Raw genomic sequence first — 144179 nt, forward strand, 5'->3', positions numbered from 1 at the left:
ATATCAAAAGAATGTGTCTTTCATTTTTGTTGATAAATAATTTGTAAGTCCTTTTATAAACGTTAGAGTCTTAAGAATCCAACTTATCTTAAAACATTCAAGCACAAAAATAAATTCCAACATTTTCTCCTCTATACATTATAGTATAATCCAACTTATTCACTGCAGAAATAAGGTTGTTACATAGTACTTATAAGTATATTTGTAACACCTTGGACAGCATATAATCCCTAAAAATGAAAAAGAAAAAAGAAATAGCTTATGTAATAGATAACATTCCTCTCGGTGCTACGTTTAACGACCCTAGATACAAAGGAGAACTCTATAATTAGTTCCTCTCTGCCCCTATTCTTTGTTCATTGCCAAAAGATGAGAGTTACAGCATTCATTATACATTTAATATAAATGTTTGAAGTGTATGAGAACATGTGGGCGCAATAAGATAGGAAAATGAAATTGTACCATATGGAATAATGAACATGCATGTGCCGTTAACCTCTCGTGACACATATGATGAGACGAGGCATGGAAATGGAATTGATAGATAAAAAATGAAGACGCAAACAGTGTTTGGTTTCTAGCCAGAATAACTTGATTTTAGATAAAGTTTCAAATATTGAATTGAAGTAACATTAGTTAGCTTTTACGTTGGATAAAAAAATTTATACAAAGTTTTATTACTAAGTTGTTTTTAACCAAAATTTATAACATGTTTTGAAATACGTTCTGAATGGTGAAATCACGTTTAGGATGTGAAATCCGCAACTCTGAAAAAATATTAGCTTCTAAAAAATCACATACAAAATGTGAAAACGTAAAACTAAACAAGTTAGATTTAAAATCAGTTTTACCGATATTCATCCAAACACTATTTATGGGACTACAAATATATGAAGGTTGACTTTGTTAGACATGAGATTAGAGACTACAAAAGTTTGTCTAGAGATTCCAAGCAGGGAATTAAACGGTTTTGGCTTCATTTGAAATTTCATTGATAGCATATTGATAAATTCGTATAAATATTTTAAATAAAAAAAATCGTTAATAAATGCTTCATCAACTAATAAAAAAAAGGCACAAAGGAAAAAAACTCTAAACATATAAATGAAGCGTTTATAATTTCAGAGAATAGCTACTTGAATATTCCTTAACAAGTTCTGTTGAAGAAAAACCTTCAAAGTGATCATAAGGAAAGAAAATAAGCATGCACTCAATTTTTGTGGAAGTAATGATGTCAAACACAACTTTTCCAAATTGCAACTAAGGATCAAGACTTGCACTACCTATCATTCTTTTGGTATGTCATGCCCCCTCAAGAAAATTACTTATCTTTTTACCCATAAAAATAACAATCTGAGTACATGATACAGGGCTGCTATGTTTCTTCGCTTCAAGAAAAACAAAATAAATTTTGTGTACTTTTTTATGTTTTTTATCTTTTAGGAACCAATGAACGTAGTGACCATAACATTATGTTCCGCTATAAATACTTGTAGTAGCTTCACTCTCCACACATACCAAAAACAATTCTAAAGTTCTTTTTCTTATGATGGAGCTGTTGTGGAAAACTCATAAGAGGGTACACGTGACACCATTTTTCCTCCTCTCTTACTCTATCCACTCTTAGAAGTATTCTCATATTCTGTTCTTAGTATATGCACAACTTTAGTGCATATACTTACAACTTCATTTTCTAACAATCTATTTTCATGGATGTATTGTCTATGCAGGTGATTAGGATAGCTTTTGCTCTCCTTTTGGTTGTGCTGAGTTCAGAGAGAGTAGAGAGTAGAAAGGCCAAAGTTGTGACCACTTCCTTAGAGTACAATGCTATAAACTGCAGAGCTCACAGTGCTTCATTGACAGATTTTGGTGGTGTTGGAGATGGAAAAACTTCCAACACAAAGGCATTTCAGTCTGCAATAAGTCGCCTGAGTCAGTATGCTTCTGAAGGTGGTTCTCAGCTCTACGTTCCTGCAGGAAAATGGCTCACTGGTAGTTTCAACCTCACAAGTCACTTCACTCTCTATCTAGACAAAGGTGCCGTTCTCCTTGCTTCTCAGGTATCCCATTTCTACACCTTTGATATGAGGTTTTACAGCATAGTAAGTTTTCATTTTGTGCTTTATGAAAACACTTTATGAACTCCACCGCCTTCTGCCCAAACTATTAGCTCTGATACCAATTGTTGAGAGTACTAGAGGAGTTAATACTAGAAATACCTCCTTACAATGGATGATGAACAAATCATATAAATGAGTTTGACATCACTTCTTAATTAAAAACCTGAAGGCATTAAGTCTTTCTCATTTATATGTTCTTCAACGTATCTAACACTATTTGAAGTGAGACTTTCATTCATACTTGCACATCAACACTATGTACGTCATTTTGGGTTACCCCACAAATTTTCACCACATATATGTTAGATCAGAGACTTCCATGTGTTAGAATCTGTTGTTTTATGAGCACTAAAATAAAGTCTTTCACAATTTTCACCCCTCACATAACTGTCAAGCTTTTGCTTTTCAAAGTGGTATTATTGTTCCAAAGCCTTTCTTTCGAAGTGGTATTATTATTACTCACAAAGCTACCAAAATCTTTTCCTGATGCTTTTTCTACTGACTCTGGTGTTTGAGATAGTGTTGTTGTACCAATCACTTGGCTTCATCTGCCTGTGCTTGCACCTTTCCTTTTGGCAGTATTTTGCTGCAACTGTTTCCAAGTCTGATGACACTATGACAGAACAAAACAAGCAATGAAATACATTAAGAGATGCTCTAAAAATTCATTAGTTTTATAGCATGACAGGAAACATCAGGAGAGATTTCATTGGAAGAAAATCAAAGACTCTTTGAATTTTCTTGTTTTTTTTGTTGACAACCAAATTAAATTCATTGGACAATAATGAGCCTCTAGTTATCTCTTTCCACCATATCAGTCCTTACAGAAATAAAGTAATAGTACTTGTTGTAACTTTATGTCCAAATTAAAATTTGAACTCTGATCTTTATTAAAGAATATAAGTGTTGAACCTAATGTGCAAATAATTTTTAGTTGCTGTTATTTGTCACCATCATAGACTAATTGCTCATTTTTTAAAACGGGAATAGAGAATTTAAAAGGGGTTCACGTGAGTTACAAAAAGGGAAGATGTCAGATAAATAATATGTCACAAGTTTCCCCACTTTCTACCGAGAATATGAGAGCATTATTAGGTTCATGAGAGCAATATTCTTAAAAAATTCAACAATACACATAGTCCAAAAATCCCACACCAACTTCTTTATCATGGCACTTTTGGCCTATTCGTACATCCAGACAACAACTTCAACAGTGTCATAGAGTGGTCCATTACACATTTGTCTTGTGTTTTCTAGGACAACGGTTCCAAATGTGGCACATTTTTGGCACTTTCATGTGTGCTTTTGCTAACTCTATTTGTATTAAAAAAAATGGTTTAGGATATAACTGAGTGGCCTGTGCTTGAACCCCTCCCATCATACGGTAGAGGAAGAGACGCACCAGCAGGAAGATTCACAAGCCTCATATTTGGCACAAACCTCACTGATGTTATTGTCACAGGTACGAGGCAAAAAGAAAGTTTCAGTTATATGTATCCAAAGGGTTTCAGTTCTAATTACCAAGATTTGTTTCCTCCCATATTTTTTATGACTGAGCATATAATTATTGATCACTATACAAAATATTAATATGACGTGATGATAAAGAAATGAGTTTAATAAGCATATCCATTGATAGAAGCTTTTTTAGACCGTGAATCAATCAAAATGTATTCTTGATATAATTTTTAAAGTAATTAGAAGATTATTAATGACACTCTTTATAATATACTTTCTTTTCAACATTTTGATATTGATTAAAATTTATTGAAAATTACAAATTTTATTGAGTCATATTATTAAATTAGATGAGAGACTCGTTAAAAGAGACGTAAGATCTAGCAAAATTTATAATTTTCAATAAATTTTAGTCAATAATAAAGAGCAATAAAATTTCTATTAAATGTTTATGTAAAAAACTAAAAATATTTTACATTGATGTATATAAATTAAACTCTTAAAATTAGATTAGAATATATTCTTCTTCTTTTATGATGATGATGTAATATCAATCATGACCCTTTTGTTCACAGGTGAAAATGGCACCATAGATGGTCAGGGTGAGTTTTGGTGGCAGCAATTTCACAGTAAAAAGCTGAAATACACTCGGCCGTACCTGATTGAATTAATGTTCTCAGAAAACATTCAAATCTCAAATTTAACTCTCCTCAATTCCCCTTCATGGAATGTTCATCCTGTTTACAGCAGGTAATCCCACTTGTCTTCAAGTCTTATATAAAAATGTGCTTAGATATACATTTCATCAGGCAACACTGATATAGTTACTCTCGAACTGTCTTTTATTTTCAAGAATATAACAAAAATTTCAATATGATGCAGCAATATCATTGTACAAGGCATCACCATTTTTGCTCCTGTCAAATCTCCAAACACTGATGGCATCAACCCAGGTCAGTATTTCAAATTCTTCGAATATAGAATAATGTATAGCAAGCAAGTATTGGATTCAATGAAGTTTATGTAACCATAGAATAGAGTTTTGTTTGGATTGTTAAATAAACATTTGCCCTAACTCTTTTTTTTTCTTCAGATTCTTGCACAAATGTGAGAATTGAAGATTGTTATATAGTTTCTGGGGATGACTGTGTGGCTGTTAAGAGTGGATGGGATGAGTATGGCATAAAATTTGGGCGGCCTACCAAACAGCTAGTGATCAGAAGACTAACATGCATTTCACCCTACAGTGCAACCATTGCCTTGGGAAGTGAGATGTCTGGTGGTATCCAAGATGTGAGAGCTGAGGACATCACAGCCATCCAAACAGAATCAGGGGTCAGAATCAAGACAGCAGTAGGGAGAGGAGGGTATGTGAAGGACATATATGTGAAGAGAATGACCTTGCATACTATGAAATGGGCATTTAAGATGACTGGTGACTACAACTCACATGCTGATAGCCACTATGACCCTAATGCATTGCCTGAGATAAAAAACATCAACTACAGAGATGTTGTGGCTGAAAATGTGACCATAGCTGCGAGGTTTCAAGGAATATCCAATGACCCCTTTACAGGAATCTGCATTGCCAATGTGACACTTGGGATGGCAGCCAAGGCCAAGAAGCAACCATGGACCTGCACTGATATTGAAGGGATCACGAGTGGAGTGACCCCTCCACCTTGTGGTTTGTTGCCTGATCAGGGGCCAGAGAAGATCAAAGCATGTGATTTCCCTGCAGATAGTCTACCTATTGACATGTTGGAGCTTAAGAAATGCACCTACAGCATGACATATGTTGTAATGTAGTAGTCTATGTAAGTTGTTGATTTAGGAGTAGTCTTTCTCAGACTATCAAGTAAGCATTTCTCAAGTTAAGAAGTGAATGGTATTTCAAAATATAGAAATGAAAGGGTTTTCTTTTCTTCTCTCCTTGTTTGTGGAACTTGATGGCTTGATGCTGCTGTAAGTTTTAAAGTTAATATTATCAAAATTTTCTGTTCAAGTTTTGCCATGAGTATCCCATGCATATTCATTCAAATTAAGCATAAAACTGAAAAGACAAAAAGAGTGATCATGGCAGGTGAGCAAGAGCAACCCAAGGTAGTTTCTGAAAACATTTTCAAACACCAACAAACCATTACATTTTTTATGTCATACAATGGGATAATGTCTGTCCCCACAAATGAAAAGTTTATGATAACAACCTTGGAAGAACTGCACCACAAAAACTAGTTGTAAATTGTAGAGCAAAAAACCTCATTAACCTCACACTAGAATCTCATACTTTTGATATGGGACTCAAATAATATACCTGGCAATTGGATCATAAGAGTTTCCTTTCATAATATAACTGTCTAAATTCTAAAAGATGGAGAAACTGACAGCATCAGTTAACAGCACTAAAGTGTTTGTCCTAGTCTAAGCTGAAGGATAGAAATACAACTACAAATGAGTCAGGATATTTCTGCTGAAACCTTCAAGTAATGCTGCTTGGCTTTTAATATTCCAACAGTACATCTCAACAATACATTATCCAAGAATGTGAAATAATAATCAAATGAAAGACAACCTCACAAAGTCTCATTAAATAATATAATTTAACAAAAAAAATCTCAGTATATCCAATATGCTAAATACTTTTGTGGAGAACAGACAACTCCCCAGCAGTGTTGTAAACCAGTCAAAACCTATTTCACTATGCACATACAATAATAAATGCAAAATATCAATAAATCGTTGGATCAGGATTGCATATCACAGATTCTCTCCAAATGAGTTCCTTGATATCTTCTTCAGTGAATGATGGTTGCTCAAAATCAAAACTGAAAGGTCTAACACAAACAGGTTCTTCATTAATATCATGAAGAGGTGCCAAGTAAGGGTGGCACAGAGCCTCATCAACTGCAAAGCATGATAACGTACCATTAATAAAAATATAGACAAAAAGAAAATCTGACGCAAGAAACGATAGAATCTTTGCCAAATGGTCAACTGTATCACAAGCAGTAAGCAGGCTCTGCATATATATATATATATATATTTAACATTTTCAAATTAATAGAAACTTAGAAAATGAATACATAATTGAGATGATAATTTTGCTTTGGATACCCAATTAGTTTGAATTATAAGCAACGCTTAGGATATGGACAGAATTAAACGGCTTCACTGAAGAATTGGTCTTGGACAAAAGACAATAGCATAGATGTAACCAACCCCTCTGGTGGAAAAAGGTTACGGTTGTTATTATTTTCGTTGTAACCAACATTTAATATTCAATGTTATCAAAGACGAATACATATTTTCATATTCAGATTTCAGCTACAACTTCATGGGCATGGTAATGGTATAGCACTATTTCAAGTTAATCATGGTACGAATATTTAAACGAGATGAAATACAAACTACAGTAAGAAGAAAATGAGTATACGCACGCACTTAACCAATAACAACCTGGTCATTGATTTGGTTGTTCTAACTTAAAGAAATTTGCAGAGGTCAGCAAACTCTACATTGATTTTAAAGGGCAATTTATAAAACAAAATCACAAGGATTGCACCTAAAATAAGAAAGAAAAAAAATTATATCCTTTTACCTGTGATACGTCTATTTGGATCAAAGACAAGCATTTTTTCTAACAAATCAACAGCACCAGGAGACATGCTTGGAAATCTAGCAGCAAATTGTTTCCTTGGATATTGTGGAAGCTGTCTCACATATCTACGAGCATTATCACTTCGTAGAAATCCAAGGCTAGTGTCATCAGGTGAACCTATGAGCTTTTTAAAACAAGGAAAATTTGTCAAACTTAAACTAATTTTTAAATATGAAGACCAAGTCTGAAAATGAGAGATAAGTTGCAATCAGTAGGGAAAAATGTACAACTTAATGCAAATTGTGAGATCGAAGCCAGCTGGAACCTAATGACTTATCTATCCAGTCATATTTTACCCATTTTTTTATTTCTCAAAGTTGAAGTTCTCCACCTTATGTCTACCCTCCCCTCCCCCCCCCCCCCCCCCAACCCCACCCTGGTGCATTGGTTTAGACATGGCGATACAGGTTCACAATACACAAAATGCTGAAGAAATGCAAAAATTTCACCAAGGAGGTCTAGAAATGATTTTAGTCCTGACTTTAATATTGCAACAACAACTCCTATCAGTCTTCTATTCACAACCACAAAACACTTGAATGAGTTTTTGTTATCATCTCCTCAATTAGGGTAAATTTTGTAAATAATCAATAGTGTATTGTCAGTCCTATGGCTATTTCAGTAATTTTCATTAGGGTCTTTCTAAGACTGATCTAGTTCTATTTATTTAATTTTATGGACCTTTTCTAGAGGTTTATTTATTTATTTATTTGAGGTCCTTCTTGAGTTATTTTTATTTAGGCTTTCATTATGTGTATTAGAGGCTTACTATTAGACTTGAGACTAAAGTTCAGACTACACAAGTTTCACCAGCCCTATATATGTGATGCAACCAGCTACAAAAGACAACAGAAAATAAAAAATAAAAAAAATCAATTTTAGGGAAATACCCTAGCCACCAATGTTGTGATGATGAGTCTCTTTCTCTTAGGTGTGAAAACCTACGGACATTAGGGGAGATTCTCAATTTTTGTTCTTCTCAATTTCTACTGCTGTTCTTACTATTTTCCTTATTAAGAATCAAATCTGAGCCCTTAAAATTATTATTCTTTGAGTTCCTTAGAATGTCTCCTTTAACAATCATCTTTTTGCTAGCAAACCATCAATCCCTGCATATCCCATATGACTCCAGTTTTCCTAACCTTTTGTAACAAAATTTCCCTAATTTTTGTGCTTAATTCCCCAAGAAAACCCTAACTTTGATCCATTGAATCTTGCGCCTTATCTGTCCTGAATCAAATGATAAACATAGAATTTCTTTCTCTTTTTATCTAATTGCAAGTGGTTCCAACATTCTAATATATAAAAGAAAAATAAAATTGAATGAAAGCACAATAAGCATGCTTGCAATTCAGGAACCATCTGTAAAAAAGTATCATTCAGCATTCAGGATCTCTAGCTAATACATACCTCTGTAATCAGACTGAGCTGGTGAACATAATCTCTCCCGGGAAATAGGGGTTGCCGTGTTATGATTTCACCAAGGATGCAACCCACAGACCATATGTCAATGGCAGCAGTATATTCTGAGCAATTAAGAAGTAATTCTGGAGCTCGGTACCACCGAGTAACCACATACTCAGTCATGAAATCAGTTTCAGATGTAGTTCTAGCGAGACCAAAGTCTGCAATCTTAAGATCACAGTTGGCATTCAGTAGCAAGTTGCTAGGCTTTAGATCACGGTGCAGAACATTTGCTGAGTGTACATATTTGAGTCCTCGTAATAACTGATACAGAAAATACTGGAAAATGTATCTTATCAGTCACTGTGAGACAGTATAAATATCTTTGGTTATATAAATCCATGTAGGTTGAGTACTGTTTTAATTCAAAACAAAAAGGTTAGAGCCAAGGAGATTCCAAACAGTAAGAAGGAAATTCAGAACTGCCAAAAGCTCTTGGGAATTTTGATTAAGCTAATCCAAGCATGCTATTTAACTTTAGTTTGGCAATAATTTTAAAAGGGAAAATAATCTAGAGATCATTCAACAAGATAGATTAAAAAGCACATGCTTAAAGAAATAGTTTTAGTGCTAACCCGACAATGATCATCAGTCAATTGTTGACTAGATCGAATTATTTGATGCAGATCAGTATCCATTAACTCATAAACAATGTACACATCGTTGAAGTTATCCCTCTGTGGTGGGCGAATAATGTCTTTAAGGGTTATCACCTACATTAGAGAAGTAACTTATAAGTAAGAAGCCTTGTTTCAAATAGAACTCTAATAATGATTGTAGAATCCAAATCCAATCAGGAAACTTCCATGAAACAAAGTGAATGTATATCTAGAGACCGACTACAAGATGACAAGCACTTGTTCTAGAGAAATCACCATCGTTTGATCCATTTACAGATGAAGAAATCATTCCAACAAAATTTGAGCAAGAATTCCATTAGAAAGCTACTTACAAACCAACAAGATTATACTTTCTACTATCTAATTTACTCCATTCAAAAGCCAGTTCTAGTTTGATGAATATGATTAAATGATAGTGAAGACCAGATATTAACCAGCGTGCTTAAATTGTTAAATTTCAGCAAAACAGGTCAAAAAACCTATGCATCTAGAGAAAATATTGTACAGTAATATATTCATAAGTAGTTCAGTTCATAAAGATTAAAATCACATCTATACGTCAAAATTTTGCATTATGCCACATGATATTCTACTGCATTGAGGTTTATGCATCTAAAAACTTCAACCAACTTTGAAGAATGAAACTTGATTTTAGTAATCCAGTAATGTAACTCAGGGATAACAATTTCATGACACCATAATACTAATACCAACTCTTAATAGGTTTTGACTCACAAAAATACGTGTTTTTCACTATATACAAATTAGAAAACTTTTTCAGGAAGATTAAATATAAAACGGTAAGAAGGGTAATTAAGCCAAAAAAGAAAGGTACACAAGCAAATATAATGTAGTTACATAAAAAAAAAAAAAAAAAAAAAGTTATATTCCATTACCTGTATCTCGATATCAATTAAACAAATATGCCAGAATACACAGATATTTCGATATGTAATTTTCAAGACTTTTGAATTTATAGAAAGACAGCGTAATAAAAAAGTATATCAATAATTACTTCTACCAAATTATACATATGGTCATGGGTTCTAAAGCAAATGCCTAAATTGAACTGCTCAACAGGATCACACATTAAAGATCCTTCATCACAATTAAATTATGGAAAAATTTCCTATGGTTGCAGTGTGACAGACACAACCCAAAAATAAGAGGCAGAAACAAAGAAATAAAAATATGAGGCAATAATAAGTCAAACAGGAAAGTTCATAATGTTACTGCTACAGATGGAAAATGGCACTCTCTTGATATCTGAATTTGACAGGGGAAAAAAAGCAATACAAATGAGGGAAACAAGGTTTAGATGTGAGAATACAAGAAAAAAAAGTTTATTTAAATTACATTTTCATGATCCATGTGCCGAAGAAGTTTAATTTCTCGTAGATTCCTTATGGCATCTATTCTGTTGTCAAATGCATTCCCAACCTTCTTAATGGCAACTTCTTCACGGGTCTCTGCATTTACAGCAGCACTGGAGGAAAATGAAAACACAACATTGTCCCTCACATTGTTGGTAACAGAATGTAAATACATATAAAAGAAAAGACAAGTCATTGTCTAACACACCAAATTCTAATAAACCTTCTACAAGATTCAAATTATCTTCAGTTTAATGAGTCTGAAAATCCAGATGATTGTGTTATTTACAGTGCCAACAAATACACCAAAGTGCCAAATTCTAGCAGCCTGGCTATGATACTCGACTAGTGTCAGCCAAATATGTAAACTAAGCTCTTTAACAAGATAATCTGAGGTTAACCTATAAATCCTTGATGGGGTTATTTTATGGTATTTGTCTGAGGGGATATTTTATGAGGATTATTTTTATAAAGTTATTACACAAACATACTCCACAATGACGAGATATTGTCCGCTTTGGGCCTTAGCCCTCACGGTTTTGCTTTTGGTCATCACCCAAAAGGCCTCTCAATCATTGAAGTATGTTTGTGCTATATTTTTTGTTATTTCTTGTTTTATTTTATCGATGTGGGACTTGTTTGTATCCCAGCAATCCTAAACCCAAAAAACTAGATTTGATTAAATAAACCCCACGAAAATGAAACTTGATTCTCTTTCAATTACTCTACTCCAATCAATCAAACTCAAACAATGATCACAAAGAATATATTTTAGCACAATAGCACACATTCAGCTCAGGAATCACATCAGTTCCGTATTAAAAGCATTGAAGAAAAAATACAAATTTTCAAAATCACTTCAATCCCCATTCGCACAAGTAACAGATACAAGCCAAACATCAACTTGAACTAAACCCCGCGAGTCCGCGACAAAAGTCCAGAATACCAGCTTACAAACAAGCCAACCACCAAATGGACTAACTAAGATAAAACCTATTCCAACAAATACACAATCACCTATGATTCTGAGCTTCCCCTTACATTCAAATCCAAAATCAACAAAAAGGCCATTGACCACCATCAGATACCACTTCCTTGCTTTCAGAGCCAAGTGTTCCAAACCCCAATAAGATTCCAAATTATTATATGGTCTGGAACTACTACATGTCCATGGTTCTGATGAATTTCAAGTGACCCATAATCGAGTTTCATTAATTCTTTCCAGTTACATGTCACGTGAAGATTCATAAGAACGATGGACACACGGTGGTATCAGACTATACAATAGTTTTTATTTTTACCAAAAATGCAAAAAAAAAAAAAAATACATAGCTAAAAAAAGAGCAACCCTTTATCCCAAAACACCCCCACAAACAACAAAAACAACACACAAACGAATGAATTCAGCCAAAAAAAAAGAAACTCAACTGCAGATTTTACTTACCAAACAATACCATATGCCCCTCTTCCCACGGGGCGAATAGGAGGAACATACTTCCTAGAGACCTCAAAGAGGTTACCATAGATATTGTACTGAACATAGCGTCCACCATGAGTCGGAACTCCTCTGATGTCAGCTGACTCAAGAGCCATGTCTGGTGCGGAATCCAAAACCAGAGAAAAAAGAATGAAACAGACCCAACAAAGAAAGCAAGGATTTTTAAGAGAAAGGAGCTAAATTGGTGAAGTGGGGTGTTTTGAATTTAAGAGTAGTAAAAGTCGTGGGCATTTCGTTTGGGTGAGGTGAGAGTGAGACTTTCGGGGACAGTGTAGGAGAGAGAAAAACGAGGATGTAAGTAAGACTAAGAGTAAGAGAGAGAGTGAGAGTAGGTGTGTGTGTGTTTGCTTTGTCTTGCCTACATAAGCGTGAGCGTCTGTATGTGAACTCGTGAAGATGTGGCACTTTTTGGAGCTTTGATTTTTTCTTTTTTTCCTTTCATACTATCTCTCAATTTTCGGTGTGATTTTGGACTAAATGTTTTTTACTCATTTTGAACTTTTGATGTTGGATAGAGAATGTTGTGTTTGAAAGTCAAGTTTAATTCAATTGGAATTGAAAAAAAAAAATACACTCATAATTTTTTTTATGCATCCAAATGTGTATTTTTCAATTAAATATATTTTAAGCAGATATTCAAGGTAGATGTCGAAAATTGTTCGTGAACGAAGAAAATAAAAAAAATTCGTAAAATCAAATTTTATTTTTCATTGGCTGGTGGTTCAGACTTTCGCAATCTACCAACATATTACTTGTTGATTAAAAAACATGCATGTGAAATTAAAAGTATCTATTTTTATGTTAAATTAATGTCATAATTTTAATTTATATTTTATTGAAAAATATTTGTTATTCTTTAATTTAAAAAAATGAAATTTAATTTTGATTTAAATATAATTTTTATCCTTATAATTTATCATTTTTCTTTTTTAGGATTGGTTTGGTTAAGATGAAATGGATGAGAAATAAGAAATTGAGAATGAAAATAAGATAGTAGAAATAAATTGAGAAGTTTGATAGATAAAAAATAAGGTGAGAAATTAAAAAGTTGTGTGTCTCTCTCCCTTTTCTTTATTCTCTTTCTTATATATCTTCTCATATATTTCTCTTCAACTAAATAACTAAATTTTTATTTTATTTCTTATTTATATCTACTCATCTATTTCTCTCTTATCTATTTTTTTCGTTTTATTTTCACCTATTTATTTCCTATCTACCAAACACAATTAGTTTCTATAAAATTTTATGTTATTCTTTCATTTCAATATTTTATAATGTTTCAAAAATAGTCTTTATAAACAACTATTGTGAAGAAAAAAAATTTCTACTTGTCGAATGGAATATATATTATATTTATTATATTTCACTTCACAATTATCACTACATAGATAAATTGATTTTTTTAACATTTTTTAGACAAAATTTTAAAATACACTTCTCTTCACCACAGGCAAACCCTCACCTTCGTGATTGTACTTGTTTTCTCTAATTCAAATGACATTGGAAATTCTAAACCTCTCAATCCAAACCCCAATCTCCCAACAAGAAGTAACTTCTCACGCTTGGCTACAATCTCATCGTGCAAGAGCTCATGCGTCACAAGATGTCCACCACTCTACTACTGTTACCATCAATGTTGTCTCCTCTATGACCAAGAAAAATTATGTCAGTTAGCTCAAAACCATTGTCACCTATTACGACCATTGTAGTAGCAATGGGTGGGTCATCTCATCAAAGAAGGGAGGTCAATGGTCCAACTTAGTCATCAATAATAGTTAGGACACAATGTTCCATAGTCTGAAGAAAATGTGTGTGAAGAGTATGATGAAATAACAATAATGAAATATATTTCAAAATTTTGTCTTAAAAAATTAAAATCAATTTACCTTCCTAATAACAATGATAAAGTGAAATATAACAAATAAAGTATGTATTTTATTTACCACATAATACTTTTTTAACAAAAATTGGTGACAAAGACTATTTTTAAAACATTATAAAATGTTAGAATGAAAAAAAAAAATACAGACAAAACTATATTTGAGTCTTTAATTTTTTATATAATTATACATATCTTTCTTTTCTATTTCTAATAATAAGTTATTTGTTTAAGTAAAATTAAATTAAGTTTTATTAAATAAAGTTGAGAGGAAAGATTTTTTTAAAGATGATTATTAATAATGGTTTAAAGTATATTCTTATTTTAATTTAAGATATTTAAAACATATATTTAAAAATCTAGTGTACACTCATTAATTATTACATTTAAACGCATATACAACTGTCCAATAAGTTTAACGCAAGTGTGTGTAACTTTTGCTTACAAGTCTGTAGTAAGATTATAACAGCCATTTATTGCTTCTTCTTTTTTTCTTCCTTTTCTTTCCGTCTGTATTTTATTTCTTAAGCATTACTCTAACTGTGGAATTTCCTTTTCTCCTTATCTTTTTATGTTTTCTAGTTGAGATCCTTTTAATGGTCGATTGTTTTTTTGCTCTAATAATTAAGGTCTATCATATTTATAAATAAAACGTACAATTATACAAATTTTTTTCTTTTATATTAACAAACACAGTTTTTATTGTTTAAACGCGATCCTTTATAATTATGTTTAGCAATAGTAATTAAAATTACTAAACAAAATGTGCTCAAATTTTCCTCTCTCTCTCTCTTTTTAAGAATTATATGACCCATCAAAAAGTTCAAGTCAACTTGTTTGGAATTAGACCAACCAACAACTACAAGTGGTATAAAAAGATCATGTGTACGTACGAAAAGGAAATGTTATATAATATAGTAGCATCTTACCAGGTCATCAGAATTTTCTAGTGACATGTCAAATGCTTCATTACTGAGAAAATTAAAAAAATTGCCTATAAATACCTATTTCCATGTGAACTGCTATTATCCAAATTAACAATTGGCGCCCATAAGAAACGACCAAGGAATTAAGGAATTTTCACCCTTGTATTTTGCAGTATATAAACATAACGCGTAATTATATAATAATGATTTAGATCATCTATGTTTAATTAGTCAACATAGCGGAACACGAACCAACCTTTTGAAGTAACCTTATGCATGTTTCGTAGATATTACATTGGAATATGCTAGTATTATGTACAGCCAAAGTTGGAGCCAAAACGTGTAATCTTCAATTGGTGTTAAATTGGATTTATTCTCGTGTTTGTTTCCTAGTCAGTCTTCGACTTCGTTTGTCTGGTGTTTGGTCCCAAGAGTTGAGCATTGAATTTGAAAACGAGTAGAAGTAGAATTTCCTAGATGGCGGCTCTCAAGGTCTTGCCAAGTGGGTGGGTTAACCTTCGTCGTTACGTCTTAAAACAAGTGGGGGGGCTTAACCTTTTTACATTTTATTTAGAAGTTGGAAATGAGAGAAAAAGAATTAAAACTTTTTTATATTAACACATCTTAAAAATATTAATAAAACAAGAGTTAAAACTGAGAGAAAAAACCTTTGTGTAGATACATGGATAAACGCTAATCCCTCTTTTATGTTGTATTTACCCATTAGTGTTTTACAGCCATTACATAAGTACAATTTTGACATCTGACACGGAAAAAAAATGTACGTGATAGCTTACAGTTTTTTTACGACACGCAACACCACATTCTCGTTGAATTTATGCTAGAAAGAGAAATTAAAACAAGGAAGCAAAAGAGAAGAAAATGCTAATATTTTAGGAAAAACATATTTATAATATTTAAAATAAAAATAGAAAACAATTGCATTACCAAGATTTCAATAACCATGGATAACAAACTAACTTGCTCCTTTGAGTGTTGGAATAGTTATTTTGATTGGATACAAGCTTAGAATTATTTTTGAGAATTTCTGTAATAAAAAAATTTATTTTCAATAGAGAGAGTTTTAAAAACTCTTCTAAATTTGTATTCAAATCGACACTTAATCACTAGAGAAAAAATAATTAAAAAACTAAAAAAAAAAAAACCGTAATGCAGACTGATTAACAATAAGTGGTTTTGTAAACAAATATGCTAATTGATTTTTTAACATGCAGCAAACAAATTCTCCATTTTGCTGCATCTTTCTTAAGAAGTAAAGCATGATATGATAAATGTTTAGTCTTCCCATGATACACTGAATTCTTTGAAATTACAATTGCTACTTAGTTGTCAATAAATATTTTTGTCTTATGTTTAATAAATATTTCTGATTGACCTGTAACTTTTAAGGGACAGTAATTTTCATTAAAAATTATGTGACCAATCACAAATCTTTGAGGAACATTTAGTTTACTCACCAGAAAATGCTGCCATGCAAGGAGTAAACTTGAAAAATTCAAGGCAGGAGCAAATAAATATAAACAATGTGTGAAAACAAGAAGATATTTTGCTTCCCCACAAATGATTCTTTGCAAAAGATCTGATACTAATCTAAGTGCAAAGATTCAAGTATAACTAAAGTCAAGAAAAGATCTAAAATTGTCAAAAACAATACCATGCTAATTGTTTGAGTATAGAGAGACAATTAGGAGAACATAACTTGCTTAGTCTCCATTAATGTGACCCATGTAGATCATCATCTTGTCAAAGCTTGGCTTGGTCTCTGCTTCTTCAACAGTCCTAGCAGAGCTCTCTCATCTCGTCTCATCTCAGAACATTATATCATTTGAGTAAAGAGCATCACATCTTTGGTTTCTTTACCACTCAGATTCTGAGGGGCTTAATGAGGGAGACGAAACAGATAATCTACCTCAGTGAATTTGGTCTCTGATCCCTTCAACAGAGCTGGCAAAGCTCTAGCACTTCAGCTCAGAGTTGATACATAAATTGAGTGTGTAGTGTACTCCACCAAAAATTCACTTCAGTTTTTAGATCTTGAAAGCAACTCAGTTTTCACAGATCTCAAAAAGGAATGCAAGGCAGCATATGCCCTAATTACTGCCAAACTAACACTCAATTGCAAGTTCTGTGAGCTGAGGTAACAAGAGATCAGAATTCAGAACCAGACGTGGCACCTTGATACCAAGGAGTTGCAACTGGTCTGTGAGTTTCACAATATCAGATGATAAACACGTGCAATATGCTTAGTAACATGCAACATGTAACAATGCGCTGAATCATATGATATTCAATCAAAATTGTTAAGAAATGCATTGCAAGAGAGATATACCACATCATAAAATAATAACAATTAAGTCTTGAATAACCTAAAGAAGTCGAAAGAAGGTGGACACAAATAAGAAGATACCAAGGGGAGCCAAGGAGAGAGTTAATGAAAGTGCTTTAACCAAGCCTATAAACAGTAAGTTGCATATCCAATGTACATACAGGCCACCCAATGGTAAATCCATGTTCAAGAACTGAGTCAAAGCCTTATAACTGAATCTGAGACTTCTTCATATGTATCCCTCATTCCTTTTCTTTGACATTGAAAAGAAATTGAATCAAATTTTGAATTAATACTAACATGCAAGAGATTATATTCCATGCAATAAAAAATAAAAATAAAAAAATCAATTGCCCCAATAAAATCTATTTATAAAGTTTCAGGGCAAAAATCCTTCCCAATCCAGACAAAAACACTAGTTCAACCCACTACAGAATTTCAATCCCCTACACCCCTCCAAATAAAAAACAAAAAACAAAATCAGCAACCACATTCTAAGGTTCATGATAGACATTCCCTCCCAATATGGAGAAGACACAGATTTCATAAACATATGAATGGAAAGAATTACAGGGCCACAAATTACAAACATCTGCAAGCACAAGAAAAGCTTTTATATATTTATATTCATCATGTAACATTATACAGAACATCACAGATATACATTTCAGAACACTAATGCTATCATATAACCTATTACTCATTCCAGTTTGAATACAATAAACCCAACATGATTGAAAACCATCAACAATAAAACATAAAACCCAATACTGAGATTCTTCAGTATGTACCAGAGTTGTTTGGTTGCAACACATTCAATTGACTATTTGTGCATCTCTGTTACTCCCTACAATGCTGTCAATGACAGTTGCTCCTGGCCTCAGATTAGATAGCAAGGCATCACGACCAGTCAAGACCACTTGGAAAAAGCTATCGACTTCCTTTGTAAGAAGATCTAGTCCTTGTGAAAGCTTCTCTGCTGCTCTTCCTAATTCCCTGACAATTCTCACAAGTGATTCTGTCTCAACAGTATCTACTACACCCTGGATAATAGGATTTAATTCCTTCACAGAGGAATTAACTGCTTCTAACTCATTCAATACAGTAAATCCCCCACTTGAAAATCTAACTCTAATTTCCTCATTTACAAGATTTTGCAACCCTTTAAAGGTTGAAGCCCAAGAATATACATCAGCCACATCCAAAACTGACAACTTCTTTGTAGAGCCTGAAAAAGCCACAGCAAACACACTGCATACAAATACTGTCTGCACCTTTACTCCATACATAGCTTGCATCAAAACCTTACCTTTAGCTGACTTTTTAACCTTTGGAAGATCAAGTGACCCCAGAAGATCATCCAAAATGCTGCCACATTTCTCAATCCTGGGGTTTCCAGAACCAATATGCTGTTTCCATCCATCAAGTGAAGAACATGCCCGAATATACTGCTCTGAAGAGGAAGATCCTAGATTGTGCAAGGCACACTGAAGTAAAAGATGACCCTGGTTCAGACGTGATAATTCAGAGCTAAATGCAACGCATACATCTAGCAACTTCACACTAATGTCCAAGTAGACATCTATCCATTTCTCATCCCAATCATTCACAGGCAGCTCAAGCTCTGTGATGAGGGTTTTAATGTGATTATGACTCTCACAAAGCACCTGCATAGCCAAAGTCATCCAAGACAAGCTGAGGATCTCATCCTTGCTCTTGGGAATAAGCTTTTTCAGCCTCTCTTCCAAAGCTGCTTCAAAATCATGTAATACTGACAACAGCTGTGGAGTAATTTTATCACCTTTAGGCGATATCATCCTAAAAGGATTTCCAAAAGGGAAGAATGGTCGCTTTGCATCTTGTGGACGACTCATTTGGAACTTATACTGCAACAAGCAGAATCAGAAACTAAGATACAATATTGATGAATAAAAACCATACAAAATCAATTATCAGTCACACAAGATGCGGTTCAACACACTTTATTTATTATGTCAATGTCAAATAACTACCCTCCATTAGCCACTCCAAACACCATTTCCTCCTCTTCTCTATAATTAATCCATTATCCATTATCCACTATTATGATAATCATCCCATTCGCTTTAAATTTGAAACTGTAACAAGGTATGAGAGAAGTTTGATCAACTAAACCTAAATAACCTATTCATAGATAGCTTAGACAAAGTCAAAAGTACCTAAAATTAAAGAAACAAAATTCTGAGATCAGAAATCTTCACTTATATTCCTTTTTTTATCGTCTTGAAAAGCCGTAATGGAATCAGAAATTAATAGCCACCTAACTATACTTTCCATACAAAAGCAAATGTAAAAGATATCAACAAAACCTATGACCAATCCAAATTCTAGAATTTCTCTCACAATAAAAAAATTCACCCCCTTCTTCTCTTCCCCGAACAAGAAGGGTAAAAAATTCAACCAAAATCTACCCTTCACTCCCTCACCACACCTGCAGGAAATAGCCATATAAATACTACTTTTCAAGGGAAAAACATCATTTCTATTTTCCATCAAAACTATAAATATATATATATATATATATATATATAAAATCAAAATCAAAATCAAAAACAAATTAAACAAATGAATAAATCGTCTGCACCTCACCAAATTCGTTAGATCTAGGAACAAGAAAACCAATCAAAGCAAAAAAAAACTTGTCCGATCAGATTTTTCACTAAAAGACAAAAAAAATGGGAAAAGGGGGATGCTGTTCCAAGAGAGTTTGAGGAAACAAAATAAAAATGGAAACTTTGGTTGAACAATTGATGAAAAGAGAGTATGAAAGAGTGAAAGAAGGGACCTGGAGAAGATCGGATCGGAAAAGTTGATAAGGGTTGGGAGGGCGTTATTCCTTTGGGTGGATGAATGGAATATTTGTGAACTTATGAAGGAGATGATGATAAAGCTACCGCCTTTGGCCACAGATTCTGTGTACCTGGAAAACGTGGTATCACATGGTTGGTGCCTTCCCAACTTATTTATTTTTTAAACAATAAAGATAAAGACTTTTTGTGTTGACCTACCTACAACTTCTCACAAATTTTCCAACCTCCTGATTTTTTGTATTCTGCTCTTTCTCTTTAGATTATCACACTAGACATAAGTCATTATTTTTTATTTTCAAAAATTTAAAAAAATCATTTATATTTTTGTTATATTTATATTAATTATAGATGAAATATTCTCTTTTAGTGCACACAGTTTTTCCACTATTTTGTGATTGCATATAATTGATTATGTTATAATATATTCGGTTATGAAAAACAATAGTAAATCTAAAACACAATAATTATGTAAGAAAAAAAAGTAAAGTTTCACATATTTCTTTCCATTAAGTGTGAAAATTTATTAACGTAGTTCCCAACTTCTCCATCTGTTTTGCATCAAATGAAACAAGTCTTTAATTTCCTTTTTTTTTTTTTCATTTTGTGCTTAACAAACATTGTGTATATATAATCCATAAATTTAAAGTAGTGAATATAATTTTATATCCGTAAATTTGTAATATTAACATAAAAACTTTATAAATACAAATATACATCATAAGTATTCTACTTTTCCTCTATATAAGTAACTAAATAATCACTTGAAATCTTATTAATTTTATAAGTGGTTGTTGGAATTTTAGCCTTATTAATTAGTTGTTTACTTTTCATGATATGCAAGAGAATTTTAAAATTCCTATATTGATATCCACGGAGAAAGATGTTAAAATTTGAGCTTCTACCATAAATAAAATTTGTATTGTGAAAAGTGCTTATGGCTTAATCATGTGTAAATTTAGTAATTATAATGAGATAATTTTTAATGGTGATTGTCAATTATCTAGAAACTTCATGTTTTTCCTTACTTAAAGACGTTATTGTGGAGATGTGTAGAGTGTCTTTCTATACATAAGTTTCAAATTGTGTGGAGTTGACTGCTCCATTACTTGTCAACCATGTGAAGTTTGTTGAGTCGTCTCTCTATACATTTTTTAATTTTCATGTAAACTTGGGTTGATGGGAGCATCTCCAACTAAAATACAAGATTGATGGTCTTATCAATACAATTGATTTTCTTCCTTAGTTAATTGTCACTCTCTTTCAAGATTTGAGCCAACAACAATAGTAACATTCAACTATGATGATTTAGAGCTTGTGGTAGAGACAAAATGATAGCTTTGGATTATAAAGCTTGATCAAATTCTTTTGTTGTTCAATGTGGGGGTGAATTTTTCTAGGAATGGAATAAAGCTCAATGTGCAATTGGATGCAAAAGACCGATTCATAGCAACAACTTTATCGAACAGTGAACATCACTTGCACCAAGTATACTCAAATATAACATCGATGCTAGTTTTTTTCAAGAGCAAAAATGCACTTGTAGCAATTTTGGTATTCGTGATGACGAAGGTTACATTGTTGCTACAAGATCTAATTAGTGTCAACCTTGAATAAATTTTCAAGAAAGTGAGATGTGGGAAATTTTATTAGCAATCCAATTTGTTGCCTCTTTAGGCATGAACAATGTAATATTTGAATTGGATTGCAACTTAGTGGTAGATAAAATAAGATGTTCAGTTATTGATATATCCAAGCTAGCAGCCATAGTAGGAGATTGCAAAATCTTTTTATCCCACAAGCCAACCTATGATATTGATTTTGTTAAGAGACAAGCAAATTGTGTTGCTAGTGAGCTTGCTAAGGTGATTCTATCCTTGCCTAGTCTTTGTACCTTTAATCATGTTCTTCCTTACATTGAGCACTTGATTAATAATGAAATGATATGAGTATACTTCAGTTAAAAAACAAAATAGACAATCACTTAAAATTTCATCTCATGTATAATATCACAACTGACCTTAATGATATTCACAATTGAGAAATTTTTTTTAATCGGTGTAATTGTCACAAGTAATATCAAAGTTAATTCTAAAAGTAAATACACCAACTAATATATAACATGTTTTCTTATTTTTTACAAGTTTCATAGAAAGATCACTAATTCTCCTAATTTTAAAAATGCATTTACAATAAAAAGTTGTTTTGTTTTCTTTTTAAAATACTATAATATTATTTAAAAGAGTGAGCATAAAATGTTAACCAAAAAATTGAAAAGTTAGTATATATATATTACTATTTTATAATCTAGTAACTTAACTTCTTTATAATATTTTCATATATATTATTAGAAAATAAAAATGAGAATAAAAAAATATTATATGTTAACAAAAATTAGAAACTTAGTGGGGGCAACTATCTCGTGACTTAGTTGTGATAAGTCCCTGAGAATGGCAATGGAGCCCCATGGGAGCGGGTAATAGTAAACTCGCCCCCATCTGGCTTGATGAAAATTGGCCTCATACCCACCCCATATCCATGCGGGTATCCATGAATTTATTGAATACTCACGGATATCTATGGGTATCCATGGATATTTATAAATGTTTTAAGAAATTAAAAAAATTATATTACAAATAATTTTAAGTTTATATTTAATGTCATTAAAATATTAAAAATAAAAATTCAATATTAATTTTGAACTTGTATTTAACGTTAATTTTGTTGAAATAATAATAAAAATGCAAGATAATCAATAACTTAAAATACATCAATCTCATAAGTAAGTTAAAGTCTCATCACAAAGCTACAATAATTCAATTTCATAATTCCAAACGAAAGTAAACAACTTAAAATACATAAATCTTATTGGTTCAATCAAAGCTAAAAAATTAATCAAATTACATTCAACATAATTCTATAACATGCTTAACACATGTTGGTAACTTCATCAGCCTCACTTTTGTAAGAAAATAAGATGAGAGAGTGTAGTTTTAGGGTTATGTAATACAAGGATAATTAAAATATTTAAGAAATATTATTAAACAGGTATCCATGGGTATGGATATCATCATACCCGCCCCGCCCCGTTTATAAACGAGTAAAAAATTATCCGTCTCCATTATCCGCATGTACTTAATTAACTTATCCATTTATTATCCGTAGCGGATTTTACCCGCAAATACATTTTTGCCATCCCTATAAGTCCTTCATCCCATGCCAAACAAAGGAGGTTTTTAACTTCATCCACCCTCACCATTTTGTGTTTACTAAATAAAGGATACATGTAGTGCTATAATCTCACCTACTAGTTTAAAATATTCTTCATCATTTTTTCCACACCTAAAGAAGGAAGTAATTAACTTCCTTTCTCTTTCTCACATTTCTTCACCATTTCATGTTTACCAAACAAAACTTGCATGTAACACTCTAGTCTCATGCTTTCAAAAAAGTTTCCCACCACCTTCTATGCATCAAATGAAGGAAGTTTTTAACTTCTAATGTTTTCCACGTGTTCATTCACCATTTTGTGTTTACCAAACAAAACGTACACGACATGCTCTAGTCTCACATGTTTTTTAAAAATTTCATCATTTCTTCCACACTAAATGAATGAAGTTTTTAACTTTTTTTTTATGCGTTTCTTCACCATCTTGTGTTTATCAAGCAAAGCATGCATGTAGTGGTCTAATTCCATCTATATTTTAAAAACAACTTCATTACTTTTGCACCAAGCGAAGGAAGTTTTTAAATTCCTTTCTTTTTCATGCATTCCTTCACCATTTCATGCTCACCAACAAAGTGCGTATATGTAGTGTTGTAGTTTCACCTGTTTTTTAAAAATTTAATCATTTCTTTTGTACCAAATAATATTCAACTTCCTTTCTCTCGTGCAATTCTTCACCATATTTCGTTCCTTACCAAATAATGGTACATGTAATGATTTAATCCCACCTACTTTTTAGAAATGTCTTTACTATTTCTTCTGCACCAAACAAATAAAGTTTTTAACTTCTCTTTTCTTTCGCATGTCTCTTCACCATTTTGTGTTTACTAAATAAAGCATACACATATTGTTCTAGTCCCACTTACTTTTTGGAAACTTAATCATTGCTTTTGCATCAAATGAAGATTTTAACTTTCACCATTTCATACTTACCAAACAAAGTGTACATGTAGTGCTCTACCCATATAGTCAAATATATAATCTTTATCATATACTCAAAATGTTCAAATTATTTGTCACTTGTACTACACATTCTAAGTAAACAAATTTAAGAAATAAACATTTAATCACACAATTAAATTATAATTATTAGCTTTTTACTTCCCTTATCTTTCCTTCACCATTTTGTCCTTGCAAAAAAATTATTAACATAATGCTCTACTCATATAGTTAAACATATAATCTCTATTGTATAGGAGTAAAAATAAATCATATTAGGTTAAACTTTAAAGATATAAAGCTAACATATTTTATAAATGCATGTTTGAGTTTCAATTCTAACGTGAATTTTCACGTTTAGTTAAAACAAAAAATTTTTACTTCCAAGTAAAATTCATATTCAATGTGGAGAGAGAGTGTAAAATCACGTTTGAAAATCTAATCCAAACATGCACTAAAATTAAAGTTTAAATTTGACATTATTTATTATTGATTTTATTTTATAGACTTAGTGTGACCTTTTTAAAAGTCAAATTTAACTTATTAACCTATTTAAAAAATCTTTTTATATTAATAAAATTAAATAAGACAACACACTTAATTTTAAATAGGTCAATGATTTTCTTTTAATTTATGGTAAAAAAAAGTGATTTACTTTTAAAATTTAGTTTTAAATGGTTTAAGAATAAAAATAAATAAATTAAGATACAATATACTATAAGAATGCTGCATACTTTTTTTTATTCATTACAGACCAAAATCCTTTGAGGCAGTCCTAATGACGCCTACAGTGCCGACAAAAATAATGCAGACTCAACAATATAAATAATTTAAATTGTGTTAATAAATTTATTTATTTAATTATATTATTAATAATGTAACATATGAATTAAACTTTTTATTATATTATATTATATTGCATAAATAGATTAACTTATAAGACCTAACGGTCTTAAAAGTCTTAACCTAACATTATTTATTTAAAATGTCAGATTAAGATAAAATTTAAACAAATTAATTAGATCATAAACTACTTATTCTCATCCATAATATCGTATTCTTAAAAAGCTCAAACTAACAGTTACTTGTACTAAATATTGTAAGCAAACAAATTTAAGAATTAAACCAAATAACAAATATGCTAATTGATTAATTAACTTGCAGTAAACAAAATCTCTATTTTGCTGCATCTTTCTTAAGTAAAGCTTGATGTCAAAGAGTTTAGTCTTCTTATTATACATTGAATTCTTTGAAATTACAATTGCTATTTGGTTGTCAATAAATATTTTTGTCTTATGTTTGATAAAAGAATTTGTTATTGACTTATAAATTTTCATGGACAAAGTAAATTTAATTCGTCAAAACTATGTGACCAGTCACAAATCTTTTAGGAACATGTTATTTTACTCCCCAGAGAATACTACCAAGCAACGAGTAAACTAGCAAAATTCAAGGCAGGAGCAAATAAAGAAAACAATGTGTGTGAAAATAAAATATGATGTTTTGCTTCCACCACAAATTATGCTTTGCAACAGATTGGATACTTGAGCAAGATAAATGTACATTCTGAACCATGAGTTCGCATCTAAAAATAATATAAGTGCAAAGATTCAAGTATAACTAAAGTCAAGAAAAGATCAAAAATTGTCAAAAACAGCACAAGCCCTAATTAGTTCTGTGAGCTGAGCTGACAGGAGATCAGAACCAGACATGGCACCTTGATACCAAGGAGTTGCAAGTTGCAAATGGTCTGTGCGTTTCACAATATCAGATGAAAAACACATGCAATATGCTAAGTAACCTGGTAAACTTAACAATGCGCTGTGTCTTATGATATTCGATCAAAACTGTTAAGAAGCACAATGTAACAGGGATATACCACATCATAAAATAATAACAATTAAGTCATGAACAACCTAGAGAAGTTGAAAGAAAGTGGACACACAAATAAGTAGAGACCATGGGGAGAGTTAACGAAAGTGCTTGAGCCATGCCAATAAACAGTAAGTTGCATGTACAACGTACATATAGCTCACCAACTAGTTAATCCATGCTCAAGAACAGAGGGTCAGCGCCTCATAACCAACTGAAACTTCTTCATATGTATCCTTCAATCCTTTTCTATGATATTTAAAGAAATTGAATCAAAGTTTGCATGTATACTAACACGCTACAGACTATATACTCCATGCACTAAAAATTAAAAAAACAAAACAAATTCCATTGCCCCAATATAATCTGTTTATCAAGTTTCAGGGCAAAAATCCATCCAAATCCAGAAAAAAAAGACTAGTTCAAACCAGTGGGAGAAGTTTAATTCCCCTTCACCGCTCCAAATAAATAAATAAATAAACAACAACAACAACCATATTTTAAGTTCATGAAAAACATCCCCTCCCAAAATAGCAGAGATTTCATCAACAAAGGAATGGAAAGAATTACAGGGCCACAAACTACAAACTCCAGTGAGAACACGAAACATTTCAATAGATTTATATTCATCATGTAATATTACAATCACAAATATACATTTCAGAACAATAATGCTATCATATAACCTATTACTCATTCTAGCTAGTATACAATAAGCCAAACATGATTGAAAACCATCAACCATAAAACATAAAACCCAATACCTAGCCTCTATGATATTTGTGCATCTCTGTTACCCTCTATGATGCTGTCAATGGAAGTTGCACCTGGCCTCAGATTAGATAGCAAGGCATCACGACCAGTCAAGACCACTTGGAAAAAGCTATCAACTTCCTTTGTGAGAAGATCCAAACCATGTGAAAGCTTCTCTGTCGCTCGGCCTAATTCCCCGACAATCTTCACAAGTGATTCTGTCTCAATGTTATCTACAACACCCTGGATAATTGGAGATAATTCCTTCACAGAGGAATTAACTGCTTCTAACTCATTCAATAAAGTAAATCCCCCACTTGAAAATCTAACTCTAATTTCCTCATTTACAAGATTTTGCAACCCTTTAAAGGTTGATGCCCAAGAATATATGTCAGCAACGTCCAAAACTGACAAATTTTTCATAGAGCCTGAAAAAGCCGCAGCAACCACACTGCATACAAATACTGTCTGCACCTTTACTCCATACATAGCTTGCATCAAAACCTTCCCTTTAGCTGACTTTTTAACCTTTGGAAGATCAAGTGATCCCAGAAGATTATCCAAAATGCTGCCACATTTCTCAATCCTAGGGTTTCCAGAACCAATATGCTGCTTCCAACCATCAAGTGAAGAACATGCCCGAACATACTGCTCTGAAGAGGAAGATCCTAAATTGTGCAACGCACACTGAAGTAAAAGATGACCCTGGTTCAGACGTGATAATTCAGAGCTAAATGCATTGCATATATCTAGCAACTTCACACTAATGTCGAAGTACACATCAATCCATTTCTCATCCCAATCACAAACAGGCAGCTCAAGCTCTGTGATGAGGGTTTTAATGTCATTATGACTCTCACATAGCACCTGCATAGCCAAAGTCATCCAAGACAAGCTGAGGATCTCATCCTTGCTCTTGGGAATAAGCTTTTTCAGCCTCTCTTCCAAAGTTGCTTCAAAAGCATGTAATACTAACAACAGCTGTGGAGAAATTTTATCGCCTTTAGGTGATATCATCCTAAAAGGATTTCCAAAAGGGAAGAATGATCGCTTTGCATCTTGTGGACGACTCATTTAGAACTAATACTGCAACAAGTAGAATCAGAAAGTAAGATACAATATTGTTGAATAAAAACCATACAAAATCAATTATCAGTCATACAAGAAGCAGTTCAATACATGTTATTTATTATGTCAATGTCAAATAACTACCGTCCATTAGTCACTCCAAACATCATTTCCTCCTCCTCTCTATGCAATTAATCCATTATCCATTAACATGATTGGTATCCCGTTTGCTTTAAATTTGAAATAGTAACAAGGTATATGATAGAAGTTTGAACAACTAATCCTAAATAACCTATTCATAGATAGCTTAGACAAAGTCAAAAAAGTACCTAAAATTAAAGAAAGAAAATTCGGAGATCAGAAATTTTCACTTATGTTCCTTTATCTATCATCTTGAAAACCCGTAAGGGAATCAGAAGTTAATAGCCACCTAACTATACTTTCCATACAAAAGCAAATGTAGAAGATATCAACAAAACCTATGACAAATCAAAATTCTACAATTTCGGTTACAATAAATAAACTGACCCCCTTCTTCTTTCCCCGCACAAGAAGGGTAAAAAATTCAACCAAAACCTATCCTTCACTCCCTCACCACACCTGGAGGAAATAGCCATACAAATACTTTTTTTCAAGGGGAAAAAAAAGTCATTTCTATTTTCCACCAAAACTATAAAAAAAAATCCGAAACAAATTAATAAATCGACCGAACCTCACCAAATTCGTTAGATCTAGGAGCTAGAAAATCAATCAAAGTGAAAAACTAGACCGATTCTCAGATTTTTCACTACAAGACAAAAAAAAATGGGGGAAGGGGGGATGCTGTTCCAAGAGATTTTGGGGAAACAAGATAAAAATAGAAACTTTGGATGAAAAATCGATGAAAGGAGAAAACTAAAGAGAGAAAGAAGGGACCTGGAGAAGATCGGAACGGAAAAGTTGATTAGGGTTGGGAACGCGTTGTTTTGGGTTTGTGATAAAGCTAGGCAGTTTGGTCACAGTTTCTGTGAATTTGGGAATCTTGTTTGGTATCAAATTCTTTTTTGCCTTCCCAACTTATTTATTTATATAAAGACTTTTTGTGTTGCAATTAGTGGTGACAGATTTTCCAAACCTGTGATTTTTTGTATGGTACTCTTTCTCTTTAAATTATCACACTAGACATATCTTATTATTTTTTATTTTAATTTTAAAAAATAAGCTAATTCATATAGGGTAAATAAATAAAAAAAATAAGAGATGTAAAATATTATATGAAAGTTTGCAATATACTTATTAGAGTTATCTTAAGTTTTTTTTTATATAAACATGTAAAATTAAATTATGCAGTATGATAAAGAGAAACTTTGTTATTATCAATTGCATAGACTAATTGATTTTTTAAGTCTAATAATAGAGTTTGAAATAATATATACAAGCTTTTGCGTTTAAAAATTATTGTCGTATTTTTAATTTTTATTAAAAAAAATGTATAAACAAATTGATAAATAATTACTCATTTTTTATGATACAATTACTAGTTTATTAGTAGTATCAAATTTAAAATTTGAAACATAAAAAATTACATTTAATAGTTTTAAAAATTATAATTTTAATGTTTATAGTAAAGTTATGTAAGTTAAATAGGGTTATTTTTTCATAATATATATATATATAATCGGTGAAAAAGAAATAGAAAAATAGATAGAAACTATTGTTATCCTCCAATGCATTTTGAACCTAAAAGCTATTTAACTTAATGAAACTAGTAAGAAAAAAGGTTTTTTTTTTATAAAAATAATAACAAAATGAGTAATTAAATATTATTGACAGAATAGATACTTTATTTGTATTTGTTATCCTATATTATATTATTGATATATATATATATAAGGGATAATTAGTAGACGAAAATATCAAAATATAATATAGGATAAGGCACACACTTAGTGCTTTAGTCCCACGTACTTTTTAAAATATTTTTCATTTCCTAATTATTTTAAAAAAAAATTAAGTTATCTTATTTGTCGCATGTTTCTTTCCTGTTTTATTCTTATCAAACAAAGTATATATATATATATATATATATATATATATATATTTATTTATTTATTTATTTATTGCTTTAGTCCCACCTATTTTTTAAAATCTTTTTCATCATTTCTTATGCACTAAATGAAGTTTATAACTTCCCTTCTTTTTGCATGTTTCTTTATCATGTTGTGTTTACTAAACATAGCATACATGTATTAATAGTCTCACCTACTTTTTTTAAAAAACATTCATTTCTTCTTCTGAACCTAATAAAAAAAGGTTTTTAACTTCCTTATATTTCTTAAGTTTCTTCATCATTTCATCCTTATCAAACAAAGTGTACATGTATTATTATACTCGTATAATCAAATATATAACCTTTATTATATACTTAAAAAGCTCAAACTATTAGTTATTTGTACTCTATATTGTAAGTAAACAAATTTAAGAATTTATCCTTTAATCATATAATTAAAACACATAGTCATAAAATTTTAACTTTCCTTTGCACGTTTTTTCACCATTTCATCCTCAAAAAAAGTTTAAATATAATACTTTACTTGTATAATCAAATATATAATCTCTAAAGTATATTTAAAAAGCTCAAACTATTAACCACTTGTACTATATTGCGAGTAAACAAATTTAAGAATTAAACCTATGATCACATAGTTAAAACACATATTCACAAGTTATTTATTAATTATAGGACACCATTTTTTATATTTCAGAACAAGACATGGTATCTAAAATAAATAACCATGTTAAGAAAATTGGATCCTATTGCGAATATGAATCGAGCCATAAACATTAGCTAATCTGGGTGGAAAGGGAGGGCAAAGGGAAGGTTGGGATTTGGGAGGGAGAGGGGAAGGTTGGGAAAGGGATAAATAAAACGAAAAATTAGTGTGAAAAGGAATTTTTAATATTTGAAAATTAAAAAATAATAGAGTTGAATTAATGTAGGATTTATGCAAAAGGGGAGGATGAAATTAAAGGAATTATTGCTATTTGAAAATTAAAATATATTAGTTACATGAATGTGGGATTCATTTGGTAAAGTTGCAAAAGGGGAGATGAAATTATTAAATTGTAAAAGGTAAATTGTATATAAAAAAATATAAATTAAGGACCAAATAAAAGCACCATCAGAAACATTCCTAGGATAATTTTTTTATTTAATAAAAGGTATATTGTCTCTTGAAAGTAAAAGAAGTGAACTTCAATCATAAAATATATGTATGCTTATTATGAATAAAAATCAATTGTTTGTTTGGATTAGATTTTTTGAAATAATTTTTTAGTTTTTAATATATTTTTTAAAAAATATTTCTTCAAACATAATATATATTAAATATGCACTCAGCTAAGCTAATAGATATTATTTCTTCACGAGGTACTCTATTTTTAATATAATGCGTAATTGTATATAATAATAATTTCGATCATCTATGTCTAATTAGCCAACTTAGCGGAACAAGAACCATCTCTTACAAGTAAACTTCTGCATGCATACTTCGTAGATATGATACATTGCAATCTACTATGTAGAGTCAAAGTTGGTGCCTAAAGGTATAATCATCTCTTTCGTCGTTGTTTCCTAGTTTGTCTGTTATTCTCTTTTTCCCTTTAATTATGGTCCCAAAAACGTGTATATATGAAGGAAAGGAGATAAGAAGTAATTGCAAAAGACTACTTTATCATTTTTTTTTTTATAACATGTCTAAAACTCTTTTAATACACTCCCTCTAAATATTTCCCTCCTAATTCAATAAAATAGGCTTTATGAACTTTTTATTAAAAATTACTGCAAATCATAATCATAAATTAGGCTAACATATCTTCGTAAACTTTTTTATCAATAAAACAAAAGTTCAAGCTGTGAAACAGTAACATTGTATATATAAGGAGGAGCAATTCTGCCCGTACAACAAAAATCGTATAATCTGTACACTTTTGTGGCACTTACATATAGCTTGCAGTAAACAAATTCTCCATTTTGCTACATCTTTTTTAAGAGGTAAAGTTTGATGTTAAAATGTTTAGTCTTCCAATGATACACTGAATTCTTTGAAATTACAACTGCTACTTGGTTGCCAAAAAAATTATTTGATTAACTCGTAATTTTTCAGGGACGAAGTAATTTTCCTCTTTCAAAATTGTGACCAATCACAGATCCTTTAGGAACATGATATTTTACTCCCCCATAGAATACACTATGCAAGGAGTGCACTTGCAAAATTCAAGACAGGAGCAAATAAATGTAAACAATGTGTAAAAATAAAACATGATGTTTTGCTTCCCCCACAAACTATGCTTTGCATCAGATTTGATACTAGAGCAAGATTCTTAAACACGAGTTTCCATCTAAAACTAATCCAAGTGCAAAAATTCAAGTAAAACTGAAGAAAAGATCTAAAATTGTCAAAAATAATACCATGCAAGGAGCTTGAGTTTTGTGTGGTTCATGGTTCTTCCATTACCACCCCGAACATCGAGTGAGGGACTCAAATAAAATGTTCAAAAAGCGACCATTAGGAGAACTTGACTTTATCAATCTCCATTTTGTGACCCATACAGATCATCATCTTGAAGAAGCATGGCTTGGTCTCTGCTATCTTCGACAGAGCTTGCAGAGCTCTCTTATTTCAGCTCAGAGAATTATATCAATTGAGTGAAGAGCTTCCCATCTTTGGTTTCTTTAACACCTCAGATTCTGAGGGGCTTAATGAGGGAGACGAAACAGACCATCTAACTCACAAAACTTGGTCTCTGATCCCTTCAACAGAACTTGCAATGCTCTCTCACTTCAGCTCAGAGTTGATATAGAAATTATGTAGTGTACTCCACCAAAAATTCGCTTCAGTTTTCAGATCTAGAAAGCAACTCACTTTTCATAGATCTCAAAAAGGAATGCAAGGCGGCACAAGCCCTAACTAAAGCCAAACTTACACTCAATTGCAAGTTCTGTGAGCTGAGGTGACAGGAGATCAGAACCAGACGTGGCACCTTGATACCAAGGAGTTGCAAGTTGCAACTGGTCTGTGAGTTTCACAATATCAGAGATGATAAACATAAGCAATATGCAAAGTAACATGCAACACTTAACAATGCGCTGCGTCATATGATATTAAACCCAAAATTGTTAAGAGGTGCATTGTAAAAGACCAAGGGGACACAAATAAGTAGGGATCAAGGGAAGCCAAGGAGAGAGTCAAAGAAAGTAGTTGAACGAAGCCTGTAAACAGTAAGTTCCATGCCCAATGTACATATAGCTCACCCACTTGTAAATCCATTTTCAAGAACAGAGAGAGTCAAAGCCTCATAACTGAATCCGAGACTTTTTTTCATATGTATCCCTCGTTCCTTCTCTTTGACATTTACAGAAATTGCATCAAATTTTGAATGTATACTAACATGCTACAGATTATATTCCATGCAATAAAAATTTTAAAAAAAATCAATTGCCCCAATATAATCTGTTTATCAAGTTTCAGGGCAGAAGTCCTTCCGAATCCAGACGAAAAAACTAGTTCAAACCAATGGCAGAAGTTTCATTCCTCTTCACCCCTCCAAATAAAAAACAAAAAATAAAACAGCAACAACATTTTAAGGTTCATGGTAAACCTTCCCTCCGAAAATGGAAAAGGCACAGAGATTTCAAGAACAAATGAATGGAAAAAATTACAGGGCCACAAATTACAAACTTTGGCGAGCACAAGAAACTTTCTTATATATTTATAATTATCATGTAACATTATACAGAACATCACAAATATACATTTCAGAACAATAAGACAATCATATAACCTATTACTCATTCTAGCTTGAATACAATAAACCAAACATGATTGAAAACCATCAACCATAAAACATAAAACCCAATACCTAGATTCATCGGTATGTACCAGAGTTGTTTGGTTGCAACACAGTCAGTTGACTTTTTGTGCATCTCTGTTACCCTCTAAGATGCTGTCAATGCCAGTTCCACCTGATCTCAGATTAGATAGCAAGGCATTACGACCAGTCAAGACCACATGGAAAAAGCTATCAACTTCCTTTGAAAGAAGATCTAGTCCTTGTGAAAGCTTCTCTGTCGCTCTGCCTAATTCCCTGACAATCTTCACAAGTGGTTCTGTCTCAATGGTATCTACAACACCCTGGATAATAGGAGATAATTCCTTCAAAGAGGAATTAACTTCTTCCAACTCATTCAATACAGTAAATCTCCCACCTGATAATCTAACTCTAATTTGCTCATTTACAAGATTTTGCAACCCTTTAAAGGTTGAAGCCCAAGAATATATGTCAGCCACATCCAAAACTGACATATTCTTTGTAGAGCCTGAAAAAGCTGCAGCAAACACACTGCATACAAATACTGTCTGCACCTTTACTCCATACATAGCTTGCATCAAAACCTTCCCTTTAGCTGACTTTTTAACCTTTGGAAGATCAAGTGACCCCAGAAGATCATCCAAAATGCTGCCACATTTATCAATCCTAGGGTTTCCGGAACCAATATGCTGTTTCCAACCATCAAGTGAAGAACATGCCCGAACATACTGCTCTGAAGAGGAAGATCCTAAATTGTGCAACACACACTGAAGTAAAAGATGACCCCGGCTCAGACGAGATAATTCAGAGCTAAATGCATTACATATATCTAGCAACTTGACACTAATGTCAAAGTACACATCGATCCATTTCTCATCCCAATCAGAGACAGGCAGCTCAAGCTCTGTAATGAGGGTTTTAATGTCATTATGACTCTCACAAAGTGTCTGCATAGCCAAAGTCATCCAAGACAAGTTGAGGATCTCATCCTTGCTCTTTGGTATAAGCTTTTTCAGCCTCTCTTCCAAAGTTGCTTCAAAAGCATGTAATACTAACAACAGTTGTGGAGAATTTTTCGTGCCTTTTGCCGATATCATCCTAAAAGGATTTCCAAACGGGAAGAATGATCGCTTTGCATCCTGTGGACGACTCATTTACAACTCACACTGCAACAAACAGAACCGGAGAGTAAGATATAATATTGTTGAATAAACCATACAAAATCAATTATCAGTCATACAAAAAGCAGTTCAAAATACTTATTTATTATGTTAATGTCCAATAACAAGCCTCCATTAACCAATCCAGACACCATTTCCTCCTCTTCTCTATGTAATTAATCCACTATAATGATAATCATGTAGTTCACTTTAAATTTGAAACTGTAACAAGGTATGAGAGAGTTTGAACAATTAATCCTAAATAACCTATTCATAGACAGCTTAGAGAAAGTCAAAAGCACCTAAAATCAAAGAAACAAAATTCCAAGATCAGAAATTTCACTTAAGTTCTGTTTCTTTATCTTCTTGAAAACCCTTAAGAAAATCAGAAACTAATAGCCACCTAACAAAACTTTCCATACAAAGGCAAATAAAAAAAAAGGGAAATAAAAAAATTCTAAGACCAAAATTCTACAGCTTTGCTCACAAATTATCCCCTTTCTCCCGCACAACAAGGGTAAAAAACTCAACCAAAATCTCCCTTCACTCCCTCACACGACACCTGGAGGAAATAGCCATATAAATACTTCTCAAGGTAAAAAGACCATTTCAATTTTCCATCAAAACTAAAAGTAAATGAATAAATCGATTGAACATCGCCAAAATCGTTAGATCTAGGTGCTAGAAAATCAATCAAAGAGGAAAAACTAGATCGATTCTCAGATTTTTCGCTAAAAGAAAAAAAAAATGGGGGAAGGTGGATGCTATTACAAGAGATTTTCATGAAACAAAATAAAAATGGAAACTTTGGTTGAGCAATTGATGAAGATAGAGAATGAAAGAAGGTACCTGGAGAAGATCGGATTGATTAGGGTTGGGAACGCGTTGTTTTGGGTTTGTTGGTTTTGGTGTGGTGGGTGAACGAATGAAATGAATGTTTGTGACCTTATGAAGGAGGTGCTGATAAAGTTACCGGGTTTGGTCAGTTTTTGTGAGCCTGGAAAACGTGGTATCATATTGTTGGTGCCTTCACAACTTGTTCATTTTTTAAAGATAAAGACTATTTGTGTTGACCTAGCAACAAGTTGTCAAGTTGTGGCAAATTTTCCAAATTCCACCCACTGTTTTTTTTTTTCCCCCACTGTTCTCTTTCTCTTCAAGTTTGTATTTGATACCGAGGGCGGAAAGAAATTGATGATAAATAAATTAGAAAGAAATAAAATGTAAGTAAAAATAGATATAAAATAAAATAAAAATTTAATTAACTAGTTAAAGTGAAATAAGTGAAAAATAAGATATATTTGTATATGTAACGTTGTAAGTTTTGATAGTGTTGTATTACTCCTAGTTGTATATGTTGTTAAGTTAAAATTTTTGTATCGAGAGGATCATGGGTTTGAAAATCCTTTTAGAGCTTCAGTGGTATTTAGAAGGAGGTCCTCTAGACAGACATCTAATTTGACACTAGAGGAAAGAATATATAAGGTTTCTATTTTGAGTAGAGTCTTGTAAACTCTTTCCTTAAGCTCTCTAGAGAGAGGATTCTAAAGAGAAGGTCTCACATCTGTGAGCTCTTTTTCTCTCAATCTTCTTCTCCTTTTCTTCCCAATTCTCTTCTAAGTGGTGTTTTGTGATTTAGGTAGTGGAAACTTCGAATCAAGTATTTGAATTCGTGCAAAGCAAGTTATTCTTCTTCTACCTCGAAGTAGGTCGGAGTTCTTCGATTTCACTCCATTCTGAGGTAAGGAAAGTTGGAATCTTTGGGTTTTGGTTAAAACGTTGGACCATTGAATGAATTAAAGATTTAATGTTGATAGAATCATGAAATCTACAACTATGGAGATGGATTCAAAGGGGTTTCATGTTGAAACTTAGGGGTTTTGTTGTTCTTGATGTGAGGTTGAAATGTTGATGATTCTTTGATTTGTGGTTGATGCATGTTGCTTTTCTTGTGATTTCTGAGTTGTATGTTGTTAGAGTTGGAAGATTTTGGGGTTGCATGTCTTGATTATTACATAAGCTGAGAGGATTTGGAGATTGAATTGTTCATCTACATGTATGAGTTTCTAGGTTTGGGACGCTAAGCGTGAGCTTTCACGCTTAGCATGAAAAGTTGGAAGTGTTGCTGGAAAGATGAGGTTGAATGTGAGAGTGTGAGATCTGAGATGTGGCTTTGGAAGGCTAAGGCTAAGTGTGAGAGTTAAGATGTGCCTCTAGAAGGCTGAGACTGAGGCTGAGCGTGAGAGTTGGAGATGTGCCTCTAGAAGGTTGAGGCTGAGCATGAGTTCTGTACCGAGTGTAGGGACTTAGTCAAATAAATTTCTTTTCAAATTGAGTTGGTTGCTTGCTTGATGAATGAGTTATATCTTGAAAACTTGTTGTTTGAGTTGTTTTATGGTTAAATCATGATGAATAAGTTGTATAGATGTTGTATGATAAGGAACTTTATGTGTTGAATGTTGATAAGTTGTATGTTGGTAATTGTGTTGTGAGTTATTAGTTGAAAGTTGAGTCGAGTAGTATGTTGTGAAGTTGTGCAGCTATGTTGGGATACTATATGAATAATGTTGACGTGTCGTTGAGATATATGATAAGTAAGAAGTTGAATATGAGTAGTGGTGATTGAGTTGTGATATATTGAGATGCATGTTGATCATAATGTTGTAAATGAGTTGTGATGATGTTGATATGAGTTGGAAAGTTGTGTGTTGATTGTGTTGTTATGTTAAAAATATAATGAGTTGTTATGTTGTTGAGCTGTGTTGACCACTTAGGACTAGAGGAGATATTTTCAAAATTTGCATATCATATTGTGTGGATATTGTGTTGTGGTGCTTCAAGAATTTTGTTTGTTAAAAACCCTTCCTGGGAAGTCGACCCTTGAAATGGACATTGTGTTGTTTCTCCTCTAGGACTTTGTTGGTACTGTTTGTTGGCAAGGTCGAGGTGCACATGTATGAAGCGACCACAATATAGGGGCTAAGTCGAGCTATACTGATTACAAGAGACCAACCAAGTAAATTAAAAAGTCGGGAACTTAGTTCCTAACCGAGTATCAAAAGGTTGTAATATTTAGAGAAAAGTCGGTGAGCTAAATCTATAGGAGGCTTAGTTAAGCTAGTTAATGTCGTGGGAGACTTGTACCCACCTATTCTATCCTGACATTAGTATTATAGTTCATTGTTTAAGTGGCGACATCCGAGAAATTGAGTTGTTGTGTTGTAAATTTTTATCCAATTTTTTGTTGATCTAATAAGCCCAAAAAAATTACCATGTGTTGTTGATTCGGTAGGATTAAGTAGCTTAAATTGCTTATCATGTGTTGTAGGAGTTAAAATGCATAATGACGCACATAATTGATGTGTTGAGCATATGATTGTGTTGTACATATGTTATGTTGAATTGTGATGAAATGTGTTGTTATGTCGAATCGAAGTTGGATTATGTTGATTTGTGTTGTATACTGTCATGTTTTGTTGTTGTGTTGTTAAAGATGAGATGATGATGTGATGTTCCTATGTTGTGTGTGTGTGTGTATATATATATATGTGTGTGTGTGTATATATATATATTGTCTTTTAATTTTTCACCCTCTTATTTCTTCTAAATCAAATAACTTCACTTATTTTTACTATCCTATTTTCACTCTCTCTAGTCTCTACCATATATATATATATATATATATATATATATATATATATATATATATATATATATATATATATATATATATATATATATATATATATATATATATGAGGATGATTCAAACGACACCGGTGTAATTTTTACTAAGTGTTACACCGCTCAATAACTTTAAATTAAATGTGAATTTTGTAAATTCAACCGTTAGATTGAAAATTCATATAACTTTATATGTGTATATCAAATTTTGTTAAAATTGAACAACAACTTGAGGGTAATCAAACTGTTCATATTTTAGTATATTTTAAAATAAATATATTACGTCAATTTTGTTTTATAAGAATGAAGTATCAAATCATCTTGGATTAATATAAAATTTTGTATATATGATCTAAGAGCAAAGAACTTTCAATCTAATGGTTGAATTTACAAATTTCAATTTTAATTTAAAGTTATTGAGCGGTATAACATTTAGTAAAAGTTACACCGGTATCGTTTGAACCCTCCTCTATATATATATATATATATATATATATATATATATATATATATATATATATATATATATTGCATATTTTTCCTTAACCAAAGGTATTAAATTATCACACTAGACATAAGATTAATCTCTTCGGATAAATTTTAGAGACTAACCACATAAAATACAAATATTTTTAAGGAAGTAATTTTTTTAATAGATATATTTTGTTACATATAAACTTAAGTGTTTTTTCTTTCCAAAAATAAGTTATTAGACTAATCTCCTGAAGAAAATAGAATATCAATTGAGGGATAACTCCTCCTTATCCCTGGATTCGATAAAAAGAAAAAAAATATATATGCGAAGAAAAAGAAAAAGAATAAAAAAAAAGAGTTAAAAGAAAAATTATTTAATCTAAGATGAATGGAAGACAAATAAAATAAAAAATAATTTTTTATAGATTATTTGATTCAAGAAATTATAAATAAATATTTGTTTTTATCATTAATATTAATTTCATTTTATTTTATATTATTTGATCTTAAAATAGTATACATTTATTTTATTATGATTATTACTATTACAATAATAATAATAATAATAATAAAAATTATTATTATTATTATTAACATACAAAAGGCATTTCATGTCTCAGTGAATTATATTTATAAAATTAATAAATAATAATACATTATATAATAATGGGTGACTATTAAAAATATAGATAATTATAAAATGAAATTAAAAAAAAAAGAATAAAAAATTTATATTTTTGCAAAATGATAATTATAAGTGTAAAATTATCCAAAATGTAGACATTAAATGAGACTATCTCTTTTATTAATAGTATAGATATAAAATTATGGGGTAAGTCATGCCTCAAAGTCATAGTCGATGAGGGAAACTCCATATAATATATTTTGGGGGATTGAAAAACAATTATTTTATCTTGTAATTATTTATGTTATAGTATAATTTACTACATCAAAGAAATTATTGAGCCTCGAACATATATTTGTGTGTAATAAATAAATAAAAATTAGCTTTCACACATTTCTTTATATGAATCCCACTTTCTTTTTAAAAACTTCTTTACCATTTTTATGCACCAAAGAAAGGATTTTTTTTTAACTTTTCTTCTTTTTCACACATTTTCACCATTTTGTATTTACTAAAAAAAGCATATATACGGTGTTCTAGTATTACCTTCTTTTTCTAAAACTATCATTCATTCTCACCAAATGAAGGAAGAATCTAACTTCCCTTCTCTTCTATGCAGTTCTTCATCATTTCATGCTTATTAAACAAAGTGTATATGTAGGATTCTAGTCCCACTTGTTTTTTAAAACATTTTTATTTCCTTGACACCAAACAAAATGTTCCTCCTTTTTTGCCTGTTTCTTCATTATTTTGTGTTTATCAAACAAAGTGTACATATAATACTCTTTTCCAACTTGCTTTTTATAAACTTCATTTCTTCTACATAGACAAAGGAAGTTTTTAACATCCCATATCTTCCATGCATTTTCTACACCATTTTGTGTTTACCAAACAAAGTGTACATGTAATGCTATAATCTCACATGTTTTTAAAAACTTCTTTCATCATTTCTTTTACACTAATCAAAGGAGGCTTTTAACTTTTCATATTTCCACACATTTCTTCACCACTTGGTGCTACCAAAAAAAAAGCATACATGTAATGTTCTAATCCTACATGTTTTCAAAAACTTTCTCATCATTTCTTCTGCACCAAACAAAGGAAGTTTTTAACTTCTCTTCTTTCCAGAGTTTAATTATTCACCATTTTGTTTATCTAATAAAGTGTCACATAGTGCTCTAGTTCCACATGTTTTTTAAAAACTTTCTCATAATTTCTTCTACACCAAACGAAGGAAGTTTTCATGTTTTCATATCTTCCATGCATTTTTTTTCACCATTTGTGTTTATCCAAAAAAAAGGGGTACATGTAATATTCTACTCTCGCTTATTTTTTTTTAAAAAAACTTTTTCATCATTTCCTCCTCACCAAACAATGGAGGTTTTTAACTTATTGTATCTTTCATGTGTCTCTTCAACATTTTATGCTTACTAAACAAAGCATACGTATAAAGTCACATATTATTATCATCAAACTAGTGTAAAAAAAAATTATTGGTTGATACAAATAGTAGTGGTTTGTATTTTTTAATCAAGTTGTTCAATGTTCAAATTTTGATCTTGAATATGAAATAAATTATATTAAGATAGGAATATTCGTATTGTGTACATTCACAATTTTCAAGAAAGATTAATCACTATTTCTGATAGTAAATGATTACCCAAAAAATTAATATAAAAAAGATACTACACGTTTTCATGTATTTTAAAAAAATAAAAATAAATATTTAATAAAAAGAGTTTAAATACTTATAATTGTAAATATGATTTTTGAAAAATGGTAAAAAGAGAGAGTAAATAAACAAGTAGTTACAAAGATAAAATTATTCAGAATATATATGCAGCAAATGGATTTGTCTTCAATTAATTTATAATAGTATAAATTAAGTTTTGGCTTAAGTTATAATATAATATATACTTGCCTTTTGCAATAAGAATCAATCAAAAATCGAATCAACTAACTATATAAGTGAGATCGATATTCTTACTTTCATATATTTTTTTTCTTCTGTTTAACTGATTTCCAATTTTATTAGACCAGTTATCTAAAATGATTTGATTCGGTTTTAAACACTTCAGTCAATTATCAACTTACTTTTAAATTTTTATGTACACGTATATATCTATTTATATTTCATTATCTTCAAACTACTTTAGCTTTTCTTAAAATATTCCTTGTGACACATTCTTATCATTTAAGATAAGAAATTTACAGTTATACTCCCTTTTAGGGAAATGCTGTCCCTTTCTACATGTCCTTGAAACACCAATCTTTGTCCACAAAAACATACATGATCCCTTACCAAACAGGGTGTTTTTCAAATATTATTCCTTGCTCCTGTTAGCAAGGTTGTCTTGTCTACTTATCTGTGCCTCTAAGCAAAGATGATTAGGAAAAAAGTACCTTAGTTTGGAGCATTTAAGATATGACAATCACTCATATTTTGAAACGTGGTATGGCTTAAACGATAAGCCTTAATAGCTGGTTCTGAACCGAACGACGCATGCACCACTAACCTTTTCCCATAAAAGGGTCGATTACCACATCACAAAAAGAGCTCAAAAGAAAGACAGTCATCACTTTTCTACCAATATGTATAGCATGAACCACACGTCATGCTATCTTCTCTTTTTTTTTTTTTTTTTTTGATGATGAATGAATGAACATTGGAATAGTGGTTTCTTGAAGGCATCGCGTGCGTTGTGATCAATTATGTTTGATTGCAAGGAACTTTATATGATTTTGTTTAAATGTGGAGAGCACTTTGGCATTCCCACTACTTTAGTGCCTAATGAATATGATGAACAACTAATATGCACGTGTACGAACATGTTCTTCCACTCAATAAACTTAGAAAAAGATGTTAAATATATACACAAAGTCTTTATTGTTAAGATATCTTTTAGACGGTGACTAAAAATAAAAGTACGAGAATGTAAATTCAAAATAAATAATATTTTATCAATGTAGAAATAAGTGTATATGAAAATTCTTTGGTTGTATAACATGTATTTTTAGTAATATTTTCATTTATTTTCAACTTATACTTTTATTTAACAATTATCATCATAACAATGTATTTTGACCTTGGATTGAGATAAATTATGTTATGAGGATAATATTCATCTTATATATACTTATAGTCTCGATTATTGTTTTCAATTATACATACTTCACACCATACCATAACAAAAAGAAAAGAATAATTTTTTTATTATTGAAGATCTCACATCGATTAGAAATAAGGTCATAAATGTCAGGGTTATGTTTTTAACTTTTTTGAGAGGATATATTTATGAGTTAATCATCCATACACTACTAATGTAAAATTTTTTACACTGGCAACCAATCATATCTTTTAAATTATTTTATTTTACTATTATTTCATTAAATAAGCAACTGACATGACACTATTAAAAGATATGATTGGTTACCGGTGTAAAAAAACTTTACACTGACAGTGTATAGGTGATTAACTCTATATTTATATCAAGAGGATAACTATAACTTTGTTATTTTATAAGGTTATTTCATACATAACTCTATAATGATTAGATATTGTTTACTTTGAATTTAAGTCCTCATGATTTTTCTTTTATTATCACTCAAAAGGCCTCTCAATATCATTGAAGTATATGTGTGTTTTATAAACTTTTATTTCTCTTCTTATTTTAACAATGTAGGACATTGTTTGTATCTGAACAATAATAATGTATATAAGTGAGAGATTTTCTCACTTTACAAGTCGATTTTGTAAGATGAAATTAACTTCTTAACTTATTTTCTTAAGATGGTATGTTGGAAATCTCACATCGTCTAAGAATAAGGCCATACAAACTTTATGTATGAGATTTTCAATCCTCGACATGAAAGGAGTGTGTTAAAAATCCTACATAAACTAATAATAAGGTCATAATAATATATATAAGTAAGGAACAATTTTCACTTTATAAATCGATTTTATAAGATAAAGTTAGCCTCTTAATCTACTTTCTTAAGAGTTTTAATAATATTGTTTTGCATATCCATTTATATAATCTTAACATTAATAAATATGGAGAGAGGTAGTACAAGAATCTTTCACTTCTAATAGCAAGACATTTTTTTTCGAGGCAATAACACATTGGCCTACCAGACAAGACAATACATAACGATCCATTAAAACATCACATGCATGACATGAGTGCACGCTCCTTCAACCTTACAATGAGCAAATTTCAACACTTCAAACAAGAGTTGGCATTTTCTCATAAATAAAACTAAGTTTAAATTTAGCAAATAAATATAACGGTGCTTATCTCTAAACCATGCTAACAATATTTATTAGGAGATTTTGGTGACGTTGAATTTTCCGACGAGATTTAGGTTGCCCTTTTCATGCAGGAAAGGTTATGTAAATGATAAGCAAAGCAAGAAACATCAGAACAGAAAAACGAATATACAGGACGTATGAGTTTGGGAAATGTTATTCTAAATTTAATAATATCTTTATCTTACACGTAACTTTCTGATCAAGATCGAGGATAAGTCAGATACTCAGATTAGCAATGCGTACCATTGTTGAATAACACTGTTTTTATAACAAAAATAAACACGATATTTATTGGGAAAAACCCAAGTCCCACATCGACTAGAGATTAGGCAATTAAATAGTATATAAGTGGAAAGCAACCCTTACCTTACAAGCCGGTTTTGTAGGGTTGAGTTAGGCTTAATCCACTATTCTAACATGGTATCAGAGCCAATTAGATCTACTTTAAAAATGGGCCACCCACCATTGATGCATGCCTCACAAGCATGAGGGGGTGTATTGGGAAAAACCCAAGTCCCGCCAATCCTAGATCATTAAGAAGGGCCACCCACCATTTATTCACGTACCAAGCTTAATAGTGTTGGACGTGAAGGGGTGTATTGGGAAAAACCCAAGTCCCACATCGACTAGAGATTAGGCAATTAAATAGTATATAAGTGGAAAGCAACCCTTACCTTACAAGCCGGTTTTGTAGGGTTGAGTTAGGCTTAATCCACTATTCTAACATGGTATCAGAGCCAATTAGATCTACTTTAAAAATGGGTCACCCACCATTGATGCATGCCTCACAAGCATGAGGGGGTGTATTGGGAAAAACCCAAGTCCCGCCAATCCTAGATCATTAAGAAGGGCCACCCACCATTTATTCACGTACCAAGCTTAATAGTGTTGGACGTGAAGGGGTGTATTGGGAAAAACCCAAGTCCCACATCGACTAGAGATTAGGCAATTAAATAGTATATAAGTGGAAAGCAACCCTTACCTTACAAGCCGGTTTTGTAGGGTTGAGTTAGGCTTAATCCACTATTCTAACAATATTAGTTCGTTATAAGATTAACATAACAATATTATATAAGATTTCAAACGTGGAAATAATATAATCATGACTTTGTTTGATATTCGTTAAGGCTCTAAATTGTTGTTTACTCTACAGTTCTCTACTATAGCCTCTCTCCATTTGGGTGGATTGCATTGTGCCAAATCAAAGCAAACATGTGGACAAATCAAAACATCTAAAAGGTGTTTTTCAAACAAAAAAAGTGAATATAGGGGAGTTTATCAATACTAGAAGCATCTGACGTGGCATGTATAGGGGTGGGGTAGTATAAGCACATTGTCTCACCATGACCACTCACCACTCAATTGTTGCAAATGGATTAGTGTAATATAAGACGAGAAAAATAACAACCAATTCTTTTTGTTGACCAAATTTAGTAAAAATTATAACATTATACAAGTCTTAATTTTTATTATGTTTCACTCATAATTTTATAATTTTTAATATATTTTAACCAATAATAAATAACATAATAACAATAATATGTTAAAATAATATGTTACTAACACTTTTTGGTATAAGAATATTATTTTTCGGTCTCTTTTGCATTTGGTCCATTAGTTTACACTGAGAATCTCTTTACTCTTATGCCTGACCCAAGCCAATATCTGGCCCCTAAAGTGCAGATATGCACGTGATCAAGCTAGGTCCCCAAAGGTTGTAAAGGCCTACTCAATTTGTTAGTACTTCGAAGTTTAATGTAAATACTGGTCCAAAACAAGGGCAAATACAAGATTTACACTGAAAGACACTTCAACACTTGAGTCTCGATGGATGAACTTGTAGAATATCAATATATGGAAAGGGTGTAGATATTCATATTTAGTGCCTCAAAGTGGTTCTATCATAGGACTTGGTTATTGCGGTTGAGTCACTGGAGTTGAGGTTGAGACTCAACTAGCTGGTTTGTTCAATGTTGATGCTGACCCTTTTGGTGTTTGTTGACAACTGGATGCCTAGTGAGTTGAACCCTTGTCCGACGCAGAACAACACATACTCTAACAAAAGATTTAAGACCTATTTGAATAAACTTCTCAAGAAATACTTAAAGGAGAGAAAAATGAAATAAATTTATCCATCTTTAGAAACAAATTTAGGTTAAAAAAATAAAATAATTTTTTTCATAAGCTAAAACTAACTTCAACTTTTTAAATTAGTTTATGTATAAAGTAATTTTTGTTTATCGAAAAACTTATTTTATTTTTCTTATTTTTTTCTCCTCCTAAAAGTATAAGTATTTCTTGAAAAGTTTATCTAAACAAGCCTAGGTCACAATAAACTAACACAAGTTGAAGAATGCAGTGATACAAGAAGAATGCAATGGTCCAGGAAGAGCTTCTATGGATAAAGTTTGTACTGGTTTAGATAGCATAGCCGAAGCATACAACCAAATCCCTGGACCTGGAGACTTCCTTTGTACTACTATTTCATTGCCTGCTTTCACAATGGAGTAATCTATAAGCCAAAATGACAAAAAGTAGCAGACAAAAGTTGATATTTCATAATGGTTAGCCGCCGGCCAACAGGTCCATTTACCACAAGCATCCAACTATGGGGAGTTGGCAATGATGGTCCAATCTAATTGCTTCTTTCTAGATACCTGGATGGTGGGTCTGTTTCTCAATGAGCATATTAAACAGTGGCCACCAATTACCACTCAAAATGCCAAAACCATCTTATGATGGGGCCAAGATAATTACTAAAAACCAAATTGTATGAGCCAAGGAAACTTTCTCAATTTTATTGAAGTACCCTTATCTTAAATGCTTATCTAACATTGTCCTGTGAACAGGTAGTCATAAATATTTTTATTTTTATAATAACGAATCAGAGTATACACTTGAATATGAATCCCAAATTGGGGTTGGCTACAACAGTGGAAGACTATATAATAAATAAAAGAAAAAAGGATACTGCTTTCATTTTTTTAAATTAAGCTAGACATACTAAGAATTGGCAAACTAATAGAGACCAAAAAATAATTTAATTATCAGCCTGTTATCATCTCCATCTAGTGGGCTGATGATGATTTCTACTACTAGCATCTTCACTTTGATCAATGACACCTCCATCCGTTCTCTTATCTAACTTGGAGTCCTTATGCTCAAGTTGATAATCTCGATGAGAACGGGAAGACTCTCCCTCAGTTCTGTGTTCCTACAGATAGGAAATTAAAAGAGGTTTAACTGAGTATCAGATTACAGCAATGTTGAATGATATTGGTTGCTTTTAGTTGAATCAAGTATGATGTAAAGTTTATGAAGGTAAAAAGAATATACATTGTGGAATAGCAGGTCGTCTGCCTCAAGCATGTGGATCACATGTCCCATTTTTGGCCTCTTTGTTGCATCGGGATCGACACACCTTAGAGCGATCAACAGTGCACGTTTTAGAGCCTTTGAAGATGGCATCTCAGGAAGCTTAGGATCAACTACTTCCTCGGATTTTCGATTCCCAACCATAGTCTTCAACCAATCTATTAAATTGACCTGTAATTGTTCCAACAAGCATAGTTAGCCCAAAAAAGATAAGGAACTATCTGTTAACTGTTGTCTCTTATTGGTGATGGCCTCTAACCTCTCCTTGTGGTCTACTATAATCAACAGGACTTCTTCCGGTAATTATCTCCATAATAAGTATCCCAAAGCTATAGATATCACTCTTCTCAGTAAGCATTCCAGTGCAGGCATATTCTGGTGCAACATAACTGCAGAAAGAAAAGTGAGAGAATCACTATCTTTTGACCTTCGAAAATTTGTGACTAATAACACATTGCAATTGTACAGGAACTGAAACTAACTATAATTTGGTCAGAAAGATAGGAAAATGCTTGGTTTAGTCATACTAACCCAAATGTCCCCATCACTCGAGTTGTGACATAACTATTCTCAGAACACAAAAGCTTAGCAAGCCCAAAATCAGAAACCTTGGAGTTCCATTGGCGATCAAGGAGAATGTTGCTTGATTTAACATCTCGGTGGACAACTTTCGGTTCAAGACCCTCATGAAGATAGGCCAATCTGAAAAGATAAACAAAATGCACAGTGATCAAAACATTCTTACATCATCATGGATGCCAACGTACGCAGATTAATAACAAAATATGGTACCCTCTTGCAGTTCCCAATATAACATTCATGCGTATATTCCATGTCAAAGGGCTTACAGCTCCAACATCCCCATGCAGCCATTGTTCTAGATTGCCATTGTCTACGTATTCATACACAAGCATTCTGTGAAAGAAAATCATACTTCAAATCAACATTTCAACAAACCAAACAAAATTGGTAGCATCAATTATTTTATTTTTAACTTTTAAGAGAAGTTATCAACACCTGTAGGCTCCCTCAACACAGTAACCAAGCAACCTAACCAGATTTTTGTGTCGCACTCGACCAATTGCTTCAACCTCTACCTTAAATTCTTTCTCAGCTTGGCCCCTGAAAAGAAGTTAAACATGAAGTACTTATTTCTAAGAGAAAGAGACAGGAAAATCAAAAGATATAAATAAGAGTGAAAAATTTCAGATAAATGAAATATTATCAATTCAGTAGTAGAAGAACAAGGAGATTAAAAGAAAAATGATTCTTTTCTTCACACGAGTGACTCACTTAAAGGACAACCTCCAACAATACCAGATATGGATGACACAAAAAAAAAGCTAAAAAGTAGAAACACTAGTTAAAGTAAAAGAAGCAAACGCTGGCCTACAACCAAAAGCTTACATCACAGCCCAGGATAAATATGGTTGGTTGCCACCAGGACAATCATTGAAGAGAATAACGAACAACATGTCTAAATCATTTCAATTATAATAGAGGCAATTGAATATTTATAAATAGTATTTCCAGCGAAAATTATATTAAACTTGTTTGCAACCAAATAGGACAAGACAAGAAACAAATCATTTGCTTTTGTCCTTCCCCAGATTCACAATATCAACGGGCAATACAAGGTTAAAAAACCATAAACGAAAATTTCATCATCTGTGAGCCAAATTAAGAAAAGCCGGTCTATACAAGGTTGAAATTACATGTCACCTGAACGAAAATAACATTTGAACACACATGACACAACATCAAGAGCAGAGAAGGATACAAACTCCCCAGGAAATTCATTTTTCTTGAGATTTCTAAAGACCATTCCAAAATCCAAACAAAGCATCAAACTTGCAACAAAGACTAAATAAGATGGAATGCAAGCAGAGCTCACTTGTCAGAATAACTAATACATACAGTCATACACTTGCAGAGTAAAAGCCTTTTACACTGTCATCCAATCATACAATATCATGTACAATAACTACCTTACAAGTTATGCAATGATGGTTGCTAATTAATTCACAGTGTCACATAATCACAACCTAACATTCAACATGTATGATAAGTCTGTTAATTTTTCCAATAAGTACCTTATATGACATACTTATCATGATTTTTAATTAGTTGAAAGTAAAAAGATTTTCATAGAAATGAAACCAAGTAAAAGACATACTTGTTATTCAAGAGGTTCTTGACAGCAATTTTGGTACCATCAGTGAGGACCCCATGATACACAATGCCATAGCCACCTTCACCAACAACATTTTCAGGACACAACCCTCCAGTGGCATCCTCAAGCTCCCTCAGAGTGTACCACCTCCCCCACCCAAGATGCGAAACCTCGGGCCCAGACCCAGGCCCAAGCCCAAGCCCAAGCCCACCAACACTCCCACTTCCAAACGACGACGTCGTTTCATACCCACTCCCCACCGTTCCCTTGCTCTCTTCACTCGAAACCCTATCACACTGCACCACCACCCGGTGCTCCGCCTTCCCCATCTCCACGTGGATCTCCGGCACCTTCGCCGGCGCCGGCGGTCGGAGCATGTGCGCGCCAGGAAGGTGCACGATCGTGTGGATTTCCTTCGACGCGTCGAGGGCTCCGGCGACCTTGTACCCGCCGGAGCTCCGGCGGCGGCGGCTCCGGCGGGAGACGAGGCAGAGCGAGATGAGGAAGAGAGTGAAGACGATGAAAACGCCGATGAGAATTCCGATCACGACCCAGAGACGGAGACCGAAGATCCAAGTGCGTTTGGAGAGTTGCGTGTTCATGAAAGCCCCGTCGAAGATTGACATTGTTGCGGAGCGTAGAGGTTAACGGGTCGCCGGAAAAGTAAGAAAGGAGTGAACTTTCCGGCACAAGGCAAGGTTCTAGAAAGTGGGTCGCATTTGTTTCGCCGGGAAAGTAAGAAAAGATTGGATCTTTCCGGCGGCGGGAATGCAGTGAAGAGAGAAAAGATGAAAGTTTTGAAAGAAACTGAAGAATAAAGAGCAAAGAAAATGTGGGGTTGTAAGAGAGAATGGGATCAATAGAGAAAGTGTTCGAGAAAGAGAGAGAAAGAAAAGAAAAGTTTGAGTGGTGAAGCCAGCAAAGAGTGTTGAGGAAAGTTTTCTTGTGGGTTCTGTATGTCGTTTTTTTTGTTTTGTTTCTGATACAATAATACTTTATAACAGATAAGAGGAACGTTATATTCTCTTTCTATTTCTTTTAAATAACTTTTAATAGTGTCCAAATATTTAAATAAGAGAAGTGCTGTAGTATTTAATATTTTGTCTATTTAATAATTAATCAACTTGACAAAGAAAATATTATAGTAACATTTGGAATTACATTCTTGTTATTGAATACTATAGGTACATTACTTAGAGAACTGTTTTGTTTGACCTATTTGTATATAGGTTAAGTACATTTATCAAGGATGATAAAGTTTTTAAAATTAGTTTGGTGGAAGTTGAAATACTATACATAATGTTTTATATTCATATTTTAATATTCTCATTATAATAAAAATTTTACTTATTTATATTTTAAGTTATTAACTAACTTGTATATATGACTACTCGAGTTAGTCTAGTGATTGGGTAAGAAGGGGTTAAAGTAATTAGAACTAGAAGTATAAAGACCTAAGTTCAATTCTCATTGCGACCATTTTTATAATATTTTCTATCTTTATCAAAAAAAAAAATTGTATGTACAAATAAATTTCATTATAAATATTTATAGAAGAAAATAAATAAAGCATTAAAAAAATTGAGTTTTTAAAATTAAAACTAATTTATAGCTTAATATTATTAAAAAAAACTCTTTTGTCTAACTTTCTAAAAATTAAGACGCACATGATGATTTTTTAACTTGAAAAAAAAGATTCTTAATTTCATTTTCATAATTTTTTTATAAATACAATTTGATAAGTTTTCTTTAAAAGGGACCAATATAATAAATGTACCAACGTTTTAAAGATTTTTTTTTATAACCTCAACTATTTACGAATCAAATTATTAATTTTTATAATAACTGTATTATTAATTATATGAAAGACGAGTTTTTATTAATTGATGCCTTGACAGCGTACATTTTCATATTGATGATGCATATTAAAACTATTAGCTAAAATAAGCTAGTTTTGTACTAGTTGATTTACCCACTTGGAGATATTAATTATTGAATATTTAATATATTTCATTTTTTTTTTCATAAAAAACTTTAATTGTAAGAATAATAATAAATATTGTTATATTTTGTTTTCTTTTATTTTGTTAACTATTTTAATTTATGCAATGCATAAATTAATTATTTATTATATAATTAAAATTTATAATAGTGTAAAAATTACATAGTGTTAGAACAAATATTTGCTTTAGTTAGATTATAATCATGTTAATATTAACACTATCTATGAATATTTTTGTGCAACAATCTTCTTTTTTCTCTAATAAATTGAAAGTCGGTAAGTAGAGAATTGTATCACATGCCTTGGTATGGAGTATTTGAAAAGTGAAAAATGTCTGTATATTTAATGGTTGAACACTTAAGAAAGTAAAACTTTTAGAAAATTTTCTTTTTAATGCGTAATCTTGATTGTATGAATTATTTAACAATTTTTTGTACTCTTTCGAGGATGATACAAGTCTATGAACTTATATTAGTACGCGAATTTGATTGCCTATTGGAACACTGTTTTTTTTTTAATTTTTTATAAAAGTGATTTATAATAATTACAGATGATGATCATAATAAAATGATTCATGGACGATGAAAATATAGGTGGCACATGAAATTGATAGAGAAATAGGAATAGTTAATATGATTTTTTTTCCTTGGTGTGTACATGTATACAAGTGATTACTAGCTATTAAATGAATATAACATTTAATATGAACTAACCACATGGAAACATGATTATATTTTAGACTTATCCTTTTTTGTATTTGTTTAGGTATCATTGGTGCCTTCATTAATGAAAGTTATTTTTTTTTTGCTAATAAAGAAAACTAATTACATATACAAATAAATATCATGTTTAAATATATAATTATATTTAAAATTTATATAAATAAATATTTTAAAACATGTAAATTATATTTTAAATTCATGATAAATAATTTATATTGCAATACAAAATTATTTTTGTTTATTGATAATTTATTTTAAAATGTCAAAATTGAATTTATAAATAATTATGATAAATAAAAATAAAATTAGATAAAATGTAAAAAAATTTCCTAAAAATTATCTTGTGAAAGAAAATTCTCTAAAAGTACGTTCGTGTAAAATAGTTATATCACTTCTTTGGCATCATTCATATATAGAAATGGATATTATTTTTTTTATAACACTTGTTTGGCATCATCCATATAATCAATCATTCATCGTGTAAACATGTTGCCAAGGGGAAGAAGGCTCCTACAAAATGACAAAGTGAGAAAAAAATTATAAAAAAAAAAAAAAGAAAAAATAAAAAGCGTACCTGAAAATGAAAGAAACAGTAAACAGAAGATTAACGTTCGAATTGTTGAATTCCGGCTCCGGCACTGTGCCGCATGGCTCAATGATGTATCGAAATCAACGTAATTGTATTGACTTGTTATTATTTGAAAAAACTAAATTGAAAAATACACTTATTTTAGCCTTTTCTTTTTTCTTTTTTATTTTGTAAGTAAGAATTAAAATCACGATAAAAAAAATGTAAAACTTAAAAATTTTGTATATTCTATTTCAACAGTGGTATTGTGAATTTTTCACTAAAATAGAAATTTTTAAAAAAATTTACCAAAAAAACGCTTGTACCAATTTATTTACCCAAGTAGCACATTTCACTGTTCACGTTCGGAGAACCGAATTCTGAGCTGTTAAATTTTTTTTTTTTTTGAGTTTTGGATCTGAGCATGGTGTAAAACTGGATCCCGAACGGCTCGTTCTTCTTTTAGAACGGGTTGTTCTCCTTGCAGAACGACCCGTTCTCTTTTTAGAACGGGTCGTTCCGGATGCAAAAATACACACATGACGAATGGATCAAAACGGACCGTTCTGCTTGGATGTTCCAGTTTCAAAATTAACAGACTACGCGTGCAAGCAAAATGGCCCGTTATGCTTGGAGAACGGGCCGTTCCAGTTGCAACATTAACACACAACCTGAACTGTAAACAGAAAAGAAAAAAAAAATTAAACACTACTCAGAATTCGGTTCTCCGGTAACCAAATTCTGAGAGAAAAAAAATTGAAGTTCAAAATTCAGTTCCCGAAAAATCGAATTCTGAATATAAACAGTAAAAAGTGCTACTTCGGTAAATAAATTGAAACAGGTGCTGTTTTGGTAAAAAAAATTATTTCAGTAAAAAATTCTTGTATTGTATGCAACTATGCATCATTTCATTAGTAGTTTACAACATACCTGTTTTCGTTTTTTATATCGTTAATGCAAATGTCTGTCACAAGAAAAAAAATGGACATTTATAATTCATTGACCAAAAACAGAAAGAAAGAAAATTGGACATCTTAGCGGGGTAGGTTGATAGGATAGGACATTGTACCATAATTAACTGGTGCATATTTCAGCTATCTTATGTAACACAAAAATCTTGTAATGATCCTTTGTTTGAAATGACGCTTTACCTATCATAAGACCATGTCCAAATGTGTGAGTGAGATTTATTCATGATATTTGTTTCTTGAAATGCCTCATAAATAAAGTGATATAACTATCAAATGTCGATTTAATTAGTTTTCATCTTTTTAATATGTAGCAATTAAATTCGATATTAAAGAGTTTATAATAACTCTTACACACATGTAAATAAGTTAAATTAGAGCCTCTTGATTGGAGGCTTGTTTATATATTTATATTAAATAATTAGAATGAGAATTGTGTCACTTATATATTCAACTTGAACAAAATTGTATTTAGAAAAAAAATATTTGGCCTTTACAAAATAAATAAATAAAGAACTACAAACAAAACCTAGATGTGATAAAAATAAAATTGTTTTGTTGACTTGAAATATTTGATATTTATATTATTTTTATAGAAAATAAGATATGTGTTGGTACCGGAAAATGAATTCGGAGGTACTCGAAATACAGAGGTGCTCAAAAATCCTAGGTGATTGGAAAATAGCAAAGAAGTTTCTGAAGAAGGCATACGAAGCCTGAATAGAATCAAGAGATATACAAAGACACTTTTCGTGAAACTATCGAAATCATTGAACTAGGAAGGACACGAAGACACTTTTCGTGAAACTCTCGAAATCATTGAACTAGGAAGGACGCTGCTCAGGAGAAAGGCTCACAGCCTTGCAACCTCTCAAAGTACAAGAAAAATCAGGAAACACTCGAGTAGTATATTTTTCGTTGGTTACTCGAAATCCCAAGAATCCGGACATACACGAACACACTTCGCAACCTCTCGGAATGAAGAACTTAAAGGAGACACGATTTAAGAGCGGTTGAAGTAAATCATGGGATAAGTGTCAAAGGTTGCAGAACGGTTTGGGAAAGTTAATGAGCAGTTCCAAGAGTTATCCAAAGACGTGCCCGGGAATAAGCCACGAGGTCGAGGTGGAAGTTTAGAACGGTTATGCACTTCCGGGGCACGTAAGAAACAATTACCTTTCCCAAATCTTTGTCTATAAATTAAACGAGCCATGCTCGTAGCAGGGGGTCGAAAATCTAATTCCCACAATACCTCACATGCACTCCGCAGCCTGTGCATAAGGCATATTGTGCGTACGAGACAGCTTTGGGTACGATTTCTCGACCACCTTTCTTTTTCCTTTTTTAGGAGTAGCATAGCATAGCGTAACATAGCATAATTTAGTCTAGTGTAGTGTAGTCATTCTAAACACGTTTCGTTATCCTTACGAATTGTAATTCTGTTACCATTTAATGAAAACTCTATTTCTTACTTGTACGATTTTATTTTTTCACTGAAAGTCTTCAATTCTGTCATGTCACGAACACGCATAAATTGAAACGTGAAATCGTGCTAGTTCGAATAAAAAGGATCCATAAAACGAAATCCACCGTAAACAAATTGGCACGCCCAGTGGGACTCGTTTGGTGAACTTCATTGAACTAATTGAACTAGTTTTGTGTGTGCTTCTATTTTTATGAGACTTAGAAGTGGGACAACTATGTCTACATCCAGCAGAAGAGATGCGCTTAATGAAGAACAGGGTAATGGAGAAAATCGGAATACAAATCAAGAAAATGTGCCAAATGAAGCCAGAGGGGCAATGTCTCCACCTCCTGTAAATATTCCGAACTCCGCAGGATTTCTGAATGCGTCGCAAGAAATGGTGAACGCTACCCGCGAACATCCATGGGGAATGCCTCCGAATTGGAGAAGTACCTAGCCCATAAGCGTAGAAATGCCAATACCATATTCTGGGCACAATCCTCAAATGCAAATATCATCATATGGGTATAATGCAGTCCCAAATGGGATGAGCTTTATCATGCACGATCCTCACCAGCATGTTGGCACAAGCCAAGAAGGGTCATTGGTTCGACAAAGTAATTATATACCCACGGGTATAAGCAATGAAACCATGATAGCCCTTCGACAACAAATGGATCATAGTAACCACGATATGGTAAATTTGTTGTCTACACAAATGCACAACATACTCACACCCCTATACGAGCTGATGAGCAAAATAGGAGATAAAATTAATGATAATCGACTCTCGAGAGATACGAGTGTAAATCTGAACGGCCTCGAAAATCCAACCATCAATGAGATGAATATTCGAGAAATTAGAAATCGTATCAATCTCAATCAAGGGGGACCTCTGAGAAATGTCGAGGAAAATTTGGATCATATAGTCGAGAAGGTACTGAATAAGCACGGATTTGAAACGGGGCGAAATGAGCACCCTTACTTTGTATCTGCCTTTCCTGACTATATTACCCAATCTGAGCTACCCAGGGGGATGAAAGTCCCGAAATTCTCAAAATTCGCAGGAGAGTTAGGTGAATCCACCGTAGAACACATAGCCAGATATCTAGTCGAGTGTGGAGACCTAGTGGGTGATGAATATTTGAAAATGAAATATTTTCCAAGTTCACTAACCAAACATGCTTTTACGTGGTTTACGACTTTGCCATCTAATTCGATTATTACTTGGGCACAATTGGAAAGGAGTTTCCACGAAAACTTTTTTCGAGAGGAAATCAAGGTGAGCATAGTTGATTTGATGAATATGAAGAGGCAACATCATGAGACATTGGACGAATATTTGAATAGATTTAGGAAACTAAAGTCTCGATGTTACACGAATATTCCTGAGCATGAGTTGGTAAAAATTGCCGCCACTGGGTTAGATTTTTCGATTCGAAAGAAACTTATAAATGAACAATTGAGAGATATGGCTCAACTAGCAGAGAAAGTGAGACGAATTGAACAAATTCGAGCAGAGAAAGAAAGGTTGAGAAAATTGACAAGTTTGTTCGAAGAGAAAAAGTAGCATATTTAGACAATATGGACGTTAACGATGATAATTTCGAATCTCTAAATGAAGAAATGGAAGTGAACTTAGCCGAATTGTAACCTGGGCCAACCTATCAATGCCAATTATTAAAACCTGGGGAAAATGATATAGAGGCCGAATCAAATAGAAAATATAGTTTCGATATAACAAAAGTCGATAGAATATTCGATATTTCCCTAAAAGATAAGCAAATCATACTTCCAGAAAATCATAAAATTCCTCCTTTTGAACAAAAAAAAATTGTATCACAACACAACATGTATGGTCATTGGACTAACAATTGTGTACGTTTCAGGGATATGGTCGAGAAAGCGATTACTGATGGTCGCTTGGCTTTCGAGGAGAAGAAAATGAAAATTGATACTGATCCATTCGTTGCACAAGTAGGATATGTGGAACCTCTCCCTATGGGGATCAATGTAATGTGCGTGAAATCGATATGGTTGACCTGGTTGCGAACGAAGAGGAAGTTGTCGAACTTATTACGGATGAAAAACTAGAAGAGCTCTTAGATGAGTTCGCGAAAGAGTAGGAACCTATGTATCTGAAAGAGAGGGACAGTTTGCTCGATTTTCTTTCGAGGAAGAAAGATGATGATCGGGAAGGTATGCTTTATCCGAGATGTAGCGTTGTGTTTGATAGATCAGCAGCTAAGGCTTTCGAGGAGTCTGAAATTATGAAAAATTATAAAAGTTGAGAAGGCTCGAAGAAAATCGAAAGTCAACAAAACATACCTCAGGACGTTCAGGAGAAGTTGATTCACGAATTTCGATAACATCCCGAGAAAATGGAGCAGCAGGTACGAAAAGGAGAAATTCAGAATTAAAAGATGTCAGGGGCATTTAATTCTCGCGAAGAGTACAATGCTCTAGGGTCTTATCAGAGAAAGAGAGTTGAGGCGTTGAAAAACATTCTTTCTCAGTTACTTCGAAACAAATGTTTTCCAGGGGGGCATTTGTTGGTACCGGAAAATGAATTCGGAGGCACTCGAAATACAGAGGTGCTCAAAAATCCTAGGTGATCGGAAAATGGCAAAGAAGTTTTTGAAGAAGGCATACGAAGCCTGAATAGAATCAAGAGATATACGAAGACACTTTTCGTGAAACTCTCGAAATCATTGAACTAGGAAGGACACGAAGACACTTTTCGTGAAACTCTCGAAATCATTGAACTAGGAAGGACGCTGCTCAGGAGAAAGGCTCACAGCCTCGCAACCTCTCAAAGTACAAGAAAAATCAGGAAACACTCGAGTAGTATATTTTTCGTTGGTTACTCGAAATCCCAAGAATCCGGACATACACGAACACACTTCGCAACCTCTCGGAATGAAGAACTTAAAGGAGACACGATTTAAGAGCGGTTGAAGTAAATCATGGGATAAGTGTCAAAGGCTGCAGAACGGTTTGGGGAAGTTAATGAGCAGTTCCAAGAGTTATCCAAAGACGTGCCCGGGAATAAGCCACGAGGTCGAGGTGGAAGTTTAGAACGATTATGCACTTCCGGGGCACGTCAGAAACAGTTACCTTTCCCAAATCTTTGTCTATAAATTAAACGAGCCATGCTCGTAGCAGGGGGTCGAAAATCTAATTCCCACAATACCTCACATGCACTTCGCAGCCTGTGCATAAGGCATACTGTGCGTACGAGACAGCTTTGGATACAATTTCTCGACCACCTTTCTTTTTCCTTTTTTAGGAGTAGCATAGCATAGCGTAGCATAGCATAATCTAGTCTAGTGTAGTGTAGTCATTCTAAACACGTTTCGTTATCCTTACGAATTGTAATTCTGTTACCATTTAATGAAAACTCTATTTCTTACTTGTACGATTTTATTTTTTCACTGAAAGTCTTCAATTCTGTCATGTCACGAACACGCATAAATTGAAACGTGAAATCGTGCTAGTTCGAATAAAAAGATCCATAAAACGAAATCCACCGTAAACAATATGCATAGTCTATATAATTTCTATCAAATAAAATTTAATCATTTAATCATGTCAAATTATTTTAGATTAAAAAAATTATTCAATCTCTCCTATCTATCAATCACTCTCCTTCACTACATTTTTCTATCTCAAAACATCAATCCCACTCTCCTTCATTATATTCCTCTATCTCAAAACATCAATCCCCCTCTTTTTTCATGATATTTCTCTTCTTTTATCTCAAAATTCCAATTCTATGTGGTCAATTAAATTAGTTATTGAAAAAATCATTAGATGTTTCATATCAAATTACCAATAACATAATTATAAATAATAATAAAAACTCCAATCCTATCTTTCTTTCTTTTCTTTTTTTTCAAATTCCTTAGCCTCACTGCCTTGTCTCAAAACCCAAACCCCTCTTCCCATGCACACACACATCTTTATTTGATCCACCATACTTACTCATCTCAAAACTCAAACTCAATCACCTTTCACAAGATAGATTAGTATTACTTGAACTAATGACATGATTATATATCATCTAAATTTTTAATTCAATGAAAAGGTATTAAGCAAAATTACAAAAATGACAAAAAAAAAATCATTTTAACTCACACAGGTGTACGTGTATAAAAGAGAAACATAAATTATAAGCTTCCTCCCATTATTCCCTATGTAATTACTGGAAAACGTGGAAAATTTGTCAGATCAGGAAAAAGGATAATCAGAGTATGACTTTGCCAATAAGAAAAATACTTTTTGGGTTTTCTTTTCGGCTAAGAATGCATGATTCAATGAAGAAAATAAAAGATTTTGCATATGAAAACAACTTGTCATTATTATTATACAGGGTGGAAAAAAGAAGCACACAATGATTGTAAAATACTTGTCCTCCTACCACCACAAAATATAAAGCAGCCAAGAATCTTTAGAATCTTAAAATATTTTAGTCTAGTGTGTCCTGACAAAGCTACAAAAATGTACTTAAAAAAAAGAAGCACTTAGTTAGGCAGCACAGTTTCGAAAAGCCGTTTTGTTTGTAGTCTTGTCTTGAAGAATGTGGTTTCTGAGTCTTGTTTACTCTATCTATGTCATTGCTTCCACTTATTTCTAAATTATGACTTTGTTTGATTTGTTGGATGGAAAGCAAGGTTTTGAGCCGTTGAACTTTTAACTGTTGCAACTATATGTATATATTATTCATGTAATTGACTTGAGTGCCTCACTAAAGTGTGATGCATTGGATTGGTGGAAAGGTAGAGGGGGTAGGAAGAACATAAATGGGGTAGGTCTTTTGGGTTGTGTTTGTGGAACATTGAAACTCAAAGTACATGGTAGAACTTATGGAATTAAAGGGGAAGTAGATAGGAGGTTGAGTTCTTATGGATTAGGAAAAGAAAAAGGACATCGACTTCTTTACTTATGGACCACACCACAGGTTTACAATTGTGCAGTTTTTCAAAGGGAATAATTTCCATTTGAAAATAAATACTCTGACAACTATACTTTAGATTTGTTTGTAATTGAAAAAAAAAAATACTCTGACAATTATATTTTAGATTTGCTTGTTTTAGAGTGAGGGATGTTTAAATTCTTATATTTTAAGTACAATCTTTTATTTAGTTCAATAGCGTTTTTATATTTAACAAGATTTTTTAGATTTTTTAAAATATTTTATCTAATTTAATTTTTATTTATCATAATTATTTATTAATTAAATTTTAATATCTTTTTAAAACAATTTATCAATAAATAAATAAAATATTGTGCTACAATATAAATTATTTATCAAAAATTTTAAATATAATTTATATATTCAAATATAATATTTATATGTATATATATATATATATATAATTTATTATAAATTTTTTAAATATAAGAAAATTTAGACTGTACATGCACAAATTAAAATACTAGTTATAATTAATTCTAGAAGTTATTGAATATGTATTGTAGTTTCTGCTGTTAATTTTCTAGTTATATCATCTGAATACTTGACTTAATCACATTTTTAGTCCTCATATTTTAGTATATGTATAATTTTTTTAATTATTCATGTTTAGTTTTTGTGATTTTCTTATCATTTCAAAATAAGTCTTTCAACCCCAAAATTTCATTTAATAATTATAAAAAATGTATCAGAAGTGAAATGTATAATTGGTTTTACTTTATTTCATGAAAAAATTCATGCGTTTTTCATTAAATTTACGTCATAAAATACATTTTTCCTTCGCATAGTATTGCATCAGAAAGTACGTCTAATGTTTATTTTATATTTCGTTTCATTTCAATATACTTGACATTGAAATTTTTATACACAAATAAGGAAGACTGGCAGATTTAACCTCACGTCATGTCTCAATTTGACCTTAAATAAGCGTACATTATCAACCTCTCCAACTTTCAAATACATGCCTATAAATTTAGGGAGTTGTTTGTCCATGTCCATGAATAATTCATGTCCCCGATTTTTTTGTCAAGAATTTTGACGTGGCAACATAAATTGTTTGAAGAAGAAAGAGTTATTTCCTCGAGTAACTGTTCTTTACCAAATTTTAAGCAGATTTTATTGAATATATTTAAGAACGTTTCGAAAATAATAATAATGAAAATTAATTTTATATAATATTTATGTATTTATTATTATTTTATTTTATTTTTAATATCTACTTATTGTTTATTTTTTCTCGTAAATGATTAGAAATAATATCCTTTTTAATAAAAATTTAAATTTAATTCATACATAATTAGAAAAAAAATTCTAAAAGTTAAAATTTTTAAAAAATTTTACCATTAGAATAAATTTGTATTTGAATTACTTAATACTAACATGACACACTAGAGATCATTTTTTTCATTTTTAACAACTCAGATGAGTTGCTTCCATTGGAGATGCTCGTAGACTTCCTTTTATAAAAAAAAATCATGTTTAAGTTGTTAGTAATTATGACCACTGAAAATTAGTTTCCGGAGTAGTATACAAATGCTTGAAATTACTTTTCAACACTACGTATAATTTGTTAAAATATAACTGCGAAAACTATTTTCTGAAACAAATATTAGAAAGGAGCTTTTGAAATAATATTTAACATGTTACACATAGATCCACAAATTACTTTCCGAGATTGATACAAGTTGTTCTGAAATTACAAAAAAAAGGTATTTAGGTAAATTTATACCATACATATAATATAGGGAAATAGGTAGGTGTACTTAGTTAAAAATTGCGGAATAAAAATAGCAAAATAGGTAATTTAAACATCTTTTAAGAAAAGAGAAGGTATTTTTTACTCTATAAAGGAAACCAAACACAAGTGCTGCCCTAAGGAAATGTAGTATGAAAGAAAAATGATCCACAAAAACAAAAGAACCAAAAGTACACAGGCACTAGGGTTATGAAGTTTTCCTTTGTCCCTATTCCCTTCACCCTTGTAATCTTATCTAAAGCCATTTGGTGTCAACTTTGCATCCAGGACCAAGGCATGATCACTGAAACCTAAGCTACATACATGCCACCTTTGAGATATTACAAAAGCTATTGCAGCATTCAATCATTGCAAGTTACATACAACCAAATTTTGCTGCTCTTCATCTGTAAGTGGCTGCCTTTAGTCTTCTTTCTTATCCGGTTCGTCCAGCGCAGCCAATCTCTCAACAAGAGGAGGATGAGAATAGTGATAAGCAGAGTACCAAGGATCTGTATTCATAGCTGACAGATTCTCCTCCTGAAAATGCAAGCATAAGGATTTTACTTCCCATTACCATTCACCAGGAACGAAAACTATTTAAATAGCACATAATAACATTAGGAAGAATGAACAATGAAAATTGACAATACAGCAGCAAAGCAACCAAGAATCAGTCACCATTGTGCTTTTTAATGTGTCTAAACTGTTTATTTTAAAAATAAGCAGTTTTTTGCTTTTATTAGGATGCAAATTCTATCTGCTGCTTTTAAAAGCAATTTTTTAAGAAGCGCTTTCATTATAATTGTTTTTTTTTTCTTAAACAAACCGCCCTTTATCAAACCAGGAAAACAATCATATGCAAGCATTGATAATAAAATGTCACCTGTAGTTTCACAAGACCAGACCGTAGTTCAGAGGCGTATCCAAGCTTCTTAGCAAAGGCATCAGCCTGCATAAATACACAACCAAAATCAAAAGGAGAAATAGCACACACACATGGAAGATCAAGTCTATGCTTGGTCATGGTTGGAGTTATAAAAGGGTAGGTGAAAATGGAAATGTATTTGGACAAAGTAACTTGTAAACAAAATACATTGACAAGAAAAGAGGGATGAAAAGAGAAGAAAAAGCAAGTAACCTGAAATTCAAATGATCTGCTCACAAGGTTCAGACCAAAGCTGACCAATTGCTGTAGGGGGATTACAGTATGCTGCAATTAAATACAGGTGAAAGGATGTCAAGTGCTACGGAAATAAAATCAGCCAAGGTTATATAAAAAGAATAATGGCACAGAGGCTCAAACTTGGGACCTCCTGCAAAATACTTAAATACCACTCCTAGTGGCTTCATGAAACTATTCTTCCTTTTAGCATTAACTATATCGAATGCTTAAACATTATATATATCATGTTAATTGAATATAGACCATGCAGGTAGCAGGTTATCTTAAAAGAAACAAATATAATCAGATTGTTAGCATAAAAGTTGATTGTATATCTCACTCATGCTGCAGCAAGATGTATATCAAAATTGAAATCAAGCAAAAAAAATTCTTTTATAGATGGAAAGACCATAATTTTGAAATAAACCTGAAATAAGATGAGCCCAATGAGGACTGGCTGTGTATCAAACCCAAAACTTCGAAATAGATCAGTTGAATTTCGCACCAGAGTATATCCTCCAAATTGCAGAAGTGTAAGAACCTACAACAATATATTAAAGCATAATCTGATAGTCAAATGTTGCAATGCCTTTTCATTTAAATATTGAACTCTATTTGACATGATGAAAAACTCGACTAATGCAATATGTTTGATAGACAGAACACAAAGGGGTAATTTCCGCTCCCCTCTTACACTTCCATCCTCTCTGTTTGAAAAATGAGTACTCCCATCCCCGAGAGATTAACATGTGCCAAATTTCAATATATTTTAATGAGAATGAGACTGTCATGACATTTTTTTCCTCTGTATGACACTCAGCATCATCAGCAGTTAATTTTGAAGTTCCAAACTAATAATGGGGAGTTCAAAACATCAGGTCGCCTTTAAAAATCCTAAAATCAATAATAAGAAGCTCAAAATTAGCTATAATTAACACTGCAAGTTGAATAAAGAAAAATATCCCCAAGAGGCTCATTCATAACTGCTCACTAGAATTAAGAGGCTCATTGTCATTAAATTGAAATGAAGCGTAGCATGTTTCATCTCTCAAGGGAGAGAAGTGTAAATTTTAAAATGAGGGGGGAGGAGAGTATAATTAAAACATCTAACATATGAGGGAGCATAATTTAAGCATCTCTTTGAGGAGGAAAGTCTACTTTATGATATTTTAAGATAATCCAATTGAAGCATGCCTTTGATTTTATAAAGGTACTCTACAAAAGATAAGGATTTCATTGAATTTACAAATTCATAGCAGAATATTTCATTGCCATATACATTGTTTATAGTTACATCATCAAATGCAAGTCTTAAGTTCTTGGCGACATATGGTTGATGGATTCACAAAGTGAACCCACACAAACATTCTATTATAATGAGTAATGAATACAAAGATAATCAAGTATTCACTTTAAGCTCAGAAATGCTATTACACAAACCTGCATAGCAACAAACGTGTACACAGTATGGTTGAGCTTCCAGTGTCCCAACTCATGGGCAATAACAGCAACAATTTCCTCATCATTTTTGCACTGTATAACATCATTTGATAACGTAAAGATCCACCCATAACTAAACCGCAATTCTCAAATTGAGTATTTGATAAGGACACTTTGACACTCACCATAAACTACTCATATATCATAATGCCACTAAAAGCTGAAAGTAAACTCAATTTATGATAGTTTATTTTTGTCCTAAAATCAAAATATTGCAAAGGAGCAGTCATTGTATAATTTGAATGCAATAAATATCAATCATTAGTCATTTATCGCCAATAGTTTAAAGAGAAGCAATACTTATACAGAAAACATAGGCAAGCCAGCCATTATATTAGATATTCATTAATTCAGGGCAATAAACTTCTAGTTAATAATGGAGAGAAAAAAACTCAGATACCTAAATCAGTTTGAATATAAGTTTGAGTACAAACTAAACCTAGCTAGCCTTCAAAATAGGAATTTTACAATGTCGCTATTACATCATTAAATAGAGCAGGTAGAGGGAATATAAATCTAACATTGGCAAAGACTTGCTCAAGAATTTTTTTTAATAAGAATCAGCTTGAGAACAAGTAGAAACCAAAAAAGTAAGAAATTTATACAAATAAATCTCTTCTAAGACAGAAGCTGTATATTAACCTGAAAGACAAAATAACTATCTATAGTTAATAATTCCTAACCTGTTGAATTAATGTGTCATAAAGCACAATTCTCTTGTTCTTGAAGAATCCATACATATATGCCTGCAATATATATATTTAGATAAATTACTTCAAGCAAATTTACAAAATGAACAAAAAAAAATAACATATGAAAGACTACTTTCTACAATTTCTTTTTTAATGACATAAGAAATTTCCAATAAAGAAAAGCTGCGCACATTAGAAAGAGAGGCGCAAATCCAACTAAATATTATAAAACACAAAAATAAATAGCAGCCCTATTAAGCCATCATCAATGATTTTTTTTTTTCTTTTCAGGAAAATATACCCTAAGCAGTTCAAAAGTGAAAAGCCACAAGCCAGGTAAACCACATCATAACAGAGAACAGCAACCTGCTGTACACAGTGCTCTGTATTCTGTAACCTATTCCATGCTATTCAGCTTTGATCAACCAACTGCCCCTTTTAAATTTGAGTTGCTAGGAAAGGAGCAGTCTTCAAAATAAAGCCATACTAAATTAGGTATTAACAAAAATGAACAGAAACATATGAAGGTACCAAGCCTTCATAAGTATTGGCACAAGATTCAGAAAAACCAATAACATGCAAGCCATTATTCAAGACCTTTTATCAATACAGGCAACAAAAAAAAGTTTATCATGATGATTACAGTTTATTATATATTAGCCAACTAGATAAATCAGTGACTGTGATCACACATGACTGCTAAAGCATTATAATCATCCCAAGGGATTAAAAAAAAACAGATAAGAAGACAGACACGTTTTTAACATCTATTCTAGGCCAAGAAAAGAAAAGAAACAAAAACAGAAGAAAATTCTTAAGGTTTATCATTACATAAAATATCACATTGTCACAGTGATTGACAAAACAATGAAGTTGAATCCTCAACATGCATGCAGACAAAAATAAGAGTTGCTAGATCTCAAAGGATGGAGAGCAATGAAAAATGTAAAATAAATTTGATCTATTTGAGATTAAGTAAATATGCATCATAGCAAAGCCATGTTGTATTTCAATATTCCTTACATTACTGTGACTTGATCTTGTGGATCCATCGACAACAAACAGTTTCCTTAATGGAAAGTTGAGGGAGGAAGCAAGTTTCTCGATTTTCTCCCTGAGTTGACCATCTGAAAGCTAGTTACCAGAATATCATATGAGCACAAAGATAAAGAATTAAAATGCAACTCAAAAAAAGGAAAAATTACACTGATGTCCCTTTCAATTTGCACCAATTACAATTACACCCAACTCCATCAATTAGTTAATTGTGATTACAGATTTAACCCTGCAGTTATTGGTCTGTTAAAAGCATTAATGGCACAAAACAAACACTTGAATTTTAGTTATTTTCTGGTATTTTTCAAAATTAAAAGCACAAAGCAAAAGACTATCATGCCCTTCCTCTCAGATGCTTGTGCAAAACCAAAACGGCCTTATCAACATCAAAGCCAATCTCTAAATGCTCTTCCCCTCACCATCACTGCCAGCACCCACCTCCACCAACTTGACATTCCCAAAACCTCCTTTTTCCAGCCCCATACCCAACCTAAGAGTCCAAGTATAACTAGTGCTAACCTTAGAAGAGTTCAATGTAATTATCCCAAATTTAAAATAAATAAGATGAATATATATATTTACACTAAAATATAGCAAGTATAGAAATTCTTACTGGAGTGAACTTGTTGAAGAGTGGAGCTATTAGTACAGGATAAATAGTCATCATCAGAATAGAAAGACCAAACGTAAATGCCCAAAGATAGATGGCCAAGTATGGACCTCCTTTCTGTAAAAATTCAAATGAACATTAAAATAGAAAATACGGACTCCATCCATCCATCATGACAAACAAAATGAAAGTAAGAACATATAACATAAGGTAGTAAATATCAATGAAAAATAAATCTAAATCAAGAACAGATAGAAAATCCAAATATCAAGCTAAGTTTTTAAGTTATGGTTATCTTAAATAGCAGAAGATTTTACCTGTACTATTACAATGATTGCGGCCACAATAGGTGGACCAATTATTACAGACAGGAAAATTCCTTTAATCATGTCCCTAAAGAATAACCATGGTGTTTGCTGCACAATAGATGATAAAAATGTAAGTATACAAACATATATGAATTTTGCAACAGAAAAATTTATATCAATATTAGAAAAAATGAGATGTCAACTCAAACTCAAGCTGTGGACTAAAAATGTGGATGAAAAATAGATAGATGATAGAATTTGAAGGAAGAACATGAACCTTATTAAAACCATGACGGGCCTCAATCACAAAAGTTGAGTACAGAGAAAAGGGCAAATCAGTTATCTGCACAAAGGGTAGAAGTGCCCAATAGATTTTATTAAAATGTAGATGATAATGATAATAATACAAATGCACAGTTATCCAAAGCACCAAAAAGCTAGCATATGTTGATCTTCCAAAACCCAAAATATAATAATGAAAACATTATTCCAAAAAGTAACACTTCAGAACAGGATATCAAAAGGAGAAAGAATTATAAATATCAAAGCAACCAAGTTGATCCCGGTGAAGTTGAATATGGAGTAAAACTGGTACTAGTGGTCTCAATTATGAATAAATAAGCTCTAAAACCACTCTATTTTCCAGCAATAATAAAATGTCAAAAACACACCTGTGACCAAATCATCAAACCAGCTAGAAAAGCAAGGGTGTGCAGTATTTCATTCTCTGCATTTAGACCGGCAATTGTCACAAAATCTCCTGATTTCTGCAATCAATAGATATCAAATAGCAATTTTACAATGGCAAAGAAAGCTTCATACTGCATAAACACCACGCTAAATTCTCACCTTCCAAAACCAGGGCAATACCCCAAAGTACAAAATTGTAGAATCTGTCACTATTGTCACAAACTCATGAACAAAATGGAAGTGGCTGAACAAAGTACCCAAAAAAAAAAAAATCATGCGTAAGTAAGAATGCTAATAAGACACAATAATAGAAATACAAAATTATGGAAATATTGCCAAAAGCAACCTTATCCAATGAAAAAGGTTCACATGCATAAAAAAAACAAACCTTTTATCAAGACTATAGGATCTAGATTTCTCAAATTTCTCTTGGCTGATAACTCCTTCTAAAGTCTTTGGAAGAGTAGGAAGTTTGAGGGCCACATGTTGCCGCACATCCAAGTAAGTTTCAAATATGTACATTAATATCATAAACCCTGAAATTAGATCAGAAGAAAACATGGAATAGTTAAATCCTAGTTTTTATTTTCAAATTTTCAAGGGCTAAGCAGTGGAATACAACCAGATCAGTTCATGAAAAATAATATTGAAAAGTCAAAATTGGTCAAACCAATTGAGAAAACAAAAATAAAATCCCAGGGAATGGTGGTGTAAGTGAAGGGACTAGACCAATTGGTTGTAGGGTCTAGTGAATCACAGCAACAGGTAGTATTAAGATGCATCAAGATTTGGGTTTCAGATTTGAGCAGCTACTCATTGTAATATACATTTTATCGGTTTAACTTTTGTTAAGCATAAATTTGCTATTATATAGATCAAACCACATTCAGTTTCATGTCAGTGTTTTTCTCCCTGATTTAATCTGTGCACTTAGTTACAACAGTTTACTATTTCAATAACATAAAAAAAGTTTCCACAAGAAAAGAGCTGCATAACGTCATGAAGCACTGCCAAACATGTTCCTACATCCATCCAGCCAGCTATGTTTTAATAAACATCCCAGTGAAGAATCAATGCAAGAACAAGCAACTATTGAACCTAGCTTAAATGCCCTAAGACACACTGTATAGGTATATAAACAATCATGTTTTTTTAATTCTATAGTTTGTTTCCAGTTATCTGCTCTACATACAACCAAATAGCTGTAGTTAAAATGCAAAGTGCGATTTCCAACCAGTGAAACCTTAGATGCTGCAACCGCATCAGGACACAACACATCCATGACCACTGTCAATTCATTCTTGGGTTTTTTCTTCCCAAGTTATTACAACTCACTCTATTAACATTATTCTTATCTTCCCTGCTCTGGTGTTCAGCAACCAAAGGGATTTTATTTATAAAAAAAAAACTACATAAAAAAAAGGAACACAAATGCAAGTTGTTCAATGGCAATGCTAGAGCGAGAGAAAGAGAGGGGGCTCAAAATCCTCAAATGAATAACCACGTCCCTTTCAATTGCATCGCGAGAATCCAATAAAAGGGTCAAATTTCACGATGAACCCAGAAACTAGCTAAGTAATGAGAAACCCAGATTACTAGGAAATGAAAATAAGAAAAAGAAAGAGACTTTCTTTACAATTAGATGACCCAATAGCTGAAAGAAATGATTTTGAGGAGAGAGAGAGGGAAAAATGCAATAGGGGCAATAGAGAGAGAAGAAAGAGCTCACCGACAACAGCTTCCATGTAGGGAAACGCCATGGCGGACACAGACGCTGATGTGAAGAACAAGAAACGAAAGGAAGAGTGAGAAATCAGAAAGAGAAAGAGATCAGTGGGTTTTATATATAGGTGCTTCGAATGGAAACCCCCTAGGTCCCAATGTTTGGGACGCAACTCAAAATTTGGTACTTAGTGTGTGTTTGGTGTTGCGTTTTAAGAATTGATTTATCAAAATCAATTTTTTAAACGTAGAAGCTATTTTTATTAGTTTCAGACAAAATTGATTTTCACACTTAAAATTGTGTAAAGAAGAAAAAATCAAACATCTATTCAAAGAGAGGAATCACGTTTTTTCATCCAAATACGTGCGTTAGCGTCCTCTGACGTAAATCCAAACACGCCGTTAATCTTATTACATTTTTTATCCAACAGCTCACGGTTCTCTTTATACTTACTTATATAATTGATTAATTTCTTGTTGAACTAGTTTAATCAATTGATACTTCTTGTTCTGATTTTACATTTGCGATGATAATTAAACTCTTTTTTCAAGCATGAGAATACAAATGTCAAACAACTTATGCTAATAAAATTTTTTATTTTATATCTTATTTTAATTAATATTGTAGTGTTTTAATTTTTTTAAAAAAAATTATATGATTAATTTAATCAAAAATGAAAAAAAAGTGAAACACGTCTTACTATTTTGGGTTTTTTAACTATTGGAAAATTTCATTAAAAAATAATTTAAATATAATAATAGTATAAAATCATAAATTATCATGAACAATAAATTTATTAATTTTTATAATTATTTTAGAAAAACATAAATAAGATATTACCTGCATTCTTATTTATAAGATCCAATTTAAAAATAATTATTTATTTCTTTATATAAAATTTAATTTATATTGTGACATCTAATAATAATTTTTAGACTAAAATATTCTTAAATAAAGAATGTTCTCTTAATTTGATAAATTGCATTAATTATAAACCTTTTAAAAATATGCATTCTAATTAGTTGAAAGAAATACGAATATCAATTTAAAGAGAGAAATAATATAGAATCTACACTCTAATTAATTAGAAGATATATAATTATTAATTAAAAAAAATATTATATGAATAAGATAAATTTATTATTATCAATTAAATTAAATATTTTTTTTTTAATTTTGTTAATTAGATAACTGAGTCTTATGTATAGGAACATAGGTAATAATTATTAATTAATTGATAATTTTGGAGTATGTTCTTTCCTTATTAAATAGTGTGTATTTAAGAATGTTGACTTTGATATTTGAATTCAGATTCGAGTGGAATTTTGCAAATTGTAGACTAATGAATAGAAATAATTCAAGTGTTTGGAATCCCCAATCCGTGTCACCTTGACCTTGGAACTTTTCAAAAAGAGAACCAAACACGCCACTAAAACAATTGTCTACTGAACCAAATAACAAGCAAACAAATGGAAATCAATTAGCAACCAGGATCTGCAAGACCACAAACAACAAAACCTTTTAATGACATAGTTCATGGCATGGCATATCCATGCCTCTTACAAAAAAGAATCAATAATATTACATCTGAATGAAACAAGGTATACAAACACAGTCTCTTCTGGTCCCGACCTCACTTCCTTCATCCTATAATTTTGCATCAAAACTGTCACTTCCTTCCTCTTCCCTTTGATTTTGAATCAAAATGATGAGACTTGAGCTTCTTTTTGCGACCAGCGGCAGCAGCAGGACCACCTCCCTCTCTGAAGGGCATGCCCATGAGAGCCAATAATCTCTGCGCTTCTTGATCCGTATTAGCCGTCGTCGCAATGCAGATGTCCATTCCCCTAGGCTTACCAATAACATCGGCTCTGATCTCAGGGAACACACCCTGGTCCTTGATGCCAATGCTGTAATTCCCATGCCCATCAAAGCTGTTGGGGTTCAGACCTTGGAAATCTCTTGTCCTAGGAAGTCCTAAGTTGATGACTCGGTCCAGGAATGAGTACATTATCTGCCAAAAACCAAACAATAGTTATCAGATTTCAGCTATATGAAAACACATGAGGTTTTGGTTTAACATTTGTGGTTTTAACACCACCGGTACTGGATCGAATACATCAATTTAGAGTATTAAAATTAGAATTTGGTACTCAATGGTGAACTGTAATGTACCTACAATTTTTAAATAAAGAAGTTCAAACAGACATCAAAATCACATATCATCAAGTCCTTTGACATCACAGAAACTACATAAATAGTCTCATTCAGTAAATTCCTGGTGAGAGCACTCTTTATCAAATTAACATTGAAAATTCAACACAATAATTAGCATACCCTATCCAAAAGAAAACAATTTTGAACACCTTAAAACACAGACAGAACATAAGAAGAAAACCAAAATTTACTTCCATTTTTGGATTCTGAACTCTGAAGTACCAAGTTCATTTGTTTTTATTACCATATTATCTGTATGAAGTATCCACCGTGAAAGCAGTGACTCAGGATACAAGAGAGTAATGTTACGTTACCTTCTGTTCTAATTGGTGGAGAATAATGTTTTGTAAGTAAACATTTTCTGTTACAAGTCAATGATCAATTGTGATGGAGATAATATATCCTGTCAACAGAGAATAATGCCAATATGCAACATGAAGCATACATTCCAAACCTAAATCACAACTATGTTGTAGGTTACTTTTTAATCACAGTATGGAATCCTCACATTTTCCAAATATTTTTAACTTCTCAACTTCTAAAGTTTGCCACGAATCCATTACCAAAGTTCCGAACTGATACTAACTTACCAGATCAAACGAATATGCCTTGGTAAACAAATAAAATCCTTTCATAATCATATAAATCCTATTCGAACTATATTCCATTACTCATATTTCATTATATTCCATTATAAAACAGTAGCAAGTAGCAACATATTTCGGAGTAGACTCCCAGCAATGCATCAGCACAAGTCAAAGTTCCTTAAACCAAGACGTTTAATCATACCAACAAGACAACCACACTATCAGGAAAATAATAAAACTATGTAACAGCACTGTAGCAGCTCACTATCAGAAGCCAGTAACATCATGATACTGACATTGTTCTAAATATCTACAATAGGAAAACATCTAGAGTCATGATAAAAAAAAAAACATAAACAACAACAGTTTCTCCCACTAGGTGATATGGACTACATGAATCACACAACATCAAGCAGTTTTGTTAAAGACCAAAGTTTTGGAGATGCTATTTACCATAAGATCCCTCTTGACTACTTCCAAAGTTTCAGAAAAAGAATAAACAACGATAGTACATCATCACATGCCAATCAAGTTGTTAGGATATAGAATAAAGGGAATTAGAATAGTTATTAGTTAGAAAGATATCATGGGCTAGGCCCATCACATCTATAAATAGGAGGTTACTTGGTAGAGGGGAGGATTGAGGTTTGTTCACATTTGTAAATTGAGCATTAGCTCTTTGTGAAAGGAGAAATCCTTTGTGAAGGGGAAACCCTTGGAGGAGATATTTCTCTCCTATTTATAGATGTGATGGGCCTAGCCCATGATATCTTTCTAACTAATAACTATTCTAATTCCCTTTATTCTATATCCTAACACAAGTCAACCATATTCATTATGAAATATCAATTGAATACTTCTAAGTGCTCACATTTCCTCTTAATGTCACAGCAATCCCAAGCGGTTGACCTTCCCTGATCTTAAAGGTGGCTAGAGAAGCCCTGGCCCGAGTCTTAATAGGTCTCTGCCCTGTGATCAGTGCTAGATCATTTATTGCTGCATCCAAACCCTTTGAATTCTGTGCAGCATCTCCAATACCACAGTTAACCACAATTTTCTCAATTTTAGGCACCTGAAACGAAGGAAGATAAGACCCAGCATTGCAAAAATTGAAGGAAAACCAAATGATCATGCCTCCATTTCATCTCCCACACTATATGACATCAGAACTTACGGTAAGTTCGGAAGACAAGAAAGAAAAAGTGGATAATAATGTGTTTTCTTTAGTCTGGTAAGAGTGAATCATGAACGTGTTTTTAACCAGTGAAACAAATATACTCTTATAGAAATAAAATTTCAATTTTTCTTTATTTTCATTTTCTCTTAAATTCAAATTTCAATTTTTTTCCACTCGAGTCTCTTTCGTGGGTTAAGAATTTGACTCAATCTTACAAAATCAACTTGTAAAGTGAAAAATACTCCTGACTTATATACACCATTATAGCCTAATTCCGAGATAATGTGGGGTCTCCAACACAACCTCTGTTATACCAAGGTCTGGAAATCTTGAGTGTAAATTTTGCAGTAATCAACATTTGCGGGCAGTCCCACAAAGGTCCGTGATAAGGCCAACAACACTAGTTAGGATATAAGATATGCTCTGATACTATCTAAAAAAAGTAGATTAAGAGTTTAATTCAACCTTGTTAAACCAACTTGTAAGATAAGGATAAAGGATAGCTCCTCATTTATTTAAACTATTATGACTTTATACCTAGAAGATGTCAACTTTGCAAACACAATATTAGTCCCTCTCCCCCCTGATCAAACCCAAAAATAACTGAATTTCACTGTGAAACCCCATGAAACCAAATCAACCTACCTTCTCAATTTCCCCACCTGTAATAACAAAGTTGAAAAAACCATCAACCCAAACATATAAAAAAATTATAAAAAAAGAAAAATCCACGGTAAAACCCCAAAAATTCAAAGCACCTTAACACGCCCCCATCACATTCCGCCCACTACATGACACCAAACCCTTAGAGCCCCCACCAACAAAAAACTAAAAAAGATTCAAACTTCCACTGCCAAAAACAATCTTAACAAACACCCATTACACAAAACTGGAAAAAATAACAAATTCTCGCAAAACCTGGTGCTTGTTAGTGTAAGAGAACTCTTCCATGAGCAGGGGAACAATTTTCTCAATGTAAGCAGTTTTGAGCCTATTGGCGTTCTCTGCCTCAGACTTCTCCACCAACACAACCCCAGAAGCAGTGGCCTTCACTGACACCACTGCACTCCCATGCCTATTTCCACGAAGGAACAGTGAAGAAGAAGAAGAAGAAGAAGAAGGGATTGGAAAGGCGCGAAATTGAGCGAAAAATGAAGACCCAGATGAGTGTAGAAGCGAAGGAGCGGTGGCCATGGTGGTTGCTCGGTGCTCTCACACTCTGAGCTGATATGGATAGATAGCGTTGGAAGGAGTTTAGAATGCGGTTTAGAAAAGTGCCCCTAAAGTCGAATTTTATTTACGAAGCTTAACAATGTGGTACAAGAATAAATATTAGCCGATTAAAGGGTATAGAAGATGCTATCATGTTTAGCTCTGTAAGTGTAAGGTGAGGGACAAAAATACAAAAAGCCTGAAGAATGGATAAGGGATGGAAAATGAAACTGTGAATGCCGTTTTACCATTTTTTAGAAGAAATGGAGGTAGATAATATGAATAAATAAAAAAAATTATGTTTCAACATCTAAACAGTATCAAATAAATTCGTCTTCGAAAACATTATATTGTTTTTTTTTCATTCGTGAGAATCGAATTATTACAAACAAATCAGGTTATGAGCTTAACCTTCCTTCATACATTATATTGTTTTGGTTATGTAAGTTTTTTCTATTCATATTTTATAATTTTGACGTCACATCAGCCTTTATGTATTTGTTTGTATGATATTTGTATTTATATTATCTTTTTCTATGTTATTGATTTTGTTACAAGACCTAAATGTTTTACTTAAAAAATAGTGCAAAATGTGTAATAGTGTGTTTATTCAATGTTTCATGTTGATTTTTAATATTTTGGTTGTTATTTTTTAAGTTGACAATTACAACTTTTTCATTATAAACGTGATTTTTTTATTCTCATTCAGTTTTTGAATATTTTGATTTGTATAAACACAAATTCAAAGAAAATAAGTATCAATAGGTATTAATTGTGGTTATTAATTGTGGTTATCATGAATTTATGATTAGTATAAACCAGATATTATGTGTATATATATATTTTCTTTAAAATAAAATAAAAGATAAAATTATTTAAAATTGAGTGATAGTGATCGATAATTAATTAGAAAGTAAGTTTTAAGGTAATTATAGAGGTATAGTGGTAAAATAAAATGTACACCAAACTTACCGCATATCTCCTATTGTAAATAGCAAACTCGTTCCGTTTTTTAAGGAATAAGGCTCGATGGGAATTGCACATGGACCTCTTCATGAAGGTCATTATGTAAAAAAAAATGTTATCAATATTGTTCTTACCGGAAATCTGCTGTAGAGCTGATCTGTCAGGTAAGATCGGTGAGCCTCCTTCACTGGTACGTTGATGCTTCAAGATGGGAGTGGTACCTGCAAAAGAGACTCCGATGCTAAAGTTAGTGTTTGTGGGAGTATGAATCTTGTATAAGTAATGCACGTACCTTAGTGTGAATTAGGGTTGCTTTGGGTCTTGGGCCTGAGATAAGATATGATAAGATTAGGTAGTGGATCTCGTCTGAAGCGAGATCCCTCGAGATCAGTTATGATCTACTTAAATGCCGAGTTGACGTCGCGTAGCGCGTGCCCGACCTCATCTTGTGTTGTGATGCCGAGCTCGGAGCTCGGCTTCGCAGTAAGGACAGTACACTAGCCCCCCGAGCTCCGAAGACCGTAGGTCGAGGAGTTAAGACCGAGCTCGCTGGGGGGAAGTGACCTTTCGCGTACTTCTTCCTGTTGAGATGCCATGTGTCGTAACTGTTCATTTTCCGAAAACGTGCAAGCGGCGTGGTAACAAGATTGTATTTTTATCTGTTTGATGATGTGGCCTCTTTGGGTCGATGTGGTATTCCGATGTCCATGTTTCATGGCCGAGCTGAGGAACTCGGCAATGATGAGTTTACTGCTTGGTCAGGCTGGTAAACCTTTGATTGAGTCAATAGATTGGTGAGGGACAAGTCGACAACTTGGCTGGCCAGTACACTTGCCCCCCGAGCACCGAGTGATGTAAGAGCGAAGGGGCTTCTGAGGAGCTCCCAAATTTGTTGTTTGAAGGTTCGAGCTCGACCTTGGCATATCAAGGTTCGAACTCGACCTTGGTTAAGAAAATGTAGTCTCAAGGTTTGGACTCGACCTTGGCATATCAAGGTTCGAACTCGACCTTGGTTAAGAAAATGTGATCTCAAGGTTCGAACTCGACCTTGGTTAAGAAAATATGATCTCAAGGTTGTGATCTCAAAGTTCGAACTTGACCTTGGTTAAGAAAATATGATCTCAAGGTTCGGACTCGACCTTGGCATATCAAGGTTCGAACTCGACCTTGGTTAAGAAAATATGATCTCAAGGTTCGGACTCGACCTTGGCAAGTCGTCATGGTTAATGTGCCAATACCGAAAATGTATGGGAATGGAGTTGCTTTGTTGCTTTATTTCTAAGGTGTGCCTCGTTAAAACCTTCCTTGGCCAAAAACCCTTTTCTTTAGTGGGAAAAAAAGGTCGAGGAGGAAAAAGAGTACATCACCTGAATTTACAAGTTAAGAGAAATAAAATTTGAGGTGGGTGGAATTCCAGATTCCAAATTTTCCTTTGGAGGGGTCTGTTCTTGCTTCTCCTCGTAATCGCTAAACAAGGTCGCCAACTTTAAATGTTCGTGGCCTGACCTTGGTCTTGCTTTCCTTGTGGTTTGTCGCGAATTGCCTTGCAGAACTCGGCATGCTCCTCCATCTGGATGTAGCCGGTAGCACGAGCACGAAGCTCATCCATGTCTCGAGGGGCTTCTCGGCACAGGCTGTCGACGAACGGTCCCGGCTTGAGTGTCATGAGCATGGCGTGTAAGGCGACCTCGGGATTCAAGTTGTGAATCTTCACAGAGATGCCAGCAAAACGTTCCATGAACGCCCGTAGTGGTTATTCGTCGCCCTGTCTGAGGCTGGCCAGAGCAGCCGACGTTACGAGGTGAGGTCGACTCGTTGCATACTGCGCCGTGAATCGTCTGACCAGAGTGTCGAAGCTGTCAATTGACTCGGCAGGTAGCTGGGTATACCAGTTGAGTGCGGCCCCTTTGAGCGAGGTCAGAAAAACCCTACACAAGATAGCATCATTGTTAGTGTAGAGGTTTACCTGGGTTGCATACAGGTCAACGTGCTCATCAGGGTCCGTCGTGCCATCATAGCGATCGAGGTGGAGAGGCTTCCACCCTTGAGGGAGTGGTGTCTCCATGATGCCGTCCACAAAGGGATGACGGCGAAAGGTTGCTTGACCCCCTGTGACATGAGTCGGGGCTTTGCTGACTTCATGGACCGATTTGTTCGTCGGAACATGAGACCGATGCGTGGCAGGTCGTGGAGTCAATGCCCTAGTCGCAGTTCGGGGCTGAGAGACCGAGTGCCCTTCTTCCTCGTGGAGGTTGCTCGCCTAAGGAGGATGATCAGAGGGGCGTCGAGGGAGCTGGGCGCGAATCCGCTCGTTTTCAGCGCGTAGCGCCGCTAGATCTGCTTCATTGGCGGTCCGCATCGCAACTAGGTCAGTTTCGTGCTGGGCACGCATGTTTCGCAGATCGGCGTCGTGTTGTTGCCGCATCTGTTCGACCTGGTCGATCAGTCTCCTCAATGTGGCTTCGTTGTCCATGGTAGTTGAGTGGTTTGCGTCGTCTGTTGCGCGTCTGTTATGGCTTCTGGTGAATACCATAAGCGTGGCCGATAAGAGCTGTCTTGATCGGCCCCACGGTGGGCATCAAATGTTCTTACCGGAAATCTGCTGTAGAGCTGATCCGCCAGGTAAGATCGGTGAGCCTCCTTCACTGGTACGTTGATGCTCCAAGATGGGGGTGGTACTTGCAAAAGAGACTCTGATGCTAAAGTTAGTGTTTGTGAGAGTATGAATCTCGTATAAGTAATGCACGTACCTTAGTGTGAATTAGGGTTGCTTTGGGCATTGGGCCTGAGATAAGATATGATAAGATTAGGTAGTGGATCTCGTCTGAAGCGAGATCCCTCGAGATCAGTTATGATCTGCTTAAATGTCGAGCTGACGTCGCGTAGCGCGTGCCCGACCTCATCTTGTGCTGTGATGCCGAGCTCGGAGCTCGGCTTCGCGGTACGGACAATACAAATATTTATTTATTTAACGTGTCAATTATTCATAACAACAATAAATGGATAGTGATTATTTTAACAAGAAGAAAAAATGTATCCACATAATTAAGTCTATCTAACTTTGTGTAACCTTTAGTCACCAAATGAGCTTTATAATGTTCAATAGTACCATGTGCATGATACTTTATTTTATACACCCTACAACATCTAATGGCAATCTTGTGATGAAAAAGATTGGTCAAAACTCATGTATGAATCGTTTCTAATGCAATAATCTCCTTTTGCATGGCTTTAAGCCAATAATCATGTTTAGAAGCCTCAACATAGGATTTAGGTTTTGTGATGGATGTGATAGACAAGACAAAGCTACAGTTGGATGAGGAGAGTTTATCACATGAAATAACTAAAAATAAAGGATAACAAGTACTTAAAGAATGAGTAGTGTCAACCAATGTGAAAATAGTATGAAAATCATTATAATGAGTGAGTTTTTGCCATTTGTGTTTAGGGCAACATGAATAAAACATGAGATAGGTATAAGTGTTGAATTGTAGGATGTGATGGTTGATCACACACCTCTAGTATAAGTTGAGAAGAATTATCCTCAAATGATAAAATCATTGATGTGATGGAGGAAAAAACTTAATCCTTTGCAAATTGGAAATTCAAGTATGGAAAATAATCTTCATAAAAAATCACATCACGAGAAATCTTTATGGCTCAAGAAATCTTTATGGCTTAAGAATGGAGATTGAAAGTGACACACTTTTAGTTTTAAGCTTAAAGCTAAGAAAAATGCAAAGGACACTATGAGGATTAAGTTTATTTTTATAGGCAATTAAAGTACCTATGTAACATGGACAACTAAACACTTAAAGAAAGAAGAAAGGAGTTGGCAAACAATTGAGATGTGCAACATGTGATATAAAAAATAACCAAAAAACGGAAGGCAAATGAGATTAAAAAAGTGATGCACGTGTAACATTTAAACGATGTTGATGTTTATTCAACAATGTCATTTTGTTGAGATGTCTCAACATAGGAAATCTGTTGATGCATTTTGATGCATAAAATTGACACATGATAAATTATGCATCGTTATCACTATGGATGATTTAAACCTTTGTATCAAAATGTTTTTTTAACATAAGTGACAAAATCTTTTAAATAGTTTTGTATTTCTATCTTATAACACATGAGAATAACCTAAACAAATTGAGTGTGATCATTCAATATTGTTAAAAAATATTTATGTTCATACATAAAAAGTGTGACACACAATCTAGACATGTCAACTATAATAAAACAAATGATTGAATAGCATAAGAATCTTTGTGTGTAAAAAGCAGCTTTATTTGTTTGGCATGGTGACAAACATCACATACAAAATATACATCACTAAAAATAGAATGAAACATAATTTCACAATATGTAATTTATCATGGGAGAAGTATTCTACACAAAAGTGTCACAAATCTATTAGCATTTTATTACAAAAAAAATGACATAACATTATGGTTGGCTTTGGTTGAATTATTACCATGAACATAAGTCACCACTAATTTGTACAATCCATCGATCATATGAATTGTACCAATCATCTTCAAGTTGTTTGTGTTTGGAAAAAATTATTTATTTGAAGAAAAAGTCAACTTGCAATTCAAAGATGAAATGAGATTATAAATGGAAATGAGATTAAAAGTAAAATTGGGCAAATAAATAACATCGACTAAATACAATGATTCAAAAAAAATATTGTTATTAAGTGTGTTGCTAATACTTGTTGACTTATAAGTTGTTTAACTAAGGAAAAAAATGTTTTTATTTAGTGTCAAATTTTAATGAAGAATATATATCATCAGTTGCACTTGAATCTAATATTCAATATGTATAAGATTTTTTTTTATTAATGGTGCATGTATGAGGAAGAATATTACCTATACTATAAGTATTATGATTTTAAAAATGAAAGATATTAATTTGGTTAACATGATTTATAGTAAATGTTAAAGCTCCAAGATTTGATTGTTGGATTAAAGCTAACAAGGCTTGATATTATTGTGGTGTAAAATAAATATCACAAGTTTTTATTTTTTTGATCATTATTATTTGTTGTGACATGTCTATCGCATGTCTCACTACTACTAATTATGATGTATTGATTATTATTAAACTCATGTCAAGGAGAAAAATCATGTTTATAATGTCACATCAACATTGTGACCATTTTCCCCACAATGAGTACAAACTTTAGTACTTTAACCACACATTCCTTTCCTCAACTAGCTCCATAAAAAGGACAAATGTGCTTACAATAACACACATCAATAGTTTGTTATATTTTATTGCACTAATTACATGTTTGGTTTAGGTTTGAACTTGCAACATTCATAACAATATCTTTAGTCTCAACTTTAATATCCAATCACTTTACTATTAAAATTTTGATATTTATGTTGCATTGCATAGTAGAAAACTTTGGCTATTTGTAGCAAAGGATCCATCATCAAAACATTTTATCTAATATAACTATAGTGATTGTTCAATCCACACAAGAACTACATTACTTGGTCTTGTACTTTACTTTCCAAAATACAAGAGAGAGCATCATGTGAACTTTTATTTGCACAAGTACAAAGTATTTTATTATATAATTTTCAAGCCCATCCCAAATTGGTGCATATACTATTTTTTGTATATGTTTTTTTTTATACTCTTTATAGCAATATTTCATATTCCATGACATTCTTATACAATATTTCAAGTCATTAAGATCTAACTACAAGTCATATCAAGAATTTGAAGTAAAACCTTTTAGAGAGCTTTTCACAAGGGTGTAAACATAGTGAAAAAACAAGATGGTTAGATTTAAGGAGAGACATGTAAATTTAAGGGTGTAAATGAAATCTTTGAAACTCAATTCAACAAAATTGGTATTCTTCAAGCACTTTGAGAATATCAAGTGAGCTATAATTTAAACCTATACCACTGTAATTTCATCCTAAAGAGCATAACATTGAAATTGTCCATCTCACAATGCAATCCATTGTCAAAATTGTTAGATATACATGATTATTTGTATATCACATTTTTTCTCAATATGTTGGCATGAATTATTGTTAAACTCAAGCTAGATAGATAATTCTCCTTGTGTGAATATGAATGGAGAAAATAAATTTCACAAATATGAATTTTTCTTTCATAAACACTAAATACTACCATAGAACCTAATTGCTTTTAAATCTTGCCACATTATCAAAGCCTTAACTTTTATAAATTAACATTAAGTAAGAGTGAGCTGTTCCACCTATAAGTATAGTAACTATAAGGGAAATGACTTGTACCTACAAATGTTTTATTATTACAAACATAATGACTATGGGAAGAACTACGTACACTTATAAATATTTTGTGTAGGTAAAACTCAAATAGTTATATTTATAAATTTTGATTTTTGTAGTATGTCCTTAAATTAAGCATAGGAAGGTTCACCTTGAGTGTAAAGTCTTGGTTGATGTGTACCGAACTTAATAAATTCCTAATTTTGATAAATGATGTATGTATATTACTTGTTACATGAAACAGTGATAGTGAGTTAATGTATATTTGATAATACAATGAATACAATGAAATTGCAATGGTATATTGCCAATCATTTTGAATAAAGAATTGACCTTTGGAGGTGGACATATTTGTGTGACCATACATCATATTATGATAAAATAATATACATATTTTTTAAAATGCTTAAACATCTTGGTCGGTGGAGACCATAGAATGTTGTTAACCCTGACCTTGAGAGATATTGCATCTAGTGAAGAAACTCTAGTGGTCCATGTTAATCAAATGTGGTTCAGAATGTACTACTATAGTTGGATGATCTTGATTAGTCACATGGGAATATCATGCTAGTTAAGAGTGTTAATGTTAGTTATATCTCATGTACGATTTAAGGTTTAGACTTTACACCACATGCATGAGTTTGAAAAGATGGCTTATCTAAGAGAGAGTGTGAATTGGATATTAAAAAAACTCTTTTAGATTTATTTGGTTTAAAAAATTTTCTAAATCTTTCCAATGAAGTATATTGAAATATAGTTGTATATAGATATGATGTTGATATTATATTGTACATGCAATGTCATATTCAATTAATCCTATATGCAATATTTATTATTAATGTCATACAACATCAAGCATATAATTAAATTTGCAATAATTTAAAGGCAAGTGCAAGGATAGAAAAAAATGCACAACAAATTTATACTACTTTAGTCACATCTACTTGTGACTTACATCTAGATCCAATCAACCTGATTGAGATTTTTCATTATCATTAAATTCAAAAGGTTTACAACCACACAAACACATGCAATATATATCTACATATTTAAAGAAACCACTTCTTGCATTCCAAGAAGTTTCCTCTTGTAACACTCTACTATAAGACTTTTTTTCTTAGAAAACCTACTTAAGAAAATTAGTTACAAAGAGATTGAGGAACAAATTCACCTGATGTACAACACAATTCAGATAGGTGAATCAAACAATGTAACTTGACTTATATCTTCATGAAGATGATGATGAAAATGAATTCAATTTATTAATTTTTTCTCGAGGTTCCCACAAAGGGTTACCTCTTCTTTCATAGATACATGTTTTCTAGAGAGTTTTATCAAAAGTAATATCACAAAGATTCAACTTCTTTAAGTTCGAAAAGTGAAAAATGATATATAGAGTTTTCTGATAGAAGTGATCGATTATTTTCATGAATAATCCATTATTTTATTCTTCTCAGATCTAGAAACATACAAAAAATAACTAGATCATTTGTTTCTCAAAATAATCTATTATTCTAGAGAGTTACTTATGAAATAATTTATTTTTTCTCTAGTAATCGATTATTACAACAATGTTCCCGAGATTTTGAAAATTGAAAAAAATAATCGATTATTTTAAGTGATAATCAATTATTTTGAGTAAAAACTAAATTAACTAAAAAGCACATAATAAACATTCAACAAAGCATAAACACATAACAAGATACAATTGTACTTTAATCATTCAATAGGCTATTACATGTACTACATATTTGTAATCATCAAAACACTTGATATCTTCATCTTGAGATTGAGCTTGATTAATATATGAGATATAAGAATAAAAGAAAATACATTGCAGAATTTGCATGTGATAAAATTGGTGAATAATGTGTATGAATGTTTAATTGCTCGTGTGTGTATGCACTTGAGCATGTTGTGAGATATATCTCACTTTTTTTTCTTCTCTTGAGTGTCTTCTCTATAAATGTGTCATGTAGGTAATGTCTAACAAGGCTATGTTGATGATGATGTTACTTAGGAGACTTAGTCATCAATTATTTTTGTCATGTTTTCTCTGGGTTTTGAATGGTCTAGTAGGATGTAACGCTTGGGCTAAATGCTTGAGTATTTATTTATTTATTTATGTTTTTATGTCATGCAACTTTAGATTTTGAACTAAATTGTTAATGACTTCTTAAGTGTCAAAAATGTTATAATTTAACAAAATTTTATACTACTTTAAATTTAATGTGATGTAGTGTTCTTTGCTCACAATTGTTATTTGTTATTATGAAAATATCATTTCTACAAATTAATTTTCATAATGTTTGGTTAATAAATATATTCAAGATGGAGAGTGTCACAAGTTGTGTCTCTAACTTAACCTTGATTAAATTTTTTACATTAATACCTATCAAAATCTCAAGTTGTATTAAATAATCATAAAAAATAAAATTTGTTAATTTCTACTAGACATATAAAAATGGTATAAATGCAAGACTTCAAATTGAAACTAAATTTTAGAATTATAATTTTGTTGTTAAGAAATGTTGTTAATTGAAATCAATTCAAAATTTTAATCGTATGATATTCTAATATATAAAAAATTAACATTCTTTAACTATTATTTTTTATTTGAATACAAATATTTTAAGTCCACACTTATATTGGACATTGTTTACATTATTCAACTTTTATTGTTTTCTCTATTATTTTTTATCATTCACAATTAATAGTAATATTATTTTGTCGTTATTGTCATTATTATTATTATTATTATTATAGTCTTTATCTTCTCATTATGATCACTACTTATTACAATTTTTTTTATTAATGGGAAAATAGAAACAACAAAATAGAAGAAAAAACAAATTAATATCTCTTGAATACAAAGTTCCCATCATATGTCTCAACAACAGGGAAGGCAAATGAATAGGACAAGAAAATCACATGATTAAAGTGTGAGACAAGGTATTCCCAATCTTAATGATTTCATGTTTCAACAATGAATTCATCTTTCTTTTAACCACTTGTTGCAATTTATGAATTCATGTTTCAATTTAGGAGTGTTTTCACTAATGCATCATCATTGTTGTCTATTATTAATAATCATTTACTAACATTTAATATATATTTTTAATTATTATTGTCATTATTATTATTATTGTTATTATTATAGTTACTTTCCTCTCATTATTATGAATTATCATAATCATTAATTGTTACAATCATCATTTTCTCTTTCAACGAACCAAAACCATTACTCTTTCAACTGTTATTGTTGTTAATATAATTATTTGTTTTACTTAGATACAACCTTGTGTCCATAATAATTACTTTTATTTTTAGGTTATAAAAAATAAAATTCGACTTACAATTATAATTTCTGTCATTTTTTATATACCTCAAACATAAAAAATTATAATTTTAAACCATCTTTAACTTTGATAAAATTAAAACTAAAATTATTATTTAATTATAAATTTCCTTTAATGGTGCAAATAGATCTTAAGTAGCCTCTTTAAGTATGTTTTGCACTTTAACATTTTTTTTTGGATAAAAAATATAATTCTTTCGAGTCTATAGAGTAAGGTGGTATCTTAATATTTTTATTTTAGTTACAAATTTTTGTACTTAAATATTATCTGTCGTTGATGTAGGAATTATTTTGGCTAAAAACCTATTTTGGTCCCTTATAATAATTGTTTGCTTCAATTTAGTCCCACTTTTATTTTTGGTCTCAATTTGGTCCCTAATAAATTAATTGGTTTCAATGTCGGACTTCCGTCCAAATTATTTAAACGGAGTTAATTGTTGGCCACGTGGATACCACGTAGATGCATATGTGGATGCCACGTGGATGTCAAATTTCTTGGAAAACACCTAGAACTAGAACGGCCCGTTCTGAAACCAGAACGGGCCGTTTTGGGTGCACTATGTATTAATTTTGCATATGAAATGGACCGTTCTAGATGCAAAATTAACACACTGCAGTACATCAGAACGGAACGGTCCATTTCAAAAGTGAAAACAATAAAATATTCTATATTAATTTTATTAAAAAATATAATAATTTTGAAAAATATTTTTTTTATGGTAAAATTTTTAAAATTACTTATTTTTATAAAATACAATTGTCTTATACATAGAGTAATAACTTTTCCTTTTTCTCTTTCTGTCTGAAGAAATATTTAAGTGTCACTTTATAATTTTTTGCAACTTATTTAAAATTAAAGGAATAAAATGATAAAAATTAATAGAATAAACATAATAAAATTATTAATTTGTTTTCTTTTAGTGTCTTCTAAATTTTTACACTCATTTAAAACAAAAAAATATTTTATATGTTAATTTGAATTAATTTAACGAAGTATCATATGCTTTTTAATTTTTTTTAAATTTTTTTTATAAATTTGATCTATACATGAAAAACTTTTTAATTTAACAATTAAATTTTTAAAAATTTGATATAGAACATTAATTATTAAGTAGAATAAATCTATCAAGACTTACTCTTGAAGTAAGTAAATTTTTTCTTCATTAAAAATGAAGAATAATTTTACCACAAAATAAAAAACAACTAAACAATAAAATAAAATATATAAAAAATATTAATGTATTTATTATATTAGATATAACAACATAATTAAAATATAACTAATAATATATATTTTGTAAAATAATTAATATTTTATATATAAAAAAGAATGAAATTTTTTTTAGTGGGGGCAAGTACCCCCATTATGATTAACTTAGATCCGTCCTGCATGTGATTGTGTTGTGAAATGTTAGTCCTGTGTATCTTCTTCCTTTACTTCAGGTTCTATCTCTTCAAGAACAGGTCGTTGTTGTTGGGGTACATCGTTAATGACTTCAAGAAAAAATACCATGTCACATAGATGCATAGGTGGATGTCACGTGAATGCCAAATTTTTTTAAACACCTGGAACCAGAACGGCCCGTTCTGAAACCAGAACGGGCCGTTCTGGTTTCAGAATGAGCCGTCCTGGTTCTAGGTATTTTCAAAAAATTTGGCATTCACCTGGCATCCACCTATGCATCTACGTGACATTCAAGTGACCAACAGTTAACTCCGTTTAAATAATTTGGATGTAAGTCCGACATTGCAACTAATTAATTTATTAGGGACCAAATTGAAACAAAAAATAAAAGTGGAACTAAATTGAAACAAACAATTATTATAAGGGACTAAAATACTATTTTAGCCGAATTATTTTTGATAAACCGTGAAAGTAAATTTTAAGCAACTTTTGTATTTTAATCACATAGTTATCACTTGTTTTTCTAAAAAAAGTATACGAGTCATTAACTGAATAACATTGCAAAATAAACTGGAGTAACCATAATTCCTATGTATAGTATGTTGTTTTTCATTACCAAGGATATATATAGTATAATTCTAGTAGAGTAAAAATTAAATATCATTTTAAAAGAGAGATTAAGACACTAATTATAATTATTACTAATAGTATTTATCATCGTAGAAGAAAAAAGGCATTCCTATCTCATAGGTTGCCGTAGATAATTATAATACCATAACATAATAGTAACAATTTTCTGTCTCACTTCAAATCTCTTTCTCTTCTCGCTCACTCCCTCTTCCTCCGCGATCCATCACTGCCAAATCTCCCCCAGATTTCGATTCCACACCGTTTCGGTGATTCATTTTCTCTGTAACCCTTGATCCACACAGGCCCTCTGTAAAAATCCAAAACCCTAGTTTTTCTTATCTTTTTTTTTTTTCTTTCTTTCTTTTCATGGCGGAGTTTTAGATTAGACACAAACCCTTCAATGATTATGGCCCCTTTCGCTCTTCCGTGGAACTATTTTTCATGGGTGTTCCGCAAATTTTTGAATTGAATCTCTTTTCCCCATGATTTCGTGTTCTGATTTTGTGGGCCATGAAATGTATATATCTATCTCGTGAATTTCATTGAAGGAGAGAGCGGTTTTCGTCTTGTTTAGGTGATGGGTATTGCGAATTTTTCACAAAGGAGGAAGCTTGGGAGGGTTTTGGATGGTGGGTCTTGTTGATTGAGTTGGATCAGTGACTGGAGTTTTGCCTGTGTATATTGGTTCTAGGTTCTGTTTTTTTTTTTTTTTTGCTTTGGAGAATTTCGTATCATAGATTGTAGAAGCGGATGATGGATAAGCAAGAATCGTCCTCGTGCTTGCACTAGAATAATTGAAGATTTTTTTTTTAATTGTGTTTGGTGTTGGGAGCAGAAGAGTATTTGCTTATAGTTTTCATGAGGCTGAGCTTGTGTTGTGAATTATATGACTGATGATGACTATTGACTAGTGCTGTTTGTGGTTGATACTTTGCATTATACATTGGTTGGGAATATTTGGCTATTTTCATCAACTTTGTGGAGAGGAATTATTGGGTTGAGAGAACAAAATGAGCTTTGAAGGTGAAGATCAGAGCTTGTTAGATCAGGCAACTGATCAAGGATTGCAAAAGTAACCTTTCTTATTTGATCAGCTTTTTGCTTGTTGTTTATGTTTTTCATCAAAATCAAAATAACACATGTTGTAACACTTACCTGCTTGTGCTGGTTCAGGAAGTTAAAAATTTCATACACAAGGGAATTTTTGCTATCGCTAAGTGGATTGGATATATGCCAAGAGTTGCCTAATGGGTTTGATCGATCACTTTTAAGGTAATGTTTGTTGTGCTGTATCATCTATTTCTACCTGGTATGATGGATGCAACTCAATGCTCTTCTGCTGGAATGCTGCATTATTCATTTCAATTATGTTGCATCTTTTTTATCAATTTGTGGTCTTCCATTATTGTGTTATGTATTGCTTTTGTAAGTGATATTTGTTTTTTATTTATTTGTTTGGGAAACAGTGAATTTGAAGATGCTTCTCAAGATCGGCAGAGAAGTACAGGTGGTTTGTCAATGCATAGTTTTAGTCGACGAAGTGAATATGGTTCATCTCCTCCCACTCGAGGGGATAGCTTTTCGCGGGGAATACATGGAAAATGGGAAACTCGATCTTCTGGACGATCTGATAAAGACAGTGATTCTCAATCTGAATGGGATTCAGGTTTTTACACTTGTTCAGCAAGAATATTCCTTTTTATAATGGAAGAATCCTTATTTATCTACAAATTACAACTGTTTGGATTGATATGATTTTCTCCCGTATAACTATGACATTGACATGTGTTGAAGTAGAAGTTTCTGCTGTAAAGTGTTCTTTTGATCTATTTCGTTGTTTGTGTCTATTTGCAGATTCTGGAAAACGTCTTGGCAACCAGTCTCGCAAATCTTGGCAAGGTCCTGAGCATGATGGGCTTCTAGGTAGTGGTTCTTTTCCACGCCCCTCTGGGTATACCCCTGGGTTGTCTGCTCCAAAATTTCGGGCTAATGATAACCACCAGCTAAATCGGTCCAATGAGCCTTATCATCCTCCTCGCCCTTATAAGGTTAGTTGTAGTTGTTATATCTCTGACAGCTGTATGCTGGCAACATTGCAATGTTGATTACTTCCAAAATGTCTCAATCAACACTCAAGTATGATATTCATTTAATGTGGTGATGCCATGGATAGTATTGAAATGGTATGTAATTTTACTAACTTCAATTTCTGGTACTTTTTTGTTTGGGTTTGGATACTTTCCAGGCACCTCATTCACGTCGGGAGACTAATGACTCTTATAATGATGAAACATTTGGTTCTTTGGAGTATACAAGTGAAGACAGGGCTGAAGAGGAAAGAAAAAGAAGAGGTAACCATTTGTTTTTAGAAGATATTGTGGGATGCAGAATTTCTTATTATTTATGGCTTTAGAAGATCTGTTTACCTTTATAATTAGGTTCATTGTTAAGTTTTTATGTTTAGTGAATTTTGGACTAAATGGATGTCAACTTTCTTGCAGCTTCTTTTGAATTGATGAGAAAGGAACAGCAGAAAACTTTCCAAGAAAAGCATAAGTTGAATCCCGGCAAGAATAAAGATGATTTTGACATAACTTCACTTGTTGACGATGATGAGAAAAAGATAGTCAGTAAGAGCAATGAGTCTGTGGAGCCTCCTACACTGGCAGCTTTAAGCCATGATGAGAAGTCTTCTGTTTCACAGACTCCTTCAGCAGCAAGACCACTTGTACCTCCTGGTTTTGCAAGTACAAAGATGGAACGGAATTTGACAACCAAAACACCCTTTAACACTCATGCAGCAGAGGTAACTGGTTAACTCTTCTAAATATCCACATCTTAGTTGTTGCCTTTTGTAGCTTATTTATTCTTAAAAGCTGTTATTTTTTGAATGTTAAGCTAAACAATTAGTTTCTTTGAATTAGGCATTCAACTTGGTTTCACTTCTAAATTTTTGATATTGTCTTTAATAACTGTTATGTCTGGTGGAGGGAATTTTTGTTATTACTGTTAATAATGATGATAGAAAGTTAGTATTTATTGTTTGAGAACGAAGTCCTTAGTGATATTTTGAGGTGGGAATATCATAGATGAAATTTTGTGGTGTAGTTCACCATAATTGCCCTGCAGACATAAATCTGTTAGAAAGTCACTAAAGGATTTCAAAGTGATGGTTGACTTGACTGTCTATCTTAGTCTTATAAAGTTATATAGCTTGAAAGTGAATGGTGGCTTTATTTGAGACACTAGTTTCTTCAATGCTGGGAATTTCAAGACACACCAAACCCTAGATTCTGACATCATAGCTAATTTTGATTTTAATGTTATTTTATTTGAAGCTTAGTTTCATTTATCATGATAATTTAAAAAAGTTTTAAGAGATTTCAAGGTTTTTATAGAGCAACCTCTAATCAAGGAAGAGTGCAAATGAGTAAGGAGATGGTTTGTTGTACTGACCTGTAATTTGACTGTCATTGGTAATATTGCATGAGATGATACAAGAGACTAAATTGTGGATGTGTGTTATACCAGTTGGCAAACCTACTGCTGAAATGTTTAATGTCCAAGTACGAAATTCCAATGTCAACATTTGAATTTTGTATGACAGAAAGGTTATATTTAGAGTCTCTACCTTAATTAGATTAGGATTTTGCCTCTTTGCCTATTTGATGCTGAATCAATATGGAGGACATTGTAGGATTTTGCCACATTATTTATTGCTCAGGCTTAGAACACGAGGACTCAGTTTAGAGTGAGAAGGGAGGTCTAATATCTCTCTAAATATTTACCAAGTTAACTTTTAAAACCATATAATAGCATAGCATGTGGACACCAGATTATGTGTTGATCTTTTGCTTGACATGTCACTTTATCACTGATAAATGAAGTATGCTTTATTATTATATATCCCATTATTCTTGGCTCTTTTTTAATACATATTTTATTCTTCTGATGCTTGCATAGGTTGGACAACTGGCACCTGGTGATACCAAAGGTAACCATGTATTTAATATAAATTCTGACAATAAAGAAGGACAATTATTAACCAAGCAAGCAGATAATGATCAACAGAATCTTCAAATTACAAATACAAATGTTTCAATTAACCATGAGAAAGAAAACATTTTAAATTTATCATCGGTTTTGGATATTCCCAAAATTAAAATCGGAATGGGTGATCAATTGAGGAAGAGATCTGCTCTTTCAGAAGTCTTGGAAGCATCAGATGACAATGAATTTATTCAACTTAATGCTGAAGTGAAAGGAAAGGAGGCCGTGGGAGCTTTCATTCCAGACAATTCAAATTCTATCCTATTCAAGCTTTTTGGTAATGCTTCAACACTAGACAGTGACAAATCTACTAGTATTGTTGAGGTAATTGTGAAACTTATTGGAATTTCCTTCAAGTAATATCAAGAAAGTGTTAACTGAACTTATTATCTGCATTCCATTATGCCTCATGTCCTTGGGGTTGATAAATATAGAAATGACAGCCAGCAGATATCTTTGTGAAAACAGATACTTGACTTACTTGGCTATATACGTTGTGGTTTGAACAAGTGTTTTGTTTTTCACTTTCATTCTATAGTACTCCCTGTGTCCCATAGAAGAGTTGTATTTGAAGAAAAAATACGTCGTGAAATAAGTGTATGTTAGCTTTTTAATGTAGTATTAAATTATTAATTGTCTATTTTCCATTTATACCTCATAATATTCTTTAAAAAATTATTATGTTGCTTCGTTTTTAGTAAAGAATATTAATTATAAGGTTAATTTTGTAAAATCACTATTCACTTTCATTTATTTATTAGTTTTTCTTGGTTTGTGTAAAACAATCTAAGACAACGGAGGGAGTAACATTTATTATGGATTTGATTATTTATGTTATTGCTCTTATAGCAGCCTGACCATAAAGCAGATGAGACATGGAGTCCACATGCCTTCCAATCATCCAAGTTTGCTCATTGGTTTGTTGAAGAAGGTATAGTAATAATTTATAGAAGTGCTTTAGTGCTTTGAATGTTTTTATGCTTTTCAATTTGTACTTTGTGATGTGATTTTAACTTATTTGTTCATTTCCTGTCCACCTTACTGCAGAAAAAAAGCCAGTGGATGATATGACACAGAGGCCAAATGACTTGCTCTCACTTATTGTTGGTGGTGAAAAAGGGGGATTGCAGACTTCTAATGTAGAAACATCTTACCTAAATCCTGAACCAACTAGTGAGCATATGACATCAAATGCAGCACATACCACCATTGACAACTCTGAGCAATTGTACAAGAGTGATAAACCAGAGGTTTTACCAGCAGTTCTTACATGTGAAGATCTAGAACAGTCAATTTTATCACAAGTTAGCGAAAATGGTTCATCACGTCAGCAGCCCATTCAGGATAAGGATTTTGATGCAAAAACTGAACTGTCAAATTCAATTGATAATCATGCATCCCAACACCTCCTTTCTTTGTTACAGAAAGGAACCTCACATAATGATATGGAACTATCGTCTATTTTAGATCCAATTGACAAGGTGCCTAACATTGAAGGAGTCACTACTGGAAACGATCTTGATAATCCTGGAGAAGCAAATGCAGATGTTTCCAATTCATCAAAGACATTGACACTAGAAACACTTTTTGGGTCAGCTTTTATGAAGGAGCTGCAGTCAGTTGGAGCACCCCTTTCTGTTCAAAGGGGTTCAGTTGGATCTGCAGGGGCTGATGTTTCAGAGTCTCTTTTGTTTCCTTTCCCTATGTCAGACAATGTTCACCCTCCTACAGGTGAACTTACCCTGAACAGGCATGGAAGTGGTGTCCTGCCATCGGAACAAACAAATCAACCTAAACCTAATAGATTTGAAGAGCAGTGGTTGGGCTATGGTGATTCTCAGGGAGATGTTAATTCGTCATTACTTCAGAGTGAACTTTCCAAGGCTAGTGGTTTCAATGGGCGTCGTGATATTCACCTTCCAGAAGATGATAACTTGATTGCAGCCAGTGATCCTCTGCAAAACTTTTTATCTGCTGGAAATTCAGTTAAAACAGATTTGTCCCAAGACACAACTGTTGACATTACTAGAAAACTGGCAGCTCTGAATTCTGCATTCAGAGATGAACGAATGATTACAAGAAATCAAGAAGGCCTAGCATACCCCCATGGTCCTTTTGATGTGAGGGAACCTGGTATTCCATATCAGAATCTTAATAATGCCCAACGACAGCTCCACCCTCAGTTGAATCACGGTGGTCCAATGTTTAATCAAATGGATTCTCATCATCCTCATATTAGTTCTTATATGAAGCTTCCAACTCCTGAGGGCATGGTTCATCATGATTCACCACCAAATCATCAATTTCCAGGAAATATGCTTCGTCCTCCTTTCCATCAACCAAGCAGTGGGCTATCTGGGTTTGATCCTCCTGTTCATCATTCTATGTTACAACAGATGCATATGCAGGGGAACCTTCCTCCACCTCATTTATTACGTGGATTCCCCCCAAGGGGTGCACCTATGCCAGCTCACCCCAACAATCCAATGTCAGGTTTCATGCAGGAACCAAACCCAATGCAAGGCTTCCCATTTAGTGGTCATCAGCATCCTACTTTTGGTGGCCCTGGAATGCAATTACAAGGTAAAACATTTGAGGTACATTAGTACATTACTAATGTGCTTGCTTTTGCATGATTATCGTAGCTAACTTGAATGCATAAAACATTTAATTCCATACACTTGGATGATTATGAAATATGAATTGTTTATCCTATTGGTCTATGTCAAATAAATAACACACTAAAATAATATTATCTGGTTTGTTATCCTGGTGTGCACCAAACATTTGATGAGATTAAAATTTATCTTGTTCTTATCATATTTTACTCTTATCTTATTTTATCTCATCTCATCTTGAATACCAAAGGGGTCCTTAGTCTGACCCTCCCATGACATGACATGGATACATCCACTAACTTGTGTGTACGCATGAGCACAACAATCCACACTTAGTGCACATAATCAGGTACATCTGTGCACACATTACATACCTATCCATCGGTTCAACAGTTCATTATTAGTTATTGCTTTGTTCCAGTTTACACAGTTGCTTCTAATTTCCGAACAAACTAACGATATTCATTCAAAGCCACGTAATCTAGTACACTTGGGTGGAAGAGATAATCTCTGATATTGATTTTTATTTTCTTGACTATCAGTCTCTTGCTCTATTTTCGATTCATGATTTTCTTTTTGGCTATTTTATTAGGTCCTGATGTTGGTGGTGGAAGAAATCATCCGGAAGCACTTCAGAGGCTTTTTGAGATGGAGCTGAGGTCAAACCCAAAGCCAATCCATGCTTCAGGTCACAGCCAGGGTGGGATGTATGGACAAGAGCTAGACTTGGGTTTTGGGTATAGATAGTGAAATGTCATTGTTGATGTGTATACTAGATTGTGTCCATCTAATGTTGTGCTGATCTATACCTCCTGCATGAAAGATGGGTTTCATATGATGCTTTTCTTTGGAAAAATTAGCTTCTGTAATTAATGAATTTTCATCAATTTGCATTTTGCCAAGGATTTCAATTTGCTGACCTTTTTGTTAACACAATCAAAGTGCTTCCAATATGGTCTTTAGAACAAAGACTGATGCTGTATGCGGGAGGAAAGCAATTTGATGTTGGAAGGAATTTTCTTAAGAAGGAATGTCTGGTCTGTGCCTGGTGATTATGTGTTTTGGGGCATGAAGACGTTGGTTACGATTCCTTCACATTTTATCTTTTGTTTAGACGGGTTATAAATGAGGGAAAATATATTGAAAAGAAAAGGGTGAGAAACTTGGGGGTTGTTTGGTTTCCCTGTTTTCTATTTTCATTTTCACTGAAAACAAAAATGTTTGTTGTAGTTTTTAAAAATATTTTTTTCTGAAAACATTTTCTAAATGAAGCACAAAATTGAAAATAAAAGAAGACATTTTCTTCATTTTCTTGAAAATAAAAACGGAGTAGAAAACACCGTGTCTCATTTGTAATTGTACGCTCTTTCTTCACGTTCTTTTATTTCTTTCAAGTTACTATGACAACTATTTACTCCTGGAAGTATCATCTTTCAACCACTTGCATTTGCTTGGTTCTCATTCTTCCTTTTATAAACCAGTTTTTTCCCCTCACTCTTTCCAAAGCCACGTTCTTGTTCTTTCCTCCCCAAATTTGCATGACACCAATTTTTTTCCCTCTATTTTTTCAAATTTGTAATGCATTTGTTTGAATTTGTTGCCGTACATAATTGATATTCTAACAATAGAGTTTGGGTATTTTCATTCCAGTAAATTCAACAGAAGGCTAATATACAAAATACTTCCTCTGTTTTTTTTTTTTTTTTCATTGTCGTTTTAAGGTTATGCATAAGAATTAAGAAAATAATTGATATTTTAGTGTTTCATAGTATTTATTACAACCTTTTGGGTGGTTGGAGAAGAAATAAGTATATTAAAAAATGAATAGACACATTATTTAATAAATATACATTAATTATTAAGGATAAAAATAAAAAAAATTTAATAAGTCATAATTTTAGAAAAGTGATAATAAAAAATAATAAAATATTGACAAAACGATTATGAAAAAAAGGAAAAAGTATATAAGGAGAGGAGGAAGGAATCTGCGAATATAATTTTATTGGGTACTTTTTTTGTCCTAATATAGTAATGTTATGGGTGCAAATCCATTAAATTAGGTTTGAGGTCTGCATAAATTATGTTGTATGATCATTACATAATATCTTTGATGTCGCATGACTAATACAAGTAGAAAAATGAACTACTTTATGTGCAGTTTTAATAAATCACTTTATCTCCTTATATGTGGGTTGGACACTTATTTTTAAAAATGTAGAAACAAATTTGTTAATAACAAATTATAAATACATGCATATTGTCAAAATCAGTTAAACCAAGCAAATTTTCTATGTTTTCAATTTTAGAGAATAGAAAATGAGAGTTAAAAATAAATATATTTTCTAAACTTGAAAATTTGAAAATAAAAATTATTTTCAAAAAATGAAAACAAAATAATTTTTCAAATCAAACACCTAAATTTGAATTTTTCTTTCTTCTAAATTAGACAGAACTCGCTAGAAAAAATATTTATAATTCACAATATGGCATTGTTTTCATGACAATGACACGACGTGTGATTGGAGAAATTTAATTTTAGCAAAAAAATGTTATTCGGAGTAGTTTTGTAATTTTTTTTTATAAAATAACTTCGTAAAATCTTAGGCAGTCAAACATACATGACTGATCTTTTGATAGTCCTAACCAATCCCAATGTGACATGTATTGACGCTTGATCAAGTGTCGCAAAGATTAATTAAAATTATCATAGTCTTGCATTATGAATAATTTCTTCATCACAATATAAACAGTTTCCACTTTTGGAAAAATGGAAACAACCAAGTTACTTTACTTCATAAGAATTAAAGACGGAAAAAAATCTAACTTATGTAGAACTTGATAAATATTTTATCAATATGCTATTTTCAAAAATGCGAATCATTAAACAGGCCTATCAAGGTGGTGGACTGGTGGGATGTTGATTATGACATTGGGAGTTAATAATTGAAAACTTTTAAGTAACTGTTAAATAAGATTTTTTCCATCATTAAATATCTCTTATTCTATATAATTTGCAAATGTAATGATTAAGATGATAAATGTTCCAATATATAACAATAAGTTTTTATTTGATGTCACAGCAATACATTTTAGATAAGCAATAAACCTAAAGTGGGTGTTGAGTTGACGGGTAAATTGTTCTACAAGTATAATTTTATGATATCAACAAATTATGTGTTACTTGTCTTTAAGTATCTTTCTATCTCACTAAATTTGCATAACTCAAATAATTACAATAACTATTAATTATTGATCTATAATCTTCTCTTATCCTAGTTAATTAATGCGTCTTTTTCCTAATTTGATAAATCTCATTTGCTACAAAACTTATCGCATTTATACAAGTTCTCTCCCCTATTATACGAAAAAGGTAAATAATATTCCTTTATTAGTAGAAATAATATAAGTAAATTTTATCTTTTATTTTACATTAAATTTTAAACAAGGTCGAATTTTTAACAATCTATTTTCTGTAACATCACTTCTAGCTAAATCTTTTACATAGATGTATAAACACGAAAACAATTCTTGCTAAATCTCTAAGTGTAAGTATATTGTTCAAAATAGAGAATTTAAAATCTTATTCTTTAACTCTTGAGAACAAAAAATAAGCCAGAATTCAAAAAAAAAATCTATATACATAAATTATAATATCCACGTCACCCTTTGAATTCTTTTTATTATGAACAAATCATAATTGAAATGAGAAACCTTTTTTTACAAGTCATGATCAATAATTTGTTTTCATTCTCAAGTGTTATAAATAATTTGTAGATTAGCATTTAAAATAATTATGAATAATTTAAAAGTATTCATTTTACAATGCATATTTTCTATAATTATAAGAAGAAAAAAAATGCTAATTATATGCACACCGTTGAAGATATTTTTGTTTGATGTTGCCAAGAAAATAAAGGGTAATTTATAAAATTGAAGTAGTTTAGTGCAAAGCTTTTAATCAATGTAACTTAATATAGGATGATATATTTTATTGGTTTATATACAACACAAGGAGCACCTCCTAAGACTATTCTGTACATTGCAACCTACAAAGGTCACCTTAGCAGGACTCTCATTATCCTGCATTCCTAGGATAACCATCTTCATAAGATACACTCAAAAGCCTAAAGGAAAGTACATCACACACACACACTTGCACACATGAAACACCCTACAAACTGTTAGTAAAACCTGTAATCCTTACCCCTCTTGTGCCTAATATTTCACCATTTGGTGCTAGTGGTACCTGAAGGAAACTTTATTGTGTTTTTGAAAAATATTTAAAATCTGTTTCATGAGACCTTAAGCAGTTAAGACAGCACTCTCTGATCTGCCAGTAAGGGAGTTTCTGAGATGACTACCGGATTTTCCTTTCTCCAAGTTAGCATTGTATGATGACAGCAACCTTTTCTGCATTAATTCCAAATGTTTGGTGAAAAGTGAATCATTTGAATATTTTATGATGTCATATTTTGGAAAGTCAAATGCTATAAGCCAATAAATGATATCAGGATTTTATTCAGCAAAATGATAGGAGAATGAATACTTGCGGCAAAAGAACATGGAGAACACATGTGCTAAATATGAATTTTTTATTTGTTATGAAACTAAATCTAGAGTAGCTAAATTGATTAAAAACAGCTAAATGGAGGGAACAACTTTATTGAATGAAGAAATCTGAATAGGGAAAAAGAGGCTCTCTTGCTTGGTTGTATTCTTTCTCTATTATTATCCCCCTATTTGTCTAATTGAGTCTCTTCTAACTAACTGCCCTTTGTCCCTAACTAATTCTAATCACTTCTCTTTATTCTACCCTTCTAGTTCTACCTAACACACAGCATGGGAATAATATGCAGCTGAAGAAGACAATCCCACTTAAATATGGAAAATGTTATCGGGTGCCCTTAGGTCACTAGTTGAGGAAACAAATGTAGAAAGTATGTGTAATAAAAGGACAAAAATGTTATTATTTGAAAATGTAAAAATCATTTAGAGCATGTTTGCAAACAAGTTTAAAAGTGTTTTTGAAAACTTCTCTATTGAAAATAAAGAGTGTTTCTCAGTAAAAAAGTTCTCAGAAGTACTTTTAGTTTGTATCCAAACAAACTCTTAAACTTATTTTTTAAGTATTTGAAAGAATTTAACATAACTTATTAAATACTGCTTTAAGTAATATCCATTAAATTAACACAGTAATTCTTCTTCCATTTAATTGCCTGACTGGCATATGTATGTGCATGTGAAAATAGCATCTGTGCTTTATGTGACATGGTGAAAGCATGGTGACAAGGAAATGTTCTTTTAATGGCATAATATCCACAATTTGCTCAGGAAAGTGCAAACTGACAGCTATGAATGAATTTCAGATCATTGCTAAATCAGATACAATCAGAAATGGAAATTTGAAAATGCTTATTTTGTTATTGACAGCCTTAAACAATGTTGCATTACAACACCATAATTATAGGCAAATGCAAACAATATAATTGAACTTTTTTGTTTTGTGCAAAGAAAAGCATCCACTATGAAAAAATCAAAGATTAATTCGGCATCATAAACTCTATCAAAATAAGTGTTAAGAAAAAATTCTATAGTCCCAGATCTAAGCCTTACACTGAAGTTTCCGGCAAAAAAAAAAATACCAAGATTGCAAAATCAGTATTTTGATGGTATTAACATAATCAATCACACAGTTGAAAATATCATATCAAACAAGCATCATAATATATAATAAATGAAGCAGAAGATCAAAACATGAAAGAGGCATCAAAATAGATTCATGTGTACAATAATTACGTCCATAAAAAAAGAATACCAAAAGAAGCGCGGTATTAGGAACAAATCTTACATCATTCTCAAATTCAGGACTCCTTAAATTGGTGGAGAGGTTTCTCATCAATAACAATACCTGCATAAGAAAAAAAACCATGTAAGTCCCATATACATTGGCCTAGCAATTAAATCATAAACATTAGATTTTCCTATCAAGTATAGTCTGATATCTCAATCCCTGGATACTCACCAAGTCACCATAGAAAAAAAGGGAAAAGAAAAGAATGATACGAAGCCAAAGAAAGTAGAGGACTTAGATCACTTACAGTTTCCACATTTATTGGATCCATCTGCTTCAGCGTCTGTAGATGATTAGTTGCTTTTGGATCAAATACACTGCCAATAAAGCTATAGACTTGTGCAAAATCCGGCATTACTGTTCAGTAGGACAGGTGAATTTGTCAAGAGAAGCATGAAAAAAATCATGAACACACTAATAAAACAGATGTTCAATAGTTGGAACACCAGGTATCTTGCATGCCACACATCATGATGAACTTAATAGTACTAACATTTCTCTTTATAGAAGAGAAAAAATGAGTTGAACAATAGTAAATGAATAAAATAGAGCTTCATGTTCCAACTCCTTAGAATGATAATGGAATGCCTTGGTCAAATTGAAATACTTTTTTTTAGATCATAGATAATTTTCATTGAACAACAGTAAATGAATCTAAACCAACACTTTTCAGACAATTTCAGGTTGAAGCAAATTGAAATATGAGCCAAAAAAGCATTCCTACCTTTAATTGGCTTTCCTTGGTCAGCCTGATCTGTGTGTTTGCTACTTGGCCAACCCCTAGGAGTGCTCTCATTACTACTGCTATAGCAGTGATTGAAAGGAATGGCTTGTTGACTCAACATCCTATCATCTAACCATAAAAATGAAAATTCATGTTAACATAAGTTTCCACATATCTAAGTTTGTCATAGAATAAATACAGAAAAGTTCATATACAATTTAAGATTAAAAACAAAAAAAGATTCAGGCTAAAGAAAACCTTTAGTCACTTGAGGAAGACTGACTGGTGGTGTAACGTTATAATTCCAAGATGGCAATGGCACACTGCTAACTGGAGTTCTAAGCACAGATGATGAGTCTGGCCTATAAATGTATGATGATTCAGATAGAGAAGATGAAGACTGCAATGGCCTCTTAACTTGGGGTATAGTAAGAGCTGATAAAATGCAAACAATAAAAGAGTTATTTATAAATTGACTAAGGTCACAGATACCTGAAATGAGGTTAGCCACACACACTAACCATTTTTAGAAGCTTTTTGTGGGTATGGATGAGCAGCTTTTCTCTTCGGACGAGGGGGAGGTACATGTTCACTTGTGCCATTCTTCTGAACTTTCATGAAATACTTCTGTGCATGACTCCTTATCTGCCAAAAAGAGGAAGGGGAGCAAACAATCAATTCTGAAGTTTTGTATAATGTTATGGGTAGAATTTATAGTAATCAATTCATCAGCATGCAGAACTCAGGTAACTAAAGTTTGGGGTTTCAATTAGCATTTTTCTGGAAACTATCATGTCAACCTTTGCTCATTTTATGAGATCTTTTTTTTCAAAGGTATTAGGCATGTACCCCAACCAACTGTCAGAACCTAACCCTTTTAAGATGCCAAAAATCACTAAAGTAGGTATAAGTTCTCTTAAAGTGCTTTATCCATACACACCACTAGAAATCAAACCTCCACCAACATACTTAAGATAGACAGTTACCTACAAACTATAATCTCTTGATAAGGTTTTGTTATTCATACTATAATTTTTTTTTGGTGAATATTCATATCATTCATTACATCTCATATTTATCTTCTTCTTTTTTCCTCTTTCTCTAACTTATAAAATTTATGGACAATTTATAGTGCGAATAACATTCCTCTTAACACAATCTTAATGCCCTATACCACTAAGGTAGTTTAGTTCAATTGGTTGAGCAGTATGCGTGAGTTATTGTAAGTCCTAGATACCAGGTTCAATTCCTACAAATTAAAAAAACAACCTATGCTAATTAATGACATTAAGGCCGAATAAATTTCTCCAACTACTCAATCTAGGAATAAGAAAATGTGAAATAACCAATAAATGTTCAATTGTCAATTTTGACGCTCACTTCTTACTTGTATATAAAGTTACCTGGATTACTGTTTTTGAACCTACAAATGCTTCTATCTTCTTCCAGTCACGGTCGAATCTGAAATCAGTCAGAAGAAACACAAAGGAGAAAAAAATATAAGAAAAATGAACAAACAACAAAAAAGAAAAGATTTTTAGACCCCCCACCCCCCCTCAAATGAAAAAAGAACCCAAAACCAAAAGGGTCTCTACACTGCAGCAAAAATCGCAAACACAAAACTCCTGCACTAATAGAACCCAAAATTCACCCATCATGATCAGCAAAACATAAACACAGCATCCAAACAAGTCTCACATCACATAATCAACACCAAATAGAAACTTGAACACCATGAATGGAAGAGTAAAACAATTATAGAACACATACAAGTGAAGAGCTTCTAGAAACTTGTCATGCTCTTGGTCGGTCCAGTTCTCTCTGGACTTGGTAATGGTATAAGGCTTTCGGATCTTCTTATTGGGAACCTCCATGTTGAAGGTGTCGAAGAAGTGAAAAGTTTGAGGAGGGTTTGGGTTGAGGGACACCATAAATAACACTATGAATGTCTTCAACAACCTCTTTAGCCGTGAAAACTTGTTTGTGTTTTGATAGCTATGCTAAGTTAGAGAAGTTGAGTGGGAATGAGAGGCAGTGATTTGAACTTGGTTTTTCCACAAGTTGGAACCGACTTTTTCTCTATCCCTTTATATACACACAGAAACAAGGAAAGACATGTGGCATCAGTGTGTGGCGTGTTATTCTTTCTGAGAAAATAACGTTTGAGGTTGAGCCAAAAAGAAGGTTTTCTTTTTTTCTTTTTTCAAATTTAGATGGACTCTGTAGTGTATGTTGTTAATTAGGGGTGGGTATATGGACTTGAGTCCGCGGACCGGTCCGTAAGTCCGCGGACTTCACGGATAACGGACTCATTTTTTTTAATCCGTATAATTATACGGACTTTCTAGGCCCGGCTTGTTTAGTCCGCGGATTTTGCGGATTTAATCCGCGAGCCCGCGGATTACCCGTTTAAATGTGGACTCAAATTTTTTTATTGGAGATGGTTGATTATATTTGATAGATGTAATTGGACTTACAAATATTTTATGTTTGTTTTTAAGATATTAATTAAGACTTTATGTTTTAAGGTATTTAGACTTTGATGTACTGGCTTTAATATTTGGTTAATAGTTGGTATGCTTGGACTTTAAATTTTAAAGGCATTGAGACTTAAATATTTCTATTAGAAATTTAGAATGTGTAAACTTTGTTATTTAAGACTTTGATTTATTATTTACAATGTTTGATGATATTATTAGAAGTATATTTATATGATTTTATATTTTTTTTTCCTCATGTTTTCATAGGTTAAATAAAGGAAAAGAAATTCAAAATCTGAGTCAATATTCATTTAAACAATTTAGATTTAATTGGGTCCGCGGACTTATTCGTTTATCCGCGGGCTTCACGGGCCAGATACGGACTTGAAGATTTAGTCCATTTATTTCGTGGACCGGATTTATCCGGCCCGTTAAAAATGCGGACTTCGCGGACCGGGCCTTAAACGGGCCGGACCGGTCCGCATACCCACCCCTATTGTTAATTTATAAAACGACAAAACTCACTGCAATTCTTTATGAACTATTTGTCTGTTCTTCCATGAAAATTAAAGTTCTTGTGAATAATTTATGTTAATTTGAAGGTGAAATTTTAGATGAATAACCGTAACAACCGTCACCCATGTGAGGATTTGTGTTAGAATAATTATTGAATATGTTGTTAAAATAAATAGTTGATTGAAAGGAAACATATAATTACTTTTTTATTTTACTTATTTTTGTGATGAATCGATAAGTTACCACACTTATTATGGATAAATCACAACAAGTAAAAGTTAAAATATGTTTAAATCATATATTCAAATCAACTTGCAAAGATAACTAATTATTGATGCATAAGGTAAAATGGATAGAATATATATAATTTACAAAATTCAGTACATATATTATAATCTAAATAACTACATAAATATCTTCTAGATAGTTGATCGAGAACTCCAAAAATATGACTCCACCATAATAGTCATACAAAATAAGGCACTTCCAGCATGACTAAATACCATTATTCTAGTTAATCATCTAATCTTACCCTGTTCACTTATCAAGTATAGTCATAACAATTCTAATCACTAGGAAAAGAAGGATAAACTCATGAAAGAGACAACATACAACAATTACAACAAGGACAACAAAATTCTATATCAACAATAGTACAATACATAACTTAACAACATGTTCAATATTTATCAACTTCAAATTTACTCAATATTTTAGCATATGTCCTATAATCGAGGTGAATAGTTTAAGTGACTTGACCTTACCAAATTGCAGCATTAGACATATCTCAACCAAATTAGGTATAGTACAACATTGGGTCTAAAAGAAAGTCAGGTGTAGACAACTTAATTTGATTTATCAGGTTTTGTCACTTAAACTAGGAAGTATGATACCATGTTAAGGTAAAATAGTTTGGATATGAACCTACCACGGTGTTAGCTTGCAACATTAAGTCACCCATGGGATTAGCTCACTAATTACCCTCCAAATATCACAACCCTCGAATACTAAGTTAGGGACCAAGTCCCTGATTTCATACTTTACTCGGTTAGTTACTTAACTAGGATATGGTTTGACTACCTCCATATCAATACATATAAACACTAGAGGGAAATCAACTTTAAAACAACATAATTCATCCTTAGCATCTATGTATCTCATCTGAGACATGTATCTCAATCACATGTCTATGATTACATAACTTTAGCAACTATACAACATATAACCTACAACTTAACATCATCAATTCATCTATCAACTTACAACATAGATATTCATCATCATATATTATCATACATACATCATAATCATCAATATTTCATTGATAGTTCATCATAAGACAACAAGCATGTAATAAGCATGTGGAGCCTGACACTACTCAAACGGCGCCTGACGCCATTGAGACATAGAGTTCCTTGTCTTGTCCATGTCTGATATCACACTACTCATGCCTGGCATGGTTGAGTTAGAGAGTGCTCCACTCTCTCGTGCCTAGTGTGGAAAGATCCACTTCCAAGCTCAATGTTCGGCAGTCTCCCAAAAGTCTCACGTTCAATGCTAGTCCAACTCGAGACTATTTCCCCTTCTCATAATCAATGCCACTAATCTTGTGCCCGACGTGGAGAAAAGGGGAACCCTCTAGTTGAGTTGTGTCTAACGCTATAAAGGCACGTCTAGTGTGACATTAGTTATGCAATTATGTAGAACTGATTTTGAACCAAAACCTTGCACACAACAACCCAAAGACCAACATTTTGCAACATACAACAATTATACGATACATATACATCAAGATTTCACAACCAAAGCAACATACAACCATACATCAAGGATTCACCATGAGCGAAAGCTTCCCAGCTTCAAGAAACCTCAGCCAACAACTTAGCTACCAAGGAATCAACACATAATACGAAATTAGTGACCTTGTAATCAACATTCATATTACATTGAAATTTAAGAGCAAGCTTCCCTTACCCTATGGTGAACTAAAATTTGTCCGAGAGACAGAGAAGGGAAAAGCTCCGCACAACTTTGAGCTTATTTTGCAACACAACTACTTAGAACTTCTCACGACTATTGATTAGTTACATAGAAAGAAGGGCTCTAGGAGAAGGAAAAAGGGAAAACTCTCTTTCTCTATCCTCAAAACAAAAAATAAAAGGCCATAAAAGAAAATATTTCTATAAGTCCCTTGAGTTCAACTAACATGAATTTTACAATTTTAATAATATATCTATCAATTTTTTAAATTTTATGTGGATGGAAGACTTTTTTTGACTTTTTATCTTAGAATTCATCAATATTTAATGTTAATCAACATTCTTTATATTATCGAATAAAATTTTAGTTTTGATTAGAGAATGATATTAATAACTAGTAAGGTATTACATTTTAAGTTTTACTATTATTTTTAAAAAAACTTAATACTAGTGTTTACTTTTGGGATTTTATATATTTTCATTTTATGGTTGATGATAACACGTACATAAGGTTTTAAGATACGATTCCTGGTTGTGGTCATTATTGCTGTGATTTCATTCGAATTCCTGATATCGTAAAAATTAATAGATAAATCCAATTAATATGGTCACAAATTCACAATGCTGGTATAAAGGTCAAAGAAAAATACCTTGAAATTGCGGCTGAAAATTTATCGTTTTTAAAATTATGACAGGCAATATGCATTTTTGTTTTCAGTGCAGCTTTGTATGATAAACTTGACCAACTATTTTTAAAGTGAAAAAGTGAGAAAATTTATATGCACATATATTTTTTAATTGTTTATATATGTATATTTAAACCAATTTTTGAAGAAAAAAATTGTTTGTATCACTGATACAAGTGGTAGAGTTAAGGAGACAAGCTTTAAGGTGCAGATTGAATTTGATACTCCAAACCATTAAGAAGATATATAATCATTATTAAAAACAATAAGATATTATAAAATATTAATAAAATAAAATTCTATTACTCAAACTAATTTTTAAAAATAAAAAATGTTCAATATCAATATTTAACTTATTTAAATTTAAAAAAAATGCTCTGTTCGTTTAACTTATTTTATATATTAATAAAGTAATCATTCATCAATTAAATTAATGTTTTATTAAATAATTTCATAATTTATATATTTATATTTATATTTTAAAATTAAAGTAATTTTTTTTTATGATTTATCTTTTTTAAAGTATTTATACAATGTACCTATGGATAATATAGATACTGTTAAAAATAATAATAAAGATGAAGTAACAAATATGAATTATAAAGTTGTCACACCCACGGAAAAAAAAATATTATAAAGTGAGGTATATATTTCAAAAGGTACAATATAGATATATAGAACGTAAATTATGGATATAGGATCTCATTCGTTAATTTTCATTTTCTTTAATAAACTCAACATTGAAATATTTTTCTTAAGTTAATTATTTCAAGTATTTTGACTCGCTGGATGCAGAATAAAGGTATAAGTAGTACACGTACTAGGAAAAGAAGTCACTAACTAGAAAGTATCTTAAACATCACTAAACTCAAAATATCTTTTTGTAAACATAGAAAGAAAGCAAGTTTTTAAATGGCATTGAAGAAGTATTGATACTGCAAATGTAATAAATACTAACATGAAAATTCCTAGGTTGACTTTATCCATTATGAAAATAATACTATCTTATTTTTAATGTTTTAGAAATTGGATTGGATATTTAATTATAGTTGAATTGTTCAAGGCATTAATTCAATATTTAATAATTTAATTATAGTTGAATTGTGGTTTAATATTAATAAAATAATAATAATATTTAAATAATATATAAAATCATATTACATAAATAAAATATTATTTTATATATTTTAATTTGTTTAAAATACTTATAAAAGTCTAAATATAATATTTAAGTTTAAATTTTAATAAAATATAATAATATATATTAATACTATTATATTTAGAGTAGAAAATTTTTAAATTAATATGATATAAAATATAAAATATAAAATATCATGATATAAAAATTATAAATTAATATAAATGACTAAATTGTATCTTTATAAGAAAATTATCAAAAATAAAAAATAACATAATTTATTATAATTTATAATTTATATTAAATATATATTTATCATAAAAATATTTTAAAAATTTTAGGAAAAAACATTTTTTTAATAAAGTGTCGATTCAATCTGACTTTCTAGATTAGTTTTTATCGATGTTGAAATTGTCTATATAGTTTTTCACTGATTTTTTATACATTAATTTTATAGTTGTTTCAAATTAGTTATTAATTTGATCGGTTAAACCAGTCAATCCAATTCGATCTTAACAACATAATTATTACCTATAAAACATGAATCTATGTTAGTTTGTCCCTTAGATGGGGTTGGGTTAGGCAAGAGGGAGGGATCATAATAAAAGCTAATTAAAAGTTAGGTTTAAATTTAAGAGGAGTATCAACATTAACTTTGTGGAGTTCTCTACCAATTTTTCATCATAGAATAATAAGGTCTATGTGAAGGTCAAACACTATTTAAATATAGAAAATCAATTCTAAAAACATAATATCGTTCATGTATTGTAAGACAAACCTTCAACTATAGAAACTTGGTTATAAAGTATGCAAATAGGAGTTTAACTAATCTATTGAAAATTAGATAAAAAAAAAATTTATAAAAAGATATTTACGATTAGTGTCTTGATTATGCTAAAGAGAGGATAAATTACTATTTATTTCATGTGGTTCAAGCCATTTTAACTTATAATATATCGATATTAATTTGTAAGGCTATGGGTCAAGAATGATTAAATTACATGAAAATCCTTAACTACAAGTGGAAGTTACCAAACAAAGCTTTTAGGTTGGAAGTGTTGGAGTTGTTGAGAATCCATGGTCTATGAGATGGAAATTATCAATATGGTGAAAAGTTGCAATTGATGTCTCTTAAGATCATAGTTTTAAAACTTGGCTCGGATCGGTCAGTTTGACTGAGACTTACGTGTTCCACTGGATGGAACTAGAAATTAAATCAGACATGTCTATAACTTGGCGTTGACATCATTAACCTGATTAAAACTAGAATAAACTCATTAAAACTGGTTGAACTAGTTCTTGGTAACCTTCTAAATCTGTGTGCTGGCTCATGGGTTAAGACTATTATTTGCTACAATTACATGGCCCAAGGCTTGAGACTGCTACCTGCCAAACTTGAACCTTATCCATGGCATTAATTAGAAACACGTTACACCACTAAGTTACATATGAGACCGTTTACTTAAATAGTAAACCTATCTAAACTTATTTCGTTCAATATCTTATATTTTACATCAAATTTTAATAATTCAACTGTTCAATATCCCTCAATTTAAATTAATAAAATGAAATATCAAATGGTTTTAAATTTTTTAAAAATTTGCAGACCTGATCTAGAATCTTTAAATTTAACAGTTAAATTGTTAAAATTTAATATAGAACATGAGTTATTGAATATAGTAAGTTTTTAAACTATTTAAATAATTTGAATGACCACTAAATTAACATACTATGTTGTTATACAATTGACTTAAGTAATTTATCTAATATATTTTTTAACTTAAAATTATATAAATAATTTGTTATTATTTATGTGTTCAATCTATCTATAACTTAGTTACTTTATTAGTATTATATTGACTATAACTTTTTAGAGTTTTTTTTTTTAAAATAAAGTATGAATTTTATTGAAATTTATATGTATATAATATATATGATATAAATATTTTTTAAAAAATTAATTAAAATTAGATCATATGATTTAATTAATAACTTACTTGTCTGATTGCTAATTCATTAACTCAATACCATGACCAATTTAATAATCAGTCCAATTTTTAGAAGATTGTTTTATATAATTAAATGAATGGGAAATGCTTTTAAAAGTGGAGAGTGTAACTTAAATATCGCATAAATATCTTTTAAAAGCTATACTTCTATGGGATTTCTTTCTGGCAAAAATATCTTAGATATTTCGGAATAGATAAGGTGACACGGGATTTCGCATTGCTTAGGTTACCACGTGTTAGATCTAGGCACGACGTGAATGACGCAACATTTCCGTAAATCTCTCATATTTTAACCGTTCATCATTTTGTCGGACATTAGAATATAAATGTTCTTCGACATTACGAACATGGTTTGGTCCCAATAAATGCATCATCCATTATAAGCGTAAATGTTAATCACGTAAATTTTCAAAGTTCATGAGCCATGCAAAGTAGAGGAGGCCTTCTGGATCAGTATATCATGTGTCACTCACACCATTGGTTAGATCTTCAAAATTGTCAACTTTCAGCTAAGAATTCTTCTCAAGATAGTTGAAAATTGTTTATAATCTAATTTTTTTCGTCCCGCAAACATATCAATTTTTAGTTTTCTTTAATATTAAAAGTGACTTTTTTATTTATAACGTGTTAATATAAAACTAAATTTTACATTTCAAACCGTAAAAACTGGCCACCTGTTGCTTTCCAATTCTGTATAAAAGAATGTTGTTGAGAGGATTTACTCTCAGAAATGCACGTGCTTTTGATATCAACTGATCAACGATTGTGACAAAACTCTAGTGGTAGGTTGTGAGTGATGGCAACTGAACTGACCATGATAGAATAGACACTTGTGCGAAAACTAACGCATAATCAAAGTTAAATAAATAACAAAATGTGAGGATCGAACCAGCAGTATATATGTTATTAACTTATAGATAAACAAAATGGATTAAACCAAGTGGTAGTGATGTACGTGGTATTATAGATAAAGACAGCCAATAATGGAAAATGAACACTACTTTGAAAATTGGACCGACTAAACCAGGATTCCATGACCGTTTGCTATCAAAGCAAAATTTGCGACATTTAGTAAATTGAATGATAAAATTTGTAAAATGTATCATATTCTTTGTCTTTATGTTCTTCCACATTATTTTGTATTAGTCAATGATTATTTTTACCAGTTATTTTGGAAGTTAAATGTGTTTCATACATTACTACTACAGAGTTTTATATTTATAGAATAATATGCTAATTTTAAGAGAAAATAATACTTCAAAATTAAAATATTTTTGTGAAAATCAACGATATTGAATTATAATATTCTGATAGTAAGAATTACAGGGCTAAACCAAAATATCATCACACGAGGGCCAAGTTCATCACTCCAATGAAATCTCATGAAAAATCCTCAAAAAATAATACAGATAAAAGAAAAAAAAATTATGCTCTACACTAAATACATTCCAATCTTTCACAAAGAAACATTTGGAAGATCATTAAGTCACGGGAGTGGAGTGATTTACAAGCTCCTCCTTTTTGAGTAATACAGACCTAGAATTACTCTATTCAAGCCAACGTGTAACTCCATCTTCGCCTGCAGTTGCTAATACCTCAACGCGTACATCCAAAACAGCCTATTTTTGTGTCCATAGGAGGAAACACAGGGATAAACCAATCAGTAGAAATTTTACAAACTAAATTATCAACTTAAATATAATTATAGCCATCTGACAAACACTGATATAACGATGAAGCAACACAAATTAAGGTATGTATAGTGTAATGCATCAGGAAGATGACTTGCTCTGGTGTGCTGATGAAGAACCTTTAGTTGACTAAAATAGTGCCTTGAGGTCATGACTCTGTTTATAGGAATACCTAGATTGTGGAAAAACTAAAGCATCGTGATCTATGTAAAATGCCCAAAAAATAGTTTAAAATGATTTTTTTTTCATGTCAATCAAAGATCGAGACAACTAAGTGGCTGTTTGGTTTAGCTTCAAGACGTGGTTTTTCATGTCCCACTTGAAGCTACTCCAGCTTGCTTCTCCATCAATTCCTTCTTTTTTTGACGTGAAAATATAGGATAACATGGATTAAAGATGTGTAAGCAAACATGCACTAAAAGGACAACGGAGGAAACAAAATGAGCCCTTGAAAGCCATCTTCTACATCTCTCCAACGTATGTATATTCCTTACACAAAGAGAACAGCTTTGGGGAAAATTAAGAAAGATGGGGCGTTAAAATTATAAGTTATAACCCATTTTGAAAAACCTTAGCACCATATGCAGCCAACTGTTTTGCAACTAGTTACCAGATGGCAGGGGAACCATTTAAATCTCATACCTATGTATCAAATATAGATCGCAACAGAATTACATAAAGATAAAAAAAGAAAAGTGAACTTACAGATGGGTTTCTACAGTTCACCAGTCTGCATTCCTGTAAGGAGCCTTCTAGTGTCCAATTCTCCCAAACATCAAAACTATGACTAGCAAATACAAACTCCATTCTTCTATTGATCTGCAAAATCACAGTTTATAGCCAAATTAAAGGCATTTGCGGTGTTACATAAATAGTAGAGTTAGCTATATATCTAAATAAGTAAATGTTTAGCTTTTGTTGAAAATATACTACTCAAAAACAGAAACGCAGCATGCAAAAGAATAATCAATTCTAGAGGAAATCTATGATAAAATTGATAAACTCTGAACATTATAATGCAATTACCTGCAATAATTTTCCACCAGCAGCAAGAGATCGCAATCCAATTGTGTCCTGAAGCAAATGAATTAACTTTCAAGTATCAGCTAATTTGCATGTTAAAAAGATATCTACCATTCTAAACTACTATTTGAAACACATGCTGGCATATAATATTAAGGTCTTTGGATAAATGCAAAGTTTTTTTGAGCCGAACCTTGCTTCTGAAGATGATGAGGAACTGTGCAGCAGGGTCTCTTTTTGACACATTTGACATGGAGTCCATGATCCAACCTCCACCTTTAACTCTTTGCCTTGAGACATGAAGTGCAGGGCGGTCTCTTGCATACAGAGCTATAACATATCCATCTCTCAATAGTTCAGTACAGTTTCCACTAAGTTTCATGCTTGACTTTATAACTTGGGCGCCAGTTGGTTCTTGCATAGATTCTATTGGAGTTTTTCTACTTCTTGAGTCTTCAGAGCTGGAGCTCAAAGCTTGGTCAGTGCCACTCATAGCAGTATCATCTCTTTGAGATGTGCCTTCTTTCTCCACTGCAGAAGGATCTTCTGATTTTTGTTGGGACTTTTGACGGGTATGCCTTTTTTTGGCCTTTTTACCTGACCTGCTGCGCCTTCCTTCAGATCTAGCAGAGGTACTCTGAGACAAACTGGAAACCTGATGCTGGGATGAAGAAGACTCTTTCACTAGACTACCTCCTTTCTTTTGGGAGTTGTCAGGAGTTACATGAACATCATCAGTTTGCTCTCTAACAATAATTTGGAGAGCATTTTCTTTGTATTGCTGATCAGATTGTTCACTTTCATTTTCAACCTCACTCTCTTCTTCCACATCTGACATTGCATTCTTTGGAATAATTCCGTCAATGAAGAATGTTTGTAATATGGATATAGCTTTCTCCCTTATCTCCATCCAAACCTCTTCACTGTAATCTGCACTTCGGGGAAGTATCAACACATTAGGCATTTCCTTCACCTGATGCAGACATACAAAGAGTATGTTAGTATCATATCATCTATCCGTTATAACTATCATTGTTGTAAACTGACAGACATGATCTAATGTGTATTTGAGTAGCAAATATAAAAAATTAAAAAAAAAATCAATTAAGTCAACAAACTTTAGCAAAACCTATTTTATTTTTGACAATAAAGTTTTTCCATTAATCCCATTATTGCTCTGATAAAGAATAATCATATTCCAAAACATTAATAATACTGAATCAGATGAGGTAAAGACAAGGTTAAACATAACACTGACATATAGGTTTGTATAACTTTGGTAAAAAAAACCTTCCACCCTGATTATCATTTTCAGTGTGCTAAATTGTGGGAATCACTTCTACATTGAAAGAATTGCTAATTGGATCCTTATCATGTGATTCTTACACAGTCGGTCAATGCACAAAAAAATATGTTGGGTCGCAAGACCCAGTTCAAAGAAAATCCAAATTTAGGTTTGGCATAACAATAATGACATTTGTTAATATGCCATGGCCTGTTGACTAAGATCATCATATATTATTAATGTATGCATTTCATTATCATAGAAAAGGTTCCTTATTTTTCTAATCAGGTAGGTTTGAGCGAAGGCCACAGCTATGATAAGCATTGCAAGAAATACAGACTTTTTTTCCATTTTTTTTTTATAAAAATGGGGGGAAACTGGGAAAGTGGCAAAATCCTTTATATTATGAACCAAAGTCAGAATATTAAAGTATGAAGCCCTTGGATTGGTCCCTATTTTTCACCTTTGGACTCTTCGACATGCTCAACTTTCTGCCTCTACCCATTACTTTTGGTGTTTCGTGTCCCGTCCATAATAGCTTCCTTTACTTAGTTCTGGTCCCCTACCCCCGTCCCTTTCCATGTCTATTTTAATGTCTTCTGCTCTCTGTTACTGTTGCAATAATCTTTATATTGGGGGTACTGGGTCAGACAAAGAAGAAAAAGGACACTAGTACCACATGGAGCCACAGTAAATATTCCTTTACATAGGCTTTAAGTCAAGTACAAGTATTGTTCATATACTTGCTGGGGTGATGTTGCAAGGATGAAGCATCACTTTGTTGGATGGAATAAAGGAATGTTAGTGATTGCACATCTATTCATGATGAAGTCAGAGAGATGTTTTTGAAGCTGTTAGAAGACAAAAAAGAGGCAAATAATCAAGAACAATTTGAAGAAGTTGGTTACCCAAGATGCGAAAACAAAAAAACAAAAAAAGGAAATGTGACATCATTTGTTAGGAAGAGGAAGGAAGGAATTTTGGCATCTATGAAGCAAAAGACAATGAATGAGGTGTTGAAAGACAAGAGTTGGTGATTCAAGACATCTGAAAATGTATGCATGGATTGAAATGCTTGGCCATTTAATTTGGTAGGAAGTTCCTTATTTGTCCAAATGCTGAAACCAGTTAGTGAATATGGAAGGCGATTAACACAGTCCCACTCATCATGAGGTGAGAGCTTCTTACTTGAGAAAGACAGTTGACAGCATCCAAGTTAGTATTGAAGGGGGAAAATGGGGCTGCAGTTGAACATGGTAATCAAATTGGGATTCAAATCGTGAAATAGCTCGCTAAATGGATAACAAAGTAATATATAAAGTTCAAAATAAACAAAGATCCAAATCACTACAGTCACAGTGGCAAAAAATCAGTGACTGCTCTGATTCAGCAGTATGGTGGAATCCTTTTTTTGATGGCTACCTTTTTCAACTCTTACCTTCACCATAACTCTCCTCCACAAAGAGCCATCAAATCAAAAGGTGTATAATATAGTTAACAAAGTATGTCATGCAAGTTATTGATTTATAATGAATGTAATGGGTTGCATCTTGTCTCTACTCACTAGTATCTATTGCCATGTTCATTCCAAAAAAAAACCCTGGCTATATTGAATTTTTAAAGTTGTTGATCAAGAAAAATCTTGTCACCATTGGGAACATTCTTTCAATGGTTACCAAACAACACCTGATTATTCGAATTGAAGTTATTGTCATAGTGAAACCTAACCAAACTGCATAAAACTTCAGAGATTAAGGAATGCATTACTTGCTAGAATTGAGATAATAGGCAGTTGCATGGAGGGGACTATGTGGCTGCAATTTTGACCTAATAACATCAATAATATTTCAGAGTTTTTTATACCTCGACTCTTGCTTTTGAAAACTTTTAGCAATTAACTCTTTGGCTCTATCACCTGCTGTACAAATATATGGCATAACTGGTTTTGAACCATCTACAAGCCTTGGAACTTTTACAAGTGGAATCACACACTTTACCCAATATTTGATCAATATCCAAAATTTATCATCATTCAACACTAAGTTTATCACTTAGCCTTACTTTTACAGTTTTACTAGTATACAGACTAGAAGCCCATTCCCTAAAGCAAACATAGATATAAGAGCATTCTTTTGTTGCATGACAGTTGCGAACATTGTCTCAGCTAGTCTTGCTATATCCCTTCCCTTGAAATGCTTTCTATACAAAATAAAAACCCATGTATGACTATATGTGTAAGTTGTGATTGTCTTTGCATTTACAACAATATTATAACAAACTGGGAGCTCTCCAATGTCCTTAAGGACTAGAATCAAGGCAGTGAGCAGCTCAAGGGGACAAAAATAATGTAGTTCTCTTGTCCTCTAACGTTTTCCTTGCTACCACATGATTAGAAGCACCATCTATTACAAATTGCACTACATCATCCGGTCCAATTTCTTCCACCAAGCTGTCAAATTCCTTCCCATGTGGACTAATACAAGAAAATTAATAACTGACCTCCTTTTTGCATCTATCCAACCATTACACATAAGGCAGTCCCGTTACTTCCATTCACTCTTATATATCTCTAGAAAATTTAGGATGTTGCTGATTGCTTTCTTCAAAAGAGAAACCCTCCCCGCATGATAAGTAGGAGGCTTCAAACCTCAACCATCTTCTCCAACAACTTCAACATTTGGATAAAAAGTGGACTCCTAATGCATTTGCAAATTTCTTGGATACCTGGTTTTCAAGCTACCAATTTGAAAGGCTACACCAAACAAGTCAAGGAACCAGTTTGCAGTTCAACTTGTCAAACTGGTTGGTCTAGTATGGTTTTTTCTTCAACTTTTTATAAGTGGTCATAATGTCATCTATTGTTACTCTTAGAATGTGGGTTTGAAACCGAACTTAATCTTACAAAAACCATTTTGAAAAATGAAGATTGCTCTCCACTTAAATACACTATTATAGTCTTATCCCTAGTCGATATGAGACCTCCAATAATTACCAATTTCACCATATCCCTTTTTTTTTCTTGGAGAAACAAATTTCATTAGGATGCTTTCATTTTCCATTTATGCTATGAGAATTCTGCTAAAACTACCGAATTCATTAGATATTTATTTCTATACTGAAAATGTTTCCTCCTATTTAATTGATTTACTTTCATCTGTATCAGATGCCTTGGTCATCTATAAAATGATTTTATCACTCTATTCACTGTTCAATGCACACTTATTTAAAACATATATCTATTAATTTATATTCCCCTACCATATTCACAATTCCATGTGAAACATTCTAATATGAAAGGGAAAGGAATAATAAATTGAGTAAAAATAATGCAAAAATTCTTCTAACTCTAATAGTGAGAGTGGGAGTGAGAATCAATCAGTAGTTTAGATATTTGTGAATGCCTGCATCATACCTTGTAAATTAAAGAATTCAAAACCTAAATTTACCATACCCATGCTTCCATCCATTGAGGCCCTTCTGCACCATCCAAAGCACATCCAGCTAAGGTTCCATCAATCAAGAGCTGCTTCACAGCACAATCATCCAAAAGCTGACTACTACCCGTATTTACAAGAAAAGCTCCTATACAAACATTAGATACATTATAAATTTGTGAGGATAATTCAAGCCATAAATAATTAACAAAATCAAATAAAAAATATGACATATGAATAAGTAAATACCAGGCTTTACATGTTGAAGACATTCAGCATTAATAATCTGCATTGTTTCATTTGTTAACGTGCAATGGAGTGATATAAGGTCACTTGCGGCAAGTAAATCGTTAAGAGTATCCATTCTTCGTGCTGCAGGGGGGAACTTTACTTTTCCTTTTCCCTGTGCAAGGTCGAAGATGAAATTAGCCAAAAATATAGTATCCAGATTCCAGTCAGCTGTTTGGGATTAGTATTTAGGATGTATGGGATTTGGTTAGAAGTTCCTGCTTTTAGTCGTGCTATATTCCAATGTTCCAAAGAAACCCGAAAAAAAATTGCAAATCAAAGAGCAGACTATAAAATACACATGCAGAAAGTCAAACAAGAACAACCAAGCCTTATCCCTTAAACGAAGCTACAGTACTCAACTGATTGTGTATGAGTACCCTTGTGCATGTATGCTAGGCAACAGAAACCATAAGGCACAAGGAAACCAAAACAGAAATAACACTACGCAACTGTTTGTAGAGATAAGATGGCTTGATCCCCCCAACAAAATTTGGATCTGTATCTTGTCAAAATTAAGAAACACCATACGTAGTTACACTGCACAATTTACCAACCACACAAAATTCAATCCCCATGCTTGAACAGGGTATCTTATTCTCATATATGTACCCAATAAAGATTTGTACCAACCAATCGTCAGCTCTCCAATTGACATGTTAATCATCAGACCTGAACTTATATATTTATTTTGATTCCTTCCGGACTATGAAATGGGTACTAACAAGAAAAAATTGAAGCTTTATCATTTACCAGAAAAAGTTTTACCCCAACTAATCATCAATTCTTACAGTTAACATGTTAATCATAAAATTCAAACTAGGAAATACTAATTACCATTTCAATTGTGTTTTGAAAAAAAAAAAACATGAATTTCCAGCAGCAGTTTATATTAAATTTAGGAAAAATAATCACTTATTTTTCCAAAGCTCTCTCAAGAAACTGTCAAAATAAGCTATAATTTCTTTAGAATAAGTTGAACCAAACACACACTAAAGTCTTATGTTAGAACAAAGTAAACTTATTCTCATAGATTTACCCAAAAAGAGAATTTACACTGACAAAAGCAACAACACGCAGGAAAGATGCCCACAAAGGTAAATAAGGAAATGAAGGGCAAGATAGTTAAGACAAAAGCAAAATTGGATGTACAGGGGTTCAAGTTGGCCTGGATAGGGACAACAATGAGAATAGAAGGTTTATACATTAGAAGGCATCAAATGCTATGCTGAAGGATTTTGCATGGGAAACGCAAAATGTAAGCAATACATATAATATAACTGATTATAGAAAGGGAGGAGGCGAGATACATATAATATAACTGGATATAGAGAGGAGGTGAATAATGATACATTGAGTAAATTACTGTTTTCTTGAGTCTTCTCCCTCAAGACTGTCCTTTTCAATCTTGAGATTCTAATGCAAGCTTTCACTCTTATGAATTTGCCAGTACCCAACGCACAAGTCAAAGACAACAAATTCATAGATGCTAATTCTGTAGAAACTGTAATTCATTCTCTCTCAACTACTAGTGTACAGTCATGCGCCAATGCCAGTACCCAATGCTAATTTTGAACATTTGTCACTTTTCTGTACAAATGATTTCACACCAAGTTGCATTATTTGCTAGCTCCCAACAGCAATTCCCAATGTAGTAAATAACAAATACAGACTACCCTATTCTTCCAGTAACAGACATGCTTGTTTAAAAGAAACGAAAACAAAAAATTCATACATGCTAATTCTGACAAAAACTGATGAAATCCATTCACAACTACCAGGGTATAGTCAAGCACCAATGCGAACTTTTCCGTATAAATGATTTCATACCAAATAGCATTCCTGTTCCAGTAATTCCACTTTTTGTCTAGGTTTCAGGTTATATACTCCAATGTTGTTATTACACATGCTAATCATAAAATCCAAACTGTTAAACACCAGTTACTATTCCAAAAAAAACAACAAACTTCAGAATCATGGAACAAATGCTACAATAACAAGCAAAAAAACTCATCTAATCACCAAGTCTCACATACAATTGAGATGTTAATCGCGAAATCAAAGCACAGAAACACCGACTACTACTTAAAATTTCAACAGACAAAGATAAAAAAACACTAATCGGAGAAGAGTAAGAAAAAAAAGTACCGCGTGAGCATCGAAATAGAGCACGCTCATTTTGAAGGCTAAGCTACGAGTGGCCAAAGACCTAGCGGAAGCGGAGATTCCGACGATGCCGAGAACGAGGCCGCGGCAGCGGCGCATCCCGCGGCATAGAGGCTGGACGGAGCCGAGCCAGCCGGAGGCGGAGAGGGCGTGGCGAGAGAGTAGGTGCGTGCGGCGGAGGAGGCCGAGGAAGAGCGCCATGACGGTGTCGGCGATCTCCTCGGCGCGGGAGGTGTCGACGTGGACGAGGCGGAGGCCGAGGTCGGCGGCGAGGGCGGAGTCGACGGCGCGGTCGGCGGAGCCGAGGCAGAGGATGAGGTGGTAGGCGCGGAGGCGGCGCTGGGCGGCGCGCGGGAGGTAGGCGAGGGAGTGGAGGAGGACGGCGGCGGCTGACTCGATCTTGCCGTCGGCGAGTCGGCTGAGGGGGACATGCTCGACGGTGGCGACGCCGGCGAGGGATTCGAGTTCGAGGGAACAGTCGTCGATGCAGTTGAGGGTGACAACTAGGGGGAGAGGTGCAGGGTTGTTACGGTGAGGCATTGCCGCACACGATTGGATTGGATCTGCTACAGCTACTTCTTCCCTTGCCTTCTCAGTTATGCTACGCTGCTGCTTCACTTTCGTCGCCACTTTTGGGATCACCCATTTTCAAGCGCCTCAAGCTACGGGATTTTTTTTTTAAACTCTCTTTTTTCTTTTCTCTATTTACATTTTTTTACAAAACTATACTAGCTAGTATTTTAATTTGTAAATATTTATTTTTGTATAATTCAAATTTATAATAAATACTTTGTAATAAATATTATAACTTTTTCTTGATCTTCCATTGATTTAATGACAAAATTTACTAAAATAAGGTAATGAGAAGAGAATATGTGTCACTAGCATTTTTCTAACAAGTATATTTTAAATAGTCAGAATTTTGCTATCTACTATAATTATTTTCAATTTAAATTAAATTGTCTTTTATAAATATTATTTATAATTAAAAAATATTTACAACTTGAATTGAGAATTTTCATAAATCGGATAATAGTTTTTAATATAAAAAAAATTCCTTTAAAATAACTATACCTCCTAAAATTCTGAGATGCTAATAATTATTTTTTTGAAGTAGTTTAAAAGTGAGATGATATTTCTAAATATTTAATCTTTAGCTTTATTGAATAACATGTGTAATTTATGTAATCAACTTTAAATAAGACTTCATTATTTGTAATAAAAAAATTGTGAAATAGTTTAAAAGCTTACCATATAACACATTGATCAGCAAGTCAAACATAAAATTTATGCGTGATTAAGGTTAAATTTCAAGGCATGATCATAAAGTATACATATTACTTAAAGAGATTACTCTTTTCCTAGTTGTTGATAATACTCTTGCAATTTGAGTTGTAAAGCACAAAAGTTTAGAGTTTTAAACACTAATTGAACCGTCATTTAGTAATTTTTGAACAGGATTTAGTTATGGATTTACTTGATCTTGTTACTCCTAAATTAACATCCCATGACATGTTTGGAAAGCTTGTAGTTGCACTTTCCATAAAAAAAAGGAAGATTTGAAGGCATTGAGAGTGTAGTAAAATAACTATTAAACATGAGTGCAACATTAGATATTATTGGTCTGTTGGCTAAATCTTGTTAACACAAAGTAAATCAATATGAATACATTTTATCATTTCATTTTATGAATTATTGATTAATGATGGATGTATAATATTTGTAATTGTCCCTTTTTCCTTAGTTTATCCATGCATGCAAGATCTTGCTCAATTAAAAATAATAAGATATTAGTATATAATCAAAATTCTATTTCTTCATTAATATTTAGGAGCACTACATAACATTTCAATCCACACATTTTATTGCAAAGACAAAACATAGAATACTTACAAAGTTTAATAGATCTTACCCATTCTCAAAATAAATACCATGATTTTTTTGCCACATACAATCTGAAGGATTAGTACAACAACACTAAAGACATTTAACTTTTCTGTAAATTATTCATGCATTACATACTTAGATTTTATATATCTACTTACATGTCAATATGGACAAACTTAGTAAAATTTACATAAATCATGGCTCTTTATGGATTTTTTTTCCACTATTTTAATTGTTACATACGATCACTATATTTTTAACAATGTTCTAACTTTAATTTCATAATGTTATATAAGTGATTTATGCTATCAATAAATCATCAAATATCTTTAAACAATCTTAACTGTTATAACAATTATTTAAAATTAACTTTAACTCTTTGAATAAATGATCAATATTTGACTTTATAATAATTATGTAAAAAGATTAGTTGATAGTTGATTCAAATTAAGCTCTCATGGAAACTAGTTAGCTAGTTCTGGAATATTAATATTGTATTATTTACTAAGTTTTAACAACTTTACCTTGTATTATTATTTTTTGTTTGATACGTATCTATCAACCTTTGCCTTGCCAAAATCTAATATATATCATAGGAATTATCATCTAAGAAAACATTGTTTGCTTTGAGATCTTTGTGGATAATGTACAACCATGACTCGTGAGTCCTCATCAAAATAAAAGAAGTCCTTAATTAAACAACTTCTTTAATGATTTTGTAGCGTTTATTTCAATTATGTTTGCTTTGTTTATTGGATCTTTCTCTCTCTCTTTCTCTCTCTCTCTCTATATATATATATATATGTATGTATCAAAGCCATATGAATTTCAGAGTCACAATAATATAGTTTGTACTACTCACATCGGCACTAACTCCTCGACTGATAGCACTCGGAGCTCGGGTGGCTAGTGTACTACCCATATCGATATCAAAGCCCACCTCAGCACCCAAAAGGTCAGGCCACATTGGCTGATCAAGTCGAACCACTCTCCCGTCGATAAGATAAAGTGATAAGACCGCAATCTTATCAAATCGTAATCGACCCCGCTATCAGCTATGGGAAAAACCCTAATCCACATCAAGGTACGTGTATTATATATACAAGATCCATACACTCACAAAAACTAACTTAAGCATTGGAGTCTCTTTTGCAGGTACCAATCCCATCTCGGAGCAGCCGACGTACCAAGCAAAAGGGGCTCACCGATCTTCCCCAAAGATCGTCTCCACATCGATCTCAGGTAAGAACATAGTTGGTGGCCTTTTAATAATAATTAATTCTCCATTTACTACATAAAAAATTATTATTAACGACAATTATTCAACGATAATAAACTAATTTTCTCTTTTATTATCTAATAAAAATATTAATTGCTAATTGTACTATCCGTACCACTATGCCGAGCTCGAGCTCGGTATCACAGCGCAGGATGACCTCGGACATGCGCTGGGAGATCTCGGTCTAGACGAGATCCGCTATCTAATCAGATCATAACTGATCTCAGGCCCAAGGCCCAACGAAACCCCAATTCACACCAAAGTACGTGCAATACTTATACAAGACTCATACTCATGCAAACCCTAACTTTAGCATCGGAGTCTCTTTTGCAGGTACCACCCCCATCTTGGAGCATCAACGTACTAGTGAAGGAGGCTCACCGATCTTACCCAGCAGATCATCCCTACTACGGATTCCCGGTAAGAACATCTGGCGCCCACCGTGGGGCCGATCAAGACAGCTCTTATCGGCCACGCTTATGGTTTTTACCAGAAGCCATAGCAGACGCGCAACAGACGACCTAGATCACGCAACCACCATGGATAATGAAGCAGCATTGAGAAGGCTGATCGACCAGGTCGAGCAGATGCGGCAGCAACACACTGCCGATCTGCAAAACATGCGTGCCAAGCACGAAACTGACCTAGCCGCGATGCGAACCGCCAATGAAGCAGACCTAGCGGCGCTACGCACCGAGAATGAGCGTATCCGCGCTCAGCTACCACGGCGCACCTCTGATCAACCTCCTCAACCGAGTCACCTAAACGAGGAAGAGGGGCACTCGGTTTCTCAACCGCCAACAGCGCATAGGACACCAACTCCAAAGCCTGCCACACATCGATCTCATGCACCGACGCACAAATCGGCCCATGAGATCAGCAATGCTCCTACTCATGTCGCAGGGGATCAACCAACCTTCCGCCGTCATCCTTTTATGGATGGCATTATGGAGACGCCACTTCCTCTCGGATGGAAGTCTCTCCACCTCGACTGCTACGACGACACAACGGACCCAGACGAGCACATCGACCTGTACACCACACAAATAAACCTCTACATCAATAACGATGCTATTTTGTGTAGGGTTTTTCCGACCTCGCTCAAAGGGGCCGCGCTCAACTGGTACACCCAGCTACCTACCGAGTCAATTGACAGCTTCGACACCCTGGTCAGACAATTCACAGCACAGTATGCGACGAGCTGACCTCATCACATAACATCAACTGCCCTGGCCAGTCTCCGACAGGGTGACGATGAACCACTCCAAACGTTCATGGAACGATTCGTCGCCATCTCGGTAAAGATCCGGAATCTGAATCCCGAGGTCGCTCTACACGCCATGCTCATGGCACTCAAGCCTGGACCGTTCGTCAACAGTCTATGTCGTGAAGCTCCTCGCGATATGGACGAGCTCCGTGCCCGTGCTGCTGGATACATCCAAATGGAGGAACATCCTGCCTTCCGTGACCAGGTTCGTGGAAAATCACAAACGAAACCTGACAGTGGCCACAAAGACAAGATGAAGGTCACCAACGACAGTCAGTTCAAGAAAACTGCTCGGACAAACAAGGGGGGGAGATACGACTTCTACACTCCCCTGAATACGCCCCGAGTTCACATCTTGGAGGAGGCCAGTAACAGCAACCTGCTCACCCTACCACCACCAGGTCACACTCCCAACAGCGCGGACAAGTCCAAACACTATCGGTATCATAAAAACCACGGTCACACCACTGAAGAGTGCCGCACACTCCGAGACCGTATTTAGGAACTCATACAGGCAGGCCACCTCGACCAATATGTCCAACGATAGCAGGGTCACCGAGGAGGCTACGGTGGACGAGGATGAGGCAGAGGTCGTGGTTCGGGAGCTCGCACGGACCAACCCTCTGGCTCTCAGCAAAACGCTGGTGGAGCAGTGCAAGTTAAGGAAAGCCAGGAAACAGGGTCAGCTCTCCTACGGGGAGTAATCAACACAATTGTAGGTGGTTTCGCAGGGGGAGGCGCCAGCAGCTCGGCCTGGAAGAGACATCTGCGCAATATCAACAGCGTCCACTCCACTAACTCGGCTTCGCACCAAAGCTCACCGCCCACCACCTTCACTGACGACGACTACACTGGCGTCATCCCCAACCAAGATGACCCCATGGTCATCACCGTGGAGGTAGCTAATTGGGAGGTCCACAAGACACTGATCGACCAAGGGAGCTCGGCTGACGTCCTATATTGGCCGACGTTCCTCAGGTTAGACATCCCTCACTCTCTCATCCAACCTCACACAGAGCCCCTAGTCGATTTTGCAGGAGAGCGAGTACACACTCGGGGATACGTGGACCTGCTGACAACTTTCGGGACCTCTCCAGACACAAGGCGAATTATGGTCCGATACCTCATCGTGGAAGCCAACACTTCCTACAACATAATTATTGGGAGGCCGACCTTGAATCAACTCGGAGTAGTGGTGTACACCCTACACCTCACCATGAAATTCCCAGGGAGTGATGGGAAGATTATTTTTGTCAAGGAAAACTAGAAGACAGCTCGATAGTGCTACACCGAGAGTCTAAAAATCTCCTCGTCCGGCGAGCGATGCAAGAGCGATCCTCCTACAGTGGCTCACATCAACCACGTGGAGATCACTGACCTCGACCCGAGGTCCGATTCCCATGATGATCGACCAAGTCCCATCGACGAGCTCGATGACCTCCAGATCGGAAAACTCCTGGGGCAATGCACGAAGATCAGCAAGCAGTTGAGCTCGGAGTTACAGCAACAGATCGAGGTCAAAATTTCCAAGAACGCCGACCTCTTTGCGTGGTCTAGTGCCGACATGCCAGGTATAGACGCTAACTTCTCTGTCACAAGTTAGCAATTCACAAGGAAGCGAAACTCGTGGCTCAGAGGAAGCGGAAGGTCGGGGGTGAAAAGCGGGAAGCCATCATCACCGAGACACAAAAATTGCTGAACGCTGGCTTCATCCGTGAGGTCAGGTACACCACATGGCTGGCAAACGTGGTGCTGGTAAAAAAAACTCAGGAAAGTGGCGGATGTGCGTCGACTATACCGACTTGAACAGAGCATGCCCCAAGGACTCATATCCCTTGCCGAGCATTGACAGGTTGGTCGACGGAGCGTCCGGGCACGCCCTCCTCAGTTTCCTCGATGCCTACTCCGGGTACAACCAGATAATGATGTACCCACCTGACGAGGTGCATACATCCTTCATCACTGATCATGCCAATTACTGCTACCGAGTGATGCCTTTCGATCTCAAGAACGCAGGGGCCACTTACCAACGGCTGATGGACAAAGTTTTCCACCAGCAGATCGGGCGTAACATGGAAGTATATGTTGACGACATGGTGGTCAAAACCACCTCGACCGCGTACCATGTTGCCGATCTCGCCGAGGTGTTCAGCCAGATCAGGAGACACAACATGCGTCTCAATCCAGAGAAGTGCGTCTTCGGTGTCCAGGGAGGTAAGTTCCTTGGTTTCATGATCACTAGCAGGGGGATCGAGGCCAACCTGGAAAAGTGCAAAGCCATCATTCAGATGCAGAGTCCCCAGACCGTGAAAGATGTCCAGCGTCTGGCAGGAAGGTTGGTCTCCCTTTCCCGTTTTATCCCGAGGTTGGCGGACAAGGCAGGGCCCATCTTCACCCTGCTGCGAAAGCCGAAGAACTTCGAATGGACAGACCAATGTGAGGAGGCTTTCAAAAGCTTCAAAACCTTTCTCACGACCCCGCCAATCCTGCAGAGGCCGGATCACAAAACCGACCTCCTCCTCTACTTGGCCATAGCAGAAAACGCCATCAGTGCAGTTATAGTACAAGAGCACCAGAAAGTACAGACGCCGATCTACTTCATCAGCCGGGTCCTCCAAGACACGGAGAAGCGGTACCAAATGATCGAGAAGCTGGCACTGGCACTTGTCACCGTAGCTTGGCGCCTCCGACCTTACTTCCAAAGCCACCAAGTAGTCGTTAAGACCGACTACCTAATCAAGCAGATCTTGAGAAAGCTGGAGCTCGCCGGACGGATGATAGCCTGGTCGGTAGAATTGTCCGAGTTTGGCATCTAGTATGAAAGTCGCGGTGCCCTGAAAGCTCAATGCCTGGCTGACTTCATAGCCGAGCTCACGCCTACCTCAGTCGAGGAACCACAGGTATGGACTTTACACGTTGACGGGTCCTCCAACTCTAAAGGTGGTGGTGCAGGTATCATCTTGGAAGGACCGAACCAAGTCACTTTGGAGCAATCTCTAAAGTTTAGCTTCAAGGTGACCAACAACCAGGCAGAGTATGAGGCACTTCTCGCAGGGCTAAGGTTGGCCCATGATCTCGGAGCTCGGAGAGTGAGTTGCAACAACGACTCGAAACTCATGGTAGAGCATCTCAGCAGAACATACCAGGCCAAGGACGTGCTCCTCCAGCGGTATTTCCACATGGCATCACAGCAGATCTCGTCCTTCGACGAGTTCACTATACAACATGTACCGCGAGAACAGAACACCAGAGCTGACCTCCTATCAAAGCTCGCTAGTACTAAACGCCCTGGACAACATCAGACCATCATCCAGGAGACCTTGCACTCACCCAGCCTGGACGACAAGGTCGTCAACACTAGCGACGTGAAGACCAGGGATGAATGACAGGCATCTGGAGCTACTTGAAGGAAGGAGTTCTGCCCGAGGACGGGGACGAAGCTCGGAAGATGAGGTTGAGGTCGGCCAAGTTCATGATCATTGGTGACGAACTATTCAAGCGTGGCATCTCCACCCCACTACTCAAGTGCTTAACTGCACCTCAGGCAACCTATGTCATCGCGGAGATCCACCGAGGCATATGTGGCATGCATTCCGGAGCACGCTCAATGGCGACCAGAGTACTCCGAGCAGGATACTACTGGCCCGCTTTGAAATCAGATTGCCAAGACTACGTACAGAAGTGCAAAGAGTGCCAAGAATTCGGCAACGCGCATCGACAGCCACCCGACTACTTCACCAAGTGGATCGAGGCATGCCCACTTGCTAAGATCACCACTGAGAACATACAGAAATTCACCTGGAAGAGTATCGTATGCAGGTTCGGGATACCACATTCCCTTGTTACTGACAACGGCCGACAGTTCATTGCACAGGGCTTCGAAGACTTTCTTCAGGAACTCGGAGTCAAGCATCTTCCGACCTCAGTGGAACACCCGCAAACAAATGGTCAAGCTGAAGTAGCTAATAAGGTGATACTCCGAGAATTCAAAAAACGCCTCAGGAACGCCAAGGGGCAATGGGCCGACGAGCTTCCCAGCATCCTCTGGGCGTATCATTGCACCCCCCAATCAACAACGTAAGAAACGCCTTACAGGCTGACTTATAGAGCTGACGCAATGATTCCAGTGGAAATCAGAGAGACATCTCACCGGCGCCAAGTCTTCAACAGCGAGCAGAACGCTTAAGAGTTAACAGCCGACCTCGACATAGTTGACGAGCTTAGAGACGAAGCTCAAATCCACGAAGAAGCTTGCAACCTTCGAGCTTCCAGAAGATACAATATGTGAGTGCAGCCTCGATCTTTCCGAGTTGGCGACTTGGTGTGGCGTTTGCTAGGCGAAGCTCGGAAAGACTCATCAGATGGAAAGCTTGCACCCACCTGGGGTGGTCCATTTCGAGTTGTAGAGAACTTGGAGAACGGAGCATACTGATTAGAAGAACTCAGCGAAAAACCCATACCGCGAACTTGGAATGCCACGCATCTCAAGTTTTACTTCAGTTAAACTTTGTATGAATGAGTTGTGTACTCTTTTCCCGCCTCAGTCTTTTATCCCAAAAAATAGAAGAATGAGTTTTGGTTGAGAGGGTTTTTAACGAGGCACATTTACACAATTAATGAAATAACTCATTCTTTTCATTTACATTATCCTAGCTTTAAGTCATTATACTATAAAACATTTCATGTTAGGCCGAGGTCGAATCCGAACCTTGGTCCGACTTATCTTACCCCTAGTTAAGGACGAGTTCGAGCCTTAACACAACACGTTTTACTATACGCCAAGGTCGAATTCAAACCATTGGTCCGGCTTATCACGCTATTAAGCAAGGTCGAGTACGAACCCCGAATACGTTTCGCTTAAACTCAAGGTCGAGTTCGAACCTTGGCATAAACAACTCAAGGTCGAGTTCTAACCTTGGAATAGACAACTAAAGGTCGAATTCGAACCTTGGAATAGACAACTCAAGGTCGAGTTCGAACCTCAGAATAGACAACTCAAGGTCGAGTCTGAACCTTGGCATAAACAACTCAAGGTCGAGTTCGAACCTTGGAATAGACAACTCAAGGTCGAGTTCGAACCTTGGAATAGACAACTCAAGGTCGAATCCGAACCCTGGCATAATCCACTCAAGGTCGAGTTCGAACCTAGGCATAATGAATCCAAGGTCGAGTTCGAACCTCGGTATAATCCATTCGAGGTCAAGTTTGAACCTCACCGCGGAACATCTCAATCTCATCCAAGGATGGATTTGAACCTTGGAACAAACCTCTTTGTCTTAAATCGGGTCTAAGCGCCACAAAGAACAAAAATACACAGCAATTGCTGAACGTGTTTTCAAATCGCGAAAATAGGAAAAAATCAAGCCTAAACGCGAAGACAAAGAAAAACGCAACAGCAAATAAGCAAAAAAAATATATATATACACAACAATGTTTGCAGAGTCAAACATATGAATCCAAAGGAAAATATCAAACAGAGAAAAATAAACTAGGCTATTACCAAAGTGGCCTAGGCGGAGGCGTTTTCACTGGAGCTCTCCTCGAGATCATCCTCCTTCACCAGCTTTCCGAAGCAGACTTCTTTCTCCACGTGCATAGCAGAGAAGTTGAACCCCGGAGCAAGCAGCCTAGCCTGGCGAGCTGCCTTGAGGAATTCTCTCTTATGCTCGAAGACGACAACTCGCTCGGTCTCCTCGAGCTTCTTCTCCAGCCCCGCCCTCGTCGCTTCCAGCCTCGCAAGGTCCACCCTCAAAGAGGCCACCTCCTCCTATTTACCACCAAGAAGCACCTCATCACAGAGACGCTTCTCGGCCGCTGCAACCAGGTCCGCCTTCAGAAACGTCACCTCGTCTTCCAGGAAGCGCACCCGACCTCGAGAGGACTTCACCTCATCTTCCAAAGAACGCACCCGTTCCCAAGAAAAGGTGGCAAGCTCCTGCAGCTCACTCACCTGGGAAGCATAAGACTCATTCGACCGCAAGGCGATCTCCAGAGACTTCTGAACCCTCGAGAGATCTTCCCTTGTAACCCGGAGCGTCGCCTCACTCTGCCCCTTGGCCTTGCCAAGGGCGACCTTCAAAGTCTGGTTCTCCTCCTCCAATGGCTGGAAGCGGGCCTCATCTTCTCAAGGTCCTTCTGTTGCTTTGCCCACCTGTGCTTCCAGTGATCCACAATGGCCATGTTTCTCTGCAAGAAGACCTCAGCAGCATCCAGACCTTCCACCGGCCTGGCCGACTCGATCATAACTTGATCAGTCGTGCTCAGCGAGGAACAGGAGAAGAACTTCTCCGAGATAACCCCCGCACTCCACAAAGAGCTGACGTCCTCCGAGGCGCTCACATGGTCTAACCGCACCTGGGAGGAGCCCTTCACGAAGCGTTGGGCGAGGTATTGGCTTCTTCGAGCCCCCTTCACCTGGCCAGACGACGGCCCCGAGGTCGCTGGTGCAGAGGTTGGGACTTCGGAACTCGGCTCCTTGCCGCGGACCTCAGCGGAAGCAGAAGCAGGCGCCCCCTGCTCGGCAATGGAAGGATCCAAGCCTGGCGCATCCGACCTCGGAGGCACCGGGACCTCAGCAGCATTCCCTGCTTGCAAAAAATCAAGCAAAAAATTAAAACCTCCTTTTAAAACAAAGCTCAACCAGAACGCAGCATAAAAGAAAAGCCACAAAGCAAGCACTTACCTTGGCGGCCTAAACGACTTGCTTAGTAGCTGGGGTCGCCATCTTGGCAGCCTGAGCAACAGGCTCAGCAACCTACGCCATCTCCTCCATGGCCACTCGAGGAGCCTTCTTGGGTGGCGAACTTCTGGTGAGATCCACCGCGTCAGCATCAGCAGCCTTGGAGGTCACCTCCTCGGCGTCCGGAGGGGCAGAGGTCCCGCCGATCTCCTTCTCGCCCCTCTTTCTTTTTCTGTTCGTCTTTAGAGGGGAGACCTCCTCTTCCTGAGGCTCGGGGACCTCGATTTCGGCAACATTGTAGCGGTGCTTCATCTCGCGCCACTTGTTTCTGCCCATTATGCCTGCAAACAGAAATAACAGACACATCAGCAAAATAAGCTTCTACAAACCTCGACAAGCTAACAAAAACAGGATACTCACTCTCTAAGCCCCTCTCCTTGTACGCCGAGTTCGCAAGCGACAAGACGAGCTTGCAATCCAGCGGGCGAGGAAGCACTTCAAGGTTTTTAATGGCGGTCAACTCTGCCGTCGTCACTTGCAATTTCCCTTCCCCGTGAAATCTAGTTGAGGCTTGCCGCCAGTAGAAGGGAAACTTCGGCAACCCGCCGAAGTAGAACGCCCCATCCTCCAACGGGTCGACGTCCACAAGCGCCACCCGGAAGAATTCTTGTTTAAAATTTTTATATGACTGGGAGTAAAGGGTAAACAGGCCCCCATCCTTACTCCCACTCAAAGACAGTAAACCATAAGGAGGAACCCCTAGTTTCAGCTGGTAAAAATGGAGAAAAATGGGAAGAGACACCCCTATCCCGAGAACTGAACACAGGACTTGAAAAGCCCGCAAAAAACCCCAACTATTTGGGTGCAACTAGCAAGGAGCTGAGTTGATAAAGTTCAGAAAACCGCACTCGAATTGGGTGAAAGGGAGGCAGACACCTAAATCCCTAAAGAAACACTGATAGACATAGAAATGTGGAGGGTCTGTAGAACTCCCCATGTACACACGCTCATCGGCCTGACAGGGTTCAAGCCGAATCTTTTGGGAGATGGAAGGGTCGCAGATCCTGTGCGACCTCCAGACCGCATTGACCTCAAGAAAGGACCTGAACACACTCTGGAACTCCACCACATCACGCCTAACCCAGTCGTAGCCAGGGATGCCTGGAACGAGGTCCTTAGGCGAATTCGTCTTTTCAGTAGTGGCCGCCCCAGCAGCCACCGCCTTGCCGCGCGCCTTGCCCTTACCTCTAGCAGGCGTAGAAGATGCAGCACCCCTCTCTCCAGCCATCAAGAAATGGAAGAGATCTTAGAAGAAGGAGAAGTTAAAGAAATAGAAGTACCTGGTACTCTTTTGGCAAACAAAGAACAAGAACGAAAATCAGACAACAAAACTCAGTTGTCGGAGAAGGCGACGGAGAAGAACAGAGACAGAGAAAGCCTGGACGGAGATGGCGAAAGCTAAGACGCAGAAATCAGCGTACACAAGAAGCCAAGGAAGAAAGAGAACGAAAATGAGTAAAGTGAAAGGGGAAAGGGCGCAAGAGAGAGAAAAAGGTTTTCCGAAATTCAAAACGGTCATGACATGCGTCGGTCAAGGTGCACACCTGACGACACATTAATTGAAGACCATTGTGACGAATGCAAACCATCATTGCATAACCGTCACTCCCATTAACGCGCCGCCTGCACGTTTTCGAGAAATGACAGTTGTGGCACATGGCATCTCGACAGGCAGGCGTACGCGAAGGGTCACGGCCACTTGACGAGCTTGGTCTTAACTCCTCGACCTACAGTCTTCGGAGCTCGGGGGGCTCGTGTACTATCCGTACCGCTATGCCGAGCTCGAGCTCGGTATCACAGCGCAGGACGACCTCAGACATGCGCTGGGAGATCTCGGTCTATACGAGATCCGCTATCTAATCAGATCATAACTGATCTTAGGCCCAAGGCCCAACGAAACCCTAATTCACACCAAGGTACGTGCATTACTTATACGAGACTCATACTCATACAAACCCTAACTTTAGCATCAGAGTCTCTTTTGCAGGTACCACCCCCATCTTGGAGCATCAACGTACCAGTGAAGGAGGCTCACCGATCTTACCTAGCAGATCATCCCTACCTCGGATTCCCGGTAAGAACATTAATAAATAATAGTCACTATAAATATATTTGTAAAAGTAATTATTGAAAATGGTTAATAAAAAAGTAAGAGTGACTTTTAATTCATTTTATTGGAAAAAAAAAATTTAAGTCTCACATCTCGACTATAGGTAAGACAATTAAAGAGCACGTAAGTGGAGATTAATCTCTACTTTACAAGTCAATTTTACAAGGTTGAGTTAAGTATATAATACATTATTTGGTTAATAAATTATACATCAACATTGATAGATAAAAATGCAACAAAAAAATATTGATAAATAAAAAAAGACAGGAGAAAAATAAAAAGTGAAAGAAGAAGAGCAAATATATGAGAAAGATAAATAAAAAGAGAAAGATAATATGAGATAAAGAAGACATGAGAAGAGAGAGAAAAAAATGAGATAGGGAAGAAAGAGAAGAGATATAGAGAGAAAAGATAAGATGAGAGAGAGTTAGAGAAGAAAAAGGTGAGGGGGCAAAAAATGAGAAAAAAAAGGTCATATAAAATTTCAAAGGTTTTTGTAGGATTGTTGAATGAGTGTATGTAAATTTTACTAAAAAATCTTACAAAATTCATTCTTCAAAATAATTTATTGAAATCTCTATATTTTTTTTTAATATCAACTGACTTATTTTAAATAAAAAAAAGTTTTAATTGAATATCATTGTTACTCACATAATTATCATTATCATTGTTCTTACAGTCGCAATGTGATAAGAATGAAGGTGAGTGGTGATTGTGATAATAGTGACAATTATTTTTTGTTATCACTATTGTTATTGTTGGCACATTTATTGTCCCTAATGTCGTCATTGTCACATGGCGGGACCATCATTACCATATGGCGACGACCACAATTTAGGTAATAATTATGACAATGATAATAATGATGACAACAACGATTGTAATAATTGTGAAAGTTGTAAAGATATAAATGGTAATCAGATTAATAATAATAAAATAATAACAATGACAAATAACAACATTTTGATGATCTTATAAGAAAAATTTATAATAAAATTTTAATTACATCCTTCTATTATTTTTAAATTTTAATCTAAAAATTATTATTAGTTGTTCACATGTTTTTACATAAATGAATGTTCTTAATTACTAGAATCCCTAATACATTATGGACTTTTACTATTAGAATAAATTATGCGAAAATTCTCAACAAAAACATATGTTTATATATAATTAGTAACCATTAAATATGCATACCGATTTTTCAACGCAATTTTTTCTTATCTACGTCCAAATGTTTAATTTACGTGAAATTTTTTTTTCTTCTTCGAGTTGGACCTAAAAAATCACGACAATCATTCTTAAAATTTGTCATTTTAAATTATAAAGCCTAGATACCACGCAAATGAGTTGAATTCTAAGCAATTTAGCCTAATGAAAAGTACCTGGGGAAAAACAGAAAGTGATATAGGGGTGTTGATATATGGTGGTACAGCAAATAATATTGGCATAAGTTGGAATAAAAGGTAAACTTCATACCTAACATTAGAACAGGGTCTAAGCAACATTGTCCCTAAAAAACATGGGATATCTAGGACACTCCAATCCAAGCAGTCACTGTCTTGGCTTGACAAATCTAAGGTTTGAAATGTTGCAGCAACTGCAGTATTCGAGGCATACTAACGACCTGATGCAGATTTCTCACTTACTCATCCACCACTTTGTTCAACTCATCCACAACCGTTGCATTGTTTACGTTATTCATGTAATACGTAGGAGAATCTTCCATGGTGATGTATATATATACACATGCACACGAAGGTTATGTAAAAAATAAAAGTTATACTAGTTAGTATAAAGTATCAAATGTAATGTGAGTGGAAAACTGACCCTACAATTGATGGATCTGTTTCCTACTTTGACACGAGTGTGTGTGATAATCAAAGTCTTTTGGATCCTTTCATAATTGTTATGGGTATGAGGCACTTATCATGGACTAACCATGGTTGACTCCAAATAGTTGTGGCCAAGGTTCACGCAGAAATAAAGCCGCATGTATCGACGTGGCTAGTTTGGACTTAAATATATTTTTAGTTTCTTAAATTTAAGGTAAATTTATTTTTAGTTTCTTAAATTTAAAATTGATGATATTTTTAGTCTTTGTAATTTTAAAAAAAATTATTTTAATTTTTATATTCAAATTTTGTTAAGAAATTTATCAAATATTATTACATAAAATCTATCTATTATTATTCTTATTAGTGAAAATATTACATTAAATCTAATTGATATTGTATAATTAACTATCTTAATTTGTTACTTTCAGATATATTATTGGTGATCTGAGAAACTAAAATAACATTTTTGAAAAATTACAGGGACTAAAAATAATGATTTTAAATTTGAGGGACAAAAACAAATTTATTTTAAATTTGAAGGACTAAAAACATATTTAAACTTTCATTATATTTATGTTTTTTTTTCTCAAATTATCTTTATACTATTTATTTTTTTTAATTAATACTCATATATCTTCTAACTAATTAAAATATATGTTATATATTATTTTCTTCTTCATATTAATACTCATATTCTTTTAAATAATTAGAATGTATGCTCCTTAAAAAACTTATATTTAATACATTTCATCAAATTAAGATAACAAACTTTAATTAAGAATATTTTAATTTAAAAATAATAATATATGAGACAACATAAATTGAATTTTATATAAATGAACAAACAATTGATTTTTTCTATATTAAATCCGAGTAAGGACAATATAATTTTTTTTTACAAGAAACGCAACACTTTTAAACATAGCAAGCATGAAAAGATGAAAAAAAGTTAAATATATATTTTTTACAATAGTCAAATATGTTTCTAATCTTTATAAAATAAATTTATTTTGATTTTAGTTTTTATAATTTTTTATCCTTAAAAAATTTGTAAATATTATTTTTTTATTAATATAAATAAATAAATTTTAATTTTGGTCCCTATAAAATACTTTTCTTTAGTTTTCATTATTCTATAAATAAATTCATTGTTTTTACCCTTAGTAGTGACTTTAACGTAAATAAATAACATATTTTAAGAATTTATAAATATTTTTAGAGATGTAACCGCTAACATGATATCATACACATTTATAGTACTATTTGAAATTGTCACTTAACCATATAATAAACACATACTTAGTTAAAAATATTATATAATAGTAAGAATTAAAAAAAATAATTTTAAATTTTAGAAAATCAAAAAATTATAAAGATCAAAATTAAAAATCGCTCATTTTATAGAAATTAAAAACATATTTAAGTTAAAATAAAAATGTAAATAAGGAGAAGATTTTTTTTTCGTTCCTTCCTAAAAATTAAATCAAATATTAATTTTTTTAAAAGTGTTCTCCACTTTTCTCTATTTTCTTCCAATCAAATAATTTATTATAATACATAATTGATATTAATAATTAATTTATAATTTAAAAAAGCAAACTAAAATGAATAATTAAGTGAAAACCACAGTATCACAATAGAATCTCATGCATACATGCAAGGTCGACCCAACTAATTAATTAGGTTAATACAATTCTTACTTTAAGCCTCTTCCAAAACAAATATTTAATTAACATTTATATTTGTATGATTTTTGTAAGGTTCATGACTTAATTAAATATCTTTTACTTAATTATATTATAAGCTCTTCTTTTACATACATTCACCAAAATTCGTATTATCCAAATTATATTAATTTTTTAAGATTGAGTTTTACTTTTAAGTCAAAAACATGTTAGGCGAGGCTGTCATTTGACGCAATAGTTTTGCTATGAAATAAATAGTGATTTGATTTGTCATCAATTAATATTTGTTTCTGGCGACGGCGTCAAGGGAAGTGAGTAGCAAACAAAGCCTTGGCTTGGTCAAGTCTATATCCTGCATGTGTCTTCGAGCGGTGACTCCACAGTCAACCACATATATATAAGTCAGTCTTCCACTAACATTAGTCTTTTTTCCATGAAAAGAGACAAAGGAGAAAGACCAAAAGATATCAATATAAATATATCTTCTTCTTTTTTTAACATCTTCTGTCAAAGAACTTTAACAAAATAGGTAAACATTTCTCTTAAATTAGTTTGAGTGTTTATATTCAAATCTCGTTCACCCAACAAGAGAGATCTTCTAATTATAATAAATGGAGACATTACTCAAACTGTTACTGAAAAAAGAACATAGTTAAAGAAAGGTAACTACCAGGACTCAGTAAATTAAGTGTGAGTACCTAAAACTCTCTTACTTTCTTTCTGATACAGGAATTTCTATTACACAACAATAAGGACAATGGTTATTGGAAAATATACGGGTAAAGAGGAGAGGGACAAAATTTGGAAGCACGATAAAAGTTGCCCAGTTGCTAATTTTCTTGACCGTGGCGTCAAATATCACACACATCACATTATTTGTTTCTTTCTTTTTTCTTGCTTGGATGAATCTTCTACCTCTTATGCAAAAGGGTATTGATGACATTGTGTCACCTGTTTCTCTATTATTTTAACAATCAATACCTATTCATGAATGCGTGTATATACTATATAAAACCACCCCAACTCTTCACATTCTCAATATTCCCATAGAACAATTTACAATGACTACTATTTCTTGTATGCCACTTTCCTTTCTTTGTTGCCTCTATGTAATAATGGTAATAACTGAAGCCAGCTTCACACCAGAATACCAAAGGGCCAAAATCTGTTCCAATGAAAATGGGAACTACACAGTGAATAGCACGTACCATAGCAACCTCAAGACCCTCTTATCCACCCTCACTTCCCACACAGAAATCAACTATGGTTTCTACAATTTCTCGTATGGCCAAAACACAGACAAAGTATACGCCATTGGGCTGTGTAGGGGAGATGTTGAGCCAGACGAGTGTCGCACTTGCCTCAACTATTCTAGACTCATTCTCACACAATTTTGTCCAAATCAAAAAGAGGCAATCAAGTGGGAAGCAAAGTGCATGCTGCGCTACTCGAACCGTCCAATATTTCGCACCATGGAAACTGATCCTCCCTTTAGAATGAATAACCTAAACAATGCAACGGATGTGGATGAGTTCAACAAAGTGTTGGGTGAGTTGGTGAGAAGTCTAAGAGGCAAAGCTGCATCAGGTGACTCTCGTCGTAAGTATGACTCGGGCAATGCAGTTGCCGCAAATTTTCAAACCATATACGGTCTTGTGCAGTGTACACCTGATTTGTCAAGCCAAGATTGTGGTGATTGCTTGGACTGGACTATCTCAGAAATCCCTAGAAATTTTAAAGACAAGGTTGGTGTTGTGTTGCTTAAACCCAGTTGTAATGTCAGATTTGAGATTTATCCCTTCTTCGACCATACCACAATATTGGACCCAGTTGTACCACCGGTATCACCTTCACCAAAAGGTAACTCTCTTTCATTATTTATGACTGTTAATTAGTTTTATCAGATTTCATATTTATATATTCCACACCAAGTATGACAATTCAAAGAATCGATCCCCTACGAAACATGCATCGAACATTTTCCACCTTTCTTGGGTTTACATTTCCTTATTCTTATGTGCTATTTTTCTCACTAATTAGTTATTTGTATTATTGATATTTTATTTCCTTAATATTTGCAAAGTCTTATCGACCACAAGATTTTGGTTTTTGCAGAAAAGGACAACTCATTGCGGATTACAATTACCGTAGTTGTGACTATTTTTCTCGTTCTTCTTGTTGTTCTGCTTATTGTTATTAGCAGATATTTTGGAAGGAAGCAAGCAAGGAAAAATCTTTTGCCTGGTAGGTCTAAATGTTAATTGATTTATTCATATTTTCAATTCTTATATATTGTCAAAATGAATTTTTGAAGAGATGGAAACAAAAAAATACTTCTCAATGGATATAATATATATATATTTTTATGAATATGGTATATGCAGTGTACTAAAATTGATAATAAAAAATTAATCTACTTTACAAATAATTCTGGGAGCATGGGAAACTCAAATACTTAATCACTATTTAGAGGAAGGAGAAAGAAAATTAGAAGGCAAAGATCTTTTATTCTGTTTTTACAAATTATCTCTCTCTCTCTGTATTTTGACTACACTAAGTATAATATTTTGCTTTGTGTCACATATCAAGATGAAGATGAACACGATGAAGAAATTCAAATGGTTGAATCATTGCAATTCGATTTAGACACAATACAAGTTGCAACAAATAACTTCTCAGATTCTAATAAACTGGGAGAAGGCGGGTTTGGAACTGTTTACCAAGTAAGATAACATTATTTCATTTAAATGCATATCATCTCTTCATCAAAACATGATATATATATATATATATATATATATATATATATATATATATATATATATATATATAGGTAAATTCAACTGCAAATAATTTTTTGTATACCTTACAACAATATATTTTCAGGGCTTACTCTCTAATGGACAAGGGATTGCTGTCAAAAGACTGTCAAGCAATTCTGGCCAAGGAGACATGGAATTTAAGAATGAAGTTCTTTTATTGGCTAAACTTCAACATCGAAATTTAGTTAGACTACTTGGTTTCAGTTTGGCAGGGAGAGAAAAACTACTTGTTTATGAATTTGTTCCTAATAAAAGCCTTGACTACTTCATATTTAGTAAGTTTAAATATTAGCAAAATTAGTCTTTTGCTCCATTACTTTAGCTCTAATGCAGGAAAAATATCATCAACCATATATACTAACACAACTCTAAAATTCATATGGCTTTGACTAATGCATAGATCCAACAAAGAAAGCACAATTGGATTGGGAAAGGCGTTACAAAATCATTAGAGGTGTTGCTCGAGGTCTTCTCTATCTTCATGAGGATTCAAGATTGCGCATTATACATCGTGATCTCAAAGCAAGTAATGTTCTCTTAGATGAAGAAATGATTCCTAAGATATCAGATTTTGGCATGGCAAGATTAATTGTTGCAGATCAAACACAAGAGAATACAAGTAGAGTTGTTGGAACCTAGTAAGTATTATAATATGCTAGAGTTTATTGTTACACATTTGACAAGTATACAAATTATTATAAGTAGTAAATTGGACAAAAGTCCAAGTTAATGAATTTACATGAACTTGAGTAATAATTGTTTAATTTAATATTTGGTACTAAACAAATGAATTAAATAGATTTAATTTTTTTTAAGTAAAACATAAAAAATTATAAAATTATGAAAGTAAGAAGCACACAACATATTAATGAATAATTTAAATTTAGACAATAAAGACGATCAAAGATTGATTTCACTAACTTTTCTCATGTAAATTTTCTCAAATTTTCATTCAATTTTAGAAATTAGAAAGTTAATTCAATAGCTCTTAAATATATTTAAACTCTAATTTCTTGGGCAAGAAATTCGAAGTTACTTAAAAAGATTTTCATTTCCTTAGTAATTTTTGTTGAACAACACATGTTAAGGTCAGAGACCTAAAAATTAATTGATAAAACTTATCTTATTTCTAGTAACAAATGTTATCAGTGTTTTACACAAATCGTACTTCTAAACAAGTTTCCCAACCTTAATTAAAATTAGAAAATCATTTAATGGATGATCATACCACAACAAATATTAAGTATAAAGTAAAAATGATTAATTAAATAAAAGCATTTAGTTGAATGAGAAAAAGGAGAATTGCACAAGTACAATAACTACGTCAATCTCTAATAATGGAGAGTTAATCACTCACAGATAAGGATTATACACAAGAAAAGAAGGAATCTTCAAGTGATTCATGATCACAAAAATGTTCTCATAAAGACTTTCTTTAATCCCTCAAAAATTCTGATCCTAAAAACTAAGATGCTAATAAGTTCCTATAAAAACCTTAATTATTTATAATAATTTAAATGAGTTTTTGTTCGTGCATGCTCGCTCAAAGCATCCATATGGTCCACTTAAGCAAGTTGTTTGATCCTTCCAAGTTAGTCTCTAACTTATCTCGCTCAAAGCATTTTTCGTAGTCACTCTAAGTGAATTCTAACTCACTTAGAGCATGTCACTTGTTTGCTTAAGTGAGCTAGCATCATCTCTTATGGACAGTCTTTGACTTACTTCATGTAGAGCACCTGATTTAGTCGCTTTAAGCTAATTTTGGCTCCTTAAGAACGAGAGGATTGTTTGCTTAAGCAAGCAAGCAACATTATCACACGGGTAGTCTCGGTGTGCACTTGCTCAAAGTGAGTAGTTGGTCACTTCAAGTAAATTCTTGAAGAAAGGCTCACTCAGAGCACATCTAGTTGATTGAGTGATATTGATTGATTTTGACTTTGTGGCTTTCTAATTTTTTTTCCTTGTGTAGCATCTTCATAAAGAAACTATTAAAAATGCCTAATATTAAAAAGAAATCATCTTAAAAATAAAAGTAACTTTAACTAAGTGTTTAAGGTAAAAATATATATTTTGAAGCATAAAATATATTCATTTAATAATTGTCTAAATTGAATAAAAAATTATAAATATATTTACCAATTATCACTTACTAATTCATGAATGCTTAAATTTACTTAACTATCAACTAATTTGTTTTTATTATTACTTAGTCAAATATTGGTCATTTATTCAAAATGTTTAACATTTAATTGAGTGACAAAACAAACTATACTTTTAAATTAATATGAAATTAAAGTTAGAACACCATTAAAAATATAGGGGTTTTATGTAGCAATTGAAACAATAAGAATTTATTATTGTAAATAGTCATAACATATATGTTGGTTTTTCACTAATATTAAGTTTGTACATGTTTGCTTCAATGATTTGTAGTGGATATATGGCCCCTGAATATGTAATGCATGGACAATTTTCAGTGAAATCAGATGTTTTTAGTTTCGGTGTATTAGTTCTTGAGATTGTAAGTGGTCAAAAAAATCATGATACTCGTCATGAGAATGGAGAAGATCTAATAAACTTTGTAAGTTTTATATATTTATTTCATCCTTGCAATTAAATGTTTATGGGCACCTAAATATTAATGAAGAAATTGAATTTTTGTGGTCTACATACTAATATTTGGTTACTTGCAATTCTTACAGGCATGGAAAAAATGGCAAGAGGGGACAATTACAAATATTATAGATCCATCATTAATCAATAATTTACAAAATGAAATGATAAGATGCATCCACATTGGTTTACTATGTGTTCAAGAAAATTTAAGCAACAGACCAACCATGGCTAACATTGCACTCATGCTTAATAGTTGTTCTATCACTCTCCCAGTGCCTTCAAAACCTGCATTTTTTATGGATAGTGCAGCTACAAGCCTTCCAAACATGTCATGGGGTGTTAATTCAGGGACAACAATATCGAGTCAATCCACGACTAAATCAATTCAAGAGTCGGCAAACGAGGCTTCAATTACAGAGTTATACCCTCGCTAGATTCTTGTTATAATGCTAATATATGAACTTCTCATCAACATTAGTACAATGTTATGGAATTTATAATAATTTGTCCGTGCAAAGTCTTGAACTTAAATAGACCATAGAAACCTATTTGTTTCTACTAAGATAACATATAGTATGGTTTGGCTATTATGTAATGCTTGGTCTTTCAATGCATTTGTTTTTATACCCTTCAAGTTTATTTATTTATTGTGTGGGTCTGACTTAAATATTATATTATTAAGTCATTTGAAACTTATTTACTGTCTATTAAAAAAAATTACACATTTTTTTTCTCTTAATTCATTTTACTCGTTTAAAGTCTTAACATTAAAATTATTTTTTAAACTCTAGTACTTTTACAGCTCAAATGACTAGATTTGCTACCAGTAACAATTAAAAATGTGAAATCACGACCATTTGAGTAGTATGTATACTTTTACAATCATGCCTTGAAATTTATTCCTAGTCACCCTTAAATTATCTATTTGACTTAATGGTCTATAAATTGTATGATAAGCTTTTAAACAATTTCAAAATACAATTATTAGCATTTCAACAATTTGGGGACGGGGTATTTTCAGTGGAGTATGTATATATAAATGAGTATTCATTTTTGTGAATTTTCCTACTTCTTTAAATTCTTCACTTGAGCCTTCTTAATGCTTCGGATACTTAAACAATCTATCTATAAAATAAGAGATTACGTTCACAAGTTATTATAAAACGAATTAATTTTATATGTTGTTATATTAGTATATTTATTTATATAATAAATTTTTAAAATTTTTATCTTTTATCATTTTTTTTTATCTTTTATATATTACATCTCTTAATATTCTATTTAATATAACTCTCGTTTCTCTATTAATTTTTATTTCACTGCAATTATCATTATCAAAAAGGTACTATTTTTTTCTTTTTTTTCTTATTTTTTTTTCTTATCTACTCTTTATATTACGTACTTACATTCTATTCAATTTATCTCTCATCTTCTTTATTTAATTTTCATCTCATATAATAATCTTTGTCAAAAATAAAAAATACTACTTTTTTCTTTATTTTTTTTATTTTTTTTATTCTGCCCTTTATATTACATATTTGCATTCTATTTAGTCTATCTCTCACCCTCTTTATTTATTTTTCGTTTCACATGGCAATGAACTTTTTTACTAATTAAGATTATACCACAAACTACTAAAAGTGGGTGTCCAAAACTTTATCATGGAGTTGATCTATTTTATATCACACATAAATTAAAATAGCTAACTTTAGTATTATTTTTTTTACTCTAAATAGTAAATATAGATTTATTATTTTTCTTACTCATTTAATCTTATAATTGTTATTATATTCTGTAATTTTAATAATATTAATGTATAAATGTTTTAAACTAAGTTTTAAAGAAATTAATGATAAATTATTTATATAAATATAAATACCAAAAATAACAAATCCACAACCGATATAAAGCAAATTGTCTTTTGCAAATGGATCAACTAAAAGCTTCATAAAATAAGGGATCATTATAACTTGTGTTGCGTTTTCAAAAAGTGATTCGGATAAGAAAAAAATGAAGTATTTTTTGTTTTAATAATAAGGGTTATAAATTTAACAATAATAATACAAAACAAATTTAAGTTCTCACATATCTATGGCAGTTCTCATCATTAGATCGTCTTTGGTGGTTGAAAAAATAAAACATCAACTTATATACATAATTATCTTCAATTAATTTGGCGGTCTTATGTGTAAATTTTAAAGTGAATAAAATAATCACAAAATTTCCTTGGCCATGGATTATTGTGATAAATAGGGCGTGTTGACATGAAAATGAAGATAAAAA

At 33.3% G+C, this 144179-nt stretch overlaps 12 protein-coding genes across 17 annotated transcripts; 3 read left to right on the plus strand and 9 right to left on the minus strand.

The window, feature by feature from the left end:
* The first annotated feature begins 1421 nt into the window (after positions 1-1421).
* LOC109802098 (putative polygalacturonase) lies at positions 1422-5586 on the plus strand. Its single transcript, XM_020363311.3, has 6 exons — positions 1422-1579; positions 1731-2063; positions 3465-3585; positions 4157-4331; positions 4464-4534; positions 4675-5586. The coding sequence occupies exons 1-6, from the start codon at positions 1547-1549 to the stop codon at positions 5388-5390; spliced, it is 1449 nt and encodes a 482-aa protein (XP_020218900.1). The 5' UTR covers positions 1422-1546; the 3' UTR covers positions 5391-5586.
* Positions 5587-6045: 459 nt separating this feature from the next.
* Positions 6046-12542, minus strand: LOC109802099 (mitogen-activated protein kinase homolog MMK2). Its single transcript, XM_020363312.3, has 6 exons — positions 12141-12542; positions 10680-10809; positions 9279-9416; positions 8650-8982; positions 7180-7363; positions 6046-6485 (listed from the first exon to the last, which is right to left on the minus strand). The coding sequence occupies exons 1-6, from the start codon at positions 12287-12289 to the stop codon at positions 6310-6312; spliced, it is 1110 nt and encodes a 369-aa protein (XP_020218901.1). The 5' UTR covers positions 12290-12542; the 3' UTR covers positions 6046-6309.
* A 5397-nt stretch (positions 12543-17939) lies between these two features.
* On the minus strand, positions 17940-20318 carry LOC109801942 (protein BPS1, chloroplastic). Its single transcript, XM_020363120.3, has 2 exons — positions 20171-20318; positions 17940-19232 (listed from the first exon to the last, which is right to left on the minus strand). Exon 2 carries the CDS (start codon positions 19218-19220, stop codon positions 18162-18164), a length of 1059 nt encoding a protein of 352 aa, XP_020218709.1. The 5' UTR covers positions 19221-19232; positions 20171-20318; the 3' UTR covers positions 17940-18161.
* A 6505-nt stretch (positions 20319-26823) lies between these two features.
* LOC109802853 (protein BPS1, chloroplastic) lies at positions 26824-29125 on the minus strand. The gene is made up of 2 exons (XM_020364256.3): positions 28966-29125; positions 26824-28068 (listed from the first exon to the last, which is right to left on the minus strand). Exon 2 carries the CDS (start codon positions 28054-28056, stop codon positions 27001-27003), a length of 1056 nt encoding a protein of 351 aa, XP_020219845.2. The 5' UTR covers positions 28057-28068; positions 28966-29125; the 3' UTR covers positions 26824-27000.
* Positions 29126-33776: 4651 nt separating this feature from the next.
* LOC109802045 (protein BPS1, chloroplastic) lies at positions 33777-36076 on the minus strand. The gene is made up of 2 exons (XM_020363248.3): positions 35910-36076; positions 33777-35066 (listed from the first exon to the last, which is right to left on the minus strand). The coding sequence occupies exon 2, from the start codon at positions 35052-35054 to the stop codon at positions 33996-33998; it is 1059 nt and encodes a 352-aa protein (XP_020218837.1). The 5' UTR covers positions 35055-35066; positions 35910-36076; the 3' UTR covers positions 33777-33995.
* A 10929-nt stretch (positions 36077-47005) lies between these two features.
* LOC109802557 (putative serine/threonine-protein kinase At1g01540) lies at positions 47006-50679 on the minus strand. The gene is made up of 7 exons (XM_020363960.3): positions 49707-50679; positions 48548-48652; positions 48323-48445; positions 48062-48232; positions 47790-47919; positions 47492-47701; positions 47006-47369 (listed from the first exon to the last, which is right to left on the minus strand). Exons 1-7 carry the CDS (start codon positions 50327-50329, stop codon positions 47214-47216), a joined length of 1518 nt encoding a protein of 505 aa, XP_020219549.1. The 5' UTR covers positions 50330-50679; the 3' UTR covers positions 47006-47213.
* An 11537-nt stretch (positions 50680-62216) lies between these two features.
* On the minus strand, positions 62217-70047 carry ATSTE24 (Peptidase family M48 family protein). The gene is made up of 14 exons (XM_020364008.3): positions 69889-70047; positions 68548-68695; positions 68319-68403; positions 68141-68236; positions 67747-67812; positions 67479-67577; positions 67165-67278; positions 66519-66629; positions 65487-65549; positions 64744-64836; positions 63731-63844; positions 63280-63351; positions 63025-63090; positions 62217-62678 (listed from the first exon to the last, which is right to left on the minus strand). The coding sequence occupies exons 1-14, from the start codon at positions 69917-69919 to the stop codon at positions 62562-62564; spliced, it is 1275 nt and encodes a 424-aa protein (XP_020219597.1). The 5' UTR covers positions 69920-70047; the 3' UTR covers positions 62217-62561.
* Positions 70048-71337: 1290 nt separating this feature from the next.
* LOC109802372 (Ribosomal L5P family protein) lies at positions 71338-75252 on the minus strand. The gene is made up of 3 exons (XM_020363712.3): positions 74782-75252; positions 73558-73758; positions 71338-71896 (listed from the first exon to the last, which is right to left on the minus strand). The coding sequence occupies exons 1-3, from the start codon at positions 75055-75057 to the stop codon at positions 71552-71554; spliced, it is 822 nt and encodes a 273-aa protein (XP_020219301.2). The 5' UTR covers positions 75058-75252; the 3' UTR covers positions 71338-71551.
* A 12594-nt stretch (positions 75253-87846) lies between these two features.
* Positions 87847-95294, plus strand: LOC109802991 (chorismate synthase). 4 transcript variants are annotated; one of them, XM_020364435.3, is made up of 11 exons: positions 87848-88787; positions 88889-88987; positions 89182-89381; positions 89570-89763; positions 89961-90066; positions 90217-90521; positions 91679-91709; positions 91923-92089; positions 92615-92696; positions 92813-94348; positions 94976-95294. In XM_020364435.3, exons 1-11 carry the CDS (start codon positions 88726-88728, stop codon positions 95128-95130), a joined length of 2937 nt encoding a protein of 978 aa, XP_020220024.2. In that variant the 5' UTR covers positions 87848-88725; the 3' UTR covers positions 95131-95294. The 4 variants fall into 4 exon arrangements, with proteins under 4 accessions (XP_029127995.2, XP_020220024.2, XP_020220026.2 ...); XM_020364437.3 differs by having other exon boundaries at positions 91926-92089; XM_029272162.2 differs by having other exon boundaries at positions 87847-88787; positions 91679-92089.
* Positions 95295-98335: 3041 nt separating this feature from the next.
* Positions 98336-103032, minus strand: LOC109802236 (protein REVEILLE 3). Its single transcript, XM_020363515.3, has 8 exons — positions 102729-103032; positions 102362-102419; positions 101480-101603; positions 101217-101393; positions 100959-101087; positions 100482-100591; positions 100232-100291; positions 98336-98793 (listed from the first exon to the last, which is right to left on the minus strand). The coding sequence occupies exons 1-8, from the start codon at positions 102887-102889 to the stop codon at positions 98686-98688; spliced, it is 927 nt and encodes a 308-aa protein (XP_020219104.1). The 5' UTR covers positions 102890-103032; the 3' UTR covers positions 98336-98685.
* An 8005-nt stretch (positions 103033-111037) lies between these two features.
* AN (NAD(P)-binding Rossmann-fold superfamily protein) lies at positions 111038-120328 on the minus strand. The gene is made up of 7 exons (XM_083072983.1): positions 119636-120328; positions 117449-117602; positions 117217-117347; positions 112674-113453; positions 112484-112531; positions 112163-112276; positions 111038-111385 (listed from the first exon to the last, which is right to left on the minus strand). Exons 1-7 carry the CDS (start codon positions 120191-120193, stop codon positions 111314-111316), a joined length of 1857 nt encoding a protein of 618 aa, XP_082929109.1. The 5' UTR covers positions 120194-120328; the 3' UTR covers positions 111038-111313.
* A 16988-nt stretch (positions 120329-137316) lies between these two features.
* On the plus strand, positions 137317-142535 carry LOC109802212 (cysteine-rich receptor-like protein kinase 44). Of its 3 annotated transcripts, none has more exons than XR_014433375.1 (7): positions 137317-138318; positions 138574-138702; positions 139048-139181; positions 139345-139555; positions 139681-139918; positions 141758-141861; positions 141983-142123. XR_014433375.1 is itself a non-coding variant. In XM_020363465.3 (7 exons), the coding sequence occupies exons 1-7, from the start codon at positions 137520-137522 to the stop codon at positions 142328-142330; spliced, it is 2007 nt and encodes a 668-aa protein (XP_020219054.1). In that variant the 5' UTR covers positions 137329-137519; the 3' UTR covers positions 142331-142535. The 3 variants fall into 3 exon arrangements, 2 of the variants coding, with proteins under 2 accessions (XP_020219054.1, XP_029127829.1); XM_020363465.3 differs by having other exon boundaries at positions 137329-138318; positions 141714-141861; positions 141983-142535; XM_029271996.2 differs by having other exon boundaries at positions 137920-138318; positions 138558-138702; positions 141714-141861; positions 141983-142535.
* The last annotated feature ends 1644 nt before the right edge of the window (positions 142536-144179 follow it).

Source organism: Cajanus cajan, chromosome 4 (genome assembly GCF_000230855.2).
Source record: "Cajanus cajan strain Asha chromosome 4, NIPB_CcT2T_4, whole genome shotgun sequence".
Classification (NCBI taxonomy): Eukaryota; Viridiplantae; Streptophyta; class Magnoliopsida; order Fabales; family Fabaceae; genus Cajanus; species Cajanus cajan.

Excerpts from the sequence above, each read along its gene's own strand:
- LOC109802098 (XM_020363311.3), top strand. The coding sequence starts at position 1,547 with ATGATGGAGCTGTTGTGGAAAACTCATAAGAGG. Across the intron at positions 1,580-1,730 it reads TGTGGAAAACTCATAAGAGG|GTGATTAGGATAGCTTTTGC; the intron begins GTACACGTGACA and ends TTGTCTATGCAG. Across the intron at positions 2,064-3,464 it reads CCGTTCTCCTTGCTTCTCAG|GATATAACTGAGTGGCCTGT; the intron begins GTATCCCATTTC and ends AAAATGGTTTAG.
- LOC109802099 (XM_020363312.3), bottom strand. The coding sequence starts at position 12,289 with ATGGCTCTTGAGTCAGCTGACATCAGAGGAGTTCCGACTCATGGTGGA. Across the intron at positions 10,810-12,140 it reads GGGGCATATGGTATTGTTTG|TGCTGCTGTAAATGCAGAGA; the intron begins GTAAGTAAAATC and ends ATTTTCCTCCAG. Across the intron at positions 7,364-8,649 it reads AGCTCAGTCTGATTACAGAG|CTCATAGGTTCACCTGATGA; the intron begins GTATGTATTAGC and ends TGTTTTAAAAAG.
- LOC109801942 (XM_020363120.3), bottom strand. The coding sequence starts at position 19,220 with ATGAGTCGTCCACAAGATGCAAAGCGACCATTCTTCCCTTTTGGAAAT.
- LOC109802853 (XM_020364256.3), bottom strand. The coding sequence starts at position 28,056 with ATGAGTCGTCCACAAGATGCAAAGCGATCATTCTTCCCTTTTGGAAAT.
- LOC109802045 (XM_020363248.3), bottom strand. The coding sequence starts at position 35,054 with ATGAGTCGTCCACAGGATGCAAAGCGATCATTCTTCCCGTTTGGAAAT.
- LOC109802557 (XM_020363960.3), bottom strand. The coding sequence starts at position 50,329 with ATGTCAATCTTCGACGGGGCTTTCATGAACACGCAACTCTCCAAACGC. Across the intron at positions 48,446-48,547 it reads TGTGTTGAGGGAGCCTACAG|AATGCTTGTGTATGAATACG; the intron begins GTGTTGATAACT and ends TTTCTTTCACAG. Across the intron at positions 47,370-47,491 it reads ACGACCTGCTATTCCACAAT|GAACACAGAACTGAGGGAGA; the intron begins GTATATTCTTTT and ends TCCTATCTGTAG.
- ATSTE24 (XM_020364008.3), bottom strand. The coding sequence starts at position 69,919 with ATGGCGTTTCCCTACATGGAAGCTGTTGTCG. Across the intron at positions 68,404-68,547 it reads TCCTATAGTCTTGATAAAAG|CCACTTCCATTTTGTTCATG; the intron begins GTTTGTTTTTTT and ends TACTTTGTTCAG. Across the intron at positions 64,837-65,486 it reads ATGACACATTAATTCAACAG|TGCAAAAATGATGAGGAAAT; the intron begins GTTAGGAATTAT and ends GATGTTATACAG.
- LOC109802372 (XM_020363712.3), bottom strand. The coding sequence starts at position 75,057 with ATGGCCACCGCTCCTTCGCTTCTACACTCATCTGGGTCTTCATTTTTC. Across the intron at positions 73,759-74,781 it reads CTTACACTAACAAGCACCAG|GTGCCTAAAATTGAGAAAAT; the intron begins GTTTTGCGAGAA and ends CCTTCGTTTCAG. Across the intron at positions 71,897-73,557 it reads CTGTGACATTAAGAGGAAAT|ATAATGTACTCATTCCTGGA; the intron begins GTGAGCACTTAG and ends GGTTTTTGGCAG.
- LOC109802991 (XM_029272162.2), top strand. The coding sequence starts at position 88,726 with ATGAGCTTTGAAGGTGAAGATCAGAGCTTGTTAGATCAGGCAACTGAT. Across the intron at positions 88,788-88,888 it reads ACTGATCAAGGATTGCAAAA|GAAGTTAAAAATTTCATACA; the intron begins GTAACCTTTCTT and ends GTGCTGGTTCAG. Across the intron at positions 92,697-92,812 it reads TCATTGGTTTGTTGAAGAAG|AAAAAAAGCCAGTGGATGAT; the intron begins GTATAGTAATAA and ends ACCTTACTGCAG.
- LOC109802236 (XM_020363515.3), bottom strand. The coding sequence starts at position 102,889 with ATGGTGTCCCTCAACCCAAACCCTCCTCAAACTTTTCACTTCTTCGAC. Across the intron at positions 102,420-102,728 it reads TTTCTAGAAGCTCTTCACTT|ATTCGACCGTGACTGGAAGA; the intron begins GTATGTGTTCTA and ends GACTGATTTCAG. Across the intron at positions 100,592-100,958 it reads CCAAGGAAAGCCAATTAAAG|TAATGCCGGATTTTGCACAA; the intron begins GTAGGAATGCTT and ends CCTACTGAACAG.
- AN (XM_083072983.1), bottom strand. The coding sequence starts at position 120,193 with ATGCCTCACCGTAACAACCCTGCACCTCTCCCCCTAGTTGTCACCCTC. Across the intron at positions 117,348-117,448 it reads TCTTCAACATGTAAAGCCTG|GAGCTTTTCTTGTAAATACG; the intron begins GTATTTACTTAT and ends ATGTTTGTATAG. Across the intron at positions 111,386-112,162 it reads TGAACTGTAGAAACCCATCT|GCTGTTTTGGATGTACGCGT; the intron begins GTAAGTTCACTT and ends ACACAAAAATAG.
- LOC109802212 (XM_020363465.3), top strand. The coding sequence starts at position 137,520 with ATGACTACTATTTCTTGTATGCCACTTTCCTTTCTTTGTTGCCTCTAT. Across the intron at positions 139,919-141,713 it reads AGTAGAGTTGTTGGAACCTA|TGGATATATGGCCCCTGAAT; the intron begins GTAAGTATTATA and ends AATGATTTGTAG. Across the intron at positions 141,862-141,982 it reads GAGAAGATCTAATAAACTTT|GCATGGAAAAAATGGCAAGA; the intron begins GTAAGTTTTATA and ends CAATTCTTACAG.